Genomic DNA, 121,896 nt, shown 5'->3' with positions numbered 1-121,896 from the left:
CCTACCCACAACACCTTGATACTCACAAACCCCAAAATATCATCAAAAAAAAAAAAACATACACACACTGGACCCAGCTGATACTCTGAAAACTTCAGATTTGCCATCAAACAAGTTGTTTCTTAACTAAACAGGAAATGTTTCTTTGTTTTTGACACACGCCTCAAAGTTTCATATAACTCAGATGTGTAAGATAGAAATGTAAGATCCTGCTATAAAGAAATACAGAAGCATCATGTGTAATAGTCATTACTGAATAAGGCGTATACGTCATTGCTAATGAGTTGCCTTATTTTGGGAATAAGGCCAGAGCAGATGTTGCATCAGCAGTCTATTGTGATGATGAAGCTAGTAGTTCCCCAAACTTGTGGCCAACAAAAACACTGTAACAGATCAAATCTAAACACACAGAGATTTCTTAATCCCCTCCTTCGTTAGTCAGATTTAGATGAGTAAACTAAAGGAACAGAGACAACAAAGGGTTGCCATCTGAGAAAATGAAACAATTCACAGCATATTATTTTTCAACCTTTCTGTAAGAAATTACTTTTTGCCCTGACCTACTTTATCTGTTTCCAAATGAGGAACTGTATTTCTATTCAGGAAAAGTGGAACCAAAGTTTTTACAGAATGTCTTGATATCATGAGCATGGGAAAAAAGTGTCTGACTGGGTCCCATGATTAGTGTGTAGTACTCAGGGGAAGATACATACTAAAAAAAAAAGCTTTTTGCATTCATAAAAATGATGACAACAACAATGTTCATCTTAATACTGTGTTAGTACCATTTCCCTTCATATTTAATATCTTTATCTCATTATGAAAATTCTAAAGATAAGAACAACTCCAATATTTATTTACTGTCAATATTTAATGTTGGCTTTCAGGCAGAATGTAACTTTTTTTAACATACGATAAATGCAACAATAATAATTTGTTTTATAATCCGCTGCAACTTCTCACTTAACACTAACCCCCCCTCGAGTTTAAAACATGTCCAAAAAAGGACAACTAGTTAACCATTCATTAGCTGTTAACTTAGTCTAAAAGTGGATATTTTGGAAATTCCCCATTCGCGTTCAAGAAACTTGGTCTGTTGAGAAGTAGGTGGGAGGGTTGAGGTTTGTAGGCGGGGGATGAGGTTAAGTGACTAAGACTTTACGTTGCATAAAAACAAGGTCCACATAGCCAACCGGGACACAGAGCAGAGGTTGCAGTCAAAACACTGAGGAAAGACAACGCTGAAGGAGAAACACTGTTGAACTTCAGCTGAGACGCTTTTCAAGCTTTCTTATCTACCATAGCCCTTGTCACATACAAGGCTATCTGTATTTTTTTCATAGCTGTAGTCTACAGTAGCACTCATCATGAGATACTGTGCTTTCGCTGCATGCTTAATTTTTGGGATAGGCACGCAGGTTGGATGGAGCCTCCCCATCAAGCCTGTCTTTGTCTCCTTCCCAGGAGACCTCGTCAAAAACGTGACTGATACTGAGCTGGCAGAAGTGAGTAGCAGATGGTTCATTTTGTCTAGATAGACATAGATTCCCCAAACAGTGTGCAAGCAAGCTGTGCAGGGATGTCATTATTTAAACAGAAATCCTTGCCTTCATCTTCATGAAAAGAAAAATATGTTTTCAGCTAACTCCAAGCTATATAGGAGGGACAAAAACACTTGCATTTGTTTTCCAAACTTTTACTTCATGAGTACTAATTTTTTGTGTTCTCCTGCCAGAAATATCTGAAGAAATTTGGCTACCTGGAAACACTGCAGCGCAGTGGCTTCCAGTCATTGGTGTCTACCACAAAGGCTTTGAAAAGGATGCAGAGGCAGATGGGACTGGAGGAGACCGGAGAGCTGGATAAAGCCACCCTAGAGGCCATGAAGCATCCTCGCTGTGGGGTTCCTGATGTGGCCAACTACAAAACCTTTGATGGAGACCTGAAATGGGACCATAATGATGTCACCTATAGGTGAGTAGAGAAAGAAATCTCATAAGAGTTGAAGACATTATAATACTTGTGCTCAGTAACACAGTGAAACACATTGAAACGGTACCCATAAGTGTCTTACAGAGAAAAGTCTCTAAATCTCTCAACTTTCTCATTTTAAAGTCTGAAAGCTAAGTGTCACACTACTCTTCTCCACAGGGTCCTCAATTACTCCCCTGACATGGAGAGCTCTCTGATCGATGACGCCTTCGCCAGAGCCTTCAAGGTGTGGAGTGACGTTACCCCCCTGACCTTCACCCGCCTCTTTGACGGAACCGCTGACATCATGGTCTCATTTGGAAAAGCCGGTATGTTATTTTCTTATCTGTGTTGTTGTAACATATTAGCCTTTTTTTTGCTCGGCACTAATAGTGCAAAATAAAATATTGACATGCATTTAATTTTCCCTTCAGACCATGGAGACCCTTACCCCTTTGATGGTAAGGATGGACTTCTGGCTCATGCATATCCCCCTGGTGAGGGCGTGCAGGGCGATGCCCACTTTGATGATGATGAGTACTGGACTTTGGGAACAGGACCAGGTAATGAAAAGACACTCCACCATCAACAATGAATGTGAGGATGTCTCCCCCTAGTGGTTGCTTTATACACTGCATTATTTTCCCCCCACTCAGCTGTGAAGACTCGATATGGCAATGCAGATGGGGCCATGTGCCACTTCCCCTTTTTTTTTGAGGGCAAATCTTACACCACCTGTACCACGGAGGGACGTTCTGACAACCTGCCATGGTGCGCCACCACAGCTGACTATGGCAGAGACAAGAAATACGGCTTCTGCCCAAGTGAACGTAAGCTCTACAATTCTTTCTGTATGGGAAAACACAGGTCAGAGGTCAGCCAGATGATGACCTTTGGGTTGTTTTAGTCATACACACTGGCTTCAGCTCATCCATCCTAATTTTCACCCCGACAGTTCTGTACACATTTGGAGGAAACGCAGATGGAGCAGAGTGTGTACTTCCCTTCGTCTTCCAGGGGAAGGAATATGACAGCTGTACCACAGAGGGCCGCAGTGATGGCTACCGCTGGTGTGCCACCACAGACAATTTTGACAGGGACATAAAATATGGATTCTGTCCAAGTCGTGGTGAGTGACAGGAACCGCAATGAATACTGTGCAAAGCTACCACAATGGCTTGTTTTCTTACTGTTGATTTTATGTCTTTGTTTTGGACAGACACTGCTGTAATCGGCGGTAACTCTGAAGGAGAGCCCTGCCACTTCCCCTTTACGTTCCTGGGTAAACAGTATGACTCCTGCACAAGTGAGGGACGAGGAGATGGCAAGTTGTGGTGCAGTACAACGGATAGCTATGACGACGACAATAAATGGGGCTTCTGTCCTGACCAGGGTAATTAATATAAACATAAAGCAGAGAAGGAAGAGTTGAAATGTAATTATACTTCTAATCAATCAATATTCCTTACTGTTTGTGTTTCAGGTTATAGTCTGTTCTTGGTGGCTGCTCATGAGTTTGGACATGCCCTTGGCCTGGATCACTCCAACATAAGAGAGGCTCTTATGTTCCCCTCATACAGCTATGCGAAAGACTTCACCCTGCATGAGGACGACATTGAAGGCATTCAATATCTCTATGGTGAGGTCATAACAAACAACTTTATAATTCCAAAAAATCAAATGGAAATGTTTAAAATATTTCAACTGACACTATTTGTTTTTAGGAAGCAAAACTGGCCCTGATCCCACCCCACCTCAGCCTGACACCCCCACCACCACCCAATACCCAGACCATGATAAGACTAAGCCCACTGAGGAACCTGAACCCACCACAACACCTGTGGATCCAACCAAAGACGCCTGCAAGATCACCAAATTCGACACCATCACTGTGATTGCTGGAGAGTTACATTTCTTCGAGAATGGGTGAGCAAATCGGTCCAATTTGCCAAGTAATGAAAAATAAAAACAGTGGCAGAAACAAAAACTGGAAGAGTACATGTGTTAATTTCATGTTGGCCAACAGAAATTACTGGAAGATGCCCAGTGGAAGTGAAGGACTACCCAAGGGACCGTTTTCTATTTCTCAGAAGTGGCCGGCTCTCCCAGCTGTTATCGACTCTGCCTTTGAGGATCTTGTGACCAGGAAATTGTATTTCTTCTCAGGTAATGTAACTTCACTGCATAGTACTATAGTAGTATATATGTAACCCATTTCATTCAAGCCAAAAGTGCAGACAATTTTCATAGTGATCATTTTCTTTCTCTAGGAACCAGATTCTGGGTGTATACAGCAAAGAATGTTCTGGGTCCTCGTAGCATTGAGAAGCTCGGCCTCCCCAGCAGCATTCAGAAGGTGGAGGGAGCTCTGCAGAGGGGCAAAGGCAAAGTGCTGATCTTCAGTGGGGAGAACTTCTGGAGGTGGGTTCAAATTTTGCCTTAAACACATTTAGTGTGACTGTTTCTTTGAGAAACATCTAAACATAGTCTTCAAAATATCCCTTTTACTACTTTTAACAACATTTTGTGGTATTGTTTTTTCTATGATCAATACAGGTTTGATGTGAAGGCCCAGAAAATCGACAGAGGGTATCCAAGATACACAGATGCTGTCTTTGGAGGTGTCCCAAATGATGCTCATGATGTATTCATGCACAAAGGTATGCATACACCTGTCAGCTTTTATCAGCATAAATTAGATTGTTGCATTGTAGAATGTTCTTGATTTATTTTCAATATTTCTTCTCTAGGTCACATCTACTTCTGCCGAGATCGCTTCTACTGGCGTATGAACTCCCGCAGGCAAGTGGACCGTGTTGGCTACGTGAAATATGACCTCCTCAAGTGCTCTGATCATTCTCTGACTCAGTACTGAGTACAACACACAGGGAAGAAGTAGAAATAATGTGGGAGCACCTATTTTCTCTTACGTGCAGGTGTCAAGGAGAATGTAATGCAGTATTTGTTTATAGCGACTGGTGTATGATGTGTGTGCTTTTTGGGATGCAAATAATTGGCCTTCAGAGATGTTGGCTATAACTAAAGAAAAGGCCCAAAAGGAAGCGAAGCAAATTAAGATCTCTGGCCCTTTGACAAAAAATCTGTGAACTATAGTGGTCTAGAATTCCACATCCATATGAAATATTCTCAAAAGCTGTCTGGGTCAATCTCCAGTGTTTCTTTTTTTAAATAAGTCTGACCGGATCAGACTATCAACAGTATTTGATTTTTTAAAAGTATTTATAACAATATCTAACATTATTTTTTCATGTGTCCTAAAGCTTGTTTGTTTTGTATAGTTCAATGTGTTTTTTCTCGAATGGCTTCAGGGCCAATTACTTGCACTGGAAGACAATGCATGTCTCCTTCACTGAAATTATTTATTAGACTTATATTTTGTATTAAATCTTAATTTTCAATGCAATAAACATTCTGTGAGAACTACCTGTTTTTGTCACATGTCTCTATCATGCACCTAACCACCTGATAAACTAACATACATAGCCTAATGGGTCATTTAACACTGAGATGCCTCCTTTGAGTCACAACAGTGGGAACATATGTGTAGAAGTCCCGTCTTTGGCTGCAGAAATATAATGTCAGTACTTTCTGCTCTATCAAATAACCCCGTCAGATTTAATATGCAAAGGCCCATTTAATATCAACTGTCATGTAGATCTGTGAGAAATTATTTTAAGGTATCATATAGCCTAACTTTTATGCTTTTTCTCCTTTTAGTAGTTTTATTGTATCAAGTGAAGTACAATTTAAAGTCATTTAAGAAAACAACAAATTAAGGAAATTAATTTAAGATTCCACTATTGTGAGCAAAGAATTTGGCTTTACATAAAATTACATTACAATATATTTCATCAATTTTGTTGATAAAAGATCATCCTAAATGTTAAATTGTTTTCAGAGAGAAGCTTGAAACAGCGGCCCACTTGAGTGCATATCCCTCCGCGTCCAGTTGCGTAATGCGTCTTCCTCTAAAAACAATAGTCCACTTAATGACAATAAATACTCCGTTTACCAATAATAAGTGGAAAAATACCTGATATTTTCACAAGTTAATAAAATAATTCATATCGACTTATATATCCATGTTTTATAGCACGACGGCCCATATTTCAACAAAAATAATAAATTAGATCCGGTTGCACGGACAGGAAGCAAGGAGAATCTCATGGCGCCCGACTAGAAAGAAGTAACAATTATCGGTTGCTTATTTCTGTTCGATTTAGCGCGTCTTTACGAACGGATACCTTTCTACTCGAAGTTGCAAGGTAAGATAAAAATGTGGCGATTGTAGAGCAGCAGACGGAAAATGTTTTCATTTTCTTCAGGGAGAGCATTTGGGCGGTCTGCCGCGGCTGAGGCCCTCGAGGTCCCCAGTAGAGCTTTCAGAACGCCTGAGTGGAAAAGGAGGTTGCCTGGTGTAAAATGGCGACGCCGAGCAGGCAGGATGAAGGACAGCTAGGCCCATAGCTAGTAGACGGCTAAAAACCTACAGTCACGTTGTTTTAGACGCTGCTCAGTCTGATATGTTGACTTGGTGATATCAAAACATGTTGGATATTTAAACGCACATGTCCGTTCAATCACCAAAACACTGTTATTGTTTTAATGTTAAGAATCTGATAATTGGTTTACAAGCTGTAAACTAAAATACCGAGCTAAGCTAAGTTAGCTGTTTTGGTTTGACGACACCCCCAAGTAACCTACAACAACTTTTTAAACACTTAACTTCTCAATGCTTAAGTTATTTCACAATTTTAGTTTTGTCGTCACTGTTTCAAGAGTAGAAACATTTACATACGAGCTGAATGTGACGACCTTGCAGGTGTGTAAACACGTAAGAAGCTTAAGACTTAGACTTTGGCAAAGGTTACACTAAGAACTCATTGAGCTGTTGTGTTTACTGTTTGTCTGAAACCAACCACTTTCTCTACAATGAGAAGCAAAACACTAAATAATTTAAATCAAGAAACCACGGTAGATTATCCACAGCCATCAGGTGTAGAGGAGTTTAAGTATGAAATTACACAATTTGACTAATCCTGTTGAAGTGGAAGTAAAATGGTACTAGTGTAAATAGTTTTTTTTACCTTCCACTACTGGCTGATAACATTGCAGACTAAGACTTTTGAAATTTTGTTCCCATTTGGTACAAGTAATGTTTCATTCTCATATAAGTATCAACTGAACAATCTAATCCACAAAAAAAAATAGTAGGGGTTGGTTGTTTATTTCATTGTTGTCATAACCAACCTTAAAGTCATTTTTATTTCATAATCTCTTGATCCCTTTCCTAACAATTCAACATACTCACTGCCTTCGTTGAGATGGATATTCAAACTACTTGTTTTTTGTGTCCAGGATGTCTGCAAGTTTCTATCTTGTGACAAATTAGCTGTATGTGAAAGATCTCCATTTGCTCCAACCCTCCCTACTACACTTCTACAAGCAACGAAACTGTCCTACAACAAGTTATCAAGGAACATTCGTGTTTTCTTAATAAACTATTTTCAAACAAATTTATCAACAATGTCACCCCTGAATCTCTTTCCAGATCTGTTTGAACACAGGACAGTAACAGAGTAACAAGAAGCATGGTGAATGGAAACATACACATGTGTAGATCAACAGTTAGACAATCAGCTTTCTCCTTTAAAGGATGTAAACTCTGGAACACATTAAAACAATATTAATCCCAGAATTAAAACTTTCAAAACAACAAAGGTGAACTCTGGCTAAAAGTTAACCAGAGCACTACACACTTCTGAATTGTATTGTACATTTCTGTTTGTATTGTTTTATCAAATTTGTGTATTGCCATATTGTGGTATATGTATATTAATGTATCCCAATAAAGTGTTTAATGTGGTTTTATGTCATTGAATGTTGTATATTTTATTCACAGTAGCTAGAGTAGCTATGAACTCTCAGTACATCAGTTTTATGTTTTGTATTGAAACAATGTTAAATTGCATCATCCTTCATCAATATAAATAAATTCAACTGGATATAAGATGTGTTCATCTTTCTGGTTACTTAAAACAGTAAAATGTATCCCATAAAGATGCATCTTAAAATTTGTTACAGAGTTAACGTTTTCTTTTCTTTTGATAGTTATGGACTCTGAAGAGAACGAGGTGGAGAGCAGCAGTGATGCAGGTCCGTCAGGCATGGAGGAGCCGTCTGAAAGCGGTATGGGTGTGGAGTCATCAGAGGCCATGTCTGCAGACAGCAGTGATGCTGCTGCCTCTCATAATCAGGCCCCAGAGTCTGACTGCCATGTGGGACAGAGCTCAGAAGGACTTGTGGTAAGCTTTTTGACTTGGAAAACAGAATCATTATATGCATTTTGATGACTTTTCTGAATTAAAAAAAACAAAAAACAAACACAAAAAGTCATCCTAAAGTTTTTTTTTCTTGCCCGTCTCTACCTAGGTGTTCATCCCAGAGACCAGCTCCAGTACCGATGTCAGAGTTTCATCAGTCCACCTCCCGGACTCCTCCTCAGTGGCCCAGTCCACCAGCGTGTCCAGTGTCTCCACAGTGACTCAGTCAGTGCTGGTGTCTGGGTCAGCTCAAGTGCTGGTCCACTCCAGTGCTGTGTCTGAGGGAGCCATGATGGTTTCTGACTCAACTGCTTCTACCTCGTCAGACCTGGGTTCTGCCATCGACAAGATCATAGAGTCCACCATCGGCCCTGACATCATGAATGGTATTGCAACTGTACTTGCTTTGAGGTTTTGTCAGTATGATTACTTTGCAATGAAAAGGCAGATATCTGATCCTGTCTATTGTTCTTCTGTTAGGTTGCATAGCTGTGACCAGTGCAGAGGATGGAGGCGCAGAAACAACCCAGTATCTGATATTACAAGGACCGGATGACGGTAAGTGTAGACATTAATCTGCATAGTCTGGTGGAAATCTACTCCGACTGTATTTGTCTTGAAAGAGAAAACAATCAACCTTTCCTTGTCAAATTTTGTGAACAAACTTTATTTTATTGTAGAGTTAGCTCATTTTAATAGATGACTGTGAAGACCTAATCAGTCTACATTCATTTTTTTTCTCTAAAAGGTGCTCCTATGGTAGCCCAGATGTCATCTTCGGCCCTCTCTGATCGTATAGCCATAGAAGCTCTCACAGAAGGCCCCACATCCACATGTGACCAGGGAGACCTTCAGGGCAACCTCGAACCGGACCAGCCCGACGATCAGCCCGGTCACTCAGGGTACCCAGAGCAGAGCAGCAGTCAACCTGACCAGCCTCAGCACTCTCATCCCTCCCAGTACCTCCCAGATGGTCCAGACCAGACTGGGGAGTCTTCATCTTCCTATGTGGAGTGCTCAAGCGAGGAACCAGACCAGACTCGCTCTCACTCAGGTTTCCCGGACTACAGCGGCGACAACAGTGACCAGGACCTGCCTGGATATGTGGAATGCAGCGGGGCGGACTCAAACCCCATCAGTCGGGGACACTATGTCGTGGAGTGCAGCGCTGGTTATCTGGAGTGTGCGGTGGATGATGGAGAGCGGCCCCATCATTCACGAAGTTACATTGACAGCAGCGCAGATCACCGGGCCCAGACAAGTCGGCAGTATGGGGCTGAGTACGGAGCAGGTTGTGTTGCGGCTGCAGACTCTGAGCAACCAGGTTGTTCTCAGTATGTAGCAAGAGACGTTGATGAAGACGATGAGCAGAACCAGGATCCGGATCAGCCGCAGCACTCGCAGCAGCAGCCCCAACACTCATGTTACTTGGAGAGCAGCAATGGCCCAGAGGCCTCTCTCTATAATGATGACAGCTCATCTTCAGACCTCCCTCTGGCAGACACGGCAGGTTCAGGTGGGCTTCCTGAGGCGCTGGAGTGCAGCGAGAGCCAGTCTGGGCCCTTCATCAGCAGCAGCGGGACTTACACTTCTAATCCAGAGCCTGAGCTGGCCCACCAGTGTTCACCCAGACAAGAGGAGCCCCAAGGCTCCCAGGGGCCTCAAGATGAATCTGGGATGGTTGGGGAGATGGATACATCAACTTTGGAAGATGGTCCAGGAGAAAGGGCGCCAAACCTGGCAGAGTTGGAAGAGATGATGGAAGTTGTGATTGTGCAGCAGTTCAAGTGTAAGATGTGTCCATACAAGAGTGCCTCCAAAGACACGCTTATTAACCACATGAGAGACAAACACTTCAAACAAGCAGGTACGCAGTATGATTTATGTATCACAAAGGTGAATTACTTTGACTGTGATTTTTAAGAATTCTTACATTTTTGTGCTTTTTTGTGCTTCATATCTGGTTCACAGGGGAGATGCCAAAGAAGCGTAAACGTGGACGACCTCCAAAGAGTGAGACGTTGGCCCGTCGCAACCTAGAGAGGAAGGAAGCCGAAGAGAAGAGGGCAGCAAAGGTGAAGGCTGCCGAGCCGCAACAAGCAGAACAAGAGGAGGATGATATTGTTGATGCTGGTGCTATTGATGATCCTGAAGGTCAGGGAGGAAGATCACTCATAAATATTCACACCTGTTCTCAGTGAATCTGTCAAAGCATAGTAATCATTCATTTATCCCTTTCCCTCCTCATTTGTGTATCCACAGAGGATAGTGATTACAACCCAGCAGATGAGGATAACAATGGAAGGCCGCCTGTCATTCAGAAGAAGCCTGCTCCTCCTATCTCTTCCTCCACTCAAGGTCGTCCTCGACGTAAAGTTGGACGTCCAAGGAAGTACAGCCTTTTAGGGGAAAGCTACAGCGGCAAAGGTGAGAGCAAGATAAACAGACTTTCATGTCACAGAAATACTGCCTACATCACAAGCCTTGGCAACACCTCATGTTCCTGTGCTTTATTCTTCTCTTCTAATATGTTAATTACAGAAGCAGAGAGTATCGCTAAAAAGCCCAGAGTTAGCACAGATGCTTGTGCATCTGAAGAAGCAAGCTCTTCTGGGTTAAACAACGACCCCGCTATGGTGACTGATGGTGACCCAGCAGAGGCAGCAATAAGCCAATCAGACTCTGAGAACAAAGACCCTTCATCCAACACCCAGCCCGAGGAGGAGTTCTTCCCAAGGAAACGTGGCCGACCATCCAAACGTTTTCTCCGCAAGAAATATAAGAAGTATTTAAATCGAAAGTACGTATCGTGTAAGTGAAGTTTGAAAAAAAAAAAAAAAAGTATTACACAACCTTCACCACATGCGTCTTGCCTTTTTCTCTTCTTGATCATTCAGTCGTTACTATAAATCCCTCAAACCACTCCTGAGACCTCACAACTGCTGGATCTGCGGCTCTCGCTTCCTCACTCAGGAAGATTTGCGCTTTCATGTTGATTCTCACGAAGGCAACGACCCGGAGCTCTTCAAGTGCCTCCAGTGTAACTATCGCTGCAAGCGCTGGTCCTCACTCAAGGTCAGAGGGAATAAAAGAGGTTACAACATTCATGTTAAACTCAGTCTCTATGCCAGTTTACAAAGTGTCCTAAATGTCTTTCTTTGTTTTGCAGGAACACATGTTCAATCACGAGGGCACCAAGCCATTTAAATGTGAGGAGTGTGATTACACCAGTGTCTACAAGAAAGATGTCCTTCGCCACTCAGCAGTCCACAACAAAGACAAGTAAGTTGCTCAGACTGTAACAAAAAAACCCATTATAGACATTTCAAGTAAAGAAGCCTTTTAGAGGTTTTAAACATTTTAATGATTTTTTTCCTCTTTCCCTCTGCAGGAAAAGAAAGACAGAGACGGTAAGACATCTTCGAATGATAGTTAAATGTTTATTTACATGTTAATGGAATGATATTATTCATTATGATATAATGCATGTATAAATGTTGTAGCAAAGGTTACTCTAGTCTCTCTTTGGTGTGTGGAGGTCAAGCCACTTTGACTTCTGACTTTATGCCTCTTTTGCTTTTCTTGCAGGTACCGAAAGTGTCGGAGTTCCTCTGCCCTGTGTGTCACAGGGTGTACCCCATGCAGAAGAGACTGACCCAGCATATGAAGACCCACAGCTCAGAGAAACCACACATGTGTGATAAGGTCAGATAACAATGATTGAACCCTTAAGGGATCTCATATACATATTGTGGTTGTATGTCCCTTTCTTTTTCAATGCCTAATTTACAGGTTTAATAGAGCAATATGTTGCGTAACAATAATTTGCATGACCTTGAAAACCGAATCATGAAAGTGACACAAAATTTACAAAATGTAGAAGTTCTGTAGAGCTCCTCCTGAATATACCCTTCTGTCTTTGCAGTGTGGAAAGTCCTTCAAGAAACGGTACACATTCAAGATGCACCTACTGACACACATCCTGACCCTTGGAGACAGCAAGTCAGTGTTTATAATTTATTCCACTTCTTTTTTAATTTATTAGTCTATATTTCAAAAACATGGGGGTATCAGAACATGAGCTGAAACACTCGTCAGCTTACTCGTCATTGGTCTTTTAGTTTGTTGTTATAGTAACGATGAGATCAGAGAACCTTTATTGATCCCCCATTAGGGAAGAATCTGTTTTCCTAGTTGACATCACAACAAATAACTCTTGGATGTGCATTCTGCTAGGTTCAAGTGTGAATTTTGCGATTACACATGTGACAACAAGAAGTTGCTGCTCAACCATCAGCTGTCTCACACCAACGACCGGCCCTTCAAGTGTGACTACTGTAAATACTCCACCTCTAAAGAGGAGTTCTTGGTGTCCCACCTGGCCATCAAACACACAGGTATCCTTACGTTTATTTCATCTGAGCATGCTTTTATATTCACCTGATGAATGCTATACTGTACATTACTTACGAAACAGAGTATTATTGATCTCTTTAGGTGAGAAGCCTTTCTCCTGTGAGATGTGTCACTTCACGACCAAGCACAGGAAGAACCTGCGTCTACATGTGCATTGTCGCCACCCTGAGGCGTTTGAGGAGTGGTCAGTGTCTCACCCTGAGGAGCCTATCAGGAGGCGGCGCAGACCCTTTTTCACCCTGCAGCAGATAGAGCAATTTAAACAACAACAACATGATGACAAACAAGGCTTACAGAACACCATTGTGAGTAATTATAATCACAGACTCATTTTAAGTGAATCCTAGCAGGTTTATCTCTTTTGGCTTTTAGAGATGATACTCTGATAATTGTTGTTTTTTTTTTACACTCCCTTATTAGGTTGCTGTGGATTCTGCAACACTTCAAGCCATGCAGGGTATGGAAAATGCGTCAGTGTCCCAGGATGCATTGGGAAACACTACCATCATCTACGAACAAGGTCAGTCCTCTTATCATTTGGGAGGTATTGTCAGTATTTTCTGTGGTGTATGTCGCAGATTGTGACTTCTTCGTCTGCTCCTCAGCTGAATCCAGTGATCTCTCTGCCCAGAACGCCCTTGATCTACTTTTGAATATGAGCAATGCTCGGGAACTGGTTGGAAACAGCTTGCAGGTTTGTTCAGAAATGTCACTTTACATAGCCATTGATGTGAAGCATGCCAGCAATTTGGATATAAGACAAAAATGTGTTTAAACTCAATGAATTTACAGGTGGCAGTGCTGAAGTCTGAAGGCAAAGCTCTGGAAAAGGGCACGTGGAGCACAGTCACTTCAGCACCAGGCCAGACACAAAAGGTTGTGACCTTCCATGTGTCTGAGGATGGAGAGACGGTGCTGCAAGAGGCCTACGAGGCAGCCACCTCTGAAACAGGAGAGCTCACCCAGATCGCCATAGAAGCCTATGAAGGTGGAGGAGAGTTTAGTGTGGTGGAACAGGCTGCTGAATCAGAGAATCAGAGCCCTGAATACAGGTAAAGCTACACACAGTCTGATTTTTCTCTCTGATGAGAAGGAACACATTTTTTATAGCCATTTTCACTTTATTTATAATGGTATTTCATTTCATATTTTTTGACCTGTCACCAAATTCTGTGATGTCTTTTCAGTAATGATGAGAGCAGTCCCTCTCAGGCTGCAGAAATCTCTGGTTCAGAGAGCATAAAAAGCGACAAGTTCTACCTTTCTTCAGCCCTGCCTGACGGTGTTTTGCAACAGGTGGAGGTAACTGTGATAGTAACTCTAACAGGTTTTTGTTTTCATTCTTATAGATCTGTCAGCTCATTTAGTATTTAATCCTCTATGACTTTCCACCCCCAGCTGAGCAGTGAAGCTCCAGCCTCGCCCTCTGCTCTGAGCTCTCCTGGTCTGAGCACTAAGAGGTTTTCCTGTCGAATATGCATGGAGTCTTTCCACGGGCGCTCAGACATGGAGAACCACAAGAGGGCGCACTTGGATCCCAACACCTTCAAGTGTCCTGATTGTGACTTCACCTCCAGTTCCTGGTCTGAGGTTAAGGTGAGTTGCTAAATTGTGCACTCATTTATTTACATTTTTAATTCCTCACAAAAGAATCTGTTTCTGTTGGAAAGGCTCAGAAAACAATCGTCATCTGAAGCTATGAGCTGCCAAAAATTGACCCGAGATATTTTATATAGAATATTCAACAGCTCACTAAATAGAGACACACTTATCCACCCTGTTATTTCTTAGTCTAGTTTTTTCCAAAGCCTTTCTTTTTGATCCGTTCTTTTGACTCTGACTGTTTCTAAATGTAGTTCGTATTTAGACTTTACATCATGTCTTTTTGTCTTAGACTCACATGGGACAGCATTCCTATCTGCGGCCTCACAAGTGTCCAAACTGTAGCTTTGCCTCCAAGAACAAGAAAGATCTGCGCAGACACATGATGACCCACACTAATGAGAAACCATTTTCTTGCAAACTTTGTGGACAAAGGTAAGACACAAATAATTGTCGGTCAGAAAACGTTATGCAACTTATCTGCACACACGAGACTGCAAAGTGTTAATGAAGAACTGTCGACATTGAGTGTATTTTAACCCAACATCTCAGGTTTAATCGTAACGGCCATCTAAAGTTTCACATGGAGCGTCTCCACAATCAGGATCATCCCACTCGCAAGGGCCGGAACCCTAACGCTCAGCAGACTATCATAGTCAACAGTGATGAGGAGGCGCTGGCCACACTACAGTGTAAGAAACACACCAACAGACCTGCAGCAGATGTTGTAGTAAATGGTGTCATTCAGTGTGAAATAAAAATAATGTATGTATATGTGTGTGTCTATCAGCCCTGCAGGGACATCAGACAGTGATCACACCAGAGCGGTTGCAGGCCCTGGGTCAGGATCACATCATCGTAGCTCAAGAACAGGCGCTATCAGATCAGGTACCCGGGTTTACACCATAAATACTTCTTACTGAACAGAATAGTCTCAAAACGTCTTTTTTTTAGATAAAAAAAAGTAATAAATCCTCTCTTTTTTTACAACTAAATGTATTCTTGTTTACATTGAAAAGGAGGATGGCACATACATCCAGCAGATAACCACCATCGACGGACAAACAGTTCAACACCTGATGACAGGAGACAACCAGGTGACTGAGGTAATCCTGTACATTTGACCTCTACATGTTGCAATGTACATGACCAGGATTGAATGTCAAAACAAATATGCATAGCGCATTTATTATAAAATTTCAAACCATTATTTAAGCCTCCAAAATCATTGAGGTTTCCTCATTTTCAATGATGTTGAGATACAAAGAAAGGATGATTCTCAGTAAAAACAATAACACACTGTGATGAAGGGCTTTGAGAGCATTGTCATCATTTGTCAGAGAGCAGAACAAGTTTCAATCTTGAGAGTGTGTTGTAAATGATTCCACGTTTCTGGAGCTTTGTGTGCTTTGGTCTTATCTTATTTCTCACTTGTCCTGTTTCAGGTTCAGTATATCATCTCACAGGATGGAGTGCAGCACTTGATCCCTCAGGAGTATGTGGTTGTAGCTGACGGGAACCACATACAGGTCCGTGCCCTACCTTAAAAGAGGTTATGATGAGTAGATGCTGCATTTTAAGGTATCTGGTTCTAACTGCTTTTCTGATCCTCAGATGCCAGATGGGCAGATCATCCAGTATGAGAGTGAAGGAGCTTTTTTGTCTGAGCAGCAGGTGAGGCAGATATTCCTCATATAGACAGTCTTCAGTTAGAGAATGAGCGGGTTTTGACCAAACCCTGTATACAAACATGGACAGCACAACCATTCCCCCGGAAGTGAATCCAAAATATTTTCCGCATAGTCTAGTGGTTATGTCAGGGGCCCCATGTGCAGAGGCTAAAGTTATTGCCCCAGCGGCAGTGGGTTCGAATCTCACCTGTTCCGATTACTACATGTTGTCCCCCACTCTCTCCTCCCAACATTTCTTGTCTCTCTTCAGCTGTCCTATCTAATAAAGGCAAAATGGCCCCAAAAATATATTTAAAAAAAAAGGAAAGGTATATTTTCAGCTCCCTCAAATACATTTTTCTTAAACATATTTCTGTCATTATAGTTCCTTCTTATCATGCTGATGTATATCCTAGTTTCCATTTTCAAAGAGCAGATGTTACATCATGATTGACAGCTCTGCTGACAAATGAGACTCCTCCTGTAACGCACACTATCACAAGAGTCCAAAATAACTTTCCATAACCATAGGTGTTGTGTTGGTCTGCTTTAAGCAACACAAGAATCTGTATTGCTGTGGTCTGTATCGACCTGAAAGATATTGGCCATGCTTTTGGTAAATACTTAATGTGCTTTGGGTAGCGTAAAGGGGCAGGACATGAAATCTGTGGCTCCACCAACCAGATGCCCTCTGTGAGTGTCCTGGATCAAAATGTCATCACCTGCCAAATGTGGCACAATCTGTCACCGGGAATTTTTTGCTTCATATTTGTACAAGGGGAAGAGATGGAGACCCGTCCATATTTATATACAGTAAATGGTTATGACAAAATGAGCCATAATCTGATATGCTTTTCATTGACAGAAGTGTGTTTTACCAAAACCTTGTTTTTCTATGTTTTGTACGTGTGTTCAGATTGCTGTAAGTCATGATGGTCACATCCAGTATTTACCGGTTAGCTCGGAGCAACAAGTCGTGAATGCTGAGGATCTGGAAGCTGTTGCCCACTCTGCCGTCACAGGTTGGCTCTCTTAGGGAACAGAGCATGTCTCTAATTAATTTCATCCTCCAATACGCTGTTTGATTGCTGACACTTAGCAAATTCATTCCAAACGATGATGATTACTGTGCATGTTGATTTTATCAAAATTACCGCATGTGATTCTAAGTTTATAAATTATCTTTTAACTTTCGAGTACTTCATGTCACTGTTCAAATCTGTCGGAGACATCATAAGTCTTTTTAATTTTAAGTAACTAGTTAAAGTGTTTTGTAATACATCATGCTGTTGCTATAGAGAGTAGGGGCCATTTTGAAAATGTTCGAATACACATCTGAAGGTTCGCAGTCTGAAATCATTAAATTAATTTTGCTGACTAAATGTCATTTGGCTCTTTGATGGAATAGAGAGGTTGCTCTGTGCTGGCTGACTCAGGGGCTTAAACATACCAAACCACATGTGTGGTTCAGTGGATGACTAGTTCAAGTGCCTTTCCCATCCGTTATGAATGACCATAAGCTTTGTATTACCATAAAAATAATGTCAAATCAGACTCAATGATTTTTTCTTTTGCAGCAGTAGCAGACGCAGCCATGGGGCAGACCCAGGCAGTCTACACTGAAGCTACACCTGAACAGCTGGAGCAGCTGCAACAACAAGGCATCCACTATGATGTCATTACCTTCACCGAGGACTAGAAAGCTTTCTGAGACTGCCTTGGTGAAAACCAACCACTTTGAGCTGACAAGTACAAAGACCTCAACTTACTTATGCATTCAGCTGATCTAAAAATATTTTCTCCTCCACTATTTAACCCGTGCAGTGACACTGCTCAATGAAATCAAAGCATTTTGTAAATTCAAATGATTGCACCCATTGCTTCAGGGGCTGATCACTCTCAGTTTAAGTAAGGTTAGTCTGTTTTTGTCAATAATAATTATGATTCATGTTAACGTGCCTCAACTGCACCATTTGCAAGACAATGAAATCAAAGGAAAATTTAAAGGCTTACGTCATGTTATGCAGAGTGTCCAAATGAAAATGTATTTGTTTGAATGGGGTGAAATGAAAGGGAAGTCTTAATTCCTGATCTGTGATGACTTGTGTTTATTGTATGAATGCCACAACATTGTATTTACTAAATATTGATCTGTACATATCTTTTGACTTCGTCCTTGTTCCATGATGGGGGATCTGTGTTGATTTGGTGACTAGGAAATGTTTAATAAGCTGAAAGCTGACACCAAATAAATCACTTTGTGTATCCTTGTGTATTTTTTTTCTTGTCCACATAGAAATGTCATTATTTTTTATACAGTGGGCACAATTCAAGCAAAGCCAAAGGTAGCAGAGGAGTACATGCAGCTCTGTACACATTGTGAGGCTGATGTTACATTTTCATTATAATGTGCTATTGGCAGTTCTATCAATCTGTTCACATCTTCTCTGCCCCCTCATTAAGATCTGCTCCTGTGTCTGCCCTCTGAATATCTGCACTATGGAAACATTTAACATGTTCATTAAGAGGTTTAGTATGACATGTATGAATGGGCGGCTGTGGCTCAGTTGGTAGAGTCGTCACCTCTCAACTGGAAGGTCGAGGGCTCGATCCCCAGCTGGGCAACATGTCCGATGTGTCCTTGGGCAAGACCCACATTGTTCCCGCTGCTTCAGTGGCAGTGTATGAATGGATTAGTGTTGTACTTACTCTTGATGTACGACACCTTGGATAAAAGCGTCTGCTAAGTGAATTGTAACATATGAATGTTTGTCACCATTATACACAATATGTTTGCAGCATGAGACAGTGGGCACAGACAGATGAGGGACTCATCTGTCTGTGCCCACTGTCTCATGAAATGACAACTTCCTCTTTCCTTGAAGGAGGGGCCTCGAATTCTCCAAAAAGACTGGAAACCAAAAAAAACAAAAACAAACCTGGTGAGCATTCAAGATGAAGATTGTACTCCTTTTGTTTTTTTCATTAGGTAAGGTCAAATTTGACAATGTTCTGTTCTGTTTCCTGTAATGGGGTTTGAATAAGAAATGCTTGTTTTCCAGAGATCCCTCGTCTGAAAGGGCAGCAGAGGATTGAGGAGTTTGAACACGTTCTGCTCAGCTTCGCCTTCCCTTCACTTTACAACAGTTACAACAAGTCGTGTTGTAAACTGTACCCAGGAGGATGTTACAAGCTGATGGACAGTGCAGGATTTACCTGCGATTTACTGAAAGGAAGAGTGACGAAGACTGAGAAAAACGGCTTGATAGAGTTTAAGATATCCAATGTGCGGATTGTGGATGGAGGATTTTATCGATGTATTGTACTAGGAACTGAAAACCACATCTACACAGATTACTATATCGAGATATCTGGTAAGAAGACATTATGCTAATGCTTATACATTATGTGCTGTGCATATTATGTGCTGTTATTAATGTCTAATGCAATAACCTGTGGTGTTTTGTTTAACTGCAAAATAATATTTAAGTGGAGGTTATTCTTCAGTATAGCAGAGAAAGAATTGAAAAAGTTAAGTTCAGCCATGAGCTTTTTGGGAATTTTTGCATTTTGCAGAGGCTTCAGGACATCACAGCCAGTCTCATCCTTCACTGACAACAACAATCAAAGCACCAAACACCTCCACAACACTTCCAGGATCCACTGAGCCTGCTGTGGCACAGGACCACAGTGACAGTCCCAGGTTTTGACTCTGCACATTCATTCATGGTTGCTCTCTGGCCAAAGTACTCTGTCTGACTGCAGTGTATCTTTTTCATTCCAGAGTCCCCTGGAGTTTTAGCCTGGCCCTGGCTGTCATTGTGTCCATCACAGGAATGATTTTGATCACTTCAGTTATTGCTGTAATTGTCTGCAAGGTGAAGACAAAACAGTCAGGTAAGCAGGTTCCTTAAATGCATAATCACAAAGATCCACATGTCCATCAGTGATTTATGTTGCTTTGTGTACTTTTTTGACCCAAAGATGTATTGCTTTCTTTGTAGACAAATATGGACACAGTCAGTGTGAGTCACTGAAACAAGAGGCCTCAGTAAGTGCCAGACAGGGAACACATGCTCTCTGTGATTCATCGTCATTTGTTTTGAAGTGTTTATTCTTGAAAACTTCCTCTGCAGCACTGTCTCTGGTTTGTCTTTCCAAGGACACGTGTGGCATCGTCTACACAACGGTGGACTTCATAGCTCACAAGAAACCAACAGAGGTGTTCGCTAACCCTAGGACGCATGAAGCACAATCTGGAGCACCTTATTCCATCTGGAGAGCAGAGCATGATGGGATGGTGGAGTACTCCACACTAGCAGTCCAACATTGTAGATAGTGTCTTATTTTGATGGGACTTTCTTCGATGTCTCAAAGAGAACTTTGTGAATTTTAAGCATACATGTGATATATTTAGGGTTGGTACCTATTGGAAATAACACAAGTCATTTCTAATGAATGCTCTTTGTTGCACTATGGGAAGTGTAGGATCCTGCCTTGTTGAAGCTTGAAAAACATGATTTGGTCTCTGTTGCTTCTGTTTTAACAGCTTTTGCCTGTTTTGAAAATAAAAATGAGATAAAATGTAACTAAATAAATAAACACAACCATTATAATTGTGCTTTTGTATTTGTGTTTTATGCTGTTGACTCCTTTTTTTTGGTTCTTTTAACACTTTGGTTGTCAGATCCAGCCATCGGGTTATCTTTTGTTACATCCATGTTGGTCCTTATCAGTTTCTTCTCTATTACAACCTCAGAGGAAACCTGCCTCGCTGCTACTCTGAGCCGCTCGATAATCTATTCTCGGCCTGTTCTTCTTTTGCACACAAAAAGCTGCTTGCAGTTCTTTTTGAAGCGTCTATATAGAAGGTCACGTTTCTTTTAAGAGCAGGTGAATGAACAGATCAGACGGATTCTTATTCCTGTTATTTCAGTACAAACTATAGTCCTGTATGTGTCTTCAGAGTTTCTGCTGCACTGATAGGAAATCTTTGTTGTTGTTACCCACAGTCAGACTGACATAAGGACACAAGGACACAGAATATGTTTAATGCAAATGCATAATGCATGCTTAATATACGACCAATAACCCCTTTTTGGTGTCTTTTGTTTTGGTATTTAGTCAAAGAAGCCTCCATGTGGAAACACCTCTTTATTGATTACCAATCAGGTTTCTTTTTCAGTAACATAGACTTGGACTGACACTTAGACAGACTATTGTGCAGAACTCCCTGATTAAAACGTCTCCCAGGATACAGAGCTAGTCAGAGCCATGGCCAAAGATAGTGCTACAGCCATAGTGTCCCTGCAGAAAGTCAGGAGAAAATACATTCACCTTTCAAATATCGTCATAATGGTGTTGAAAACTTTTCCATTGCAGTTGGAGCAATTGACCAAAGAGATGTCGGCAGATGCAGCTGAAATCATTCCAGCCACAGATCGTGTATTTATTAGTATTTTAGATGTTTCCAGCTAAAGCAAGTGACCATACACTGCTTAGTTATTTTTATTTGAGAGCTTTGACGTCAGGGCATTAAATGTGTGTTTACTCTTACTTCTGAAATGTGGAAAATTAACTTCAGATGGTGTGATGGTATGACTCAGCTCATTGTACTGGTTGGTTAAGGCTCCAACTCAAGCAGTATTTGATGTCATCATCAATGGAAACAAAGTCAAGAGGTACAGCTGAAGGTGGACTATACAGAGCTTTGTGAAATGTGTGTTTGTTTAGTTTCTGTTCTTACCGTTCCAGTTTGATCTGCCCTCGTTTGGAGATAGGGGTGGTTTGTCTGCTGTCATCACCTCTAAAGTCCAACTCTCTACCCTGCTTCTGTTGCTAAGAGAGCAAAACAAAACTTATGTTAAACATACATTTAACGTCACAGGAAATGACTTACAAACTCTCAGCCTACTTATTCCACCGATCCTCGCTTGGTCGTGTTTTCAACAACAGGCTAGATGTTGCCAGAGGTGATGGTTTGGAAGGCCAATCATGCTGCTGCCATGAAGGAGGCCTCTGTCTTTCTCAAAATACCCTGGTTGGTCTCAGAGATGCGCCCCACCTGGACACATAAGACAGTTGACAGTCACAGTTCAACAGAGCACACATACACGCCTGGTTGGAGTGTAAATAGACACTACATTTTGTTTTCTCCTGCGGTTTTGGTTACCTCAACAATGTCCCTGCCCAGATTTTTGGTCATGCTGCAGGTGCCAAACTGGACTGACCAAGGCGAGTCTGCCCATTTTAAAGCAATGGACTGTACTGAGATGTACCAGTGTTTATACTTCAAAAATAAATTATATAAATAAATGATTTGTATAATAAATAAATAATTATATAAAATAATAAATAAGTTATAATGGGGCGGCTGTGACTCAGTGGTAGAGTCGGTCATCTCTCACCAGAAGGTCAGGGTTCGATACCCAGCTCCTGCAGCAACATGTCCGATGTGTCCTTGAGCAAAACATTTAACAAGAAGTTACTCATGTTGCTTCATTGGCAGCTTATAAATGTATGTACATTAAATTAGCTATGGACACTTTACACAGCAACCTCCGCCATCAGTGAGTGAATGGGTGTTATTGGGTCAGTGTGACCTGCAGTGTAAAAGTAGTCAGAAGACTAGAAAGACATTATTTAAGCTCAAGTCTGTTTACCATTTATATTCAACCTGAAAACTGTTCAACCACAAACATAGACTAAATTGCAGGCTGAGCTCGCATTTTAAATCTCAGTGTTACTTATCACAGGCCGGACAGGACCAGCAGACTAAAGAGAACACACAGATTAGAGGAGCTGGTGTGAAAGATGTGAAGGATATATGCATGCTTTTTAAAAAACTATACGTTATTTCTGAGCAATAAGAAAAAACACTACATATCCCAGGAGCAGAGGTGACACAGGACATACATCTGCATTCTTTGTCACTGACTCAGAAATACATTAATGGTGTCTGGACACTGTGGATGCCTCTACGTCCTCTTAAAATCTTTTCTCCTGCAGGGCTTCCCCGCAGTCTTTGCTTGGATCAGGGAGGTCCCTTCACACACAAAAAAGATGCCCAGCGTGTTTTAGCCGGGTGAACTGCCTGTTCTACCTCGAGCTTCATGTGAGATTTAAAGGTGTGACATCTCAAATCAAGTTGACCTTTAACTGAGTCTTGCCGTAAGGAATATTAGATGGAGGGATTGTCTTTCAACAATTCACCCTTTTCAGACTTAAATGTCAAAGACATGAAGAAATGGTAGCTTTTCAACCAGTCAGCTCAGACTTACTGTAATATGGAAACGTTCAGAAAAAAAAAGATAAAGAGCTGCTTCTTGGTGTTGATCACTTCACTGATTTATACTCACACAAGTGAAGGTCCAGTCGTATTAGAGTCTCAGTCCAGCCAACATATAAAAGTAGTTTCCCCAAATGGCCATACAAAATAAAATAGTTTCATGAATCACATCTTGATAACAGACAGTGCAATATGGAGATAAAACGCCTTTTTTCTAATGATCAAATCTTTTTTTCAAAGAACTATTTTATAATATGTTGTTATATTAGACTATTTTGTGTCAATAACTTACAGAAAACCATTCAAAAGTATTATAACATACTAACATGTTGATTTATTAACATACTACTATACAAAAATATAAGGAAGTTTGTTAGAGGATTAACTTTTATTGTCTTCCAGATCACTGAATAATAATTACAAGGAAGTGTTTAATAGATACAGCTCACACTTTTCTTTAACATTGTTTTCATTGATTTTCTTCTGATCCAAGGGCTGAATCAACAACAGTGTACATACACACGACCACATAGATGTCCAATCAGCCCATACGTCATTCTAATCAGTCCATTTCTTATATGTAGGTGGTTCTTCCTCCTTCCAATGCATGGCTATACATTTGTTGGCTGTAATAAGGCCAGTTCTTATATTTTTGAGTTTGTTTTTCTATTGGCATTTATATGCCTCAAAGAGTTACTGTTAGCTCTGTGGGAATCGTTCTACCTGTGATGTTATTAAGCACAGTAAGTAAAAGGCCCAGAACATGTGTGTCAGTGTTCCTATTCCTGTTTTACATCTTGGGCAGAACAGCGAGTATTCAGGCTTGATTCTACTTAACCTTTCAGGAGAACAATATATTCTATGGATGTGTTAAAGAAAAAAAAAAGACTACCAGTACAAAGTGCTTCCCAATTCCTCTTCTTTGAAGTATACATTCCTCCTCCCACTTGCGTTTCACTCCCAGTGCATCCCAGCCACGCTTCATACACTTGGTTTGCACTTAGTTTCACAAGCTATGTTGTTGTGTTATTTTATTGCATGAAATAGGCCATTGATCAAACAATAACAGTAATTCTCTACAGGAAGATTTTGCCATTTCAAATTGCACAAGTACTCTATTACATTTAGAGATGTAGCAGTCACAATGCAGACAGTAGAAATATAATGTAGAAAATCCAACTTCAAAGTACTTCTTTGTTGGAAAATTGCTCCTGTCAGTATTATTTGTGTCACCCGATTATGTCTATTGTTAGTTTTTCATTACCACGTATCTGTCCACTTATATTTGTAATGGTTACTTTGAAACGTTTATCACAGCAGCAAAACATAGTTCGAGTTTGATATCTGCAGACTCTGACCTCATCAAGCCTATAGATTTATTTTACATGCAGAAATGTGAGGAGTGTTGATATCTAATATCTTAAACTCTGAGTTAGAGCCTGCAGGTGGATGCTGGAGTGATGTTAGAAAGTAAGAGCGTAGCACGTGACAGAGGAAGAGACCAGGAATCTTGCAGCTTACCTAGACCGCCAAAACTGTGAAGACTGAGATTGTGTAGATTGACGCATGTCAAGGGTGAAATCAATGCGTCAGTCAATCAATGACTCAGCCACTTGAAATAGAAAAAGATATCTGCAAAAAAGGAAATTGTCTGCAAGAGTAGTAAAAAGATGCCTGAAATGTCTGTAACACATAAATCTAAATATTCTGTTGCCCATTCTTTTCAATCTGCAGTATTCAAATACTTAGCCCACGTCAGATGCCTTCAGAGGCCAATTCAGCATTCAAATACATGAAGTACAAATATCGATTACTTACATAAAAGAGTAAATACAGAAGGACAATATTGTTACTATACTTTTATTGACAAGGATATATATATATACATGTATCTTTATAAATTAACTATTTAGTGCACATGGATAGCTAGAACAGCATTTATATCACAGAGAGCTTCATTGTTTTATTCAGAAAAGTGTCTCGTGGCTCTTTCTTTCTTTTTTTTACAGTGTTGCCATTTTCTTTTTCTGTCCTTGATGTGAAGACAGAATGTAAACTCTTGATTATAGTGCATATAGAGTACACAAATAAACAATACAGTCAACAAGGGTATCATATGTGCTTTTTTTCTGCTGTGCTGCTCTTCATCTGAACGTTTGGCGTCCGTTAAAAGTCCAAGTTTTTGAAGTCGTCAGTACATCTATACCTGCTCTCAGCATACCTGGTACACACCAAGTGGGGTACACAGGGGCAGGTGTGATGTTGCCTCTTTCCTAGGTATGGCACCTGAAAGTGAGGAAAATTGAGGAAGGGGGAGATAATCTGACAGTTTAATTAAATCCCTCGTCAAATGACAAATTAAGTTTTAATAGTCTGAATCTAGATTGCTGTAAGCAGAACTAATTGTTTGCATCTGTAGAAAAGCAAAGTGATATACGGCTTTGATTTGCCGCTTCCCTGTGAAGCAGATCGATAGACTCTGCAGTTATCTGCAGCTTTTCTAAAGCTTCAGCCAAACCTGCCGGTGCTTGACATAATCTGGATGCAGTCAGATTAGTGACATCACATTTCTCCTCACCTTGTGACTAAAAGGGTGGCATTCATCGCCTTCCTCTCCTCTTGGGACGCACATCCTCAGACCCCTGAGCCACAGACTTACAGCACAGCAAAAACCAAAGCCACACTGCAGGTCTTTGTCACAGGCCTGCCGGAGAGAGAGAGAGAGAGAGAGATGATGATGAAATAATGGAGGGAAAGACATAAAAACACAGAGTTCTTTCCATGACAGTTAATTCGTTTTGTTCTTCTGAATGCAAATAGAAATCCCTCATTATGTCAATGCAGTCAAAGCCATTTCATCCATCGCATGTCATCTTCCTAATTCATTTACAAATGAGCATCAATCACTGAGATAATTTCCTCTTGTTTTTCCAGCGGAGGAGGATGTGGTCTCCTGTCAGTCAAGGCTAATCCAATTTGAGAAGATGATCTTGAGAAGTTTATCTGTGCTGTTTGCATGGTGTTAAGGTTTATTTTTTTTACACGGCTAATAACTTGAATAAAAGCTTTTCCCCGGAGCTGTGGACATGCTGCAAACACACACACACACACACACACACACACACACACACACACACACACACACACACACACAACTCACCCTCTGTGCAATAACTGTCGTGCTTTAAACCGCATTGCTCCCTATATTTTCATTTTTATCTTTAGAGTATTTATTACATTCTTTTACAATTTTTGCGGGTATGAATGTGTATGTGGGTATGGGTGAGATGTGCTTGGCTTGTGTTTGTGTGCATGTGCTCGTGTATGCATATTTTATATTTTTTATATAAAGTTTCGCTGTATAAAATGCAATGACACTAAAGATCTATCTATCTAAAAGGCAATGCCGCCAAATATCAGAAGTTAATACTGTGTCAATACAATCAGATTGCATATGTGTGAGTTTTGAGTGTGTAGCACTGGTCCTGATGTACAGACAAAATGAGCGATAAAATACATCTGACAGGGGTAGTCAATGATTGCCAATGGGGTTCAGAGATTGGTACTAAAACAATAAGGGAATAACTTAATCAAAAGAACATGATTGAAAAATTAATCAGTGGATTGTTGAAGTCATTTGCCCCCCAAAAAAGCCAAACATTTGCTAACGTCTTATACTCAGTGGTGAGGTTAAGCTTCTTTTCTATTTTCTTCATGCTTGTAATTGTTGTTGGATGGTTTTGGATTTTGGACTGTTTCTCTCATAAAAACAAGTTATTCTTATAGGTCATCTTCAACCTTACTGACTGAATGATAAATTGATTTGTAAAAAAAAAAAAAAAAACAACCATGATGGATTAAGCTATTTTGACAATAACTGTTAGTTGCAACCTTAATAAGAAAGTCATTAAAAATGTGACTCAATTCACTTTAAATAAGAAAGACACAGAAAGAGAAGAAGAAGAAGATATACTTTATCAATCCTGCGAGGGGGAATTCAATTTGACTGTTTTTGAACATGCTTCAGTAATTAGAATCTTCATTAAAACTTTTTAATCTGAGAAACTGCTTAAAAAACGAACAGGGTAAAGTCAGTGAAACAGAGTGAGAAAGCTCACACTCACCCCTGTGATGACAGCTCCTCTGGAGCAGCTCAGAGACAGCAGGAGGAATGACAGCAGCACCGCCCTGCAGCTCATCACAGCAACAGGACAACTGGACTCTTTCAACAGCTTTTAATGACAATCAACAGCTGTCAACGGTCTGTCCAGCACCACAATCAGCTCTGCAGTCAGTCATGAAGGGATCCTGAACTGCTCAGATTGGGGATTCACACTCTCTCCCTCTCTTTATCCACCTCCAGACCCCCACCCAACACCCCCCTCCTCCCTCCCCATGTCTGAGATCTCCCCACGCCCTCTCTGCCTGTCTCCTCAGGAGCTTCGTCATCTTATTCATCTGGATGACGCTGATGGCTGCTTTACTTGTAGAGCTTTAGGGTTTGACAATGAATCTACTGTAGGAAGAGGCACAACATAATTCAAGTGGTTCAAGTTAACACAAAAGTATATAAGCTGCTCAACGATGGGTGATAAAATTAACACAGCACCTTTACTTTTGAAAAATGTTACAGGTGTCACGAAAGTTAGTTACGAGTTATTTGTTAACCTGAAGCAGACAGATCAAGACAATTCAACATCAAAGCCCGTCAATAAGTTAAATGTAACGAACAGGCTGCTTCATGGGAACTATTATTGGCTACAAAGTGCTATTGCGGGATATTTGAGCAATGTGTGACCAAGTGAAGTCAACTTGAATGTTTATCCACACTAAGAAAAAAGGCAGAAGTTGATTTTGTGTTTTCACATTAATGCTTTGCAGACAGTGTACAATATTTTCAGAGTAGAGTGTGCTCAGAATTTGTCACGTTCGTTATATTTGAGGGAAAATCACAACTTCTAGGTGTGTGCAGTTCTGAAAAATATTTGTCCAAAAATCCCCGATTTTCATTCACTTCATCCAATTACAATTTCATCTTCATCTTTCATCTTCTTCTTTCAGTTCTACAAGTTTCCACAAATTTGGAGTGACTCAAACTTTCCTATTGCACATTAAGCAACAGAGTCACTTTTTGAAAACAGAAGAGAAATAAAGTGATTTAAATGTGCGGAAAAATTACAAAAAAAAGTTCGAAATCTGTGAATGATTTGCCATCAAACACTTTAAAGCAGGATGATGGTAAACTGACTCTCGGTCAGATCTCTATTTTAGGTTTGGCTCATTTAGAAAACAACTGTTTCTAAAGTGACCATGTGTAGCAAATAAAGACATCCTCCTTTCACAAAAGATCAGTATTGCTTGCATGTGTTTTGTGTGTGATGCACAGTAATGCAATTGTGTGTATGTGTGACAGGGGAAAAGATATCAGGTGGATTTATCCTTTGTGTAGATGATTTTGCTTGAATAAATTTGCTTTGGTGCATGTGTTTGCCTACGTGTGTGCTGGGACAGTGATGGGCAGCCAGTTGTCAGCTGAAGCGTTCATGCTCTGATTTAAGTGGTAAGAAGAGATTTATGAGTGAGCAAGAGGAGAGGATAAGATATGAGTATTACAGAAGAACAGAGGGAGAGTACCCCATGGATTAGTCAGCAGGACATTACCACGCTGCCGAGCAGGTGATGGATTCCTCCGTTGCAGCGGCCACATAATTACATCCACCCATTTCTGCCCCATCAGCAGAAGCAGTGAAGCCTCACTGTCCTGGGACAGGCTGCAGTAATCATTCGGGAGGTGAGCCCAGGCGCTGGCCTCCAGCTAACTTTAGAAGATAACATATTGATAAAATCCATCAACAAAAAAACAGAAAGAAACAAGTTTCCTACACAGTGGTGATTCTAGTCTGTTGAGGCCCAGGCAAAACTTCACAGGGTCCCCTCCAACCACTCATCACCATTATGTTATCAGTAATCAAACAATTAGAAAATAAACTTTTTAATATGCAAAGTTCACCAAAATGTCAATTTCAATAGCATTGTCCAACACCAAGTGAACTGGTTATTTATTGTTTATACTGTAACTAGCTTGTTTACTGTCTTTCAGCCTGTTGGCTAAGCTAACAATCCCACTGCTGGTGTTCTGACTCTGACTCAGGGCCACAGCCTGCAGAGCTGGACATACAGCTTTTCTGCTAGTTAACCAATGTTAAAAGACAAAGAACAAACACTGCAACGTAACCCAGAAGTTATGTGATTCAAGTGTCTGTCCCCCTACAGCTTAGACTAGCAGCTTCAGTCTTTTTCTATTTTACTGTTTAATTTTAAATTGTCATTAACTGCTGTCTAGCTTTCTTCCTTTTTTCACTCCCAGCTGCATGATTCCTCTTCATTTTCCTTCAGGGACTTTCACTGACAAACTTTGGTTTTAACAGGAATAATGCATGCCACACTTTGCAGAAGTCAGAGTAAGTACTGTCAATTAGGGAGGTTTCCGACTGTCATTGGAAACTTGGCACATCTTGAACCTCTGCTGGGGTTTATTATTATAAATGATGTCAGCCCCCAACAGTTGCTTGCATTGCCTGTTGACAAGCAGCACCCTTTACATCACTCCAAGGTTTGTTTTTGTCCCCCAAGGTGAGAAATTTGTCTTGATCTCTTCACCCATGCTGCCATAAAAACACAACATTCAACATCAGACACATTAAACATAAAAACATGAAAATTATATAATAATAAATGGTCGTCAATGGGGCTAATTTGCAGTGAAGAATGGCCCTACAGATTGTCAAGGTTTCATTCTAGTCAGCAAGGAGGTCATGCAAAGACGCCAGGCAAAACTATAGGCTGACATATTAAACCATAATTACCTAAAATAGAAAGCCACATTTAGGCACCTATTCAAACATATATAACAATATCCCTCTTTCGATTAGATAATAATTATAAGTCTGATATAGCCTACCACTACTATAAGGTAGCAATTTTCCCGCACTTCGTGTAGTTTGGTCTCCACAGGAACCCATAGTTCACATGACGGGCACGTGACAACACCCGGAAGCCTCGGACAAGCTGACAACAAAACAAAACTTCCTCCAGAAAACTTTCATTTTGTTAGTCATTAATAATTGTTTTATAATGGAGTCGACCCTTGAGCAGCATCTTGATGATACGTAAGTTATTACCGACACGTAGCTGTGTGTTTTACATTTTAGCGCGGTTAAATAAGTCATGGCTTTTTGTTTGTTTCTGTCTTTGGCAGCATGAAAAACCCAGCAGTCGTCGGGGTGCTGTGTACGGATCAACAAGGACACAACCTGGGCTGTAAGAGTATATTAGGCTTCTGAGCATTTGTTCTTTTAAGGAAAGGTTTCTCATAATAAAGACGTAAAATGATCCGTGTGCTGTGGGCAGAGTTAGATTATCCATGAGTTAAATTACTCAAGAGGAACTAAAATGTAAAATACTACAAACCAAAAAAACAGAAGGAGCACAGAGAAATAATACTTTTATACTTTTATACTATGTCAGGTGATGTTGTCTATGTCGTTTCCAAAACACGAACCATCATCAGTCCAAAATGAAATCATTAAGCGCTGTTGATTCTTATAAACTGAATCTCTGATAGAAGACTAAATAACGTTTTAGATGGATTTATTAAGGAAATAATAACCTTGTTGGTACTGTAAGTAGATGTGAATTGAGTGACATAATATACTAAAGTATTGTTATTTGATATATATTTTTCATTGAGACATGCAGTAAACCAATAATAAAGACAAATATATTCTCTACACAAACACACCCAGTTTGTCCTGTATTCACAGTTCTCACAGGCCCCTCCTACACTGAGATGTTATAATAATGAAGTTAATGTAATAACACATCACAGCAAATAAGGACTATTATAAAAAACAAAATGTTAATCACCTCCAACACCTATAAAAACATTCAAAAAGTCCTGTGTACCATAGCTTTCATAAGCCATCTATTTTTGAGTGATTGTTACAGGATTACTGTTTATTCTTTTTAGGATCCTTATTAGGTCTTGGACACATGTCCACAGCGTCTCTTCCTGGGGTCGGCAACAAATATTAAACAGGTTCCATACGAATATTTCATAAACAAAATGAATCTGTCTTTAACATCTGCATTGACTCGTGTAGTGAGCAGGTTTATGAACGTTTGTTACAGTTGTAGATTTGAGTGTGTCATACTTTTCATTTTAAAAATTCTAGTTTTTTTTATTGTGAGAATGTAAGAAACAAAAAGAATCAAAGAAACCTATCATCATTGGCTTCCCTAAAATCACTTCATACCAACAAATGCTTCCAAAATGTTGAAAATGATTTTATAAAGCCCCTTTTTGACCAAAGGTCCCCAGAACCAAAAGGTTCAGGGACAATATTAACTTGAAGAAATTCATTGCAGCCGTAAATATCATTTATCTTTCTTAATGAGTTTGGTGAAATGAGGGGAGTGAGGTATCCAGTGATCATTTTTCACAAACTTCCCGGGACCTTAGGCAGCGGTGGAAACACAGACAACAATGGGCCACAGGAACCTTTTAGTTTCTTGAAGAGAAGTCCCTGAACCTTTTAGTTCTGGGGACCTTTGGTCAAAATGGGGCTATAGTTCTGGGAGATAGTTCCTCCGGTGGAAACGGGGCTTAAGAGGCATTTATGGCACTGAGGAGCTCTGAAAATCAAATCTTATTATTGCCTTAATCTTCAATATATTAAGTAGTTCATTGTGATCAAAAAAACAAAACATGTTGATTTTAGTTAAATGCAGCCCTGTAAGGTGTAAATATGATCTGCTGTACTGATGTATTGTTAGATTAGTCTGCCCCTGATCTCTTTATAAATTCTTCTTAGTGATATTTTCATTTCTTCCATCCCCAGGTCGCGGCTCCCTGTCTGATGAACACGGCGGTGTTGTGTCTGTTTTGGCCAAACAAGCTGCAGCACTCAGCAAAGACCCAACAGACACTCCGACTGTGTGCCTGGAATCTGAGTCAGGGTGAGCTCTCACACAAACATTTTTTTTTCTTTGCTTGACAAACTTTCATAACCCTTTCTCTTCTTCTCAGTAAATGTAAGAGAACTGCCTGTAGTGGTTTTGAGCAACTCTCAGGAGGATCATTAAATCAAAGAAAACAGTTGAAATGGATCCAAAATCAAAGATGGAACATCCTTTTTTCTTTTTTACCTCAGACTTTGCTCAAAGTTATTGCAAAGGTGTGCTTTTCCATTTGTAAGGCTTTGGTGCCACCTTCTGGACAAACATCGTCTACTTCCTCTGTGTCCTGACTTCTACTCCTCTCAGTACTTGTCAGAAGAAGTCGTTTAAAATGTTGGACCTAGTTGTAGTTGTAAACATAATGTAAACGTCCACAGCTTTGCTTTCTAAGGAAGGAAGGAAGGGTTACAGGATTTTGTTTCACACGGTGTAAATCAATTTTCAGATGAGCAAGTCACATATCAAAAAACAGCTGACAGTTGATATATCAACTGTGAGCCCGTCCCGGCACGGACCAAGTCCAGAAATTGGCCTGGTAACAGGAGAGGTGCCAGTCCACTTCCTGAGCACTGCTGAGGTGCCCTTGAGCAAGGCACCTAACCCCCAAAACAGCTCTGGAGGGCTCGCTGTGGGCAGCCCCCTCACTCTGAGACCTCTCCATTAATTCATGTCCATAGGATCCTGTTTGTGCATGTGTGTGTATTTCGGCCCATGTGTGTGTTCATGTTCATTAAACAAAGTGTAAAACCGGATTTCCCCTTGCAGGATTAATAAAGTATAAATTATTATTATTATTAATATGGAAGGTGAATGACAGACAGGTTGAGTTTCATATACGAGAGATGCTGTTGGTGGTTGAATTATTCATCATATTTGTCAGTAAGTTTATCATCTCAGTGTTTTTTTTCTGAGTCTGTTGTTTTGTTTGTTTTTAGAAACATTCTGGTGAGGAGTCATGGGACCATCACAGTCGCCGTTCACAAGATAGCATCCTGAAGACAACGTGATCAAACCGGACAAGTTTTACTGTAAAGAAATGTTAACGCAACCATTAATCATACAATTTGAACATTTGTTGCCTGTCTCTGTGTTCTTCTGTATTTTCATTTACTATACTAAATGTGCTTGTTAAGTGGGATTTCTTTCTTTTGTGTGAAAAAAATAATATATTTAAATCTTTCAGAAATATTGTTCTGCTGTCATGTACACATTAGACTCTGCAGTGACTCTCAGCCATGTTACAGCTTTGTGTGCACACTTTGGTTTTACATTCATTTCTTTCATCTAATGCAGCCATGCGGAGAGTAACACCACTTAATAAACTTTGACTTGACTTTGTGCTGCCCTCTTTTGTGTGAAGTGTCAATTATTTCCTCCTCTGCTCTGTGTTTCCTGGTTAAACATTTCATTTTAGTTGGCAGTAGCGAAAAATTCACCAAATTCGCGCGAGAAAAGTAGTGGATTTTTTATACAAGTAAAGATTTTTACATACAAGTTCACTTTTTTTTCCTTCAAGTTCTCACATCACATTCTACAAGCTCTCCTATTTTGCAACATATCTACCTTCATACTCGGTCTCCAGACCTGACTAAACTCTGCGGTGGCTCTGATGTTTTGACCGCAGAGCGTTTTTTTTTTTTTCTCCCCCTCCTCTCTCCCCCTGAGCCCTCGGATGAGGTTCACTGCTACGCCTCAGTCACGTGGCCCTCCTCAGTGTGGAAGCTTTGCTCTCTGCGGCTCCTCGGCACAAGGCAGCGATGTGGAGGCTGAAATGTGAGACGCAACTCAGAGGGACTCGCTCGTAGAGGCAAAGTTATGGCACGTTCATCTTCGGAGAAAAACGTCCCGCAGCAGTTTCTCTCCTCCAGAAGGTCCCTCGCCGGTGATGCGCACGCCTTCCTGGGACGCACAAACCCAGAGCGAGAAGACCGAAAATTACGCATCAGGTTCAACTAATTGAATCGACGAATATAAAAGGACTGAGGGAGTTTTCAGGTATGGATTTTTGTGTGTGTGCCATTTTTTCCCCTTTAACCCAAGACATCAATAGTTTTTACAAAAAAACAAGACGAACATTTGTTTTAATTTAATACATTATATTAATATTAAATTATGTACACCTGTTTTTCTTTATTGTTGGAATACTTTTGTCAGAACAAACTTCCTCCAAACTGTTTCAAACCCCAAACTTGTTTAGAATTTTCAAACTTTTCTCCTACGTTGCGTCAATGCAGGTGCAGCCTCTTTTACTCAGATCCCTGATAACAGCCCCTTAATATTCATCTTGGATGGATCAGCTTGCAATTTTTTTTTACGCATCCTCTTGAACGACCCTTTTCTTTCCTCCCAGAGTTAAGCTGAGTGAGGGGCACGATGCAAAAGGCCTGTCTGTTGAGTTTTATGTTCTCATTCACATATAAATATACATGATGTGATGTATAGTTTGACTGACAGTGTTCATATGTATATGTTGCACCCATGAAAAGAACAGGACTCTGTCTTCCGTTTGGCAACTTTATTCTTCCCGGTGCTGTATTTTTTTATGATTATCTTTCTTAAGAAGCATCGGGTCCTCAACAAAAACGGCATACATGCGCATTTTTACGTTTACGTTACGCTTTTACGTTACCTCTGCACGCAGGCCGATGATGTCATATATCAAAACCTAAAATTAAAAGAGTTCATTACAACTTTTTAATTTCTGTGTAAACTAACATGAAATTACAGTACCTATATATTTTTTTAATTAACAAATTAAACAAATGTGAAATAATATTATATACAGTACTTTCTAACTTATAGTGTTGTGTGCTTTCTTCTGTCAAATTTAATTGCATACAAATATTTCTAGGTCGCAACATATATGTTTTATACAACGTTTATTTTGTATGCACTTGAAGAATCGTGTACATGTTGAGATCTTATTTTGTTATTCATGACGTGCCTTCCTGTTGTGATGCGTTTTGCGACCTATGTTAAAGGGGTCATATTATGCTTTTTCTGGTTTTATATGCTCTTTAGTGTGTTTTCCATGTGTCCTGTGCATGTTTAGGCACATTTATTTGCAAAAATTCAAAGTCCGCGTAAACGCAGCTTCTCCTACGTCCTCCTGGTAGCTGCAGCATTAGCTGCATGTAACGCTCGGTTCTAGCCCCCCTCGAAAAGAAATTGCCAGTGTGACGTCAGCTCATATGGCACGCCCACCATATGCCGCAGCCTCAGGTAGCACAGTAGTGCTAAGGTGCTAATGCACTTAGCTTGAGCAAAAAACGGACTTGGAAATAAGTTTCAGCTCCTACTCTCTGTGGCAGCTATGGAGATTCTGATGCTTCTGGAAGTTCACAACCACAACATGTAAGTACGCTTCATTTATTGTCTTTTTTATTTGCATTATTGGACTCTGCAAACGCTGACATTGTTGTGGTTAGCCTCTCTCTAGGTTTTGTTACTTTGCATTTGTTTATTGGTGTGAGAAGCTTGAACGGTGCTGAAGTTCGGGTTTATGACCGTTGTTTGAGACGGTCTAATGAATGTAAAATCCACTTTGTTACTGTATCTGAGCTTTATAAGACTCTGCTAACTTCCCGGCTAACACAGCTGTTGTTGTCCTCTTTCTACTCTCTCATCAACCTCTGCATAAAACTGCTTTGTTACGTGGTGATTTTGTATCGATGTAGTAAGCCGGATCATTGCTAAAGTATTGATAATTCATCTAAACAGCTCGGCCAGTGTTCAGGTGGTGTTGTTTAATCATAGCACTGACTGCAAAAGAACGGGTTAACCCATATATTTATATAGGCTATTCAATAACACGAGAAACGTAAAGATGTGTGCAGCAGGCATTTTGTTTTGAAAGATATGTGTGGTCTAAATATTTAGCTATGAACAAGAAGACAGTGCATTTCTGAATTATGTTAGATTACCATGCTAAATTAGCTATTTTTCTGTCTCTTTTTTCAGAGTTCATCACAGCAGATTACACAGAACACAAGCTCCAGTATCCTAACGAGTGTACCAAGGTTCCATGATGATGTTGGGTGGCAGACAGACTCCCCACAAGTCTCAGAGGCCACACAGACATGCCTACCTCCAAAGGGGTCATCAGTCCACACACAGTTGGCCTGGGGTACACTAAGGGCGCGGTCACACTGGCCATCCGTACCGTGCTGTACCCAAGCACGATTGCCCCCCCGCAGCGCCATTCCCCCGCTGGCCGGCGGGGCCCGCGGTCACACTACACAGGACTATCCGTGCCTAAGCACGATTACCTCTTGTACATAACGTCTTAATACAACACATGCACACTTTATGTTATTATGAAGCGTGCTCAGTTTACAAACAGGCGGACGAAAGCGAAAAAGAGACGCGCAGTCGAGTCCGTGTCTGCACATCAGAGAAAAACACAGAGAGCATGACATGACACTGACTTTACAGCTTATTTTAAGCCATTTTAATCAGACACAGCAATAAATAAATAAGAAAATTAAATAAACGCGCGGCCGAGTCCGTGCGCAAGTTCGTGCGGACGCCCACACATCGGAGAACAACACAGAGCATGACAGCTACTTTGTGTCTTATATTGTGTCATTTTAGTCAGAGACAGACTCTGGATTTCTCCATAATGAAGGCTGTCAGCATTGTGTACCTGCGTGCTTGTGCTCGTGCATGAAGTGTACCGTGCCGAAGCACCCCTCTCCGAAGTGTGCCAAAGCCAAGGAAGTGTACCGTGCCTGAGCACGATACGGAGCGGTCACACTGGTCAAACGAACTGGACTTTAGCGTTGAAGCGTGCTTGGGCACGGTACGGATGGCCAGTGTGACCGCGTGAACGTAATAAGCAACAACCTCTACAGGACAGCTGGTCTATAAGGTGGCATTCCTCAAATCCAAAAAAAACAGACACAACATACAGTGAGTTACAAAATTATTTTATATTTTAAACCCAAAAGGACAATCTATTTTTAAACCTTTAAAGTGATAAATACCTATTTAAATATACCTTCAAAGTCTTTGTAAACGTTTCCAAAAAACAGATGAGTATAAAAAATGAGCAATAACCAAACATTATGAAATAGATTTTTGTTCTTGAATTACTTTTTTACAGGATATGTCGGGGACTTGATGGCACTGGTGTTGGAGGAGATGTTTCAGGAACCAGAACCCTTCATGGAGGAGCTGCAGAAAATACCATGCTCTCAAAAAGAAGAAGTGGTGGCTCGACACGTGTCCAGGTGTAGTCAAGGGGCGGGCGGAAGCCAACATACTGTCCAGTCGGGTCAGGAAACTCGGGGCGAATCCTCAGGACGACACATGACAGGATAACCACTGCCAAGTGTCTGCACAGCATGTATGGAGACAATATAGTTGGATGTAAAAATTTTACTTCTCATTGTATAGTTTTACATATTTAAATGTTTTTTTTAACTGAAACTGAGAATAAAGAACTTTCAACAAATGATTTTCTCACTTGTTTACTTTTATTCCTCTGACATAGTGAAACTGTTTGATTAGAATGAATTTGATTGAAGATGTAAGTCATTATTTATAATGAACATACTCTTCTGCAGTTCTCTGTGATGTTCTCCTCTGAAGATGTTGTGGATGTTTTGAATGTATATGGGTTTAAACAGTCCTGGATGTTTTTGGTACAAGGAACAGGCAGCGGAAATATTCTCCTGATGAAAGAAGAAGAAACTGATCAAAATGAAATAATGTTCAATAAGAAGGAAAATAATGACAGAGAAGGAAACATTATTGCATGAGATACTGATCCAACAACCACGTGATTATCACCTGGGCTTTTGTAGTCAAAGTAAGTAAGTCTATGATGTCATTGATACTTACAATTGCTCATTGAATTTTTAATCACATCAAGGAGGTGATTTAAAATGCAGAACAAGGTGAGTCACTGCAATAAACAACGTACAGTACTAATGTAAATACAATAAAAATGTATTGTACAGAACACATTTGTGGCCAATAATCATATTGTAATCAAGCCAAACTTTGTGAAGCCACGAGTAAGATATTGATTTGGTAAATATGCTGGTAGCTCCAGTCAGTGAAATTGGAAGAGGCTAACGTATTTTTCAACACAATAACAGTGAGTATTTTTATGATAAAAATATCATAGGCTACGTTGCTATATACCGGTTATATTATTCTGCAGCACACCTTTTCTGCTTGGGTAGGCAGTTAGCTGCAGTTTCCACACATACACCACAACAATGAAGCTACCCGATGAGCACAAATTACACACATATTACATCTGAAATGTCGTGCTAATGCTCATGATTGTGGTGGTTGTTCCTCCTCTCCTTTGTCAGATACCGCCGTTGCTTGTTTACCTGCTGCTCTCGCTGCATTCCCAATATGGTAAAAGGGGCGTGAACTTTCCGAGAACTGACCAATTGCGACAGAGCGGTTCGGCCGACCAATCAGATCAGACTTGGCCCACATGGGAATTTGCAGTGGGCTTTACAAACAGTGTCAGAGCGGAGAGGGTGCAAGGAGGAGCAGTACATGAACACAGACACATTTTTTTTGATCGTGAACATACTTTAGTAGGCACATTAATTAAATATATGAACCCATAAAAGGCCCCCTTTAAGATGTAAGAGCGGGAGATCGGTTGTTGTATTCCATGGCTGCTGACGAAATGCTATTCCAGTTAGCTGTGAAGAAGGAATGAATAAAAGGTGGCGTGACTGAATTAAAGTGTGATTATTGATAACATGGCTGACGAAGCAGCCGACCCACCAGTTGAAGCAGTCAACCCAACACTGTCATCTGCGGTCAAGCCAGCCGCTCCTCACTTTTACATCGTGAAGTGAGCCGCCCCTAAATTTGAAGTGCCCACGTATTCTGATCTTTATGGTAAATGCTCCGGACTCCAGAGCGAGCAGGAGCAACAGAGAGAGCGAGAGCGATTTTGCCCCGTTATTAATCTCCTTTTTCAAAAAAAGTGCTAAATGCTGAAGTCTTACCATAAAACTGGCTATGAGATACACGTGTATGAAACGGGAGCATAATACTGCAAGTCTGCGTTAACTTCCGTTTTTCAAAATAAGGTGTTCACAATAAAATAAAAAAACAGCTTTCTTGGAGGAAAAAAAAAAAATATATATATATATATCTATATATATATATATAGATATATATATTCTTCCATAAGTACACCATGATTCTGATATGGTTGGACTTAGTACTTTCTAAGACTACACGCACAGGTATTATGAAGTACTTTTACTGTGTATTTTTTGAGAAATCCACTTTCAACGTTCCTTATAAATCACTATAATGACTCTTTTTTTATGACTTGATGTCTTGTAAAAACATTTTCCTCCATAAGTACACCATGATTCTGATATGGTTGGACTAAGTACAAAAAACATTTTCCCTGAAATCCACTGTCAAGCTTCCTTATACAGCACAGCTCTCTGCAGTGTTTTGAATCTGACAGTATCATTTTGATACGCTCTGTCACAGCTACATGTTGCCCTTTTAATATTTTGCAATAAATACACATACAAGCATTTTTCAAATATTAATAATCTGTAACAAATAAAAAAATACTATTGACATTTTTTTACATTTATTGTAAACATTAACATTTTCGTAGAACATACATATGAAATTACAAAGACTATGAACACCAACAACTATATACATCTATATTTTCTCTTCAAATTTGAACCAATACAAATATTAACAAAGATTTAAACAAACAAAAAATACAGCTATCAAATTAAAAATATGAGATACATTTTGTCCCAAGCGCTCACATTTCTTTATTTGGTAAGACCTAATGACATTTTTAAGTTTTTTATTTTCTGCCCTAACTGCAAAGAGCACAATCGCAATTGTTCACCCTTGTATGTTGGAGTTGTTGTTCATCCATAGGCACTGCTCATGGTACCATCTTTGGCATGTGTCACACTGTTTCTATAAAATAAAATGTGCAAACCTTTATCAACTTGTCAGGAATAGAGAATCTTGTGCAATAGAGAAACATTTCTAGTTATAGGTAGGGCAATCTATAGGACTATTTAGGTTTGTATGTGGGAATTTGTGTCCACTACATTACTCTTTGCAAAAGAAGTTGAACCATAAGGAATGCTTTTGTACCTAGCCAGGGTTGGACTTTTGGACAATTAGTGCTTCAGTGAACTTTAATTCTTTACCTCTTTAACTGTATCTAAGGCAAAATCCATATACCGTGAATATTCTGATTTAACTTTTGGATAAGCCGGTGAATAACAATCATCTGCACCTTTTTCCATTCTTGAACTTAAGTCATTCCAGTCAAAAAAAACACATAATCATCTTTGGAGAATGGAATAGGTGTGAACATAGGAGAATACATTGATTTTGGCAGATTTTGACACAACCAACAGTTGCTGAGATTACGTTCATGAGCATAGTCTAACATTAAAAGAACAGCTGAGTTTCCCTTACCGGAATTCAAATTACCTTCTGCGGTTGACACAGCTTTCTCAAGTGTCTGTAATTCAGTATTAACCTCAATGTCAGCTTCTCTATGTGTTCGTATCAATGTCGATACCAGTAATCCTCCTTCTTCATTAGGAAAAATACACTCATGTTCTGTACCAGGATACAACTGATAACTTATTTCCCATTGTGAACACTCTGAAACTCTTTCCAATTGCTGTGTGGTGAAACACCAAAGGTAAGGTGTTTCCTTCAGTGGTCGTATCTTTCAGTATCTTACAGTGACAGAATTAAAGGTTGTCCGTGTTACCTTAAGCTGCTCTGTATCCAGGACCCCCCATGTCCATGTCCCATTTGAATCACGCTCTGGGTAGGCCAGCATCTTATATAGCCTACACGGGATTCACCTCTCTTTTCTGTCTGGAGAGGGGTGAAACAGAATCAAGATTAACAGTCTCATAAGGTTCACTTCCGTCATTTTTTCTCCAAATACTTTTCACCGAGTCTTTATTCTCATTAGATTTAATTTTCATCAGAGTGGTGCGTCTCACGTCTTTGCTGAGATCAGAGATAGCCATTAGTCCATTTACATCCAGCTTGTCTACGCACTACGCACTCCTGAGTGAATACGAGAGCCCTCGTACTCATTGTGAGGCACTTCTGCGCCCCTGCTCCTGACGTCCAGATCAGAATCACCAGAGGTCGTTTTCTCTGCTCGCCAGCAGAGAGTGACCCCCAAGACGAGAAGGAGGAGGAGGCTAGCTAGCCCTCCGCCTTTAGCTAAGATAGTTCCCCTCCACCTAGGAGAAAGAGATACGAGAAAGAAATACCTTGTCCGAGGACATAATTAGAACATAATCTCCACACTGAAAAGGATAAATAGGGTTATCTGAGGATTTGGAAGCCCGTCAGATACCTGTAAATAAATAAATCAAACTTCATTAGTTGTTCTGTTAAGTATTTCACATATTCAGACATGAATTCATCAGTCCATAACAGTCAAAACTTCATGAGGGCTAAACCCTTTAGTTGTGTTTAGTGTGCTTCAAATCGAAAATGACACAAGTGTGAGTGAGCTGCACCAAAACAAAACTTAAATTTGTAAATACTGTGACTACTTTGTCCTTCGCTAGAGAACAGTACCTGATAAGAGCATACAACTCTGCAGTCTGAGCAGAGGTTCCACTAGGGAGAGCCTGTGCTTCAATAACTTCTCAATCTGCAAAACCTGCTAGATTTGTGGTGTCAGATGGGCATGATGATAGATAGATACTCTATTAATACTTTAAGGAAATTACACTGTTACAGCAGCAACTGCAATCACATTCAAGACACCACACAAAACGAACAAATACCATTTAGGCACATAAAAACAAGACGTAAAACTAGAATACTAAGATGAGTTTTAAAACTAGATTAAATTTCATAATTACAAATAAAATAAAATAGTGTACAAAATTATTTCACAAATTTCAGATTGCTGTCTGCATTAGGTCTGACCCGGGGGGATGTGCTGGTTTCAATTACCAAATTGCAATCATGATCATCTTCAAGCTCTGTTGTTGAAGAAGTGCTAAATTTATTGGAGGAGAGCGTCTTAGATTAATGTGAGAACTTGACAAAATGATCTCTTCATAACCTGACCTGCGTACAGCTGTCATGTGTTGGGTGGCTGAGAAGTTTAGAACGTTAAACACGAAGTGTGGAACTTGCACAATACAGTCATTGGCCAGTACAATAGGATCTGATATTGTTCAATCATTGTGGCTACAGCAGCCACTGACCTGACACAGCCAGGCTTTCCAAGGACAACCGGCTTCAGCTTAGACGAATAATACGCCACTGGACGGTAATCTGATCCATGCTTTTGCACCAAAAACACCAGAAGCAAATCCTTCCTTCTCACAAACGTGGAGGTGAAACTGCTGTGTGGAGTCCGGCAGCCCCAGCACGGGAGCTGAGATAAGAGCAATCTTAAGATCTCGGAAGGCTGAGTACATGTTTTCTCTTAGGGGACAGCAGCCCCTTGTGTAACACATGCGTAACACCCAGGTATTTAACCTGAGACTGACAGTACTGCAATTTGGTCAGAGAAGCTCTGTGACCACACTCAGCCAGTCTTTCCATCAGTAACACAGAGTCAATTTGGCAGTCCTCTCTCAAAGGGGAAGTGATCAACAAATCATCGGCATACTGCAACAAGGTACTTCCACCAGATAGTTCCAAATCATGCAAATCACGCATGACACAAAGCGCATAAATTAACCAGTGAGTCCAAAAATCCCAGTGGAAGCCTGGTCCATGTCAGCTTTCGGGATTTGAATTTAAAAACAAACAGATACTGGCTATCTGGATGCAGAGGAATGGAGGAAAATCTCAATTTACATCAATGACTGTATCGTACTTTGAATCTGCAGGCATTGCTGCCAGAATGGAATTTACATCCGACAAAATCAGAACTGAAGGCACAACAATGTTATTTATAGCTTTGAGACCTGCACAAACCTCAATTCATCAGGGCAGCCTGGCTTCCGGTTTGGCAAGATGGCAGTGTTACATGGGCTGATAGTTTCAACCATCAAACCTTTATCAAAAGGGAGTGAACTACAGCATCGATTCCTGTAATTGATTTCTTCGAGGCAGAATGTATTGGCTAATATTTGATAGTTTCGCATAAGCTTTGAGTTTAACACTATGAGACAGCGTTACAGATTCTCTGAAAATTCCAGAAAACCAGCGTAATTTAACTTTTAAACAAAAGTAAATCAAAACTTTCTATCTTAACAAAAGTTCAAACTGAGAAAATTCATAAAAAGTCAAAAACTGGTACGTACTGGGAAACACTGACATAGACCAACATACAACATCCAACAACTAACAACTAACTCACAACAAGAGGGAAAGAACACTGAGACTAAATAGCCATGGGGTAAACAAACACAGGGAAAGACAATGAGGGCAATCAAGACTAGAGGGAAACACACACAGAAATGAAGAAAATACAAGACAAGACACACCTGGACAAGAACTACAATATGAATCACGAAACACTAAAGACACAGAGAACTCAAGAATTTAACAATACTCCCTAGAAAAGAGAAACTTTCCAAAATAGAAACAGGAAACACTAAAGACTAAACTAGGAACTTTAAGACAAAAACATTACATTTAACCAAGCAACACTAGGATAGATAGTCTTTAAAACAAGGAAACCGAAACTCTGTCATATCATAACAATATGTGTTAACACTAGTACTGTCCTTCTGTTCAGAGCCTCTCTCTCTCTCTCCCTGTTTGAGTGAGAATGCTTCACTTCCGGGTGCTCTGTCTGTCTGTCTGTCTGTGAGAGTAACTCCACCTCTTTCTTACTGAGTGTGTGTGCTGCTGATCACAATGTCTGTGACTGTCAGCCTGTCCTGTTCTCTCTAACTCTCTCTTTTCTGACAAATAATCCCAGTTTGGATTACCGTGAAATGGAATCACATTAGCGATCTCTAACTTAATATTTTCTTGATCAAAAGACCCATGATATGTCCATTCTAACTTTGTCCATTCACACATGAGAGATGAAAATGGTGACACATACGTCCAACCTTTCTCTCTTCCTACAACTCCTGCCGGCATATCGGCAGGGTATATCTGACTGAAATGAGATGTTTCATGTGTGATAAAATCATCTCTCGTCTGTATTGTTGGAGAGTGTTCCACCTAAGGGTGATGTGCTTTGATCTGTAGCAGCATTATGCGTGTGTGGATGTTTTATGTGTTTTTTTCGTTTATCTTTACTTTTAACATGTTTGTTTTGAGATTCAGTTGTGGACTGATGATTCCCCATCGTGCATAAAGCAATTATAGCATTAAACAAAACCAGCAGCAACAGGCACATACAATCAAACATTTAGAACATTGCATAAACATTTCAACTGCATCCGAGTCCATTTAATCAACCTTTTATCATTTATTCCAGCTTTGCATATTCAGAATAATGTATACATTCTTATAATCGTGTTGGGTCTGTTAATAACGAACGACTACCATAAGTAATCAGCTCAGTGTGCACACAACTCTTATCGCTCTGACGTCCCTATGACTACAGAGTCTTATGTCCCGCCGGACAACAGATTCACCTACTGGTCTTACCTATATCGAAAATGAATTCTTAATAAACCTAATGACGCTTGTACATTATAATCTAAATAACTACAGAAATTCCACCACAGATATCAGAATCATTGTGTACAGTAAAAGTACTTCATAGTACCTGTGCATGTAGTCTTAGAAGTACTAAGTCCAACCATATCAGAATCATGGTGTACTTATGGAAGATTTTGTTTTTTCAAGACATCAAAGTAAAAAAAAAAAGACTCATTATAGTGATTTATAAGGAACTTTGACAGTGGATTTCTCAAAAAGTACATAGTGGAAGTACTCCATAGTACCTGTGCGTGTAGTCTTAGAAAGTACTAAGTCCAACCATATCAGAACCATGGTGTACTTATGTACTTACTCCAAGAAAACTGTTTTTTTTAATTGTGAACACCTTATTTTGAAAAAACGGAAGTTACCGCAGACTCGCAGTATTATTCTCACAATAATTTCCCTAAAGCTAAGCTATTCCCTGTACAGTATTTTGTTTGCTCCCGTTTCATACACGTGTATCTCATAGCCAGTTTTATGGTAAGACTTCGGCATTTAGCACTTTTTTTCAAAAAGGAGATTAATAACGGGGCAAAATCGCTCTCTCTCTGTCTGTTACTCCTGCTCGCTCTGCAGTCCGGAGCATTTACCATAAAGATCAGAATACGTGGGCACTTCAAATTTAGGGGCGGCTCACTTCACCATGTAAAAGCGATGAGCGGCTGGCTTGACCGCAGTGCCTGACAAGTGCATAACAACAAGCTCACAACTACGCACGGTAAGACCTCCCGGTTCTTTCCCTCTCAGTGATACGGTTTTGTGTAAGCCAAAAGCTCTCAGCTCAACACTGCATTTACTACATAATCTCAAAGTTTCCGATGCTTGGATTTGGTTTGGACTTGCTGCTTTGGTCAGAGGTGAAGGCTCTCATATTGTGGATTCGAAGAACCTTGTAGAACAATTCAAGCAAACAGTGATTAATACTTAGAAAATCACAATAAGTTTAACTTTACAAAACAATGTTTCTCTGACAGAAGTCCTCTGCTGCTGTGAGATGCCTTACATAGATATGGTTACATCTTGAACCTAAGAGAAAAGTTACTCTTAGATGGTAGACAGATTAGAATGGTTCATTCACAAAGTTACCAAAATGTATGAATTCATGAAAATTCGTACTATCAAGTACCTAATATTTGTGGATTAACACAATCTTTCTTCACTTTTGAACTCCAGAGGAGAGATCCATATTCTATGATTGTATTGTTAGAAATAATTTAAACTTTCAATACATAATCTGCACAGAAAGAGGTTATTGGGCAGTGTTGGAGTGTGGCCATTACCCTTGTATTTAGACTTTGTAAGTAAATGAGTATCCTTCATTGAGCCTTTTAACTCTACGCCAGTGCTCAGTTAGGATTACTACATGCACTTGTTCACCTCTGCTGTTAAACCGCAGTCTGCACAGGACTTTTCTTCTCCACATATGACAAAGGGAGTAAGCCTTCATTGTGATCATGCATAATATGTGGGTTCAGATCAGATGTTTTCAGGGTACATAAATACTGCAGAGGGAGATGTATCATTTAACAAAGTATTGCTAAAGTCATGCTGTGTACTGTATATAATAGGTGTACTGTTACAGTGATATCAGCTGATGTAATGTAGCATACATACCCCATCATTTTGCAGTGTTGGAGTGAAATTTGCAACTAATAGGACGCCAGATCTTTTTGTCACCCACTTTTTGTGCCTCTTGCTATGAAGTTAGTGTTCTTGTCTTACCTCTAAGACCATTTAAAGAAAAAAACTGTGTCAAATTAGGTATTGTATGGGTTTTTTCCAGCTGTCATTTTTTTCATGAAGACATGTCTGTGCAGATTATGTAGCAATATTCTCAGTGAGTTGTCCATCAGCTTGCTTGCATGAGACAAATCAAAGATCCTTTAGTTGCTGTTTGAATAAATGTTTGTATGAAAATGTTTCCCTTTAGATTTGCCCTAAAGTAAAAAAAAAGAAAAAAAGAAGCACATTAAGCTAAATGCACTAAAATGCAAAGCTCTTGACCATTTAACCTGTAGAAGCAGTTGGGTGGGTTTCTTAAATACCAGCTGTGTGTGTGTGTGTGTGTGTGTGTGTGTGTGTGTGTGTGTGTGTGTGTTTGTGTGTGTGTGGGTTGGTTGGTGTGTGTGTGTGTGGGGGGGGGGTGGGGGGTGGGGGGTGGGGCGGGGAGTAGTCTGCTCTCTGCAGGTGTGGACACTCCTCTGCAGTAAAGATGTGGCCAGAGTTCGAAAGTCAGCAACAGACATCTGTCTGATTTTATTTGTGAAAGAAGCTGAATGAAACATTCCTGTCAGTGCTTGACGTGTTATGGGGCGTCTGTGCCTTAGTGGTACAGTCGGTTGTCTCTCAACTGGAGGGTCCCAAGCTCCTGCAGACACGTGTACAATGTGTCCTTGGTCAAGGCACTTAATCCTAAATTGCTAAATCCTAAATATCCTAAATAATCCTAAATGAATGTGTATGAATGGAAATGATTTATGTCAAGGCAACCTGTAAAGGCAAAATAGCTGTTTTGATCTGATATTTTAGCCTGAAATACTCCAACAAATGTTCAACTGATGTCTTTTAGAACTCTTACAGGCACTTGTGATATGTGGAGTAATGGCTTTAGTCACCTCAGACATTACTGCTATTGCCACCAGCAGGATAAAGTTTTCATTGATTCTTTGAATTATTTTTTACATGAGCTGGATTGGCACATTCTATACAGACACTTTTTGCGATACAAGATGATGAATTTTATGCAATTTCTGTCAAATTCTTTCTATGTTCTATGGATGTATCTGCATTGATTTGTTGACGTTTTTTATTTTTCTATCATATTCCTGTTTCTGCACTTCTGATCAGCCACTTTTCTGTTACAGGTGTAACACAAACATTGACACAGCCGAGTTACCAGTGCCCTTGGAGCAACCTAAGAATGACACTCAGAGAATAGGACCATCTGAGTTCATTTTTTAACTCCAGAGCCGACAGGCAGACTACCAAAGCTGCAGAGGAGGTAACTCAACATCTTGGTCTCCTTTGAAGTCCCTTCTGTCCCTCAGATGTTCATTCTTTTCTGCACATCAATATTTGTGCATTTGTACATATTTAGATTTTCTACACACAATATTTTACATTTGTACTGTGTCCATCTGTGCTGTGTTACTTACTCACTTTATTCTGCAGCATTTGGAAATTGTGTGACAAAGGACAACTTTAGGGTGTAACTTGTACAAATATTTTGGTTTGCAATCAAAACCATTTTATCTCCTTTTAAAGAAAACAGAAAAGGGGAGTGCGGATTCCTTATCGCAAAAGGAGCATTTACATCAAGTCACCTGCGTTCTTGCTGTTGTTGACAAAAGACGTAATCAACAATGACATGACTAGACATGGGGCTCTGTGCTCAGTTCTGTACGGGACACTGGCTGAACTTGTTTCACTTCTAAATGTGTCATATCCTTCAAGTGAATGAGACTTAAGCACCTTAATGAAGTGTTTCTCTTCCACAAGTACACTCTTGTTAGTGTGAAATTCCATCTCTGTCTTTCCCTGGATCTTATATCATGTTCCTTTACAGGTGTGGTTATGTACAGAGGACCTTTGCATGTTGCCACTTGATTTTTTGACATAGACTACTGAATACATACATTCAGTACAATACATACATATGATATGCAGCTGAATTATTTAAAAACAAGTCCTGTGTCTTTTTCTGTCCTTGATGTTTCATCAGAAATCAGTCACTTATTGACCTCAGCCCTTTTGAACTTGATTTGAACACTTTGTTTCTTACATGCTAAACCTTATGCGAGGTTGTTAGCATGTAGTCAGATCAATATTGATGACCAACAATTCAGGAAACAAGGATCCACATTTTTTTTAGCCCTACTGCACAGTCAACAATCTAAAGACAAATGGTCCTGTAAGAGTAGGAATAATTGATTTTTCAAGACAATGCAGCAGTGGAAATAATATTGCTCAACTACATTTTGGGCAGAAAAGAAGTCTGCTCTTTGATTGTTTGTTAATATCTGGTGGTGGTGTGATGAAATCTAACCTAACAGTAAAATGTACTTAATTTAAAAATCTCTTTCTAGTCAAACCATTTAAAACGCTTTAACACTCAAAGTCACACTACATGTCCCATTCACCCTGTGTTAGTACGGATTTTCATGAATTCATACATTTTGGTAACTTTGTGAATGAACCATTTAAATCTGTCTACCATCTAACTCTTCTCTCAGGTTCAAGATGTATTATCTATGTAAGGCATCTCATGGCAGCAGAGTTATATTTGGTTTGGAGCCAACTGTGTTGTAAGCAAGGAAGGTTTGCTCAGAATGAAGTCTGTGAACATAGAAACTTTGTCAGTACTTTGTCGGCTCGTGATTGTTAACAAATTGTGTTCTGTTACAACTGTCAGACCTCGGCCGATTAAACCGCGTTATAATCCACAGTCTGTTTCACGATTTCATCATTGAATTTATACAGCAGCAACAACCCCCACCCCAACACCCTGTCTCACACGCATTAACACTGTGTGTGGCAGTGTCATGGACAACAACACTAACTCACACACCAATTGAGGGCAATTTGGGGTTCAGTGTCTTGCCCATGGACACTTCAACGTGTAGACTGCTGAAGCTGGGGATCAAACCCCCAACATCCAAAGGTGGTTGCAGGTTCTTAGATGCGATCAGTGAAGGACTCAGTCTTCCACTGAACCCTAGCTGTCACTATTAATGGACAATATAAAGATGAACACACAGTTTACTGGAGAAAAGTTCTCCTTCTTCATGGCAATCACACACAATGAAAATAAAACACTATATCCTAATACAGAAATATCACCCATCAAATCGTATAGGGCGGTTTAGAGGGAGAAAGAAAACAAGAGGGGAGAGAGAGATGGTATGAAATGCAGATGCAGCGAAGGTCTATATTATTACTATTTATTCCTCCTTTTTGTAGGACTCAAACATGAGATGTTGTCAGATGAGCTTTGGAGGTGTCGGTAAGGGGTTTTGTTACCTCCACGCCGAGCAGACTGTCTCCTCATGTTTCTACCCTGCATGTGGGTGGTTGCTCTAGCTTCATTTTCTACAAATTTGGGAGCGGTCTCAATCTTCTCACCTGACTTGGAAAGCTATAATCATATTTCTCAGAACAGTGAATGATTCCTTAGGGTACACTCTGTAGTTTTTAAAGAGCTACATCTGTATGACACATACACTTGAATGTTGTGTTACACATTCCTGCCAATGATTACCGACCACTGATCAGAAGTTGGCAAAAACACACTGTGATATGCAGCAATGCTCCAGCAAAGGCAGTATTAAACAGAGCATTAACCATGAATGTAAACAGTTCTGGATTTAAAGTCTTGGCGAGAAAACAAGCTTTTGCAAATGTTACATGAGGACAATAATGCATTGGAAACATATGTTAGGCCTTTTGGTTTCACACAATGCGTCTTTGTGTGTAACTCTGAATGAATGCTGAAACATTTGTTTGTTTCCATACATTTTACAGAGGATGTTTTAAAAGCTGTGCTACAGATTTCACGCACACATTAGAAACCAAAGAATAAGTCTTTCAGTGGTGGAAGTGGAAAGATGTGTTACCTACTCGTGTTAGCTTTTAAAGGAACACTTTGGGTTTAAGCCTTTGTGAGGGTCTGTATGTCCACATTGTGACAGATTTTCCAAAACATGATTCCCATAGTTACCTCATATTAGACCGGGCCCATGATGTTAAAGTTAAAGAGAGAATCTCGGGTTGGAAGCGTGCAATAACACAGTGTTAATGCCTCACTAGAAAGCCCTGATCTCCCTCAATGGAACTCCTAGACCCCCGACACATTCACAAACATGCATCGAAGCACTAAACTTGTGAACAGCACATGGGGGGAAATTCTTTTCCCTCAGTACACTGGCCCAATTCATTCCCCGTTTAATCCCCTCTGTGTTTTCTGCCTAATGTGGTCCTTGCGACTTACACATGTCTAAGTCAGACTCAGGTAGTGATGCAGTCTACAAAAGACTGCTGGTACACACAGGTTTTCTGTGCCCTCTCCTTAGTAATCAATTGAAATCATAGTTTGTTGTTGAATCAAAGACATTTTCATCTTCTTCTAAAAGATAAATATTTGGGCGGAATGTGCCTAAAAACGAGGGAAATTAGATGTAAAAATGCGTGACGAATTTGAGATTTGTCTGATTGATCCAAAGCAGGACAGACTATTTTTGTTCTCTTATCCAGCTGCGCTTCTTGAACAACGGTCTTTGTCACCATGTGTGACCTTGTAATTCAGTTGTGATGTTATACTTAATAAACAGTTATGATTGGTCGAAAGGATATACTTTTTGAATGAACAGACAGCTAGGTTTTTCTTTTACAAATGCCCTTTTACAATTGTTGTTAAAAATGTCCAACTCTCTCATTCACTGTGCCTGCTCTTTGACTTTCTCATTCACCATCAACACCCAAACTGTGCTTGAATCCACCTTTGAATCTGGTTCTCAGTTGTTCCACCTTGAGGGAAATGATTAAGGAACTAATGACTTTCAATACTTAGAAATGTTTGTTGGGAAGTTATTCCATATAATGCATTAACTTTAGGGCTGTGCAAGTAGATCGCAATATTAGCTATATAAGCATTCGCAATAAAAACGTCCCATAAGTTTGACTTTATTCCAAGAAATAAAAAAACAATAATTTATTAAACCAGCAATGATTTCTCCCTCAACAAGTTGCAAACTGAAGTCTAGTGTAAAACATGAACAATAGCAGATAGACATTAAACCGAGATGATTTATAACTAAAATCAATGTGGTAGTATTTGCTTATGTATCGACTTGAAAAATGTTAAGTTAAAGCACATTGCATGTTTTCTTAGAATGTGCAGGTCTCATGAATATATATTTATTTTCCTTCCCAACAAGTCTCATTTGATGTCTGTGAACACGCGTCAAAGGCATGTTTAAATGTAACCTTCAAATTCAACCTCACACGTTTCCTAGTCATGCTGAAGTACATCTCGCTCACATCTCAGGCGTAAACAGGTCAAATCCTCTCATGGCAGCAGCACAGGCTCGTGTCACAAAGCTGCAGTCAGGTGGCTTAACTTTACAAGTTACAAATATACTGTGTTGACACACGTATCCCCAGGAACATTATACACAACCAAACATGACATTATGTAATCCATTAATGCCATTGTTGAACCCCTCTGCCCCTCACAAGTACAAACATCAAACTGCAGTATCTCATAGATCACCAATTAACTCACTCTTTACATATGGAACTACACAACTCTACAGTCTCCTGAAGAAAGGATAAGTAAAAAAAAGTCAGTCTGCTTTGGTCAAACATATCCTTTTAAAATGTTTTTTTTTTTTTTGCCTTGGGTCCATTCTTCCCATTCTCGTGAAACCGTTACACCCTGAAGGAAAGTCTTCAAATTTGTTGAAAACAGGAACTTGTTCCAAAGTAATTAGATTCAGATTTTTGAGTTAATTCAAGTTAATTGTCGCCAAGGGTACAATAAAGTATATCTTATCTTCTCTTCAGAAGGATACCAGTCCAAAGTTTTCTGGTGTCTTCACTGTGACGACAGTATGTTGTAAGCACAAAAACTTTTGTACATTAGCATCCCAGCCTTGTAACTGCAGCATCACAGAAACACTTGGAGGGAATTATGTGAAAGAGAGACACTTTAATATTTCATGGCTGATTCAGTTCCTTCGCCTGCAGTCTAAGGATAACATAAGGGGTCACAGCTGTATCTAAATCATTTACATACCATCTCTACAAAAATCTGCTGTTAAAAGGTGAGCTGGCTGCAGGTGACAGATCCTAGTACTGGTGAAATCTGTTTGTGTAAAAGTCCTCTCCTTAAATGTACAGTCTTGTGTGTGATGACGAGGCACAGTGCTTTTTTGTATGCTGTATGCTTTGAGGTTATTTGTGAATGCCTTGAGGAAAACTCTGAAAGATACTCCCTTAATGCAAGTCTTGAATAAAAAAAAGCAAAGCAAAAATCCCTGAATATACTAACTAATTTCCTACCTCAATCAATTGCAGACCTGATTTTTTTGGAATAAATTGAACTCTACATTTCTCTTTTTGCCTGATACCAATCAGTGTTGGTTGCCTGACCAGGCTTCAGGCAGCGGGCCGAGTTGGGCCGGCTCGGGCTGAGAATCTAACCTCTACGGTTGGTACTGAAGGGCATGTGAATGAGAGATCCCAGAAACAGGGAACATTCTGCTTTGAGTGCATTGAAGAAAAAAAGTACAAGCTTCAAGTTTTTAAATTCATCTCCAATCAGTCTAAAACATTCACTTGAGTCGTTTTGAGTAAATCACTAATTTCAGATTGCTCGGTCTAAACTGGTTCGGACGTCAGTCGCTCAAAGCAGGTTTTAAGAAAGATCAGGCTTTTTTTGCAAATCTTTTCACATGAGCTCATGAACCAGATTTAAGAGAGTTCTTTGGTTTTACTGAACAATGTTGCATTGCTGCCTCCTGAAACAGACATATAGGCTTATGGTTTTTTTTTTTTTTTTTAATTAAAATATCACATTAAGTTTTATTATAATAATTCAAGCAAACTTTTGCCATTTATGCCACAGCATGTCATTACTTGCTGACTGAGTATTCCTAGAAGCATAATAGATAACTCACTCTGCAACCAACACACTTAACACTGCTGAGACATTCAGTCCAGTGCCGTAGCTGTAATAAGAGCAAAAGAGGTGGAAATTTAACCCAGGTTAGCTGTACTGTAACTGCCCTGTTTCACAGCTCAGTGAATTAACAAGTTAAGACAACAATACTGTCACCTGTTGGTATAGCCTTACAGGATCACAATGTACGATATACCCAATGATTAGAATAGTAATCATTGTCATATATGATGAAAAATTAATGACAAGCGTCAGTTTTATCCTTTATGGGTTCCTTTCAGATGCAGCTGTGTGGCTCAGAGTTGGTCGTCTCCCAACTGGAGGACGGGTGGTTTACTCCCAGCTCCTGTAGTCCAACTCCTTAAAAGTGTCCTTTGGCAAAAGACTCAGCCCTGAACTACTCCCAGTGGCATTAACATCAACATGTGAATTTGAATGAATGGGATTAGTTAATACTGATGGGCACTTTACAGAGCACCCTCTGCCATGTGAGCCATGTGTATATGTGGGGTGAATGTTAGTGTGAAGACTAGAATAGTGTTTTTAAGGTTCAGTCTATTTACCATTCACCAAAATGGTTGGTTCCAATGTTTGGAAAATAGTTTTCTGTAAAATAGCTTGAAGCAAAAGCACTGCAAGGAAAAATAAATTAAGATCAGGGTTATTGTTTTTACATCAAGATAGAACAGCATAGATTCTCTCACTAACTATGAATGTGTTTTACTTTTAAATACGCCTGAGAAGAGATTCAGATTCTTTATTGTCCCACAAGGGGAAATTTATTTGTCAAAGATGATCAATGTATATTCTATTATCTCTTAACCACATGTTTGTGACTAGGTGAAGACTTTGTGCCTCTTGATCATTTGCATTTTTTCACGTGAATCCTGAGGGTTATGAAGGATTGAGAGCTGATAAGGCAGCCTATGAGATTTTTTATAAATTTTATATAGATTTTTTTTTTTCTCTCAGTGAAGCCAAGGCAGCCATGAACCTGTTCAGGAAGGACGCCATGACCTCAAAGAAGGAGAAGGAAAAAGAGATCCAGTATGGGGAACCTCCAGATGGAGGTTGGGGCTGGATGGTGGTGCTGCATTGTTTCCTGGTATGTCTACATTAGATGTTTATGATTCCTTACTTTTCAAACATGTGAATATTAAGCCTTGAAGAGCAACATGTTTCCTTACCTCTGTGTTCACATGCAGATATATTGTGTTCAGTTATAAGGTGGTCTTTTCTGGCAAGTTGCTGAAAGACAAAACTTCAACCAGTTACTCAATCAGTTTCATATTTTCATGTTGTGTGTGGGCGCAGGTAAATGTCCTAGTGATGGGAACACTTAAGAGTTTTGGGATCTTCTTCGTGGCATTCCAGGATGAGTTCGGAGGCTCCTCGGAGAGCATCAGCTGGATCGGTTCCATCATGTCAAGTCTGCGTCTGTCTGGAGGTTTGTCTTGGACAAAAGTACTCTGTATACCCTGCACACCAGTCCAAAGACTGTATATAAAGATAATAACTGTTTCTTGTGTGTTCCTCAATGTCTCTGCTGATTTTGTAAGAACAGATCAAGCTCATACCATTTCAAGCCAATTTCCCTCTGCCCGTTTACACTTAATTATTTGAAATTGAAACCACCTTTGTGTGCTCCCTCCTCTCTGTTGTCTGTAGCACCCCTTGCCTCAGTTGCCTGTGCCAAGCTTGGAGCCAGGGTGACCTCCATTGCTGGAGCAGTGCTGGTTAGTGGAGGCTTCCTCATGAGTATTTTTGCCTACAGTGTGGTGTTCCTCTACATCAGCATGGGAGTTGTAGTTGGTGAGTAGGACTACATGGTGAGCACGAAATACCTCATCTAATCTTGTCTGGCAAAAATATACACTGGGCTTGCTAATAATAATGTCCATTATTCCTCCATTGTCCCGTTAGGAATGGGTTTTGCACTACTATACCAATCCTTCTCCGTGGTCACTGCGCTGTATTTCCGAAAGAGGCTGGCGACAGCGTACGCAATCGGGCGTTCTGGGATGGGCTTGACTTTTGCCCTTGCTCCATTCACTCAGTGGCTTCTGGATCAGTATGCTTGGCAAGGTATTCAAGACAGATCTGTTAATGAGCGGATTCAATTCTTTCGTGGGTGCATATTTATAATTTGTGTTTGACATCTGGATCTTGAAGTTCCTTTGCCTCTTACAGGGGCGATGTTGATTCTTGGTGGTCTCATGCTGAACCTGGTGGCCACTGGGATGCTCCTTCGGCCAATCAACGTGAAGCCCCCTGTGCCAAACCCTACCTCTTCTCCTATCCAAAAGAGCCCTGCTGTTTCCATCAAGAGCTCCTCAGAGAAAGAATACACTAAGAGCTGCATGAACGGCTCCTCTCATTTATCCAACAGCATCTCCAAATCAGACTCCTTGCCTTCCCCACCCCCTCCTCAAACCCCTCACAAAGACAATCTGGAGGGCCAATGTACTCAGGAACTCCAGGACCAGTCTGTGAACCCTGAACTGACCAGACTGGTCCTTAATGGAGTAAACGGCCACTGTGACTTGGGTCAGTGTAAACCCGCAACTCCAGATAGCTCTGCAGAGCTCAATGGCAGCATGAATGGTTCCACCATTGTTGGATTTCCCTCAAATGCCAGCACGCCAACTGAGGTGACTGTCGTACAAACCAAAGTTCTGGATTTCTCCCTGTTAAAAGACCCTTTCTTTTGCATTTACACCTGGTCCTTGGTCTTCAGCCAGCTGGCTTACTTCATCCCCTATTTCCACCTGTCTGCCCGTGCCAGAACCCTGGGCATTGATGCCATGGACGCTTCCTTCATCATCTCTGTGGCAGGTGAGCACATGTTGATCAAGAGTTCCTTTTGTTGTTTCATGCCCTTCTTAAAAAGCAACTTCCTAATGAAACTCTTCAATGCATTTTAATTGGGGTGCGCTGACTGTATAATAAAATATGTCTTTTAGCCATGTCTTATTTAGAGTAGAGTAGAGATAATCAGAATTAAGGATTTCATTGCACAATTCGTTTATGCTTATGCTATACAGTGTCCATGTTGTAAAATATACACTGATGAAACATCTCTTTATTGATGAAAGACATGATTTGGTAACTTTTTAAGTCTTTAATGGAGGCATTTTTATTCATTTTGATGAAACAACCGTGGCATTCTTAATTCAGGGTACCTATGAAGTGCTTCTCCAGTCTGTGAACCGAATCTAATATCCCCAACAATCAACACTAGTATAACCTCCCACCAACTCCTTTCTTCTAGATTAGACACCAGTTATGTTTTAATCAGGTCTAACATGTTGATGATGCTTACATTTTTGGTAATAAACCACACTCTCTCCTCCTATTCTTCAAATATACACAGGACATTCCTGCTGTTTGTGGCTTCCAGCAGAGATCTCACTGTGACTATGAGGGAGGTCCAGGTTGCTCTAAGACTGGGTTTAAGAAGCAACATAAAAAAAAAGTCCACAGTCAACTTGAAGGCATTAATTATTTGTGAGCTGCTCAGACTCTGCAGTCTTATGTAATGAATGCGCTTACATAAAAGCTGAACTTTGGTCCACTAGCAAAGGCAGCTGGGTTCAACTGTATGCCATCCATGAGGCCTCTCCATATGGAACAGAAAACAGCATTTACATATTGACCAGCCACCACATGTGCATGTGATTCTTAAAGATTGCTTGGTCAGGCTTTGTGAATAATAGAAATGTATCAGATGGGTTGTGTGTTCATGAGTTACATGCTTCTGTTTTGTAATCCGTCCCTGGTAGTCAGTTAAATGCAGACAAAGGTCATATTATCTCATAGATGTTACTTATGACAGTTTAATGACCAGAAGGTCTTCTACATTACTTTAGGATGTATTAAATGTAGAAAGGTGTTAGAGATGATGTCATGAATGTAAAATGACATCTAGCTGTTTCAATTATTCAGCAAGGCTTTGGCTTCTGAGATATGCTTTTAGATTTTTTTCTGCTTTTAGATTAGACATTTTTTTAATTGTCAGCAATACTGCAGGAATTATGTCCTGCTAAAGAGACACAGGTAGGGTGAAAAAAGTGTTGCTGTAGCAAAAACTATAGAATAGAATAGAATATGTCTTTACTGTTATTGCTATAATAACAATGAAAAACAGTTAAGCAGCTCGTCGTCATCAGTGGCAGTGATTGTGATCGAATGACACAGCTGTATAAAAACACACAAGATGAAATGTCTAATATGTGTAACAGTCATTCTTTAAGAGCGCTTAAACCACATGCTACAGTTTTTAGATGCAGCTGTGTACATTCCCTTGTCCCTCTGTGAAAACATCTTGTAAGCTTTTCAATAACCAGTGCTGGCGAGCAGCATGAGCAACAGATTCTTTTAACTCAGACACGTTTGTTCTGTCACATTCTCCAATCACGTGCACTGTAATGAGAGAGAAAGAGAGACAGAGGGAGAGAGAGATGGGGTGCCAACCACACCACAAAGCCACCATCCCAGTGTCCTGCTGTCCCTCTCTCCCTGTCCCAGCGGCTGTCAGAGAGGCCCATTGACTCGGCTGAAGGAGGGAGGCCACGATTGTTCAGGTCAAACTCAGCACCGACTCTGGAGCTAACTCCAGTCGCCAAGCAACAGCTAACTGAGTAAGTTTGCTGGCGTGGTGACAAGAGGGGGCTCCCAATTTTGTCCTAGCCCAGTTCTAAAGTGGTCGATACTCTGCAGAGGAGCACTGAGGCAGGAATATGCACAAAAGACAAGCAAGACAAGCCAAGTGCCACTGCAGAGAAGCTGGGAAAACCAACATGCCTTTTAAAACCCTTTGCTTTAATCCAGTGACTGGGGGAGGAGTAGGGGCCTCTTTTCATGCTTTACACACCCACCCTCCCTGTCAGTTAAAGCCCAGAGGAATGGGCATACACCTTTAATACCTGTGCACACTGCAGAGGGAAACACGCAGCAAATAATGTCCCTTATGCACTTAGCTGAAGGTGCTACTTGGAGAGGCCAAATTTAAACTGCATAGTGATGAGTTTGAACAAGAACAGCTGCAGGCCTGCACCATCCTGCTGAGGCAAAAACACACAAACAAACTCCAACTTGTCTGCATGCAGGCAGGGGACACCCCAGGATGCCGTCTTGGTTCGCCAGAGGAGGACACATAAACACTGCACAGCTGCCTCTGTCATCTCTGTAACCTCTGGGGAGAGAAGATGCTGTTATGTAAGGAAGGCAGAGGTGTTCCTTGCATCATTTTTTTATTCAATTCAGCTCAGTGTAAAGCTGTAAAAAGAAGATGTAGCTGATTTGAAATAATAGAAAGCAGACTTTCTTTACTGATTCATTCTCCAAGCAAACTCACGCATATTCAGCAGATTTTTTTAAAATCTATCCTGAGTTCACGCTGATTGTCAGTGACTGCAGCCTGAGTGGTTGTGGTGCAGAGGATGGATAACTGTGATCTGCATAGAACCTGTTTGTTTCATTGATCAATGGCTCAGCGCTGCCTGCTTGTAGCTATTCCTGCGACGGTCAATAAACCACTGCAGTTTCTGCATCACCTATCGCGTTCCAGTTGACCTCAGCAGAGAGCAGCACATATCTGCCAAGTCATCATACCCGTGTGCAGCAAACAATCAATCAGATGGGATGGACAGTGTAATGAGTAGTTTGCCTGGGTGTTTCCAGTGTAATGGAGATGTTAAGAGATGAACGTGTTGCCACCCACTGTTTCTGGGAACACTTTCAGAGAATGGGAACGACAGGGAACTGACACCACGTTAGTCCCAATGCAGACCTGTGTATTTTTGCTGCAGAGCGTCAGCCTTTCCTCGCATGCTTTTTTTTTTTTTTTATGCCCCACCCTCACTCAAACTCTCTCTCAGAGAAACACACAACACCTTTTATGCTTAGTCTCACTTAAGCACAAAGTAAGTGCAGTATTGTGAGGGATGGGCTAAGGTTTGCGCCAAGGTCCCTGCATGTTACTTTGTGTAAGTGTCTGTATAGATCACATCAGCTGCAATTGAACCGCTCTATGCACTGCAGTACTTTGGCTGACTTCGACATGACAATCTTTTTGTGTTACAAAGCACGACTTCAAAATGCAGACAGGAGTGTCAGCCTCTGAAAACTCTTCTGGATTAACATTTGTGCCTAAGCTCCATCTTGATTATTTCAACACAATAACTTGCGTGTTTACTTTTTTTAGGACATGAGCAAGATAGTCTAGATGATAAGAAAAGATGTCTGCATGTTTTATAGTGAGGTGACCCCATTAGGGGCAGGTGAAAAAATAATATTAACCATTTTTCATATTAGAGAGAGAGAGAGAGAGAGAGAGAAATACAGAGAGACATGAAGCAAATGTTGTACTAACTCAGCTAATCTGGTACAACCTGTTGGAAGTTTAAATGCAACTTAAAGGCCAAAGTAACAATAAACTGTGAGTCTTTGGCTTTTTGAGACAGCCCTTAGGCACATTAGTGCTTTGAGCTAATTTTTCTTATTCACTTGCTAGCATACATACGCTGACTTGTTATGTTTAGCAGGTTTAATACCTACCATCCTCACCTGCAATCAAACCAAAATGGAAATGCTTCCTCAATAAGAGCTGAGATATATCTGCTGGATAGGGATCACAGAACATCCCAAGAGATATGCCTAGCATGGCTAAGAGCGGTGAACTAACCCTCCGCTTGTGGCATGCAGTGGTGCAGATGATTGGAGCGGCTGTGGCTAAGTGGTAGATTCGGTTGTCTTTCAACCAGAAGGTCGGGGGTTCCAAAACTGTGACTTGAAATTGTATCTATCGGCAGGGAAGGTATCATTTACAGTGTTTTTTCTTTAAGGTAACAGACTCTTAAATGTAGGGAGTGTCTTTTGGTTATTCTACTGTAATTGTACAGCTTGGTCTGGACTGTATCTGTGCATTAGCTGAGCATTAAACCTGGAAACAGATTAAAACAGCTAGTCTCTCCTTCAAAAGGTATCAAAATATGCCTATCTGTGCCTCTAAGGCTCACTCATTTAAAACCAAATGATTTAAATCTTAACTAAAACGTATTGACCAATGGGATGTTTAGACACAGATGTATTGGATGCTTAATTTGTTTAATGGGTCAGTTATATTGTTAGTTCAGGAAGTGAGGGGGGTGTCTTATAATGGACATCATTATTATGTTAATTGGTTCCGTGATAAAGGAGGATAGTGAAGTCCCTACTGTTACCTGATTATGACTATTAGGTCTGTTTTCCTCATTTAAAATGTGAAGCTTCTCAATTATTAAAGGCATTTTATCTAAAAGTGCAGTTGTGCATCTGTTGTTTGAGATTCCACCATTACCAAATATTAGTCTCCCGTTGCCATCTAAATATTTTATTGTAAGCTCTCCCCAGTCCGTCTCGAGAACCTTATAGAGCAGCCGAAATCTAAAAGTAACATTAAAAACTTAGACACATACTCTTTTTAATGGCTGTACCTTTATCATTTAACTTTAAACGTGAACATAAAATCATTGAGCTGTGTGAGCCGACAGTTTAACTGATATCTCCTTTTAACATGCCCTGCTTTCACCCTCATCAAATTTAAATGAAGCCCCACTGTTGGACTGTTTTTCTTCATCAGACCTGTCTGTTTCTGTTGCAGGTATCACAGAGACCATCGCCCAGCTGGCCTCAGGCTGGGTGACTGACATGAACCTGTTCCATAAATACCACTACCACAAGGCCTACCTGATCCTGTGCGGCCTGGTCAACCTGCTCTCCCCACAGGCCACCTCATACATCCTGCTGATGGTGTACGCCATCTTCTTTGCTACCTTCTGTGGAGGATACATGGCTCTGCTGCTACCTGTTCTAGTAAGAAACAACCCTATCTGGACAAGGCTATGCAAATTTACTGTCTTTTCCACAATTTAACCTCCATTACAATAAGGGTACATTTTCTTCATAGGTCTCAGAGTTTTGTGTAATTTTAAAGAAAATAACTCAAATGTAACTTAACCGAATGCTCCTGGAAACGACTGAGAGGGTTAATTTGGTACTTATTGTGATGAAACGGAGACAGCATTCATTAAGTGAATTCAAATAATCCGATGGATATATATATATTTTTAATCTGTCTAGATGCATGCTTGAAGTTGGCTGCAGGGGTTGAATGACCAAAGACAAGCTTTTCATGCAGTGCGAAGAAGCTGTCATCAGGACAGGCTTCTGAACCGCGTCTCTCATATTTAAACATGGATAAACTCAGATGCATTTACAGCCATATCACAGGAAACATTACTTCTTTCAATGCAAATTAAATCCATCTAGTTTCATGGGATGGTTTTTATAACATTAAGCGACTTTATTATTTGTCATGCTGTTCATTTATCTTTTTGTATCAGATCCACAGCACATTGTTGTAATTTAGAAACACACATGATTTTGAGGTATTTCTTATTATCCTTTAACTCAGACAATATCTGAGGCAGAAACTTCAACAACTACGACAACCACCTTTTCTAACACTTCTACTTGGTTTTTAATAAAAGTGATAATGATGATTGTTGGGATGATGTACTGCATAAACAGATAAGTAATTCAAAAGTGTATACAATTTGTCCTATGGCGATTGAGAATGTGAGTACAAAAGGTCACTGCAATCTTTAAAACATTTTACAGCTACCTGAGTCTTGGCCATAGGTTGGTTCAACACAGGTTTTCTAGCTGATTGATTATCAAAGGAGAAGCTCCTTCAAGCAAATTACGAAACATTTCTTAGAAATCAGCAACTGCTTGTAGACTCAGCACATTTTAGTGACTCAAAAAACTTTCCAACTTACAAAACTTAATTTAGGGAACCTGCAGGTAATTTATTTTGAAAGTACACCACATAAATACACTTTTTACCTCACTGTTATGGCAGACTCAAAGATCTAAGAACTGTCTCCACTAGTCTTACAATGTTTGGAGATGAAAAAAGAAGAAATAATTCTGGTCACAGTGTCTTAAATATTTCTTTAAAAAGTAATTGCCAACAAATTCAAAACTCTCTTTGAGATAATCAGTGAAATGTTGCAGAATCTTAGGTGCCCTTTGAAATTGCCTGATAAACTCTCCCAATATCTTATCACATTTACACAATTATACCAGAAACCGTCTCACTATAGTGAACCATGAAGACCCACTATGTGCTTTCGTGCGTTGCCTCATTACATCATAGTGTATCGTCACATTGTGAAAGGTAAAAGTATCATTGAATGTGGTCATTGGAGAAGCTTCCCAACACCTTTTTACGAGCTGAACGACATTGAGTAATGGAGGATCATTTTTCTTCAGGTCATATCACTCACACCTGACAACAAAAAAACGTGAGGAGGCAGTGGTGTGGTCGACAGGCCAGTACACGCCTCTGGGATTAACGTTGACAAGTGTAATCCCTTGTTATTTTTACCCTGAATTGAAACTGAAGAGTCGGTTGGTCCAGTTTTCTTTTCTTTATTCAAACGACTATTCATGACCCATCATAGGAGGCTATATTTAGGTGCTATTTGTTTCTTTGTCACAAGGATTACAGAAAAACTTGACTGTTCACTACATTTCATGTTTTGACATGACTTTTATCTTTGGACATATATTCAGACATATGTACTGTTGGACCATGCATGATCACACACCAGTAAAAATACAAGTGCTGTGTTGACAGACATATGCATTTGCCTTATTTAGTCATTGTATTCTCTACAAAAATGATAGCGTACACTTGATAATGTAAATCCACACATACATTGTAATGTTTATCATATAGATGTGTTGTTTGATACGTTATTGACGTTTGAGTCATTAACTTAGAGGAGCATATTGGAGACGGTTTGTGTAGATGCATGTTCTTTTTGTTTTTATTTCTTTTGTTTTCTTAAGCTTGCTGTGGCATTTAGGTCTTTAGGGGAACTGTTTTCTCACGGTGCTCAAAAGGCTGAATGTTTTCATCAGCATGTTTTTCTATTTATTTAAAAGCCTTTAACATACTTAAAATGTGTATTATAATATTGCAGTCATTTGAAGTGTATGGAACATGTACTGTGCTAATATAAAAGCAGAACAAAAACCTTTTATCTTCATAAGTGCCTGTGTTTGTGTGTGAAGAGATCCAGGTTTAATGTCACATGGTATGATGTATTATTCTTCTCTGCAGGTAGATCTCGTGGGGGCAGAGAAACTCAACAACTCCATGGGCTTCTCCATGTTCTTTGTGGGCCTTGGTTGCCTCACAGGGCCTCCTTTGGCAGGTGAGTGGATCATGTCATTGAAGGCTCTCAGGAAGTCTGACATGTGCTAACCCACTTTTTCATATGCACACAATAACAAATCCTTAAATAATGCAGTTCATATGCAATGGATTGTAGACATGAGGTTTTTGTTCAACTATGATTTGTTAGCCATGGGGCGAGTTTTTACATGTTTCCAGGGTTCTGTTTGTCAGTTAATAAGAGCTTTAAAAAGAGTGAGTGAGTCTGGAGATCAGTGACTGGGTTTGTAAGGCTTTCTAATGAACATATATGTTAGGGGGTGTTGTAGCCCAGATTTTCATGGGGTCCTAAATTCCTTGCAGTGTGTTTTAAGTGTGCGTCTGCATTCAGTCACTTCGGAGCGTGGAAACTGAAACGAACAGGACAAAAACAAGCTATAGTCAGTGCAGCTCTAGAGATGCAGACTGGAATTTTGGGTCTGCTTTGAAGAAAATGCATATGGGGGTTACTGGGTCAAATTTCCCCCATACTAAAAGAGAGTTGAGCTGGAATAACATGACCGGGTCTGACTGACTTTGTTTAAGTGATGGCAGATTGACTTTGTTAGTCTTGGAGAGCTGTTTCCTATCTATACCCAGTTTTCTATTACAGTGTTTTTTGTTACCTCAAATTGTCGTAGATTTCCTGGAATGAACTTAGATTTTTCTAGGCCATCCTAAAAACATACCAGACATATCAATCATCTGTTTAACACATTACCTCATGCAGAAACAAGAGCAGACACCCAGCGTGTTGTAACATGATAAACACATATTATGGCCATTCTTTTTCTGTGTATGTGTGCGGTGTTTCCAGGTAGTGCCCTTTAAGGTAACATTTGCCCCCAGTTAAAGTGTCTGTTTGTTGATGAATGGGGATGGGGGTCCCTTGAACCTACTGACATAGTCCCTTCTCAAAGTATTGGGATACCACCTCACAGGAGCTCATGGATTTCAGGGTTTTAATGTGACTAATGACATGCTTCAGGGCGGTACAAAAATAGCAGGTGGCTCTGTTTACCATCCCTGCAGTTCAAGTAAAAAACTGACATGAGTCAAAGTGTGGCCCCTGCCTCAGGCAGAAAAGGTGTGATAACATTCCTGTGTTTTTAGTCAGTCTCTTCAGGATAGCCAACTGTCCACTAATGGTCAGTAACAGCTTTGTTGCAGTCATCATTTTTCTGTTTGACTTGGGACCGTTTGATTTCACACAAATTAACCAGTGTTGGAAAAAGTGCTTAAAAACCATACTTAAGTAAAATTAAAGAAACCTCACATGAAAGTTATTTAGCTTATTGTAAGAGTCACCTTATAGAAAATGACTGCAAAAGTCTTAAAGTAGCCAATTAGAAATGTACTTAAGTATCAGAAGTATCTGGTGATGAAATGTACTTAAGCATTGTAAAGAAAAGACACATTCTGTTGTCTCACTGGAGGCTGTAAGAGACATTTTTAGGAAAGGACAACTCAAAGAAAAAAACAACACTCTCATCCTCATCATGCGTAACGGCTCCAGACTGTCTACAAACATGTGGACAAGATTTGAAAACCCTGGACTGATTTAACCCCTGGTGATATTAATGATAACACTGTTAAAGTCATACAGACTTTATATATGTTCAGAGAATACAGACGTGGTAATCGTTTTTCCAATCAGTGGAAAGTTTGTGACATGTCTTATATATACTGCAGTGCAATCCCCGCCAGCTGCAGGCCGTATCTTTTTAACTCTAAAGCCCCTTTTCAACCGCAGGAACTTTCCCTGGAACTGGGGACCTTTTGAGAAACTGTGCATTTCGACAGCAAGAACCAGGGTCTAAATGTAGGGTAAAAGATCCAGCCCAAGATAAAGGGAACTTTTAGGGCGCACTCGCACTACGCAATCCGTACCGTGCCCAAGCACACCTCACCCCTAAAGTCCAGTTGGTTTGACTAGTGTAGGTACACTTCCTTGGCCCTGTCATGCTTCGAAGAAGTGTGCTTCAGCACGGTACAGTTCATGTAGGAGCACAAGCAGGCGGGTACACAACGTTGACAGCCTTCATTATGAAGAAATCCCAGAGTGTTGTGGATGTATCTGACTAATAATGACTGAAAATAAGCCACAAAGTCAGTAAAGCAGCTGTCATGTTCTCTGTGCTGTTCTCCGATGTGCGGACACGGACCAGACAGCGCGTCATTTTTTTCCCGCCTGTCTTGTAAACTAAGGATGCTTCATGCATGTGTTGTATCGGTTGTTTTACGATCTTATGTAGAAGAGGTAACCGTGCTCAGGCACTGTTAGACCTGGTGCAGTATGAGTGCAGGTCAGCGGGTGAATGGGGAGGGGGGACAATCGTACTTAAGCATGGTATGGGACAACTTTGCTAGTGAGTGCGCCCTTAGCTCCAGGGACTTCACTTCAAGGACCTCAGTGGTTCCTGTGGCCCATTGATGTCTGCATTTCAGCACTGCCTGAAGTCATGGGAAGATTATGCAAATCAGGATGTATTGCGTTGCAAATGAATTCATTGATTAACAATGGAAAGGAGAATAGTGCTTCTGGAAGCCTCGATTCAAATGGCCCCAAATGCTCAACTGAGATTGTTGTACAGGTTAGATGTTATTTCTGCTTTGGCATTTTGTAGCCTGTCACACCTCCTGCGGTGCCTTGTGGTCAGCTGCAGGGTCCTCAAAGCAAGCGAAGACACATTTCTCTGTGATGTGTTGTTTAATATGAGCAGGGAGAAGTACTTTATTGAAGGAGTGCTTACTTTGATCAGAGAGAACGGAGCATGTGTTTCGTCTCATCCCAGAAGTGACAGAATTTCTGCCTGTTGTACACAAAACTTGTCTTGCTTTGTCTTTTTGTTTTCAAACAATAACTTTAATCTTCCTTTCCACGTCACTTGTTAAGTCCATCATTGTAAGCACAAGTTAGGCAGTGACTTAATCCGCCCCGCTGATACCAATGCAGCCCTCTAGCGCCTACCACTCTCATTTGATTTGCATACATGCATAGTCTACATAATCAATGATGATGACTAGAGACTGACAATTACATTAAGATTTTACATTGTAACTAGTAATGAGGTGTCCAATGTTAATGTAGTGGAGTAAAAGTTGAAGTTGCAAAGATCAATAATACAGGAACAGATTTCACAAAACATACTTTAGTACTTTTACAACTCTACAGTGAAACGTCAAGTGGCTCATGTAAAAAAAAAAAAAAAAAAGATAACACAAGAAGATGGGAAATTATGAGTCACCTGCAGTATAGCTTACACTGAGATCACGCAGGTTTAAAATATGATCCCTCACCATGCCCTTCTCAAAGTACTGGCAAATGAAAAGCTTTTTGCAATTAAATTGTTTTTATTTCTATCATAATTATTATTATTGTTATTAAGTTAAAAACATGTGTAGCCCCTGCCTCGGGCAGGAAAGGTGTGATAACATTCCTGTTGTTCAGTCATTCTCTTCAGGATAGCCAACTGTCCACTAATGGTCCCAGTAACAGCTTTCATGTGGTCATACTTGTTCTGTTTGACTTGGGGTCATTTGATTTCAGACGTGTTAACCGCTCTGAAATGTCAACGTGGCTCATGTAAACAAAACAGTTAACAGACGTAACTCTTTAAACAGTTTTCCTCATATTACAGGGGGATAGCAATCCTACTATGGAATAATTGTAAACATTTGACAAACAAAAGTTTCCTGACATTTTGTGGTTACATTTTTAGAGAGGAAACCTTTACAAAGAGTTTTATTGTTACTTATAGCTTTAATAAAGGAGAATAATGTACTCATGCTTTGTAAAGCATTAATAAGATCATGTGATTATCCGGTTGTCAAAAAGGTCCCTTCATATGGTGTATCATTTGTATTTATAAATAACTTTTTTGCAGGCTTCCTGTATGACTACACTCAGACGTATGACTGTTCCTTCTACCTGGCGGGGCTCTGCTATCTGCTCTCCTCCCTCTCGCTCTTCATGGAGCCGCTGGCTCAGCGCTGGAAGGCCAGGAACAAACTGACCCGGGACAAGAGAGCAGAAAGCAGCTGTAAGACCAACGGCTGCTTCACCCCGGACCGCCTGCAGAACGGCGCTGTGTAGGAATGAAACCAAGGGAACGCCTACATTCGTGAACCAGCATGCTTAGAACTTCATAGGCCTGCATAACGTGGACCTTGGACTCCAGCTTAAAGTCGGGACCCAAGTGACCCTTAAATTCAGCAGGAATGCAACAATGGCCAAGGAGGAAAAGTGTTGAAAGCACTACATGATGTCGAAGAACATACAGTTAAGGGTCGTTGGTGACGGGATGATCTTGTTGAACTTTGAAAAGCCAAAATTTAAGTGTTTCTTAAAATATCTCATCCCCTAGTCCTTGGTCCATGCATTGAAACCTCTTATATCATCCTGCACATTTTAATATAGCTTTGCAACAATCACTAATTTCAAGATACTTTGCAGGTATTTTAAATTTGCACAAAAATGACTGGAAACTAAGCTTTGCAGTTGAGCTTAAAAACCTACATGGTTTGTTTTTTTCCGATGATAATAATGGAAGCCATGAAAAACTGATCTTCCTCTGATTCCCCAGTTATTATATCGAATTTCTTAACCACTTAATTGTTGCCTGCTTCTTTGGCACAATGTATAATCTGTCTGCAAAGCCAAATGTAGCTGCAGCTTCAGTAATTTAACAGAGAAAAGATGTGTCTCTCTTGGCCTAACATTATGAATGCATTAGCACAAATAGTAGATTGTATGGCGTCTGCAGCATTAAGAGGTACGACCGGTGAGTGTCTCACCATCTTTCACTATATTAATTATATTCTGGCTTTTCAGAATGTCAACTAATGCAGCATTCATTCATAAAGATTTACTATTCAAACTTTAAAAATGACTAGCTCATTCAGGATGTCTTCTTTTCACATTTTGGGAATCTTTCAACTTTTTCCCCTCCATTTAAATGAATGGGCAGACTAAACCGGTAATGTAGCATTGAAAGGCAGGAGACGGTTAGAGTCTCAGCTGTGTTCAGCACTCGCACAAAAACAGACTTCTCAGCCTTTTAACTTCAAAGGACACTTACTCAGTCAAAGAAACTGTCACATTCCTAAGTCCATGTCTCACACTGTGGTTACACTTCCACCTGCAGCAGAGGACTCAGCGGCACAATAAGGCGGTGAGCTTTTGTTCTGTGGTCGTGTGATCCATTTTTACATTGAAACTTGTACTTTCAGCCGAGTTTGTGTAATATCAGGAACACATCTACAGACTACAGAAGGCTTTTAAAGGTCAATAGTTAGCTCCGCAATCAATTTTTACAGCAACAAACAACCAGTTGGTACTGGCAAAATAAACAAAGTGGAAGCCTCCTTTGACTCAAAATGGCCCATAAAACAATGGCCACTTGTGTGTTCAATGTAGCCTAATCATTACACTTCCCTGCTTTCACTAATACACACACGACTCAACTCGTTGACCACCTTTTGATTAATCTCTTTAACTCTCTCACGGTTTACAGTTTATCTAACATGCAAATATTTTCCAACAGAGTAAAAACTTTACACTGACATGTCTCCTACTAGCTAACAGGTTTCAGCCGTCCTCATACAGCTGTGTGATTGACACATCAGCTCTTCTCAATGCGCACAATTCAAACTATTCAAGTGCTTGAACTTCAATTTTATGGCATTTAAACTGTTTACAGTGTCTGCACATGCAGTTTTCAGTGCAAGTGAGCACACTTCACTTTTGTTAAATCTAAAGCTCAGCTGTGACCTGGAAATGACTCGGACAAACTAGATACTGCCTTTATTTTTTTTGTGGGTCAGAAATGATAAGACAAATATCTTAAACTTCACTTTGTTTTTCTTAGCACTACCTGCAAATAACGAAATAGTTACAGCAAGCTCACAGCTTATGAGCAGTTCTATGCAAAAGCATGCTGTTAGTAATTTTCCTGCCATTAGCAGCTCAAGTGCATATCGTTTTAACTGTAGCCAAGATACCAGCTCCTTAGAGAAAGAGTCTGTTTGGAGGAGGATTAAGTATGTTTCCATACATTTGGATCACTGTGTTTCTGAGTGGCAAATGAGCCGATGAGCTCATTTCTATGTGATTCTATTAGATTTTGTGTCAATTATATCATCCTTGTATGTCTGTAATTCTCTGACCAACTGTGATACAATGATGCAGAAATTGTCCATATAAATACAAGGTATCCCAACTGGCTGGTAGGAAATGAATGCCAAGCATTTACAGTGCCTGCAGACGGCCAATTAATGGCAATGCAACTTAAGTCATTATATTGTGTTTATATATGGGAGTTTATTGGTTGTTTTATCTTTTTTTTTAGGGTTTTTTTTTGGTGTGTTTTCAGTGGATACCTTGTTTTTCACCAGTTTGCCTTACGATGTACCTTGTATCTTTACAAACTTTCCTGTGATGTCAGCCACAGACACATTAGAACCTACTTAAAACTTGAAACGTATCAGTTGTTTTACTTTTTTTTTTAAGTTTTGAAAGTTTATGTAACTTAAACCACTATGACCACTTGTCAGTCATTAGTTTCCAAGTTTGGACTGAGGGGGCAAGAGGTATGGACATGTTTTCTTATGCTGCCCTCTTGTGGCTAAACGTTGCTTCTACTCAAAGAATGCTGTCTCAATTAGTACCAAATTATTCCCCCTCAGCTCACCTTCATAATACTAAGCAAGCTCTTTGTGCTGTTTCAATAATGACAGTCATGCACAAAAGCTCTTTTGGCTCACAAGTTTTCACCACCAGTTTGCTTTTGTAATTGAGGACCACAGAATATTTTGTACCATGATAAATCTTTTATGTTAAGTACTTGATGCTTTAAAAGTAGATTTTGGTTTGGGATTATATGACTTGTTAGCTACCCAAACATTTAAATGATCTTTATGTTTAAGAAATATATCAGAAGAGTTTTTCTATGAGCCTTTCAACATCTCAAACACCAACTGAGTCTGTTTGATGGTGTTTGATTGAATGTTGCTGCATATGCAATTCTGTGTGAAGTACTGTGTTAAGTCACTACTCCAGCTCCTAGATTTGTGAACTGATAGTTTAGAAAATATGCTTAACCAATCATAGATATGTTTCAAGGGCTTAAAGCTCATTTCTAAGCCTTGTAAGAGTGCGCAGTCGACAGCAATAAACCGACATGTGACTCAAGTCTGTCGTGTGATTGTGAAAACAGTAATGCATTTTCTGTCTCTCTGCAATAAACACTCACAACCTACATCATATCTGAAACCTTTTATTGACACTTTATCAAGACATACAAAAAATGATTTATATTACATTACATTCAATCTCATTTTGAGTTTAATAAAGACACAACAAATATGTATAATTTCACCTGGCTTTAAAAGGTTTCCACATTTTGTACACTGATGTAATAATCAAAGCAGGTTACTTACAGTGTAGTCGACACCTGAAGATGTTCAGTGACAGCCTGGAATCAAACTGATGAATCGTCTGCTGTCCAGTGGAACTCTGTGAAACATACAAATGTGTTTATTATGTGGCAGCGGTTCACAGTTCTCATGACAGTGTCAATCATTTGCAGTGAGATTCAAATGGTAAATGGACCTTAGCTTGTGCAGCGCTTTTCTAGTCTTCTGACTACTCAAAGCACTTTTACACCGCAGGTCACACCCTCGACACACACTGATGGCAGAGGTCGCTATGTAAAATGGCCATCAGAAGGAACTAATCCTATTCCTACACGCTGATGAAGCAGTGGGCGCAAATTGGGGTTGAATGTCTTGCCCAAGGACACATCAGACATGTGGCTAAAGGAGCTGGGGATCGAACCCCCAACCTTCAGGTTGAGAGACAACTGAGCCACAGCCGGCACTAAAAGTGCAACACAAGACTTTAGACATTTAAACGCTGATCAACATGATACCAAAATACTCCTTTAATTAACTACATCCAATCAGCAATCATTTCTGAATTCACTGTTTTAAATTGTAATTTGAGGATTCTATTGCATCAGTCAGATAAATTATATATTTTTTTTTAGCTTGAATCATAAACATGTCTCCCTCTATGATTTGATGACTACGGTGCTTGTTCAGTGTGTACTGTACAACAGTTCACATTTGATTAAATATAAGAATGTAGTGATACCACTGGCAGAAGTCAATTGAAGTACCTTTACCAAGAACTGTAGGTAAGTGCAGTGATTTGGATGTTTGATATTGTGTATTGTAGAGATAACATTCATGTAGTGTTTGAAGATAAATGCTCTCCTTGCAAATTTGTTACATTTTCAAATTCTTATTCAAAAAGGCAAAACTGAGCCTATTGTTTGAACACTGATAATCAAGAAGAATGACCAATCCATCCAGTTTCTGTTAATCTTTGTTTGTAAGTATCTCACTTTGACAAGTGTTGGTGTTTAATTACTTAGTTGCATGAATCAAAGTTTTTAGTTCTTAGTGCAGATTGATTAATTATAACTATACATTCACGTTTTACGGTTGGTGTATGTTTTATGTACAGGTAAGGATTTGTTCTCCATTGAATCTCACATTAATAACTGTGGTTAAATTAACACGGGGTTATCATTTGTGGTCTAACATCTCTGAAACTAAATGTTTCTGGGGCAGAAGCAATCTATTTCAAACTAATTACATTTGTACAACTGCTATTGTTGCCATGCTTGAACAAGATTAATCTCATACAGTTGTCTAAAGCAGGGTCAATAACACTATCTGTTATCAGGCACGGCTCGCCGACGACATTCATCTTGAATGAAAATGCCTCCTAAAAATATGCAGGTTTTTTGGCCTAGTTTGATACTTCTGTAATTGCAATGACATGTAGTTTGGCAGCAGTCCACTACACAGCATCATAAAAGTCTTTATATACACCTAAACTCAAACATAGGCTCATTTAAATATGAGAAATAAAAGTAACTGTGATAAAACTTTAAGTGAAAAACTAACGGTGATTAACGAGAGTAATTCGGTTTTTAACCTATATTGAACTACACAAAGAAAACGACTGACTCTGCATTACTTCCCTAGCAGCTTCAGAAACTATAAAAACTCACCTGAATTATTTTCAAAATTGTACATCTTTTTTGCATCACTGAGAACCTATTCAAAATTTTAGAGAATGATTATTACCATGTGTTACATTTTATCATAAGTATTTAAAACATGTCATTGTTTTGTCAAGGTAGAAGCTGCTGAAGTAAATATGCCTTCGGTTAGGGGGCAGTGAACGGTCCTGTTAATAATCACAAGATGATTTCTGTTAACTGCTTTGAGTAGAAATAAGCCCAGGAATGACTTTGGCTGAAATAGATACTGTGCCATTTTGCATTTGTTATTGTAAAACATGTGGTGTTGACACTTTATACTTACCACTGCTGCCTATGCCAACGATACAGGCCTGGCAGGCAGCACCTTTTCTGCTTACTCACCCTCATGCTATTTTTACACAGCAGTCAAACAGTGATACCACCAGTGAGCTCGGTCCTGGGTGTCGGTTGTGCATGAGTGGGATTTTGTCAGGTAGACTGACAGGGGAAGGCAGGCGCTCGGTGGTCCTCAAGATGGCAATGTTTCTCTAGTGAAGTAAGGGGCCCTTCTCAGCACAGCTTTTGTCCTCACACTATTATAACTAAAATGGAGGGAATGGAAAACTCCCTCTCCTGTGTCGTTGCCATAACTGTATAAGAAGGGCACTGGCAAAAAAACACAGGTTTCTTAGGAGAACTTGGGGGAGGGTCCGCAGCGTGGATACTTCCAGCGGTGGCAAAAAGGGTAAACTATTTGGCCTGTTCCAATTTTTTTCCCATGCTTCAGCAGACCTCTGATGATGAGTGAATACAGCTTCGGCACAGCAGCACTTCTTCACTTGTCTCCTTGGAGACGCTTCAATCAGAGGAGGACACAAAGATAGGGGCAAACAATATTCCTAGCTGAGGTTTGGGCCAATCCTTTTCCCTGAGCCAAACATTAGGTCAAATCAAATCACTATGGGAAAGAGTATAATAAAGACGAATCAGCCCAGCGGTTCAGCTTTGTCTCTGCAGAGAGACACCCTTAGCTGAAGATGCTATGGATATTTCACAGCAGTGTCACACACAATCTCTGGAGTGGAGTGTGTGAAGGGTGGTGATGGGATTTCCTCAGCTCCTATTCAGAAACAGGAACAGTGCACACGAGACCCCTTAGAGGAATTACCAGGAGGACCACAGGACATGCTGCTGTTTGCTCCAGCCCTTGATTCCCAAACTGCACCGTTGTCTGCATCTGCCAAAGTTTCACACTGCAAACGGGATTCTGGCAGTGAAGAAAGGGCAGCAGAAGCTCCTCGATCCTGACAAAGGTGTTCAGATGCCGCTGTAACAGGGGATCATGTGGGAGTAATTTGTGGTGGGTAACAAAGGAGCCCAGAAAAGGCCAGTATGCAAACAACGATCCACACACGACACAGGGTTCTCTCTTCAAAGGTGCTAAACAAACTGCAAGTTGTCTCCCCTTTTGTGTGCAGTAACAAAATTTCAAGTGAAAACTCCATGGAACACAATAAGGTTTGGCAGTGTGTTTCTTCAATTCACTTCCATCGAAGAAACATGTTTCCCTTCAAATGAACAATTTATTGATAATCGGTCACATTTAGTGCCCAAAGCACTTGCAGGTATGTGAACAGCTTCACATGGGCTCTACGGATTTTCCTCTCTCTTGACATCAAAGTGTACATTGCTCAAATTTTCCATCAAAAACAGAAGTCATCACAGGTGCAGATGGGATACACAACTAAAAAAGCTGCTTCATAAGTGAGGACTCACAAACACTCTGCAGAAGTTTGAAGGTCTGCCCTCAGGGCTGCTCAGGAGTCCAACTTGAAGAAGTTGTGATGTCCACATATATAACAATTTTCTGACATACTGATATTTTCAATACATATTTATCCAAACTCAGCAAATTATAATTCAGGATAGGTTTCTATTGCATGTCAAACATAAATGTCATAAACAAAATACAGTAAGTAGGCCTTGGGAAGATGTTGGCAGGCATGAGCTAAGAAACTCATCTAATTAAACCTCTAAATTGAAACTCAAACATTGAATGTTATAGTATGTCTAATACTCTGACGTTACACAGACCTACTCACTGAACAAATATCAGCTTTTTGTTACTTTGACCAACATTTTTCTGATACTGAATAAACGTTTTCTTGAGAAGACCTACTGGTTTGAGAGCAATAAATGAAACAACACAAAACTATCTAAGCCTTTTATCCATTAGTAGCTGTTTCTCATAAATCACATTACACAACCATTTTGAAAGGTAGGGATGCACAAAATTAAATATTAAGTAAAAAATATAAAACATGTTAGTGTTGCTTTACTATGCTATGCGTACTGTTATGGGCAAAAATGTCACAGCTGTTAGTATCCATTCTTCCACATAGAGTCTACATTTGAGTTTAACCAGAGGAAACACACTGAATTCATTGTCTAACTTGCAACTTGGTGTATCAGTATTGATAAAAAATGCACTCAAAGAGCCTGAACATAATTTGTAGTTATTAAAACATTATTCTCAATATAGGTAACTGAAATGATTTGAGTTTTTCTTGAGTTATATTAAACAAGTGACCTTCAAAATGTTTTCCCAGAATTGAGAACGCACACAGGCGTACAACTCAGGCAAGAAAGGTCCATCAAAATTAGAGCATGTTGCAAAACGTCTTCAGTACATCACACTCCTATCACCAAACTGTCTTGCTGACATTGGGTTGGTAACTTAAGGATTGCAAGATGGCCAAAAACTACAGATGAATAAAGTGTATGGTACTGAAAATCAGTTTTGCAACATGTCATTGTCTTCAAAATGTTCTGAGAACCTAAAAAGACAAAGATTGTAACTGTAGTTCTACATCACTCGCTACACCTTTCATTTAACAGAACCTTCAGTTCACAAATGCCATGCTCACCTTTGTGACTATCCATCAAAATGTGATTATAGTAGAAGTATTATTGCACTCTAGGTAAATATTCTGAAATAGAACAAATAGACACAATAACAACAAGTACAAACTGAATGATGCTATAAAGTTCAACAGCCCCAAAACAAATGTTACCTTTGTGTAGCTCAGTTGTTGTTTGTTTGTGTAACAGAAATGTGGCTTTAACATCATAGTAGCATGCAAGGCCACTGTTAGTAGTTTGACTTGTGGTGGTGTTATTGTGTCTATTTATTAGATTATTTTTTCACTCTTTTTTTTCTTCAAGTTAATGTGGAAAATTAAGATTATAACATAAATGGACAAGAATTACGTTTTTTAATTAACTTCTCTTATTTTCTTGTTTTACAGAATTCTGGCTGAATCACTTTGGATTTATGACCTTGTAAGCATTAACTCACCCTTTAAAAATAATTTCAAAAACACACACTGTCTTAGTTTGGTAGGAGGGCTCTTTTGTCCATTTAGTGGATTACATGGCAACATACAAACACTCAAGAACCATACTAGTGTAACCCCATAATGCAGAACACACAGCATGCAATAGTTACTGACAAACAGCAGATTTTTTTTTTTTTTTTTTTTTTTTTTTAACATCACTTGAACTTTGTGTTCAGATTTTTTTTAGGATGCTCCACGAACAACAATCATGACAAGATAGTCCTCTTCACTCTTAGCCAGAGCTTTAGCTGAGGAATCCAGGAACTGCTGAGAGAAATCACAGGGAGGGAAAGCATGTAGAACCCCAGTGTTGTCTTTATCTCTGCTCCCCCCAACAGGTAGGCTGATGACTCCTGCTGCTTGTTTTTGGTTGAGGTAGGACACCAGGTTGCGAAGCGGGCGCTGAGTTGAGGCCGCCGGGTCAGACGAAGATGTATCCTCAGTGGTCCCAGGAACTGCAAGCAGGATGGCGTAGCCACCGGGACCAGCTACTTTGATGCGCCGGGACACCTCGTCAAGCTTGGGCTGGTCCAGACGAAGACGCTGGGTGATCTTTAGCTCGGCCACTTGCCTTCCTGTTGAGCAATCAAGTAGCAAGTCGCTGGCTACGCTGTGGTCACCCTCCAGCAGGTGCATGTTGGCTGGGAAGTTGCTGTTTTTGAGCAACAGCATGCCATGCCAGGCCAGACTGAGTTTAGTGCTGTCTGTTTTGGATGGCTGACCTCCCTTGGAACTGCTCTCAGAACGCTCTCTCTTGGCTGGCACCTTGCCACTATCGCCTGCTTTCCGCTTACGCTCTCCAACCACTGAAATACTGCTGCCCGAAAGTCCCTTGTCAGACAGACTTTGGCTTTTGAGTCTTCGCTCAGCCCCGCCCCTTTCAAGGCTGCTGTGATGTTCTCTTGTTGGGGAGGGTCTCTCTCCTCGCAGAGGTCGCTCTGAGTCACTGAAGCGCCCTCCATCTCTGCTGCTACCTCCAGGACTACCATCTGGAGAGGGACGCCTACGTCTTACTGTCCTGTCAGTGCTGTCAGGGGAGTGGTCTATATGGCGTCCATCCTCCATTATTCTCCGCTTGCGTGCAGGTTCTCGTCCCTGGAGCTCTCTTTCAAGAGACCAGGGCTCCCGTGCCCGTCGCTCACGTTCCAAGTGCTCCAGGGGCTCAAAGGGTGAGGATCGTACCCGATCCCGAATAGCTGGGTTTGGCCATTCAGTTCCAGGAAAGAGCTCTCTCTCCCTGAAGTGAAGTGGCGGTGGAGTCCGTTCTCTGACCCTCAGAGGTTCAGGGGTGGCACGGTGCACAAAAGATTCAGCCACTATGTCAAACGGTGGTATTGGGAGAGGCTGAAGGAACTGTTGCTGGTAGCGATGCTCAGTGTCTGCAAAGTCCACCCTGAGTCTTCTCTCCGGACCCCCAAGAGGGAAGCCCCTCATGTGTGTGCACGCTGCTTGTGCAGCATCCAAACTTTCATACTGAATGTAAGCCCAAGTATCCCCTTTTCTATAGTCAATGGTCCTTATAGTGCCAAAGCGATCAAACTCTCTTGCCAAGGCAGCAACAGGAACCCAGGGTCCAAGACCACCCACCCACAGGCGCGTGGTGGGAGTCGCTTTTCCATAGCCTATCTTTATCGGGTTGAGGCCCACTACTTTGCCAGACATGCTCAGCTTAGCACGGTGAGCCATGTCTAGGTTCTCAAATTTTAAGAATCCATATGTGCTGGTTTGTCCTCGTGTGGGTCTTTTAATGTCCACTTCTGTTATGACCCCAAACCTGTCAAAAGCTCTCCTCAGGTCCGCTTCTGTAACAGTTATGTCCAGATTGCCTAAAAACAACGTCCTATTGGCTCTTTGGTCATCTTCTGGAGATATAAAATCCTCCTCACGAAAAGCAGCTCGCTCTGCAATAAAAGACGGACGTGCCCTGGCTTCAAACAGAGCAAACTCCCTGTCCCGCTCCAGTTCTCTGGGCAGAGGGGGCGGCGGGGGAGGGGGGAGCCGACCCAGGGCCAGCTGCTGCAGGCGGTAGTCTCTGTATCCAAGCCCGGTGGGCGAGAGAGGTCTCTGCAAATGTCTATGGCTTTGTGCAGCACTATACAAGTCTCTCTCCACAGGAGAGCGGCTTCTCCTCCTGTTAATGTACACTGCTTCAATCTTCAGCGGACGGTCGTAGAGTACCAGTCTCCCCCTCGCGTGCTTCGCCGCTCTCGCGTCCTCCGGCTTCCTGAAATTAACGAAAGCTATCCGCTCGTCGTTGCTACGGCTTATCTTGACGCTCACGTCTCCGAATTTTTTAAACTCGTGAAATAGTCCGTCCTCTATGTCTTCGTCGCTCAGCTGGGTGCCGAGGTCGCTTATTTTCAGAGTTTTGTACTCACTCTCGGTGCCGGGCGGCTGGACCCTCTGCTCCCCGCGTGAAGTGGTCCTCGGCGCGGCTAAGTCGAGCGGCAGGCTCAGGCTGTGGTTTTTACCGACGGAGCTAGCGGTAGCAGGCTGACAACTGTGATTATTTCCAGTCCGACCGTGTCCCTCGAAATCCCTGTCTCTTTTTTCGCCGAGCAGGCTTCTCCTCGTCGATCCACCGTCGCCTTTGGTTGAGCTATTTCCATTATTACTCCCGCTGGAAACGGAGAGAGCCCCCATTTTCTTGCTGGTCGGGTGGCATCCTCCCCTGTCTCGGATATCGTCCAGGGCCCGGGAGCGTTTTTTAATCGGCGACCGCTCTTTGCCTTTCATTTCAATCCACACGAAGCCGACCCTGCGGACGCCTGTTGTATTTTAAAAGCTATTTCTGCACAGTGTTGCAGATAAATGTTAAAATAAGAAACTGACTTTTCATTGACGCTGCGGCAAAACAACAACAGTCGCCATTTTGTAGAGATTAGTGTGAAAGCCCGCCCCTTGTACTCGATTGGTTGAAAAAGTGGGTGGAAAACTTTAAACCGCATGTCAATCATACACTCGCAAATTTAAATTTAAACTTATTTATTTTTAACATTGTCTACGAAGAAAAAGCGATGGGTCATTAACTGGTATTTATTTCAACAGAGCAAATCAATCACTATTAAATATTTATCATTCACTTATCACATACTTGTTCTTGTAGGCTATTCTTGTCTATGACTCACAATTATTTTTAATTGAAAGAAAAATATATATATGCCTACTGTATATACATACAAATGTATTTATTTGTCGCGGTAGCTTACCCTAATACATTAAACATAGCTTATAGGCTACATGTCACCAGATATTTATTTTTTCACACGTCACACAGCTATTTGTTAATCTGCACCCCCTTCAGGTCACTACTGACATTAAAAGTTGTATTAATGTATTAAGACCTACCACCCACTTTTTCAGTAGGTGGTAGGGTTTTTCTGTCAAACATCAGTCAAATGATTTTGTTTTTATAACATTACTTTAATCAGTGATATTACTCTTTTTTTTTTTTAATTAAAATGATAGTTTGATGTAGGGAGGGATAGAGACATTTTTCAACAAGTAAACCTACAACCAGAGGGTGGCAGTATTTGAACAGAGAGAATTGGTTCAAAAGTTAGGCTGCAGAGTGATGCAGTGGTCGGCGCTGTTCCCTCACAGCAAGGAGGTTCCTGGTTCAAATCCTTATCGGACAGGCCTCTCTGTGTGGAGTTTGCATGTTTCCCCTGTGCATGCATGGGTTATCTCGGGGTGCTCTAAATTGCCTCTAGGTGTACTCCACCTATTGCTCAATAGTAGCTGGGATCGGCTCCAGCCCCTCGCAACCCTGAAGGGGAAAAGCAATATAGATAATGGATGGTGTACTATAGCCAATAATGCCTAAAATAGCCCTGATAAAGTCCCTGTATGAGCACTTATTGGCTCTATAGACAAATCAAGATGATTGTAATTAAATTAAGTGTAAAGATGACAACATGTTATAGATTATTTCTCAACATTTTGGTTACTTTAAGAGTTTCCTTTTTGACTGTAAAGACACACAACTCATATTTGACTGCTCAGAGTCCTAACATTATTTTCCCCTTATTTTCCACACACTTAGCTGAGTTCACTGTTTCTATCAACCAGTTTTACACTGCTTGTGTAATAAACAATTCTGCATTAATTGGTCAACTCAATGTAGGGATTTTTTTTTACCTGAATTAAATTTTTTCCTGCTGATGATTAAATGCTAACAGAAATTTTACAGTCAAACATTTGGAAGCTGCTCTACTCCATGACTGTTTCACTTTCCTTACTTCACCGTTGTGTGCTTAACCACATTGTTTAGTTTAGTGGGACATGTAAATGCTGTTCTACTACTTCAACTACAAGGATCTTTGTGTGTCACAATAGTTGCACTTCAAGGCCAAGATCAATCTTGTTAACATCAAAGCTTATAGAACGGTGGCCAGCGGGCAGCTTTACCGATTTTACTGAGCATTCAATCATATTTTTGTGTCCATTAATGAGACTGCGGGGCAAAGTAATTTCCTGACTCGTGTGACAGTCTTCACCCAATGACCCTGCCACACAAGAGTGATGGTTAGTTAATAAGTGCCCGCAGCACTGTACAGTCTAAACTTTACCTTTTCATTTATTTCCTGACAAATCAGATCAGAACTTTGTAGCCTGATTTACTGAGTCAATACAGATCAAAGCTTTACCACCGTCACTTAAAGGACACTTAATCAAAACAAATGTATACCTATAGTAGGTAGAGGTTTAGGAATAATATGACCACAATATCAAGTATTGAGATATTAATTTGCAAATATCCTGAAAGTGTTAAAAAGTTCAAGTATAAATTTCCTATTTTTTTTTTTATTCAACAAACATATGATTTACCTGCTCCCTTCTAAGCTGAGTGCTATTTCTTCAGCTTTCCTAAAGATGGCCATCACCCAATCTCTTATCCCCACAGACTGCTCTTCTTATCTCCTTTTCTTAATCTGGGATTTAATCACGGGGAGTGGGGCATCTATGTTACTCCAGTAAGAGTTGCTGTCTCCCAGGGCCTGGGTGGAATTTGAAGCTGTGGGTGTGGAAAGTGTTTCTGATGGGTTTGTGCATTCTTCTATTGGAAACACATGTTAGCTGCTCTCACAAAACCCCGGGACAGACTAAAAGGGAATGGCAGCTAATGTGCTCCAGCACGGCTGTCACGGTGAAGCGAGCAAAGAAGAGCCAATACATTCACCCTGAAGCCATGTACACTCCTGGGGAGTATAAGTGCAGCTTCAGAGGGCTTTGTCCACCACTGGAACCCCCCACCCCCCCACCCCCACCCCACTCCTCAATTCAAGTTGCATTTTCACTCGCACACAGATTGAAATGTTTGCACATCTGACATGAATATGTTGGTATTTAGTAATTTACACCAGATGGGATGGTACCATGCAGTTCAGTGTTTCCCTGACAATAAAGTAAATTGTTTGGGGTGAGCACAAGAAGATTTTCTGAAAACAATTATTAGGAGTGCATTTAGAGTACATGTAACAGCAACACATTTATGTAATTGTCTTCTTTAAAAAGCCAACAAATTAATAAAATAAAGTAGTTGTGAAGAAAATCAAAAGGCAACTGAACTGACCTCAATAAATATCATCCAGTCAAAAATGCTCTTGGCTCTTGGAATCCCTGATTTCTCAGGTTTCACTGTACTTCATGACCCAGTTGATCAAATGTGGAGTTATTTGTGATTCATCTTTGGCTCACTCCTTGATCATCATCAACAGTGAGGTGTGGTCACACAGTTATTTTTTCCATTAATGAATCAGCCACTTGCCCCCGATACATGAGCTGCCAACCTTAAGGCCTCTTGAGGAGAGGCAAAGTAGGCTGCACATGTATCGTCTCTGTGTAGCCTTCCAGAATGCAAAGAAACTCACTTCCTGCACAGCAGACATCTTTGGCTTTTGGCAACCACACTGAAGCATTTTACTGTATGTCACACAGCCACATCACAGTTGTGTTTTTGACACACACTTTGCTTAACTCGCCTGGGTTATCGTTTTTTACGTCTCGTAATGGTTGAAATTATTCCAGCAGATGTTACTTTTGTTAAATATTTGAGTCCCCGTTTCTGAAAATAGCTTCCTACTGAATGAGAAACATGATTAAGATGGAGGCCTTTATTACTGCTCACGCTATAAAGCACAACAGACATTTAAAAAAAAACAATGATTAATATGATAATTACAATCTTTACATGCTTAAATAAGTTTTCCTGGTCTCAGCATTGTGATATCCAACTTAAAACGGAAACATAAAGTTCCTATTAATAGAAATAGAAAATCCTATAAAAAGAATCAAATTCTTATCCCATTCTCTTCTGAATAGTGAAAAGTCTCCGTGATAGCTTACATACTTGTTAAGAGGAATATCTGAGTCAATGCTGAGCTGGGTGTGTACTTCAGGGACTGCGTATGGGTCGGGAATGTAATATGCTTTGGCTCAGTCAGTGCATAGTGGGGAGCTGGCATTATTGTGGTCATGTGGGCCAGGAGAGAAGGCTGCCAGGCTCTTTGGCTTTCATGCGTAGCGCCACCAGGCCAGTCGGCTTGTATTCGGCCTCTGGTCCCTCGATTGAAGGGGGCCCGAGGCCTCCTGGGAAGCTGTGGAGTGAGTAGAGGCCGTTGATGCCGGGATGGTGGGGCGGGTGGTGATGGTGGTGGTGGTGGGGATGGCCGGGGGATGTGGGCATGCCCATGAAGCCCTGTAGGTTGCCGTGGGGGTGAGGGTACGGGCTCATGCAGGAGGAGGGGATGGAGTCAGCACCCAGGACACAGCCAGCACCCGAAGCACCGCCGCCTCCTGAAGCTGTTCCGGGCCATAGATTGCCCTGCATCTGGACAGAGGGAGGGATAGGATGGGAAATATTAGGAATTTGATGGAATGCTTTGATTTCATTTCAAGAGGTTGGAGGAAGCTTGTAAAAGAAAGCTCTAAATATTTAACCTTTGTCATTATATGTGATATATCTCCAGTGGCCTACCTGGTATGTGTCATGGCGAGGGAGAAGAGAGATATCATAGGTAGCAGCAAAGTGGTTGCGGACCTCCTGGATCTTCCCGTAGCGTTCTCGTTTCCTCCACTTGGCTCTACGATTCTGGAACCAGACCTTCCAAACACAAAGATAAAGTGCCGCAGTAAATTGTCAGAACTTCTTCAAGTCATTTGTTGAGAGTAGTAAAATACGAGGTAGTTTCCCTAACACACCTGAACCCGAGCCTCTGTGAGCTCCGTCCTGAGGGCGAGCTGCTCCCGGGCGTACACGTCAGGGTAGTGCGTCTTCTGAAACACTTTCTCCAGCTCTTCCAGCTGAAAGGTGCTGAACGTAGTGCGATTGCGCCGCTTCTTGTTTTTGCCCGATAAGTCGATGGAGTCGGCGATGGAGTCCCCGTGTAAACCGCCTCCGGACTCTTTCAGCTTTCCACAGCAGTCCGTGCCAATACCAGGATAGCCCATAGTCTTTGGAGCTCCTTTGTCTCTGACTGAGGCCCAGAGTGAAGAGAGAAAAAAGACACCATTTTAAAATAAATGCATCTCTACCATAAAAAGTCTATATGTTTTTACTATCAATGATAGTTATTGTTGTATGGTTTCAGGCTGCTTTCATTTCCTTTAAGTTACAACAACAACAAAAAAATGTCCCATTATTTTTAAATTTATCTTATGATGTTACTTTTAAGGGTTATAACATGACGTCATATTTTTTAATGCTTCACTTTTCAGTGAGCTCATTTATTCACATTCAACTCTTAATAACTAATACTGTTAGTTCTGACCGGTAAATATATTGTGTTATGTTGTTTTATTTGATTTGTCCCAGGCTCCACATTGATGCTGTCCAACTTTAACAGTCTGATTTATTTTGGGGAAGATTGAAATTTTATAATGTCAATGATGCTTCTTTAGATATAAAATCGTGCAACTTGTTTATTTCTTTTGTGAAGTTGCAGAAAGTTAAGAGTTTGAACAGGACCCCGACAAATACTCTGAACCTGTCAGCATTCTTTTAAGAGTAACACAAATACGCAAACCTATGCAACTTTTGAAATGTGATTAATATAGCAGCATACCGAAAACGCCCTTCCAACATGAGGATTAAAACGCACAATTTTTGTACAGAAAGTAATCCCTGAATCAAATATCTTTGCACATGAGCTGTCAGTACAAACATCAATTTCACCTTGATCAGATTTTAAAAACCAGTGCATTATACTTTTACACACTGTTCTAAAATGTAATGCAGCTCTATCACATCAAACATTTTGTTTGTGAGGTATCACTGCATGCAATTAATATCGTGCTTGTTTTTTATGCTTCTTAATTTGATTCCCAAACTTGATCTGCCGTAAGAGGCTCAACTGAGATGCCTGAGAAAATCAACAAACAACGGTTATTAAAGCAAACAGTGTTTTAATTGAATTTGCTCAGACAACCCTTAATAAGGCCAGTACCTCTCAAAGTTAGGTTCAGCTTGAACAAGACGGCAAAAAAGACAAAACTATGTCTGATTAGTTTCATTTTTTAATGTTTAGGGAGGGCTTTCAAAACAAACAAACAAGGCATTTTTTGCAATGGTTGGTCATTGCAATGTCTTTGAAAAAATATGAACAGTAAGATAATTAGGATTTAGTTGAACTTCTGCAAAGACTACTGTTTAAACCTGTTCTATATGTCAAGAGGATGTCATAACTTTTGTTGTGATTTTGTGCAATGCAAATAAAAGTAGACGTATTAATTTTGTAGTACTGAATCATATGACAAATTTATATTTAGCAAAGCACACAATATTTTGAATTATGAAAACATAGTCTGCCCTTTACTTTCAGCAGTGAGGGGAGATGTGAAAGCATTTGCCTTCCAGTTAACAGACCGTGGAAAAGGCTTTTTCCTCCTGCAGTGTTTGGATGTTGTTGTCCATTTTCATTAAGTTGAACCCTGAGCTCCAAAACAAAATCACTCTCCGTCTTTCTGCAGGCGCTCACTCACTGGGGGCAGCCGAGACATTACTTTGCTATTCCCTTAATTCAATATGGGGCCCAACAGAGAGCACTTCTCATTGCAACATTAATTTCCTTGTGTCCATTAGATCCCAACGCACACTACAGTTCATGCTGAAAATATTCTCGGTTAAGATTGCAAACTGGGGCCGCGGGACATTGTGTAGCTTTTACCCTTGTCAAGCACCCACATCCGCTCTGCCTCCATCTCAGTGTAACTGGAGATCTATGTGAAATCCAGGAAAAGGCAAATAGAGGATGAATTTAAAGCGTGTAGGTTAAGCATCATGCTGCGAGCCTTGGGATCAATTGTGTTACACTGAAATACATGTGGTTGAAATTTAATTTCCTTAATTCCAGGCTTCATGTTCTGTAAGTTCAGGTTTTCAATCTAAGTGAAATCTACCGTCAGTATTTAAAAACATACATTTTTTTGTCGTTTCTTTAAGCATATAGAATATTTACGGGTCTGAAATTAATCTGCTATAGTTACAATATCAAAATTTTAAAAAAGGAAAAAGAAGTATTAGCCTAAAAAAATTGTCAAAGTTTGACGTTAGGTTTATGCTGCTGAGTTCACTATAAGCTTTATTATAATAAGGGAGAATTGTCTTTTTATTCGTGTAGCACAGTGAGGTGTGTTTGTGATAAGAATATTTTTACCTCTAAAAATACAAATGATTCTAAAATGTGTTTGGATACATTTGTCAAGGATATTTAAATTGATGTTGGATATTTAACAATATAATAAAAAATAATGTTATATTCCCCGAGAAATAGTTTGTCACATTTCCCCAGTCAATAAAAAAGCTAAAGAGGCATTTTTTCTAAAATATATAAATAATTTAACTGGATTATAAACAGTTGTACAAATTTAAACTCACTCATCCTTTGAAGTTTCAAAAAGTAAAAGCACGGAACAACAAAGTGAAAAAAAAAGGAAATCTTTAGTGTGAAGATGATCAAAGTTGGTTTGAATGCGTTGGCCTGTCCCACAATCCCAGAACCTTCCGTCCACTGTAGACAAAACAGGAAGCCATGTCTCCCTTTGAAGGTGTACGAACTCAACTCAAAAAAAGCAAACAAAGAGTAGGCATGCGCGCACACACACACACACACACACACACACACACACACACACACACACACACACACACACACACACACACACACACACACACACACACACACACACACACACATAGAGGCAAACTCATGTCTTTTCTGCACATGCAAACATTCTGATCTAAATGCCATTAGAGTCATTTAGCTAATTTCCTCATTTACAAAAGAAAAATTATTAGGGAATCAATTTATGTGTGTGAGCATATATGTGTGTATTTGCTTGTGTGTGTGTGTGTGTGTGTGTGTGTATGTGTGTGTGAGAGAGAGAGAGAGAGAGAGAGAGAGAGGTACAGAGACGGAAGAGAAAACTATACTTGCTTTCCTTTGCAGAATTGATATGAAAAGTCCTAAACGTCGACTCTCAGTCCACACATCTGATTTCATTATCCAAACTAATTGTGAAAAAAGTGTATTGGCTTTCTTTGGCAGTCACTTGAATCAGGCTGTTGTATATTATTCTGGACACAGATATCACAAAGACCTTATCAGTGCTCATATCCTCTGCTGCTTTGCACAATCATCAACACCAATAAATAAAATGAAACAGCACACCATTTCTTCAGGCTTCAATTCAACACAGTTGATACATTTCTTCACAGGATGAACTTCTATAGGCCTAAAAGTCTGACAGCATTTCAGCACATGCCTTCCAAAAGTCAGTCTGACGCATTTGACCTTATAGTAACATGCATCCAGAATAAAAAAAATAAGAGAGCATCTTTATGCAAACATACAGAAGGGTAAAGATAAATGGATCACCTTATGACACACCCAACTTTCTGCCAGTCTGACCTTTAACCTCTCTGACTTTACATCGCTGAAACCATGTTGATATTGTTATCATGCTTCCATGTGCATAGCCAGTAAAAATCAAGGAATACTTCAACGTAATTATCAGCTGAAAAGTCAATATCACCAAACCTAGAAACTGCAAGAATGTAAATCTAAATTAAAAAGATTTATTAATTTTGTATTTATTTTATTTAGTTTATACCTCTAATTATTTTTAACTGCTAGTTGTGTGCAGCATAGCCATAACTTTTTTCAAGGTCAAAATTTAAATAATTATGCTAAAGCTAGGATTGTCATAACTTAAGTAACTAACAAATAAAACAGGCTAATTTGACCTTCAGGCCTGTACTATATTAGCGTATATATATAATAGTATTATATTTATCATACAAAGACGGATCAGTCAAATCTCAAGTTAATAAGTCTTCGTTAATATTAGTTGGACTGCGTAACCCTGTTTTTACTATTACCTGTTGGTCTTTGTGTTCTTATTTTTTGTTAAAGAAACCCCCTCTTTTAAAGGACCAAGTGAAGCTATTTGTTTTTATGACATTTGAACAACATGAACTTGCGGGCTTCAGAAGGCGCTAGCGTGAACAGTTTAAGCGATGTGTCTCTTAAATCAGTAATATTTCGTGCAAAGTATACTAAGTTCATTCACCTTCGGAGTTGTGCTCATAAAATGCCGGCTTGCCGCTGATCGCTGACCCCTTCTGATCCTGGTTTATACTCTCCATGAATTTGTTGTGTTTGGACGGGGAGCCGGGCGCGTTGGCCGGAACAGCGCCGTGCGTAAAGCCCGCCGCAGCATCACCAAACCTCCCCATGGCGGCTGCGTACAGATCCCCGCGCAGACCGAGGCGGTTTGGGAGAGGAGGAGGAGGAGGAAGGTGTGAGGGTTTCTGCAGCTCATCGCAGGAGAGGAAGGAGCCGGAGCCTCGGTGCTCCAAACCCGGAGAGGTCTCTGGCGTCCTCCTGCTGCTCTGCGAAGAGAAAGGCAAACAACTGTCCGTGTCCATCTTTTACGGATCCAGCAGCAGTTTAGACAACAGCGACTGCGCGTTGACAGAGTGGGCGCTTGAGTGAGAGACTTTTTTTCTCTTCTGTGTTCATGTCAAGTGGGTGGGATTTAACAGATCAGAAACAAAGACCCGTGAAACCGGGAAAGGACTGTGTTCGAGTGCGTGTGCGTGTGCGTGTGTGTGTGTGTGTGTGTGTGTGTGTGTGTGTGTGCGTGTGTGTGTGTGTGTGTGCGTGTGTGTGTGTGTGTGTGTGTGTGTGTGTGTGTGTGTGTGTGTGTGTGTGTGCGTGTGTGTGTGTGTGTGTGTGTGTGTGTGTGTGTGCGTGTGTGTGTGTGTGTGTGTGTGTGTGTGTGTGCGTGTGTGTGTGTGTGTGTGTGTGTGTGTGTGTGTGCGTGCGTGTGTGTGTGTGTGTGTGTGTGAGAGAGAGAGAGGGAGACAAACACAGAAAGAAAGAGAGAGAGAGAGAGAGAGAGAGATACAGCATCCAGAAGTCTGATATAATCCGCCAAAAATTCAATCACGTGTGGTTTTTGTCCCTCCAATTAACCATTTAATTCCTATTTCATATGTTGTTAGGGGTCTTATCTGCAAATCATGCAGGACAGGAGAAGCAGGCAGAGGGGGACACACAACCGTTTACGCACGGAATCTAAACTTACTCAAACACATTTTAAAACAAAAAGACATTATGAAACTCTCAGTATTTTTTATTTTATTGTATTTTTTACTTTTTTCATGCAGCTATTTCATTTGACTTTATTCCGTTTCTACATTATTCTACAGATCGTTTTTTTTCTTTTCCGATAAGTCAGCCCGACAGCTTCTTTAACTTTAGGCATCTGAGCATTACTGCAGAGCAGTGCTCGATTTAATATCTCATATAGGCCTACATTTTCTTCTTCTCCCGTTTCATGTTAATGCAGAGATCAATTCTTAAACGGCCGTATGCCGCTTAACCATGAACTTGATATGTAGCCTATAAAAGCAACACTTGTGTGTGACGCTAATTTTGGCTTTTAAATACGTCTAATGTAAATATTATTATTGTTATTATTATTAATAGGAATAATAACAGTAATAATAATAATCTACTTATCCAGCAGTAAAGCAAACGGGAGTTAGTTACAAAACTATCGAAGTCGATCAAATTTGAATATTAAATCAAACTCAAAATCTATACCATATTTAATATAGAGGGTAATCATGATATCCGAGGTCTTCATTTTATTGAAGAAATGTTACGTTTTTGCTGCTTTAAAGTATGAACAGATTCAACCTTTAATATAATAATAGGTTACTTTTTCCTTAGAAACGAGCCGGCTTCCTTTATGTCATTTAGGGTATTTAAAAGTAGGCTACATAGAAATTTAATTGGAACTGTTTTTATTTCAGAACAAGGCAATTTATTTCAAGTAACGAAGCGATTATTCGATCGGCATTTAAAAAAAGTGAACAATAAGTAAGCCAATAGTTTGCCGGATTAGATTATGGCGAACATCGTTTGTTATGTTATCAAAATACCAATACAAATTAATAATAGAAAAGCAAAACAAAACAAAAATACTGTAAAGTCAATGTACATGACCGATGAGTCTTTAGGCCCGAACAGTAAATATTGGTCGTTACTGTTTTCATGTCATTCAGCTCTTAACTATAGTCCTCATTTGTGTGTCTGTACTGAATACTTTATAAGACATTATGGAACAGGTAACATAAAGCCTTCTGATGTCAAAACAATAACCTTTTTAAACATCATTTATATTTATTTTAAATCAAGTTTTAATGAATGCACTGTTGCTATTTTTTCTATATATATTTGACTGAACACGTTTTGGTCGAGTCTATATAAAAACTAATAATAAAGTGAAGCAGGAAATATGCATGCTTCATATCAAAGACACAAGTTGAATTGTTTTCTTCACCATGCTGCTCAACACTGATTGAATGTCTTCAGAAAGAGTTGGACTCAGCGGTAATAAGACAAAAGGCATTTGATACATGCATGTTATCTTCGATCTGGACAAACCCCGTCTAAACACAGTGCACTTACCAGGTTCAGACTCGGCACTGCTTGCTTTGAGGACATCTCAACATCTCTCCGGATACCTGAGGCTGCTCAGCTGATGGACAAGTGTGTAAACATGAAATCCATTTGGGCTGAAACGCTTCACAAGCTCCATTTGATTCCATTTCTTGTTTCTGGAATATCAAAGTGTCCACAGAACACGTTAAACATCCAAGTGTTGGAAGGAAGAAATGTGGAGCTAAGATGGCATGTGAATGATGGCTTCACATTTGCTACATTATGGCTTGAATTTTTAAGAAGAGGAAAGCTGAAGAACCACTGTTCTGTTCAAGAATTAGACCAACAGGACATGCTAATACTTCTGCTGACAATCTTAATCCTGCTCCAATGTGCAGAAAATACTCTTTACATGCCTCTCTTTACTGCGAGACTCGTACAATTAAATGAAATGAGCAAAATGAAAATTCAAGCCTCCATGTGGACACAAATTGCAAAGACATTTCTGTCTGCAAGGAGAGGAAGACCTCCTTTAAATTTGACATGATTAGTGACCTCAGATGTAAGGCCTAATGACATTTACGTGTAACATGACTTAGATTAACATGTTTGGGTCAGTAGAGCACAGAGGCTAGAAAAGAGGACGGTGTCATGTAAATCACAACCACAGTGCCGCCTTTTACCCTCTCACACTATGCAGTACATTCATCTCATAAACTTCAGCCTAGGTGTAGCGGCTAGCATTTGTCAAACCGTCTGACTGACCCCCCCATTAAAAAAAAAAGCTCATAATTCTGTTAGAGGGGAGTTTTAAGATGTACACACAAGGGGGGATATGTTTCCCAAATCTCGTGACAAGCATGTCCTCTGTAGCCCAAGGCAGCAGAGCACTCTTCGATTCGCGGACCCAGCTGAGTAAATGCATTCCAGAAATGTGGGCAAGTGGAAGAACGTCTGCGCTGTGATCTCAGAGCTGCCGCAGGTAACACTGTTTATATGAATACTGCATTAAGGTGTAGGGGATTATGGGTATGTTATTCACTGAAGAACCGATCTCCTATGTGGACTTCTCTGAGTTGTGGCTTGCTTGATTACACCTGAGGGGGCGTCCATTCATGCATTGATTCATTAACTGAAAAGTTAGACTTTCAGAACAAAGGAGACGTAAAATCTCATCCGAATAAAAAATACAGAGCATTGTTCTTAATTTGAATTTATGAATAACCACAGATGGAGATGTGCACATTTTAGAATATAAGCCTTTGTGAAAAGCAGGGGGGGATAAAAAAAAAAAGCAAAACTCATAGTCCATACCATGAGCATGCTCCCCGTGGTCCTAAACTCTTGTCCTCTTGAGTCTGTCCTGGGCATGACCCTGCACAGGAAATCAGTTCAGCCTGTCAGGAGTCCCAGGTCTCCCCCCACCTCAGCCCCCGCACTTCCAGCTCTGGGCACAGACAGCATGGATAAAGGTGACCCTGCACTCTCTTGGTGCACCCTGCGGCCCTCAGGCTATAGGACCCACTTTCACCCCTCCCTCCACTACATCCTCTCTGCAGGGCTGTCAGTCTGCAGGCCTGTCACACCCTGTTACACCTTACATCCTCTCTGCTCCACACACACAGTCGGCACTGGCCTGCATGTGTACATATACACAGCTTTATCGGGATCTGCCAAAAATATTTTTCAGTGACAATCAGATTTTCGTCAATATTTTTTCATCAACTATTGTTACGTTTTTAAGTGAGAAATAAAACAACAATATCTTTCATGTCTCGAGAGTAAACAAAGAACTAACCTTTTCTGTGACAATTTGAATGATTGTCCAACAGCACAGCGATAGAGAAGTTATTTTGATCAGCCAAATGAACACCAACACACTGCCAGCTAGAATGAAGTGCAACTTTGTATTTCATAAAAGCTGGCTGTCTTTGTCTCGCTGTCACTGCCTGAGGCCTTTCCTCTCACGTACAGGGTGGCGCTTCAACCTGAGGTTTGCATTAGAATAGGAGAAGGATAGCTAATTTAATTACCCGCCATGAATGCACAGAGATGATCCCATATGCAGAGCCAGGGCTGCTCTCAGAGGCCTCCCTCACATCCTCCAGTCTATGTCCAGAAGCTGCAGAGCCAGCTGAGGATGTGATTGACAGCTGCCGACCTCGGGGTCAGCTGGCTAGAGAGGTGCATTCTGGGAAGCTGAAGCTCTGCTGTAAGCATATGGGGGTTGAGGTTCTGAAGGGAAATGGGAAGTGGAGTCGCTGTCCTCTGTCTGACCTCGTACGAGGCGTCATGGAGCACACTGGAGCCCAGCGAGGGTTAGCAGCAAGTCAGAGTCCGCAGCCACAACACAAGAGATTAGCTGGGCACGTATCTGTGAGGAACAAAAGAACCTGTTTCTCAGAACAGATGCTAGATGGTATTTTGCCTTGAGTTTAAGTGGCCTGCATGAAAAAATCTATATATTTGCAAGAAGCCTTAAAAATTAAAAGTTTTCGATTAATTTCCTGGTTGAAAGACAAATAGCTGCTCATGTGTGACCCTCAAACTAAGGAACCTGATGTTTAAAGTTGTAGGCCTATGACTTACAATGACAAGTCCTGAAGGCCTACTTGCCAAATTAAATTGTGCTTTCCTGGGGTAGATATAGGCCTATCATGAAAATGTTCTGCTGCAACACTTATTGCTTTCTTACTGTAGTTTTAGCAATTGGGAGCAATTGACCCACAAACGATAACTGTTGCTCATATGACATTATTTTATTCAGTTCACTCGAATGGTTTTTATAATTTACATAATGTGTTCAGCATATCACGAAAGACCTGTGAAACCTTTTTATAAATACAGAAACCAAAGAAATCATATAGGCTATAATAGGCCTACCTAGGCTACATTACTGGGACTGCCATAGCTAAATGACACATGTGCTAGATTACGCTTTGACTTTATAGCAGTTTGATAAGAGCAATTTTCTCTTTTCTATTGGTTATAGAGAGCTGAATGAGGAGGATTTGGCGTTACAGTAGCTCAGAGGGAGAGAGATAATGAACTGTGTTTATGTGTGTGTGTGCGGGAACACCGGGTTATGAAAGCTCAGTCTGTCGTGATAAATGCCTCTCTCCTCCGACTGGCCCTTAATGAAGGACAGACCGATACAGGCTCGCTCCTTACTCACAATCTCCAAGAATCCGTAAACATGTACCTTAGCAAAACCATCTGGATTTAAAAGCTCAGCTAGGCCCCGATACTTCGGACACGCGCCAGAGCCAAATATAAATAATCTCTTAATGTGTTTTACCGCGTACCGGGGACCATCGACGCTGACGCTCAGACACGCAGTTACGCATGCGTAACGGGGCAGTCCAAATACTGCCTGCAATTTCCGACTTAATTTAGGTCGTTTCATTCGGTAACTGTTATGATATATATCCAAATATTAATTTAATCCTTATTATTATTATAATAGAGCTTCAAAATACCACTTTTACCCGTTTTATCCCCATGCATATTAGCCTATATTGGCTCAAGACGGGCTACATAAATCAAGTAGCCTATAAATTAGCTCGAAATCATCTTCATCAATGAGGCAGGTTAAATATGCTGACATTGGATTTGTAATGGCCAATGATGACTATATCCTGGAGGTGGACGCATAGTCTTTACTTTGGAATCATCCATCGTCGGCTTCTCTATTTGTTTCCCTTGGCCATTTTGTCGAGGTTAAATGTAAGGTAATGAATTAGTCTATTTCTGAATGATTTTAATTCCACTAAAATGTTGAGGAGAAAATAAGCTAATGTGAGGAGTTGAACCCTGGACTAATTGGGACACTTTAGTGGTGAGTATTAGCTTTAATGTCACTGATGTTGTTTGCGTTTTTTTTGCCCATGACTCAGACTCTCGGATTGAATTAGAGGTGGTCGACCAGCGATAAACCGCTTCAAATTAAGTTCATGGGAATTTAATTATCCAGAGCCATGAGGACAGGAACATCCTCGGGTCCTCGTGCCCTGTTCTGTCCTGTCTTGTCTTGTTCTGTCCTGCGGGTTTCCGGTGAGTAGATTGAAAAGTATCCTTGGGAGAGAGACCAGTAGCACCTGTATTCATCCTGGCGGGGGTGAACATTTACCGACCGATGCCCACCTGTCGATTAAGCGTAATGGACTTTAGTTCAAATTAATTTGAAATACAAAGTGATTGAAGACTAAGAATAGAAACAGTTAATTATTGAAAAAATTAGGATAGGGAATTTAAATCAGTTTTAGTAGCAATAATTTAAGAATCTGTATTTATTAACTTACAATATCCAAATTAAATTAAATTAGGCTATATCGCCTATAATTTGAAAATAATTCGTTAAAGTCTCTTATATTCTGGCTATTTGATGTTATATTAGATGACCTAGGCTATATTTATTTGCTTTCTTATGATGAACAGTAATGCTGCAGAGACGTGACTGTCTATCATGAATCACTTCCGTAAAACACAGAAAACATACGGATGAAACAATTAAAAAGTATCAACCATTTTCATTTCTTTCAAGTAGGCTATAGGTCTATCACGTTGAAAATAATATTTATTTAATCTTTTTATTTTTTATTTTACAACTTGTTTCATCAAATTCATTAATTGAATTTTTTTTGCGGACGTTTTTCCATTGATGATACAATTATCTTCTTTTTCGACCGCAAGTTTCTCCATAGCGTTCTTCACTGTTCTGTTAAATTAAAATAATCTTTAAATTAGGCCACATGATAAGGCATTCGATGAAGAAAACGTTCGTATTATCGGATTAATTAATTTTCAACAGTTGAGAAAATAGGCTATTTGTATTTTATAGGCTACTTGTTAAACATCTTGCCTCTAATATTTGGTAAAATATGAAGAACCTAGGACTTTAAGTTTTCTAATCAACATGAAAAAAGTTACATTTTCTTGCTCAGTTTGCAATAAAAGCTTAAAGCAGCTTTAGTCCACATCATAGCAAAATATAGACTTTATTATTATTGATTATTTTTTAACTCCATGCAGACCACTTCATTTAGTCTATACTATATCGGAATTATTAAAGACAACTTTTCCAAAGTGACAACTAATATAAATAGAATGTAGAATTGTCTTCATCAAGCTACAATCAAGATCTTTGAATCTTCGATTCGAAAATGTAGCCTGTATTTTTCTGCAAGAAAAAATGACATTTGCGCACACACGCACACGCACACGCACACGCACGCGCGCGCACACACACACACACACACACACACACACACACACACACACACACACACACACACACGCACACACACACACACACACCTGTGATCTGGAGGCTCCAGACAGGACTTGCGTCTTTGGCAGCGGCCTCCGTCTGCAGCGCATCAGATGAGAAAACTCCTGACGCACCGGAGCTCTCCGGTAGCCTGTCATCTTTTCTTTTTCCTGGGAAAAAACTTTTCCGTTAAATCTTACAGACATACTTCAGAAAGTCGGCACTATATCAGTCAAAACGACTTTTATTTTTCTAAACGCCTAAATCAATCGCTTTTCTCGAGGTCGGCTGATGGAGAGGATGACAGAAACAGAAATTAGAACCGATTTAACGGACTCATAAATCTGTGTTGCTGTCAGTCAAATGGATTTGTTTGAGTGACTGTGTGAAATCTTTACCAGGTTATATACTATGGCTGCTGGCTGGCTGGACAGACGGGAGGGGGGGGCAACGCAAAAAAAAGTTATCTTACAATGTTCTTTCAAATGTCTTTTATTTATATGGACAATTAAAGAGCTTAGTCCAAGTGCATGGTATGAAATAAATTTGAAAATGTACATCTCGCCTATAGTAATGTAATCAACCATAATTTAGAAGCCAAAATATCTCCACTGCAAAAACAAGAACTATATTATATTTATGTAGCCTACATTAAAACCTTTTTCAGTGTAAGAGCTGATGAACTCAATCCTAAAGTATCGGTATCTGTGGAAATATAGGAGTGATTCTTGTTTTAAGAGGATCAGTTCTTCTATTTGCTGAATGCCAAACCCCCTGGTGCAGTGCAGCCCTTTGTTCCTGTCCAATCAGATACAGCTGTACAAGCCAAACTCTGCAGGGATAGCTAGGGTCATCCTCTCAGCGGATGCTTGGGCCCATCCTGCTACCGATGCCCCCAGGGCCTGCATGGGCACAAAGCACGACCTCCCAAACAGCTACCCAGACACTGACTATAATGCCCTCCTTCACCCGTAGCTCAATGGACATAGCACGGTGGTTTTGTTTTAGCTCTGATTTTTCCTCAGTTTTCAAATGTCTTTCTATTGTGGAGAAAAAAAAAGCTGAAAATACAGGTTTTAACACTAATGACTCAAACTACCCTTTTCATGTCTGTTCACTGTCTGTATTGTATACAAATACATTTTTCATTCAATAAACTGTATATTAAGGTGTTAAGTGTTTTATTTCCATGAGAGGCATCATGCAATTGTATGTTTTTTTCCTATGAGGGGGTCCCGGGCAGAAGATGAGGTCTGTAAATGAAAGGAACTCTGACACATCTGAACCAGGCTGTCACAGCTCTGCTGGGGAAGAAACAGACCAGCAGAACGAATCAGACTGAGTGGAGTTCCACCAATAAGGGACATGTGAGAATTCAGCCTGTTTAGAAAGAGAAATAGTAAACGACCTTTGGGGCTGAAGTGGCTGGATAGAAAATAAACTGTTTGGAATTACTCTGCACATTGACGAATAGAAAGCAGCTGCAAAAATCTGAACTTACTCAGTTGATTTCTGTGTGATTTGCAAAAGGCTTTCAGCAGGCACATCACACTAACCTCAGGGCTGAGAGAGTTGTAATGTTTTCAACATGTCTGCTTTTTAAAAAGAGATACATTGCATTGCTGGAGGTGAAAAATTTAATCGAAAGTAACTTACATAGACTTGTAGGGAAGCCGCCCTGCAGCAGACAAAAGAGCTGATGAGATGCTTGAGAAGATTGGAGGTATTTGACAATTGATCAGCAATGTTAAAGGGATTTCGGTCATGATAATGAAGGCTGCAGTGGGCAAGAGGGGCTTGAGCGCTCCAGTAAATGACACACTGGAGACCCTGTCTACACCAAGTTTCAGAAAACCTCATTGATGGCCACATTGTTGCAGCTGGATTTCAGTTCCGACCAGGAGATACCATTACCAGACACCATGCAGAAGTCGGGGCACCGTCACTTTTGCTTTCCTTTTTTGCGACACTTTCATTCCCAGACACAAGCACACAAACATGGACATACTCACATGGGAGAAAAAAAACTGCTTACTAGACAAGAACACGTGACACTATCACTTCTTTTTCTGCATCCATCCCAGTATTTTTATCTAAATGCTTTGCCATCACTTCCCATAGTGCATATTTAACTCTTGGAGCAGGATTGTCCATGGGTGGCATTGAAAAGTAAACAGAACGATTATTTTTAGTATTTATATTTGTCATGGCTTAATGGGTAATTTTGACTTAAATAGGCAAAGGGCTTGCATAGTGAGACAGCTAGACATGCATCTGTAATTCCATTTAGATCTGGAACCACTGTGCTGACCATAAATTGAAAAGTGACTTTGAGGTTGGTAATCAACCAGAAAATACATCAATTTAGATCTTCTTCTTTTTTTTAAATCAACCGACCTGTCCTTTTTTTTTGTTTCATACTTCAGGCAGCTGAGCTGTGACATCACAGAGTACTCCTCTTTTTGTTTTCTAGAGAAAATGGTTCTCTGATACCAACTGAATTTGTCTCAGGAAAGGAAAATCACTTTTGACATTTTTAATCTAGTGGTGTATCCCAGTTAGGATTTTTAGCCCTGCTGTGGAAAGTCAACTCAGCTGCAACCGTGATTTGTTCCCCGAGAGCCACAATTCACAGACTTGGCCCGGGAGTGTAATCTTGCACTATAACCTAGACGGGGGAAAAAGCCAGGGCTGAGCATTTACGGTAGATCTTTCTTTGCCTGATAGTGTACACTATCCTCTTCAATCTAAGCTTCAACCCTCTCACATTCAAAAGCTCTTATTAAGGGTGTCTTAGATTACAAAAACATTTGGAAATCAGATACTCAGACTAAGACAAGATAAGACAGTTGACATTCCCAACCACCGATTTGAGATGTTTTTACAACAACTTAACTCTCGCCCATCAAGTCAAAAGCAACAAAGCAATGTTTGTTGTTGATCTAAATCATTTTTTTTTTACATATTAATCATTGATTTCATGGATGCTCATTGCTTCAGAGACACTCTTTGTTGGATGATTTTTTTGGGTGTGTTAGTGAAATGCTGTGATAGTGGAAGTGACCACTGTCCTCTCGGTTCAGAGACCTGACAGTGAACTCTGGCCACCTCCCAGACAGCTTCCCCTCCAGCCTCTAGCCTCCATTATCCAACCTCATAGCCTGGGGACCAATCACCCCGGCTGCCCTCTCTGTCTCTTTTTCCCCCCCTTTCTACTTTTCTCTCTCTCTCTCTCTCTCTCTCTCTCTCTCTTCCTCTTTCTCTTGTTTCACTCTCTCTCCAGGCTCTCTTCACCCGGTGCTTTCAAGAGCTCCCTGTGTCACCAGACTGATTAAAACAAACACTGACCCTATTTTGGTATCTAATCCAATTGTGCTCTTTTTTTCTTCTCACTGGCCTCGGAGCACGCAGAGTATTAGGTGTCCCCCTCCTCCTGTGACTCATCTTAGATTTCAAACACTTGGGAACATCACATATGGTGGGCAAAGAGTAAATAAAGTCTTATTAAACTCCTTTTTAGCACTTGTGCACAAAGCATATAGCATGTATTGTCATTTTGAGCCCGGAATGATGAACAACATGTTGCATCCTGTTTGCATGTCTACATGTGTGCTGGTTGTCATTTTAATTGAACTGTAAAGGCTGTTGGCAGTGTGTGTGTCAGAAAGCTAACCCTGCTTTGCGAGGATGCTGACTGGGGGGCTATTGAGAGAAGACTGCTGTTTATTGTTTTATTAACAAGGGCATGTTGGCCTCACTGGGTCAGGGCTTTACCTCTGACCCCGAGCAAAAAGACTAGAGAGCAGCGGCCTTTGTGTATCAAACGGGCAGCAGAGCTTATTGAAGTCTGTGTGTGTTCTTCTGTTGACAAAGAAAGTGTTATTTTTTGTTTAAGATGCTATAAACGTTTTATTGCCTTTTTAAAAAAAAGCCAAGTTTTGGTTGTCTTTTAACATTTTCAGCGACTTTATCAGGATGCTAGAATACATTCCTTGCGATCTCGAGTAATATGACCTCTTTGGCTTAAATTGTTATACGCTATCTTGTTGTCAAAGCTGAAAAACAGTGTTAGTTTAGATTCTGCCTCGTGATATCAGATATTATATTGGTTTTTGCTGTGTAATAATGAAACACAAAACGTCTTTTTATTGTCAGCAGATTCATTCATTTAAGCAAAGAAAGTAAAATGTGTTGATGATAGTATTTCGGCTTGGCTTAAGACAAACAGTCCCAACGTGCAACATGCAGGTCGTGCTCCTGGACCGTCTGCTGAAAGCACAACAGACACTTTGAAGCTTTGAGCCTGCAAGTCTTCATCATTATGTCACATCCTGTCACACAGTGTCATTAATGATACCATCTAGTGGTGATTAACTGTCATATCATGCAAAATGTGAAGTCTGCCACTTGTACCCAGCTGCCTGTTTGATCCATGAACATTTAATATAAATGTTTGTCAATTTAGTTAAAATATTTATGATAATATACGAAGGGTGAAATTCATAAAATTGTATACAGTATACTAATTTTAGTTGCTCTGACTTGGCAATGAAACTGGTAATGAAAATCAGTGTTGTACTTAAGTTCAAGTTTGAGCTAGTTGTTCTATATACTGTAAATATATCAAACAAGGTCCAGTGATTTTACTGAGCCACAAAGGTGCTTTAAGACACTATGGTGCTGATAAAACATCAAAAATCATGCTGATTATTTCCTTCCTAAAAAAGGCACATACATGAAGAGCTTTGGTTTTAATAACTTCATGCAGCCAGACAAACAGCCTGTCAAACAGGCACGTTCCAGGTATAGAAACCAGCTTGGATTTCAGTCACAAACTCTTTTGTGAGCCTTGTGAATTATGGCCAATTACCTTTACCCTCTTATAATAATCATTTGTTTTCTCAACTGTCATGAGCAAGGCCTTGGAGTTGCTATTACCCAAGACTTCAGTAGGCGAGTACAGGTTGAAATATATGGCGATAATCATTCCCACTAATGGCCGTGCAGCTCAGAGCAAAGGCAGTTTTTAAAGAGCCCAGAATTGTACATCAAACCCAGCGGCTAGCCACATTTTATGACCAGGTCATTTCACGTTGTACTCTGTTGTTTATGGTTTTAATGGCAGACTGTTGCCAGCTTTCAAGGCTGCGGTGGCCGACTTTAACTCAGGCAACATGCTCCTGACCCCAAAGTTAAGCATCTTTACAGTTAGAATGACACTCTGACTGTTTCATTTGAACCATCCTGTTGAGGCAAAAGCTTGTAAATTGCCTGTTAATACAGAGAGTATGCCTCCCACTGTTGTTAGCTTTGCTTTTGACCCACTGATTCGTTGTTCTGTAGCTCTATGTGAAAGACAGAGCAAAGGAGACATCAAGCTTTTGTCACCCTGCATTCGATCGATAATGAAACAGGGTGTGGAGCGAACAAGAAATTAAATGAGAGTGAGCTGAAAGGGAGGGTGCGGAGATAATCGATGGTCGCCACTGAGAGACCAGTGATGAGGTGATTTATCTCCAGGAGAGAGAGAGAGAGATAGAGAGAGAGAGAGAGAGAAGGGATAGAGACAGAGCTGTCTGCTGATGGAGCTGCCAACCAGACAGACTCTGTATGAGGGCGTCTGAAAAACAGGAGAATTTATTACTGTGACTGCTGGCCTTGTTTCTGAGGAAGACATGAATCTGAACATGGAGGGGGAATCAGGCTTTCAAGGAAGGCAGGGAAGGTATATCAGCCACACTATTAAGTGACACCTTAGACCTGGCACACAATAAATCCATATGAATTGAGATATATGCAGCCGATTGATTTCTTAATTCAACATTGTTATATCACAAACCATTGTATTCTTTTTTTTATTAGAGAAAAGACTTTGATTTTTGTTTAGTTATAAAGCTTTTCTGCCATCTTGCTTCTCTTTCAACCCACAGGCCCAAGCTTTCTGACTTTCCCTGAAGAGTTTCTTATTTTTTCTGCAAGTTCAAAAAGTAAACATGGGCCTGTTTATGAGATACAGTACAGTGTGCTGTCATCCCAGAATAATACACAGCAGACCTTCAAACATGGCTCTATACTCTGCAGAGCCGAGCAGTTCTTTTGTACAATATACTAAACATCTTTCTTTGTTGTGATGCCTTTGATGAATATTAAGACCACACTTACATGCCGGTTCCTTTTATATTCATTTTTTGGTCCTCTTTCTTGTTATCCATAATCTTTAGTCCCACAGTCCTCTAAAAGAGGCTTTTATTCCTTCATGTGCAATGCTAATGGTAAACAAAAGTTGAATGTATGTCTGGTGTCGTTGATGCCACTCCCTGCTGCAGCCCAGATGGCAGTAAAGCCGCCTCCCTCGGCAGCAGAGGTCTCAGCAGTCTGCCTCGACAGCAGGAGAGGAGATGGAGGGAGGATGGGTAGATTAGCATGCTAATCGTTCTGAGACATGCCTGCCCATAAACCGGTGGAAAAAATATCAATATTTGTCCTTTACTGATCTCGTAGAACAACATTTAAAACAAACCTTGTTCAACAGAACAATGGGATGAAGTAAACATATTTTATAATGTGATATCAATGTGGGCAGAAATACTCTGACCACTTCATCCTTACCCATTTCACACTGCAGCCATACAAAGGATGCTAACTTTATCATCATCCTATGGCACGTTGGTCTTTAAATTCATATTTTGTAATTAATAATGACCATTACATGCTGCTGCTACAATTCTTACCAGTAGAGGGCAGAGCAGCATCACAGTGAACCTACAAGAATCATCAATTAGATCAATCCCGTTCAGGCTAAGAGTAGACTCAGTACCTCTACAGACACATCCTTTAAATCAAACCAAGTCCAGAAGAAAGTTAAAGTCAATCATGTTAAGTCTCATTGACACCATCAAAAAGCTTGGATTGGATAGGTTTACCTAATACATTGGCCAGGTAATGTATATAATTGATGCAAAGATGCAATAGAAATAATATCTACAGTGCAACATTTGGGCAAAATTCATGTTTTACCTAACTGCCATGTAGCTTTGAAACAGCATCAGTTTTAAATCATCTTGCGGTGCGTGACAAATGTTTTTTGCAAAGACTCCATGAATGAAATCAAAATCACTCCTACAGTTTTAAAGGAAGATAGCATCATTAAAAAATGCAATGATTAAAAAAAAATTGCAACCTTAAATTGAAAAAAAGATTTTCAGAGGTTTTGCTGAATTTGAACCCACATTCTGGATAAAAGCTATGAATAAAATGTTGATGCTTCCCTGCAGAGAGCTGGCTGAGCTATTAGAGGCAGAGGAACATGAGTCACTCTGTGGTCTGTGTGTGAGAAGTGGCCTTTAAATCGCACAGGTCCGTTAGATGTTCATCCATGAATAAAGAAGCCTCCCTGCAGACTTTTTTATCGGCATGAGAACTGCGTGACTAATGCTATCCAGCACTGGGTTTGTATGGTGTTGTGTTATTCAAATTAAATAAACACATGTTGTCCTATTAGTACAGCAACAGGGATTATACACACTTGATTATCATGTTAAGTGAAACTGATTTTGGTAAAACATGGATTTTAAGTTTAGGTATGAAGCTGTACAAAGCACCATCAGCATTAATGCATATCCAAAAAAAGATGCACAACCAACCAACATACCCATCCCCAGGGAGTTCAGATTTGTGACAGAATGAATCTAAAATGATCACCGAAACCACTGTGCAAACATTTTGTTCACAGTCTTTTAGGTCGTTACATAAAACATGACGTGTGTCATGTTCCTTTAGAGCTGTATTGCCCTCCTAGCATTGGTAGCAATGGATTCGTCATCGTGAGGTGGCAGAGAGGAGTCCTCAGTCTGAGGAGGAGTTTTCACAGGCCACTGAATGGGTCTGTCAGGCTTTGGTGTATCATGTCAGTGTGTTTAGAAAGAGTCCTCTGGTCACAATGCTAAATATCACTGCACTTCTGTGAATACCGACATCGTGTAAGCCGAAAAAACTGGTATCATAATTACAGGTAACTATAATTGTATCTAATTTAAGACCTGTCCCAAAGCGTCTGTTTTTATCTTAGATTCTAAAGGCTTTTATTAGCAACGTCTTTCCTTTTTAAGCTAGTGATGTGAAGCTCAATCTGGAAACTGAGTCATATCTTTTAAAAGAGCCAGATGATTTCTCTTAGTAGTTACCAGAGGTGTAAAGTAACGAATTACATTTACTTTTTTGGTGTAGGCTACTTACTACTTTTTAAGTCGAGCGACGAGAGGCAGAGACAGAGAGAGAGAGAGAGAGAGAGAGAGAGAGAGAGAGAGAGAGAGAGAGAGAGAGAGAGAGAGAGAGAGAGAGAGAGAGAGAGACCCTTTTCTTGGCTCGGTGCCACTTCAGTATAGTGCAGCACGGATAAGCACCTCCACTACTGTGGGTCTACCTGCTGAAGGTGTTTATAAACGGATGTCTTATTGTCTTGAGTCCAAGATGATTAAAATAAGTTGCCTGTGGTTCTTACTCTTGGACAAAGAAGTGGCTGAAGATGCTTTTTCTCACTGCAGCGTTCGCACTACAATCGCCGCTGCAGCTCCGCGAAAGCGCCGAGTGATAAAAGTTAAGTTCCGGAAAGTTTTTCACAATAAAAGTCCCTAATTTCCATCTCTGAGATGTGCTTTTATTTTGAATCAGACGTATGAGGAAGGTGGGTGTTATAAGCTGCTGCAACTTAACACATCTCAGATGTGTGAAAATAAATACTTCAGATTCAGTTAGAAGCTTCAGTAGTTAATAGGTAAACAAACAGAGACTAAAACATCTAATATTTAATCTCATAAAGGCTCATTTTAAAACAACAAATGGATTATCTTTCATCTCAGGTTTAGTTGCAGCTAAGTCAGCCTTTGAGGCTGTCTTTGAAACTAACCAGCCTCAGAATAATAAAACTAAAAACACTAAAATACTCTTTACACTGTTTATGATTGAGACAAAGATCCTTTTAGTATTTTCTTAAATAGTTTAGAGGCTTAATATGCGATTTTTCACACTTAATAATGTAATAGAAATCAAGTATATCCTCTGAAAATAACTGTGAGTCATGACTGTCTACAATGGTTGTAACACCAGAGTGCTTTCAGAGTTTTCAGAGTCCTATCTTCAGTTTGTTTACATCACCAGGACGGCCGGCTGACTCCTCCCCTCGCAAATAAAAGTTGTTTAATTGAGGGACTAGAGAAAAGAAGAATAACATACTGTACTCACTGCTTAACTGCGTTTCTAGATCACGCTCATTTCAGGTAAATTTACATTCAGTGTAAAGATACGAGCATAATAAAGATCGCTAGTATTAGCATGCTAACACAACAATGCACCGCGAGTTGTTTTGGTTTCATGCTGGTGCTCAAGGGCGACATCTGCTGGATCAAAAAATTGCATATAAAGCCTTTAAACATTTCCCTTCATTAAACAGCTGATCACTTTAAAACATATAGGGTTCCTCAGGGCTCTGTTTTGGCTCCTCTTCTGTTCTATATGTACATGCTCACACTTGTTCCGCTCATTAGCATTGCACAACATCATAGCTTTGCATATATACCCCGTTATATCTCCAGCTAGGATGCAACAACTCTCAGTCTTTACAACCTCCATTTGACCACTTCGAGGGTGTCAAAAAAAAAAAAAACTTCCTGAAACTAAATGTTCTTTTGACAATGCTTTCTCAGTTTTGACCTCATTTTGTGGAACTAACTCCTCTCTCAAAATATAAATCTGCCCCTTAAACTCATTCATTCAAAGCACAGTTCAAAGCCCATGTGTCACCTTTAGCTTTAAAAATAAACTTTAACTGCAATTACCAGGTGTGTTTTAACTTTGTTGTATTTTATTAAATAATCCATTGTTTTCATCTTGATTTTGCATGCTATACACATTATTTGTATTGTGTGTTTACAATGTTTCTTTAGCCAATGTCTGAAAAGCAATTTGGGCAGCTAACATTGGATTAAATGCACCAATGAAAGAAACTTGACTAGTCTTTATTTACTATTCAATTTTGTTATTCACAGGATTTGCATTAACATGAGACATCAGCTCGAACAACATTGTTTTGTTTTTTCCATCAGGGAAAACTGACTCATTCCCATTAGTGCCAACAGGGCCAATGGGTTTCATTATGCATGATAGGGATGGATGCACATTGATCTATGAACTAGCGGGAAGGCTCTGCTGTTTGTTTGTTTTTCTTTCACTGTATAGCCATTTGCTGTACTGGAAGGTAAGGAGGACCAGATGATCCCACTACATCATCAGAATGAGGTGTCCACACCTCCCTGAGCTTACACTGTATGAAAAACAAAACAATAAACAATTAATTGTTAAAGTTTATGGCAAAAGCACGGAAAACTCATTTCACAATTTGTTGATATTGTTTCCAGGAAATTAACATTCAGATTTATTTCTGCCTTTGGCAAAGCCATAACATAACCTTTAGACTATATTAATGATTACTTTAAGGGCACTACACTTGCCTCACTTAATCACCATGAGACAAAAGAACAATAAGTGATGAGGTAATCTTGCAGACAGAAGTTATCTGATGTATTTCCAGCAGCCCTCTCTTCATTCACCAACTCAAAGACATACACATTCTATAGGTAACTACAAGGCACTCACGCAGGAATTGGCATTAGAGGTTTTTATGCGTTACAAATTCCTCATTTTGAGATAATTCATTACTCCAGAGCTCAGCCCTTTAATGTGAAACAATCTCTACGTTTCTGATTTGAGGCTGTCGATATCAGCACTTTTAAGTTATTGTCCGTGCAGATGAAATTCTGCTGATGTTTGAGATGTTTGAATGATGATATACCCGGCTAAGAAAGTCTATAGTGGCTGGCTTAGCTTCAAGAGATAACGCTTCAACTGTCACTGCTCATTGCTCAGAAACACAGTATAGTAAATTCCACTTTTCAAGCTAGGAGCATAAAGTACTTTCTGTAGATATGGTAGATAGCCTCAAAGCAACCACAAATGTAAATTTCAAAATAAAAAAAACAAAAATAAAAGAACAATTTAATAGACCTTGTGAACAAACAGAAGATCGTATACTTTGGTGGTGCCCACATATTATTGAGTAAAGCTCTCTTGTGAGGCCAGCTTATTGTATTTAGAGGGTTTGATGAAGAGATAAAACGGAGTGTCATCAGCATAACAGGGAAATTAGATGTTAAGGTGACATATAATATAACCTAATAGTAGCATTTCCATTCTTTTGGCGGAGGCCAGGTATGTTATGGCTCACCCAAGACAACCACAAGCACTATTTCTGATGTTTTTTCAACAAACCAAACCCTTCAGCTGCAGGACAATATAGCCTGTGATCAATGGGCAACGTTTAGGGGCTAGTATGACTATCAAATTGGAGTTGGTGGTGAGAAACGATGTATTAGAGCATATCGCTCACTGACCTTGCATGCAGATATGTGTAAGACATCAATTAAAAGCTAGCTAAATCAGACATCAGAGGACTGCAAATTGGTTCCAAGAATCCATCATGGTGGACTGTTCCGCCCCTTTTGCCCTCTACACGGACTGTAGTCCTATATCCTGCCAGTGGACAATACCACTCAGACTAGAATAAAATAATTCACACAGATTCTACATTTACAGTAAGCAGAAGAGTAACTAATCTTTAATGATGTCTTCATTCATGCAAAAGCGGAAATGAGTGGTATCCAAGCCCATCTTGCGTCATTGGCTCTATGTAGTGTTTGTCATGTTGTCTCAAGGCTAAATCTCTGCTATCGATTTCACCATGTAGTGCACATTCATCACAGATGTCAATATTCTTGCTTGTCCTGTTGCGGTCATGACTTTTCTGTATTGTTCTTTATCTGACGAAGAGGAGTAAAGGTTTACAAGGGTGCTAATGGGCCTTGTGTCACTTGAAAGGCAGGGATGGGAGATAAAGGAGAAAATAAGGGAAGGATTCTGCTTGTGGCATTAGCAACATTTCTGAAAAGATAACAGAGTAGACATGGTTACAGCTTCCTCTTTCGTCCTGGGCAGAAGATCAGCATAGTCATAGTGAGTGTCTGTCTGTCTCTTCTACGCCAGCGCTATCATACCCAGAGGGGAGTACACAAAGGTGTCAGTACATTGCCACAGTTTAGACTGCACCATTAAAGGCAGGAAAAGGGGGGATGGCAGAGACATGTGGTATAATGACAATTGTAAGTGAGACTCAGCTGCATTGATACACCCCCCGAAACTATAGGATCCGATTCAGCCTCCGGTTCTCCTCCCAGTGATTAATTTGTGACCTGGCATCTCTGCTCTCCGGAGGGTGGAGATATAAGGGCCGGTGCTCCGCAGGTAATGACAAAAAAAAGTTACACCCCACCTGTTCTGAAAGCAGATTTCACATCCATAATCAATTCAATATCTGATGGTGCTCTCTTGGATAATGTTATTGCATGTGAGTGCAATCAGTCTCTGTCTGCTTTAAATCACAACTCAGTCTGATGGCTCATTACTCCTCCATTCAGAGCTCTATAGTTTAACAGATATTAAGGCTGAATCTAATGGCCCTTGCTGCAGCTTCTCGGTCATTTACCCTCTCTGCTGTGTGAGAAGAATTCAAATACACACAGCCAGCTCAAGGTCAAGATGTTTCAGGTCAGAGTTGTAATGATGGGGAGCTCTATGGAGGTTTAGCTCCTGAGGCAACATTTGTCATATAAAATGTTGGTTTCTTTTCAACAGAGTCTGCCTCAATAGTTCATTACCATCCCTCTGAGATATATGAGCCGTGATTGTTCAAGCAGCTACTCTGCAGCACAGGCACATTGTGTCTCCTGCTGCATAATTTAAAGTACCTGTTCACCAGTCAAGCCACACATCAGAGGTGACGTGATTATAGAGGATTATAAGTTGTATTTTGCAGGGGAGAGGAAGGGGTTGTTGTACTAAACTCAAGCAGCTCATTCACAGCCGTACCGCAGAGCGTCTGTAGGTGCTGGAAAAAAAAATAGAAAGGAAGGGGAAAAAATGCTCAGAGGGTGAGTAACATCATATGATCGGGGGTTGCCATGGCAACTGATCCCAGCAGTCAACCCTTGGAAAGTGAGTCACATGAGTTTATTGAGGGAGACAGCAAATACTGTGCATGCATGTCGTATGGGCTGATGCATTGCTACTGGGTTGTGTGTGAGGAGGTACATTGTGTTTTTATCGTTGTCTTTTGATAACAGCAAAGAGCCACCCAGAGCAGCAGGCAGGAGGAGTTTTATAAACACCTCACATCAAATTTTGAAATTGAAACAAACTTTGGGCAAATATTCTACACTACAATACAAGTCATTATTTGAAAATCTCTACTGCAGAACACGTGTCTGTCACACTAACACGTTCCTCCTCTGAGTCCTTCAAACAGGATCCATGTCCAGTTTTGACTCACACTTTCTGCTATGTTTTCACTCTCTTTGCTTGTTCTAGTAACAGAAAAGCAATGATTTCATGGGATATGGGATATCCCCACAACACTTCCCCTGCACTGGTTAGTCTCAGATTATATTCTCTCTGACTTTTCGAATCAAAAAGCAGTTTTCCTCAGCAACTACACACCAACTTCTTTCCATTTGAGCTAAAAAAAACATTACATCCAAACGGCAACAACAACAAAAAAATCTCTGTGTCTATTTTGAAATTTAAAAAAGAAAGTCAGTGAGCCTTGCAGGAGAAGAAATATTGAGTATGTAGCAGTGGCAGACAGAGCCAAGGGCACAATAAATTGCTGGTGTCAGACAGAGTAATGGCTGTTCCACAAATTATCTACACCTGAGATATGTCCATTAGAAAAGGACTGTCTTTTTGAACTTGTTGTCATCTACAACTGTAGTCACAACAGCAAACCATGACTTGTCTATTATCTACAACAACATCAAGACAACAACTTTACAATAGATGCCATAATTGCAAGCAAGGTGCTCCAATCAAAACAATCAAAAAAGGTATTTATTATTATTATTATTGTTGTTGTTGTTATTATAATAATACCTTTAGTATTCATCAGGCTGATAGGAGAGGGAATTTTACTCGTTTGATGTATCTGATGCACATGTACCTTTGCCACGCTTTTATTTGCATCCTGTGATCACTGCAGATAGTTTTTTTTTTGTGCAGGTGGGGGGCTTGCTGACGTACGCACGAGCGGGTGAGTCAAACCTGCGTCAGACTTCGTCGTGACTTGCCATAGTAATTTCTCCACCCTATGGGGAGCTGCTTTTATTCCACAACAGCACAGTCAGAACCACGTGGAAACCAGAGGTGTGAGCAGTTTTCACCCCTGCAGAGCTGTCTAGCAAGTGCTGACTGGAGACAAACAGAAGCAGTAACCTGCACAAGTTAATGTGATTACAGTAGCCAAAGTTGTGGCAGGCGTTGAGCTCCTGCGTCAGACTTTACGCACCATGCGCCCCTGTGTGACTGGAAGCTCTGTGATTTCGCATCTCTGTGCGCGCAGAAATGTTGCATCAGGAGACAGTGCCTGAATGAAGATAACCCACGCGTACTGTGGATTCATACTGTCACGCTGACTTGGACGTCAGACCTCATTCTGCACACTACATAAGGTAAGGATGACATTATACAACATCTACGATTTCACCCGTTTAGATGTGTGGTGGAATCAATAGTTCCGTCCGTCGTGAATCTTCAATAAAAAAGCGGTCGTTCGACCTTCTCGAAATCTATCAAAAATGCTTGAAAGAGACAAGCTTCAGCTTTCACTTCATCAACTGATTAAATGGTGATTTCGCCGCAACGTTGACAGTGAGCGTCGCTAGTTAATCCTCCGCGTTTGACGACGCCGCGCCATGTGAGTCCACATTTGGCTCGATTATGACAAAATCTGCGAGGCTGCTGATCATCTGCTGACTTACATTCGTTTTTTCTGCATCTCCGCCTTTCTATTGCAGACGCTAATTAAGGGATTCAGTTGACCTTGACAATGCATCAGAGGTTATATGCAGGCAGAGAGGAAGCCGCAAGCTCTGGTTTGTGGGCCTGTGTGTGTGTGTGTGTGTGTCTGAGGGATGCTTAAACATGGCCATGCAGGTGCTGTTTTGTACCTGTCACAGTCACTGATGCTCATGAACAATTCCCACTGGGATGTATCTGCACAAGCCTTATATTAAGAATGACATCAACTTATGTCATGGCTTAACCCTTAAAACGATAAATGAATGGATTCATGTCTGATCCCCCAACACCATCACCTCTCTGTCCTGTTACAGCAGCTCAATGTGTTTTTTGCAGTCGACCCTCTAGGGATATCACGTCTGTCCGTTTGAGATGCTGAGGGAAGAGATAGACGACCACTGAAGCTGCAGGGATGGGATTTCAATTTAGCAGTAAGAGCCATTGCTTAGCAACCAGACAGGATAAAAGGAAAACCTGTGCAGTTGCATCATCAACACCAAACTGTGTGTAGAGCTTTAGGAATATAATGTTCCAGGAAACAAAGGCAGAGAGACACATCTTGTGCACATGCTGGTCATAGGGGTCTGTTGGCATCACTCCCATGCCTTTTTAAAGTACATACTTATTCTCTAAAGGCACCTTTTCCTTTAGGTCAGGATTCCTATTTTCTTACAGTTTACTCTCACCAGCACATTTGTTTGACTTTTTTAAGTACACACAGGGAAAAATGACTTTTTCCTACTCACTTTTCCTCCTTGACGTAGAGATTGAACACCAAGTCATAATCTGCAACAGTGTCTTGCACTGTATGTGAAGCCCTGCTGTCTCTGTAATGTGCCATCTGTGTAAGCATATACTGTGAAACCCACAAAGTTGCTGGTGTTTTTCTTCCACCACATTATTAACGGACCTACAGATAATAGAAAATCAGAATAAACCTGAACACTGGCCGCTTGGGTTTGACAGGCCACTACATCCTGAGCTATAAGTAGAAACGGGGACAGTTTGTTCCTAACTGTAACTATAACCAATTTTTCCACTAGTGAAAAAGAAATGAGGGCAAAACACTGTGTGAACCATCTTTCAGGGCTCAACTCTCGGCAGTCTTAAAATCTCGTAAATCTCAGCACCTTGGCTAAAAAGAAAAAAAAAATTTGTTTGCAAACATGTTTGTCATGGCTTCACACTTCGACTGTCGTTCCTTGGTGACTCAGTACTGCGCAGTTGTGGACTGCTGTGGAAAAGTTCACAGCCGCTCTCGGATCTGTGTGAAGCTCGCTGCGTGTCGTGACTGCAGGGGCTTATTGCTCCTGTTGAGGAATGTGATGTGCGTGCTGCTTGCGCGGCCTCTGGGTGGGCTTAGAGTCCGGTCGGCTGGCAACCGTTCACGAGAAGTCACTGTGAATAAAAACCCATCTCTGATTTCAGTTTGGCTGCATCTGTTTTCAGATTAGAGGTCCTTGTCTCCAGATCAGACACCTCTGGCTTTGATTCTCTGCCACTGAACTGTGATAAATAAAAGTCAGATATCAAGAAATAAAAGTCAGGGATCAAGAAATAAAAGTCAGGAAATAAAAGTCAGATATCCAGCAAAATAAACTGAACCTGAAATGTGTTTCCATAGCTTGTTTTATATTTTTGTCATTTTCTGCTTCTGTAGCTGCCCTTTTGGGATATTACCAGGTTGTCTACATTACTGTAAAGTTGACCTTTAGTTAATGAAGTGATGTAGCCTACAGTCATATACTTTCAATGTTTTTGTGCAATTTTTCCAACACTGTTCTTTAAGGGTCAAGGGTCTTCTCATTTTAAGTGTTTCATGTTTGGAGCCATACTTTTCCATTGTTAGGTCTATGGTTTACAGTTTAACCACTAACTTTATAATGAAGAGCTTGTGGTATCTCATATTAAATACAGATCGCTTCCACTGACATCGTCAAAAAGCTAAGGTGCTTCCCTATGCAAACATTTTATTATTAACTGAAAAACAAGTGTGAAAAGAATCAGTGAAAACAGAGCTTTAAAGGCGACAGCAGTGGTCGATTTGCAATGCTGGTTGGTGCTTAGTTTCAAAAGAAGGAATAAAAAATGCTAAATTAATTGAACTATTTATGACATGTATTCTGTTCTTATCCTGTTAGGGGAACATTCACAAGACAAGATGTCTGCAGGATGTGGGTGGTTTATGGCTCTCCTTGAAACGTTTGAATCCTCATTAATGCATCAGAATCATTTTATATAATTTCCAACAGTAGTTCTTACGCTGTTTTGAAATCATCAGGTTGTCTCGAGGGAACAACTTTCACTTGCCAAACAAATTTTAGAGACTAACTTATTAGTTGACAGATTTTCTCTACAGGGGAAAGTGACTGTTAATTCAGGAGAATTTGACTACTGGACTCATTGATCTTATGCTCATAAATGTTTGAGAAAGCCTGCAGAAAAGATGTTGAAGCTGCATAATGGGAAAAAATACAGACACTAATAAGTGATGAAACCTAGAGGCTTTAGTTTTATTGTTTTTCTCCTCTGGCCAGCAGTTACACAGACAGACTGTATGCTGCTTTTCATGCTGTTCACATGACTCAACTGTTGTATAATGGGCTCTGCTGTTAAATGGATTGTAATTTAATCTTTGGGTCTTGTTATCCATAATGAAGTGGATTACTGAAATACCTCACTTATGACTCTAAAGTACTGTATTTTACTACCATTTCACAGCACCCCATGTACTAAGTAGAAAACAGGAAATGTGATGCTTATAATTTTGAATCAATCAATGTACTGTTTATTTTCTATGAAATATTAGAAACTAGTAAAACGTGCAAATGTCACTTTCTCAAAGCCAAAGTTGACACTTGCAAGTGTCATGTTTTCTCACCCAAAGAATCCTCAGAAGTTTTTGGTATCATAGAAAGATTAGAAAGGCAACAAATATTCTAGTTTGCGAGGCTGGAAGCATAGAATTTATTTTATTTTCAACTAAAAAAAATCCAACACATGATTTATTTCATTCATATTTTTTGTTATGTATCTCTATCGCTGTAATTAATAGTTGTCAGTGTTACTTAAGTTCAAAACTTACAGGATTCTTACAGAGAATTTGCAGAACAACTTGCGTTCTTATACCTGAAGTGTTGTTGAAAAGAATACTTCAGTTTTTCACTACCACATATGTCTTTTGTGTGTTTCCAACCCTTTCTCTTCACAGATTGAAGACAAATCACAACTTCTTTCTACTTGTACTTCCCCTGCTTCCTGTCTTGCCACTCTCTCACAACCTTCACCCTGAAGGAGCTCCTGTGTTGCAGCCATGCCAAAGAACACTAAGGTGACCCAGCGGGAGCACAGCAATGAGGCGGTCACTGAGTCTGTGGCTGACCTGCTGTCCTTGGAGCACCCAATGGACTATAAGAGCAGTCAGATTAGCATGGGTCTGAGTCCTGGCTCCACAGCTCCAGTTAAAGCCCTGCTGCCATCCCCTGACCCGGACGCTGAGGATGGCAGGCCGGCCTGGAACAACAAGATGGAGTACATCCTGGCCCAGGTGGGCTTCTCTGTGGGCCTGGGCAACGTGTGGAGGTTCCCCTACCTGTGCCAGAAGAATGGTGGAGGTAGGTGGACGCATGTCTGACATTGATTTGGGTGCATTTTAAAAGTTCACTATCCATCTGTATCAAAGAAGTCTTAATGCTTTCTGATGAGAGTTGTAACACATTTTGTATAGTTCATTGAGCCACCCATTAGCCTATCAACATGCATTGCCTCAGAGTGCTGAGGAATTGTTTACAACAGTAAGTCAGTGCTGTGAAAAGGAATCTCTTTTTATTCTTTCTGGTAATGAAATCAGATCCCACATGGGAGCAGCTAACTTAATTTCATGTAACCAATTGGATTTTATTTGTCTAATCCCTTTGTGTGAGCATGTGATTAACATTTTCCTGTCTGCAGTTGTGTCAAGGATACTGTTCTGTGCCAGGCAACAACTTGATAAGACATTATGGCATGGATTTTTTCAACCACTGGTCTCTATGATTGGCATCAAATGTAATATTATACTGTTATATCACATAACACATTCTTTAACAAGGTAGATCGATAACAGACACAAATAGTTGTGTTGGGGCTTTACTTATGCAGATATGAAACTACACATGCTTTTGGCACATCATCACCTTCACATTGTCTTTAAAATATCAGCACCCTGAAAAGATACTGCAAGAAACTGAAGAAAGAACCACACTGACTTGGAGGAAGTTGTCTGCAGAGGAAAATACTTTAAGAGTTCTACTTTCATCATTTTGTGCAGGCTGGTCTCAAACTCGTTAATTTACGAGATTAAACTCGAAATTTAAAAAAAATAATAATAATTTAACGTGGCCCTAATCCTCCGTCGTGCACATTCAATAGCTTCACATTACAGAAAGAAATACTCAAGCAGTTTTGCAACTAATTTTTCTTTAGTTTCTATAGAATTGAAATACACACACACACACCCCTCCTGCAAATACCAAAGAGTGTTCTGCAAGTGTGAAGCCCTGAAAGAGACTTTTAACATTATCCTGAACCATTAATCATCTGCTTTTGAGACTAGCGTGTAAAGCGAATGCTAACCAAACTCATCTAGAAGAAAGTCTCCTCTTATATAAGATGTAATGTTTATTCACTTTACAGTGTAATGTAAATACTTACGTTCTTTGTTTGAAGATCTTACCACACTAGATATTTATTGATAAAATGTGTTTCATAAAGCAGCAGTCTTTTTAAAAAGAGTTTGCTAGCAGCTGCCCATTAGCTTGGTACTACTGGAAACAAGCCTGGGAACAGGGTGGAGCAGCTAGCATAACTACAGATTGATCATTTTAGGCATTTTTTTGTACTGAGTACATGATATTATGTTAGCTGGTGATCTTTAGGGGAGTTGGTATAGGTGGATTATGAGACCGTAAGGGGGACAAACAGACTGGCTTCCTATTGTTTCTGGTCTTTACACGAGGCTGGGTCTGGATAAGCTAACTAGCTGCTTGTGGTAGCTTTACATTTGCCTAACAGATGTGAGTGGTGTTTATTTTTGTTCATTAACTTCTAGATAAGATTATGTCCAAAATGCCAATCTATTTTTAATCAAGGGAATGATTCAATAATTTAAATCGACTTTTGGTGATATGGTAACAAGATGATCATATCATGCTGTGATTTTACAAAGGTTGGTAAACCACATTAGTGATTGCAAGTGGATTGCAATACGAGATATTTTTAAGATTTTTGTTTTAGCCTACATGTGAAGAAACAGTGAATAGTATTTAAAGTCAATTATATTTTCTAACATTATTTACTTTTTTTGGCTTTTATGCCTTTATTGATAGGACAGTGATTAGTGTCGGATACAGGGATGAGAGGGGGTAATGACCTGAAGGAAAGGAGTCGAACCTGGGCCGCCCGTTTGGAGGGAAATAGCCATTGTACATTGGGCGTGACATAACTGCTAGGCTACCCGGGGCCCCTCTGCTGCAGGTCTATCACTATTGCCCTATGAAAGTTCTGTGCAGTTTGCTTTGTGTCAGTGTTACAGCCTCCTCTTGTTTGATAAATTGTGTCCTGTCAAACAATTTAGCAAACTGATAGAGCAAGTCAGCAGCAAGCCATCGCCAGCATTTCTCAGACTTTTAGTACTTTTGCCGTCAGCAGATACAAAATGAGATAATTTCTTCCTCAAAAAATTGCAGGGTTTCGGTTTATAGATGTGAGCTTTAGTCTGTTTTACTGGTATTGTGGAGCGATTAGAGGGTGGTGATGACTAAGAATGAGGAAGAGGAAGAGTAAACACTGATTTCCTTGGCTCTCAGACATTGTAAGCTCTACCTTGTGTGGGAGGTGTTTGTACAGAGGGTATTTGAGAGGCATGATATAACAAAGCATTATCAAATCATTTTGTGTGTTTGTATAGTGTGTATCCCCGGCTGAATTTGGACTCAGTGGGTGGTGTTGCATTGTCTTGTCTGGACTTGTTAAAGAGACTAACTATGTCCCACATCAATTGTTGTCAATGACTTTCTATTTGACGGTGTCTTGTTCGTGTATGTAGTTAAGCTGTGTGTTGGATAACCTGCTGCTGTAACGCCACAATTTCCCAGTTTGGGAGTTAAAGTAATTATATTCTATTCTATTATTCTATTCTAAGCAACAGCCACGGTGAAGGTGTGTGAATCATTGTTTGAGTCAAGAGCATTTTTAACAATGTGAAGTCACATGGTAGACCTATGTGTAGTAGGCCTTCACTTCCAAGTTTTAGATGTTATTTTATGCACATTTCTTTAGTAAAAACATTTTATTTAATAGGGATGCTCCTAGCGACTAATTTCCCCGTCAATTAACTGCAAATTTGAATTTGAATTAGTCTAAAGGTAACAAAAAATATTCAGAAAACAGTTTAAATTGAGCACAATTCTATAGAACACGGTTAAATATGGGAACCCAGCATATACGATGTTGAACTGGTTTGGCTTATCACAGTACTAGCCAGCCTTTGGTCCTCCTCGCAGGTTAAAATCCACATGCCTGTGCTAAATGTAGTTACACATCGCTCTGGTCGAGTGTTTATGCCCGTTTAACGTTACACAGCCTACAACTTTATATTCATTTGTACATCAAACTAATGACAAACTGCTCTGTTATAAGATACAACCCCTCCACTGTGCTGGTAAACATCCAGGTACTTAAGCATTATGGCAATATGGCAGCAGCCTTTAACCGGAGTATTCGGCTTCTAAGATACAACAGTTGACTGGTTGATATAAATGTTTATTAGTTTGACCGTCTTGTAATTCAGGTGCAGAGTAGCCATGGTGACTACATTCAATTGTCAGCTAATCGTGAATATCCTTAATTTTTTTTTTTTAAAAGAAGGAATTGATTAAAAATAATACATGAATGGTACCTCCTGCATCAAGTTTACATTCAGTTCACTTTTAACTCTGAGTAGTTTAATAACTGCAATAAAGGGATTATAGTTTCATCACAAGTTGAGACTGAACTTACTCTGTGCACAGTTGAAGACCTATCTCACAAACCAGCCTAAACAGCTCTCTTAATCCAACAATTCCCCATAATAGGAAAAAATATGTCCTTTTATGTTTGCAGAAAAAATAAATTGTTTTGTTTATTTTGAGGTCAGAATCAGCTTCATTGGCCAGATATGTAAAATAGCTCCAGTTGATCGACTTTCGGCATCATTGTCTCCTTCAATGGCAAACACTTGTTTAAATGTCAAGCTGTTCACATGACCGCAGGAATCCTGACTGTGTGTATGAACTCGAACCTGTTCCTCTCCCTCTCACTGCCTCAGTAATTTGTAGTCAGTTTAAAACAGTAAAGATGTTTAACCTTCTTTTTTTTCATTTATATATAATATTTACATCTTTGTCTATAGAAATCCCTACAAATTGTTCTATTGTTGCAGGCATGATGGAGCTGTCATACTACGAATGACCAAAGACATCAGGGTGACAGGGTTTATTAATCCGTCCATCCATCTGTGATATTAAAAAGGCTTTACTTTAGATATTGGAAGGGACAATTCTGTGTTTGCTGGATATTGGAAGGACACATCCATCCCGCCCATTCCCAATTTTCTGCCCTTGTTCCAGTTACCCATTCTTCTTAGTTTGATTCTATGCTAGGCCAACATGTTTGTCAGATACACAAATCCACTAAACACATCTAGTGGGGTATTTCATGTATGGATGGTTTATCAGTGATGCTGAATAGAAATATCGTAGAGGGAAAATAATGTGTTTACATTTCTCTTGACTAAAACATGTGAGTTCATCTGTGGAATTGCTGCTCAGAATAGACATCAAATAGACATCAAAGATCAGTGAGAGCAGTCATTTCTAACAGTGCAGATAATAACACCACTTTTTAAAATGACACTGTGTACTTTCCTTTGTTGTTCTTTTATGCTACCATCTCTAATAACCACTCACGATGTAATCAGTGTTTTTGATCGAGTCAAATGTCACATTCATTTATTTTTTATTCTTGAAACAGGCTTCTCCTTCTAGCTGTCGGTCAGTCTGAGCTCATACTCTCAGGCTGTGTGTGTTGATGGTTTAGTCGCCATGGTGCCTCTTCATGTCTTGATGTAAGCGAGTCTGGATGTGACCGGTTGTCTCTGAGTGCCTGCTGATGTCTCTTTGTTTCTCTTTGTTTTGTTTTGTGTGCAAAAAAGAAGAGGTGGTCGTGTCTGACAAAGCAGTGAATGAAAGTTGACAATAAAGAGGAAGAGAGAAATTTAAAATAAAAATGTCTGAGGAGGTGAGGGAATAGAGCAGAAATAGTCTAATTAAAGGAGAGGATACAGGAAACTGACTCCAAAAATAGAGGCTGACAGAAACGATTCCTCTTCAGCTGTTTTACATTGAGCTTTCTTCTTCAACTAAACATGGATTTCAAACAGGGCAGAGAAACATTCAGGTAGCAGACGAAGCTGTTAATTCTTCATGTATTCGTCCTCTGTCTTAGGTGCATACCTGGTGCCCTACTTTATCCTCCTCCTCCTCATCGGCATCCCCCTGTTCTTCTTGGAGCTGGCTGTGGGTCAGAGGATCAGGCGGGGTAGCATCGGGGTGTGGAACTACGTCTACCCACAGCTGGGAGGTATCGGGGTCTCCAGTCTCATGGTACGTACCAACATCAGCCCATTAACCAATTTACTCAAAATAAGTGGCACATACTGTATGTGGCACATTGGTGTCACTAAGTGGGTAGGGTATTATAATTTTTTTTTTTTGCTGTAATATCATTGCTTAATGTTGAAAGACATGAAGATGATGAAAGAGTCATTAAGTTAATTTAAGAACCCCTAGATATGAAGTACTATTACTTCGACTTTCCTATCTGAAAAATCCTGTCTTCATCTGTCAGTTTGGCATGGCAGATGGCTTTCAACACTAGGAGAAGAGTCCAAACATATAGGTGCCAATCGGAGTGGATAATAATATATGGACATAATGAAAGTCTTTCTCTTTTGTTAAAACAGTTGCTGAGTTCAACCAAAGTTGAACCAGTTTTAAAAATGAACTGATTTGGGCATATCATTCAATTGTTTTACTCAACAGAAAACAATACTTTTTTTCTTTACCACTCCTGGACAAATTCCTAGAATGAAATGATTTCCTTCATCTCTGCTCATTGTGAAATGTGTTGTTCCAAAAGTCTGAACAGAGTTGGGAAAGAAAACTTTCAGGTTTTCTGTGTCTACTACCGAACAATTTACCTACAAATCTTGAACTGGTTTTAACCAACTAGTCTTAAAATTGGTCAAATCTTTTGAATCCAGGCTCTCTGGTTTAAACGCTTTATCTGATCTTGTAATGTTTCTTTATCCTACTGTATGTGTTAACTTGTTGATCCTTCTCTACTATAAGAGCAAAGCAGATTATCAGTGTAAGATTTTGTGCTGGTGATTTAATCAGGAGACTTTCATGAACATCTAAGCCATCAAATAGCCCCTACTGCAAGTCTCACAACACATTTATGGGATTCATTAATGTCCCATTTATCTCCAGAAGCAGTGGTTCCCAAAATATCTCCCAAGACCCTTGAAATGTATATCAAGTATAAAGGTTGTCACTAGCATTTTTGTTCATGCTTTATGATGAGGTTTTTTTCTTCTCTCCCCATAATTAAAACCACTCCTTTGCATGTCACATGTATTCAAGTTGACCACTCTCTCCTAACCAGTTACTTTAAAGAGGACATATTATACCCCTATACAAAATATGTTGTGACCCTGTTTAAACCAGCTCTCTCAGAACGTTCAGTTTTGGTGTGTGTGTCTCTTGCAAATGCAATGACCCCCCCCCTGAGTTTTCCCGGTAGACATCAATCCTCTGTAGAAAGAATAATAATGGCGGACCTGCTTAAAAGTTTTGTACTAGGCTGGGGGTGGAGTCCATGTGTGGAGATACCAGGGGAGGGGATGTCCCAAGTTGAGAAAATTTGAAGCGGAGCATTTTTCTCTGTATTGTAAGACACAAACAAACAAAGACAAACAAAGGACTGGATGGGTTTATTTCACATTTTGTGGGTCGGTAGACACTCAGGTTACCTCAATATATGTTCAAAAACACTGTCAAAGTGGATTTTTTATAATATGTCCCCTATGTGTCCATAAGGGAACCTGGTCCATTAAATTATTTTAATGCCAAACTTATGGAGGAAAAAAATGATCCTACTTCTAACATGTGATCTCTAATCATCGGATAAAAAAACAAAACATATTCCACTCCATTGAAACTGTAAAACAATGGATGAAGCACAATCACAGAAGGTAAACACCAACCAAAGCGGCCTGTTGTCCATTCACAAACTGATGTTTTAACAATTCTTCTAGTAATATTATTTTGCTTTTAAGCAATAAAAATGAAGAAAATTTCTAAAATGCTATTACCAAACAGATTTGTATTTCATCTCAGATAATAAATGTATCATTTTTACTCGTCGACTCAAAGTTAGACATGTGACGTGAAGCGACAATAAATGTGCTGTAGATTTCAGTCGTCATGACACTGGCTGCCACGTCATTTGACTCACTCTTGATGTCTTACAGCAAGCGGCATGCAAAGACCAACGCTGATCACTGTCATAATCTGTCCCCATCAGCTGCAGGAGCAATGGCCCATCATGTCTCCATCCCATCAGCTAAACACACAGTCAGTCAGCGGCTGATTCTCCCAACCGCTGACCTCCTGCGTCAGTCTTTTTAATAGAGATTTCATCAATCTAGCATTAAAGAGGGGAGGGGGAGCCTGGTATGGGGCAGTGAGGCGTGTTGCAGCCCGGATGTGGCAGAGAGAGATTCAGCAGCTATAAATACCTCCTCATAGAGGACCCAAGCCTCTGCTGCTGAGAGCAAACAGCTCAATAATTCATATACACACACTGACTTAAGCTGTGTGCTCGGCAGCCTTGAGCTGAGGAGGTGTTCACCTGAACAAACTGCATGTGTTTGTGATTGTGTATTTGTGTGTAGAGACAGAGTTTGTTGCTAGGAGTGATGAGTTGAGCTGTTTTCTATATTTTTTTTCCCTTCAGGTTTGTGGTTTTGTGGGCCTCTACTACAATGTGATTATCGGCTGGAGCATCTTCTATTTCTTCAAGTCTTTCCAGTATCCACTGCCTTGGGCTGAGTGCCCCATCATGATAAATGGAACTCAAGCCAGTGAGTGCAAACACAATGCTCTGCACAATACACCTTAACCATTATAGAGATGTATGAAAAAAGACAAGTACCTATACCATGGAGAAAGAAGTGATTCAGTGACTCAGCAGCTCAAATCTTTCCATATGGTCCTGA

The 121,896-nt window shown here is 40.2% G+C and overlaps 9 protein-coding genes and 1 long non-coding RNA gene across 11 annotated transcripts in view; 7 read left to right on the top strand and 3 right to left on the bottom strand.

The window, feature by feature from the left end:
• The first annotated feature begins 1,188 nt into the window (after window positions 1-1,188).
• mmp9 (matrix metallopeptidase 9) lies at window positions 1,189-5,415 on the top strand. The gene is made up of 13 exons (XM_061058701.1): window positions 1,189-1,505; window positions 1,736-1,974; window positions 2,152-2,300; window positions 2,406-2,534; window positions 2,628-2,801; window positions 2,927-3,100; window positions 3,191-3,364; window positions 3,455-3,610; window positions 3,696-3,897; window positions 3,998-4,137; window positions 4,242-4,392; window positions 4,528-4,631; window positions 4,722-5,415. Exons 1-13 carry the CDS (start codon window positions 1,368-1,370, stop codon window positions 4,844-4,846), a joined length of 2,055 nt encoding a protein of 684 aa, XP_060914684.1. The 5' UTR covers window positions 1,189-1,367; the 3' UTR covers window positions 4,847-5,415.
• A 670-nt stretch (window positions 5,416-6,085) lies between these two features.
• On the top strand, window positions 6,086-18,268 carry LOC132990420 (zinc finger protein 335-like). The gene is made up of 28 exons (XM_061058700.1): window positions 6,086-6,257; window positions 8,104-8,297; window positions 8,425-8,701; window positions 8,796-8,873; window positions 9,064-10,182; window positions 10,287-10,469; window positions 10,578-10,742; window positions 10,857-11,115; window positions 11,213-11,390; window positions 11,485-11,597; window positions 11,707-11,725; window positions 11,904-12,020; window positions 12,241-12,317; window positions 12,552-12,712; window positions 12,813-13,036; window positions 13,152-13,251; window positions 13,337-13,425; window positions 13,524-13,783; window positions 13,919-14,033; window positions 14,130-14,327; window positions 14,626-14,768; window positions 14,886-15,025; window positions 15,124-15,221; window positions 15,353-15,439; window positions 15,779-15,862; window positions 15,948-16,007; window positions 16,920-17,025; window positions 17,581-18,268. The coding sequence occupies exons 2-28, from the start codon at window positions 8,106-8,108 to the stop codon at window positions 17,700-17,702; spliced, it is 4,764 nt and encodes a 1,587-aa protein (XP_060914683.1). The 5' UTR covers window positions 6,086-6,257; window positions 8,104-8,105; the 3' UTR covers window positions 17,703-18,268.
• Window positions 18,269-18,934: 666 nt separating this feature from the next.
• On the top strand, window positions 18,935-20,562 carry LOC132990422 (uncharacterized). The gene is made up of 6 exons (XM_061058702.1): window positions 18,935-18,992; window positions 19,066-19,377; window positions 19,580-19,706; window positions 19,788-19,900; window positions 20,008-20,054; window positions 20,166-20,562. The coding sequence occupies exons 1-6, from the start codon at window positions 18,959-18,961 to the stop codon at window positions 20,340-20,342; spliced, it is 810 nt and encodes a 269-aa protein (XP_060914685.1). The 5' UTR covers window positions 18,935-18,958; the 3' UTR covers window positions 20,343-20,562.
• A 4,575-nt stretch (window positions 20,563-25,137) lies between these two features.
• On the bottom strand, window positions 25,138-27,629 carry prok1 (prokineticin 1). The gene is made up of 3 exons (XM_061058382.1): window positions 27,416-27,629; window positions 25,870-25,995; window positions 25,138-25,577 (listed from the first exon to the last, which is right to left on the bottom strand). Exons 1-3 carry the CDS (start codon window positions 27,488-27,490, stop codon window positions 25,458-25,460), a joined length of 321 nt encoding a protein of 106 aa, XP_060914365.1. The 5' UTR covers window positions 27,491-27,629; the 3' UTR covers window positions 25,138-25,457.
• A 2,690-nt stretch (window positions 27,630-30,319) lies between these two features.
• On the top strand, window positions 30,320-33,657 carry lamtor5 (late endosomal/lysosomal adaptor, MAPK and MTOR activator 5). Its single transcript, XM_061057900.1, has 5 exons — window positions 30,320-30,460; window positions 30,550-30,611; window positions 32,192-32,309; window positions 33,245-33,411; window positions 33,445-33,657. Exons 1-4 carry the CDS (start codon window positions 30,426-30,428, stop codon window positions 33,303-33,305), a joined length of 276 nt encoding a protein of 91 aa, XP_060913883.1. The 5' UTR covers window positions 30,320-30,425; the 3' UTR covers window positions 33,306-33,411; window positions 33,445-33,657.
• Window positions 33,658-34,031: 374 nt separating this feature from the next.
• On the top strand, window positions 34,032-71,162 carry slc16a4 (solute carrier family 16 member 4). Of its 2 annotated transcripts, none has more exons than XM_061058636.1 (10): window positions 34,032-34,304; window positions 47,822-47,958; window positions 54,607-54,739; window positions 54,949-55,081; window positions 55,303-55,446; window positions 55,558-55,719; window positions 55,825-56,469; window positions 61,277-61,488; window positions 63,809-63,902; window positions 67,789-71,162. In XM_061058636.1, the coding sequence occupies exons 3-10, from the start codon at window positions 54,623-54,625 to the stop codon at window positions 67,995-67,997; spliced, it is 1,716 nt and encodes a 571-aa protein (XP_060914619.1). In that variant the 5' UTR covers window positions 34,032-34,304; window positions 47,822-47,958; window positions 54,607-54,622; the 3' UTR covers window positions 67,998-71,162. The 2 variants fall into 2 exon arrangements, with proteins under 2 accessions (XP_060914619.1, XP_060914620.1); XM_061058637.1 differs by lacking the exon at window positions 34,032-34,304 and adding an exon at window positions 45,519-45,675.
• Window positions 35,598-37,658, top strand: LOC132989484 (uncharacterized). Its single transcript, XR_009675916.1, has 3 exons — window positions 35,598-35,667; window positions 37,045-37,220; window positions 37,414-37,658. It is a non-coding gene; the product is annotated as an uncharacterized LOC132989484 (long non-coding RNA).
• A 4,005-nt stretch (window positions 71,163-75,167) lies between the features above and the next one.
• rbm15 (RNA binding motif protein 15) lies at window positions 75,168-79,251 on the bottom strand. The gene has a single exon (XM_061058635.1). It carries the CDS (start codon window positions 79,089-79,091, stop codon window positions 76,539-76,541), a length of 2,553 nt encoding a protein of 850 aa, XP_060914618.1. The 5' UTR covers window positions 79,092-79,251; the 3' UTR covers window positions 75,168-76,538.
• Window positions 79,252-81,925: 2,674 nt separating this feature from the next.
• On the bottom strand, window positions 81,926-92,245 carry alx3 (ALX homeobox 3). The gene is made up of 6 exons (XM_061058058.1): window positions 92,109-92,245; window positions 90,338-90,486; window positions 87,927-88,248; window positions 83,559-83,833; window positions 83,335-83,460; window positions 81,926-83,187 (listed from the first exon to the last, which is right to left on the bottom strand). Exons 2-6 carry the CDS (start codon window positions 90,371-90,373, stop codon window positions 82,831-82,833), a joined length of 1,116 nt encoding a protein of 371 aa, XP_060914041.1. The 5' UTR covers window positions 90,374-90,486; window positions 92,109-92,245; the 3' UTR covers window positions 81,926-82,830.
• A 17,599-nt stretch (window positions 92,246-109,844) lies between these two features.
• Window positions 109,845-121,896, top strand: part of slc6a17 (solute carrier family 6 member 17) — a 22,644-nt gene continuing 10,592 nt past the window's right edge. Inside the window, exons 1-4 of the mRNA XM_061057384.1 lie at window positions 109,845-110,188; window positions 113,749-114,151; window positions 119,061-119,218; window positions 121,635-121,761. Coding sequence (XP_060913367.1) covers window positions 113,851-114,151; window positions 119,061-119,218; window positions 121,635-121,761 — 586 coding nt within the window. The 5' untranslated portion in view covers window positions 109,845-110,188; window positions 113,749-113,850. The remainder of the gene's footprint in view (window positions 110,189-113,748; window positions 114,152-119,060; window positions 119,219-121,634; window positions 121,762-121,896) is intronic.

Source organism: Labrus mixtus, chromosome 15 (assembly GCF_963584025.1).
Source record: "Labrus mixtus chromosome 15, fLabMix1.1, whole genome shotgun sequence".
Lineage (NCBI taxonomy): Eukaryota > Metazoa > Chordata > Actinopteri > Labriformes > Labridae > Labrus > Labrus mixtus.
Note: the sequence above shows the minus strand (reverse complement) of the source record. Positions and strands in the feature narration are given on the sequence as shown.

What these genes read in the sequence shown, in the direction of transcription:
- mmp9 (XM_061058701.1), top strand. Translation starts at nt 1,368, where the DNA reads ATGAGATACTGTGCTTTCGCTGCATGCTTAATTTTTGGGATAGGCACG. An exon ending in TGGATTCTGTCCAAGTCGTG is followed by an intron (nt 3,101 to 3,190) that starts GTGAGTGACAGG and finishes TGTTTTGGACAG; the next exon opens with ACACTGCTGTAATCGGCGGT. An exon ending in AGGCATTCAATATCTCTATG is followed by an intron (nt 3,611 to 3,695) that starts GTGAGGTCATAA and finishes ATTTGTTTTTAG; the next exon opens with GAAGCAAAACTGGCCCTGAT.
- LOC132990420 (XM_061058700.1), top strand. Translation starts at nt 8,106, where the DNA reads ATGGACTCTGAAGAGAACGAGGTGGAGAGCAGCAGTGATGCAGGTCCG. An exon ending in AACCACACATGTGTGATAAG is followed by an intron (nt 12,021 to 12,240) that starts GTCAGATAACAA and finishes CTGTCTTTGCAG; the next exon opens with TGTGGAAAGTCCTTCAAGAA. An exon ending in AACAGGCGCTATCAGATCAG is followed by an intron (nt 15,222 to 15,352) that starts GTACCCGGGTTT and finishes TACATTGAAAAG; the next exon opens with GAGGATGGCACATACATCCA.
- LOC132990422 (XM_061058702.1), top strand. Translation starts at nt 18,959, where the DNA reads ATGAAGATTGTACTCCTTTTGTTTTTTTCATTAG. An exon ending in TTACTATATCGAGATATCTG is followed by an intron (nt 19,378 to 19,579) that starts GTAAGAAGACAT and finishes TGCATTTTGCAG; the next exon opens with AGGCTTCAGGACATCACAGC. An exon ending in GGTGAAGACAAAACAGTCAG is followed by an intron (nt 19,901 to 20,007) that starts GTAAGCAGGTTC and finishes CTTTCTTTGTAG; the next exon opens with ACAAATATGGACACAGTCAG.
- prok1 (XM_061058382.1), bottom strand. Translation starts at nt 27,490, where the DNA reads ATGAGCTGCAGGGCGGTGCTGCTGTCATTCCTCCTGCTGTCTCTGAGC. An exon ending in GAGGAGCTGTCATCACAGGG is followed by an intron (nt 25,996 to 27,415) that starts GTGAGTGTGAGC and finishes TCTCTCCGGCAG; the next exon opens with GCCTGTGACAAAGACCTGCA. An exon ending in GCCACCCTTTTAGTCACAAG is followed by an intron (nt 25,578 to 25,869) that starts GTGAGGAGAAAT and finishes CCTCACTTTCAG; the next exon opens with GTGCCATACCTAGGAAAGAG.
- lamtor5 (XM_061057900.1), top strand. Translation starts at nt 30,426, where the DNA reads ATGGAGTCGACCCTTGAGCAGCATCTTGATGATAC. An exon ending in GAGCAGCATCTTGATGATAC is followed by an intron (nt 30,461 to 30,549) that starts GTAAGTTATTAC and finishes TGTCTTTGGCAG; the next exon opens with CATGAAAAACCCAGCAGTCG. An exon ending in ACAAGGACACAACCTGGGCT is followed by an intron (nt 30,612 to 32,191) that starts GTAAGAGTATAT and finishes TTCCATCCCCAG; the next exon opens with GTCGCGGCTCCCTGTCTGAT.
- slc16a4 (XM_061058636.1), top strand. Translation starts at nt 54,623, where the DNA reads ATGAACCTGTTCAGGAAGGACGCCATGACCTCAAAGAAGGAGAAGGAA. An exon ending in TGGTGCTGCATTGTTTCCTG is followed by an intron (nt 54,740 to 54,948) that starts GTATGTCTACAT and finishes GTGTGGGCGCAG; the next exon opens with GTAAATGTCCTAGTGATGGG. An exon ending in CAGCATGGGAGTTGTAGTTG is followed by an intron (nt 55,447 to 55,557) that starts GTGAGTAGGACT and finishes TTGTCCCGTTAG; the next exon opens with GAATGGGTTTTGCACTACTA.
- rbm15 (XM_061058635.1), bottom strand. Translation starts at nt 79,091, where the DNA reads ATGAAAGGCAAAGAGCGGTCGCCGATTAAAAAACGCTCCCGGGCCCTG.
- alx3 (XM_061058058.1), bottom strand. Translation starts at nt 90,373, where the DNA reads ATGTCCTCAAAGCAAGCAGTGCCGAGTCTGAACCTG. An exon ending in CAGTGCCGAGTCTGAACCTG is followed by an intron (nt 88,249 to 90,337) that starts GTAAGTGCACTG and finishes TTCTCTTCGCAG; the next exon opens with AGCAGCAGGAGGACGCCAGA. An exon ending in TCACAGAGGCTCGGGTTCAG is followed by an intron (nt 83,461 to 83,558) that starts GTGTGTTAGGGA and finishes TGTGTTTGGAAG; the next exon opens with GTCTGGTTCCAGAATCGTAG.